At 38.5% G+C, this 144,179-nt stretch overlaps 5 protein-coding genes across 5 annotated transcripts in view; 1 reads left to right on the top strand and 4 right to left on the bottom strand.

Annotated features, from left to right (window-relative positions):
- The window catches only part of LOC128531579 (SH3 and multiple ankyrin repeat domains protein 2-like), a 51,147-nt gene extending 20,073 nt beyond the window's left edge, over positions 1–31,074 (bottom strand). The window contains exons 1-2 of the mRNA XM_053505531.1: positions 30,982–31,074; positions 6,194–6,372 (exon numbers count right to left, since the gene is read on the bottom strand). Of these exons, the coding sequence (XP_053361506.1) occupies positions 6,194–6,364 (171 nt within the window). The 5' untranslated portion in view covers positions 6,365–6,372; positions 30,982–31,074. The remainder of the gene's footprint in view (positions 1–6,193; positions 6,373–30,981) is intronic.
- A 5,053-nt stretch (positions 31,075–36,127) lies between these two features.
- acte1 (actin, epsilon 1) lies at positions 36,128–44,327 on the bottom strand. Its single transcript, XM_053506545.1, has 9 exons — positions 44,255–44,327; positions 43,615–43,754; positions 43,044–43,172; positions 42,822–42,932; positions 41,696–41,780; positions 41,034–41,195; positions 40,523–40,714; positions 36,744–36,925; positions 36,128–36,438 (listed from the first exon to the last, which is right to left on the bottom strand). The coding sequence occupies exons 2-9, from the start codon at positions 43,741–43,743 to the stop codon at positions 36,295–36,297; spliced, it is 1,134 nt and encodes a 377-aa protein (XP_053362520.1). The 5' UTR covers positions 43,744–43,754; positions 44,255–44,327; the 3' UTR covers positions 36,128–36,294.
- Positions 44,328–51,143: 6,816 nt separating this feature from the next.
- guca1g (guanylate cyclase activator 1g) lies at positions 51,144–58,303 on the bottom strand. The gene is made up of 5 exons (XM_053506353.1): positions 58,106–58,303; positions 53,361–53,510; positions 53,124–53,214; positions 52,567–52,740; positions 51,144–51,164 (listed from the first exon to the last, which is right to left on the bottom strand). The coding sequence occupies exons 1-5, from the start codon at positions 58,301–58,303 to the stop codon at positions 51,160–51,162; spliced, it is 618 nt and encodes a 205-aa protein (XP_053362328.1). The 3' UTR covers positions 51,144–51,159.
- A 2,526-nt stretch (positions 58,304–60,829) lies between these two features.
- On the top strand, positions 60,830–127,939 carry zgc:101566 (Transmembrane protein 263-B-like). The gene is made up of 3 exons (XM_053505908.1): positions 60,830–61,135; positions 64,568–64,679; positions 123,355–127,939. Exons 1-3 carry the CDS (start codon positions 61,130–61,132, stop codon positions 123,633–123,635), a joined length of 399 nt encoding a protein of 132 aa, XP_053361883.1. The 5' UTR covers positions 60,830–61,129; the 3' UTR covers positions 123,636–127,939.
- Positions 127,940–129,298: 1,359 nt separating this feature from the next.
- On the bottom strand, positions 129,299–132,516 carry chst1 (carbohydrate (keratan sulfate Gal-6) sulfotransferase 1). The gene is made up of 2 exons (XM_053505315.1): positions 132,078–132,516; positions 129,299–130,972 (listed from the first exon to the last, which is right to left on the bottom strand). The coding sequence occupies exon 2, from the start codon at positions 130,910–130,912 to the stop codon at positions 129,647–129,649; it is 1,266 nt and encodes a 421-aa protein (XP_053361290.1). The 5' UTR covers positions 130,913–130,972; positions 132,078–132,516; the 3' UTR covers positions 129,299–129,646.
- Between the last annotated feature and the right edge of the window lie 11,663 nt (positions 132,517–144,179).

The raw sequence follows: 144,179 nt of genomic DNA, 5'->3' as shown, positions 1-144,179 counted from the left end.
TTTCCCTTTACATGCTTCCTCTAGGCAACATAATTCGTAAACATGGTATTAGTTTTCATTGTTATGCTGATGACACACAAGTTTACGTTTCAGCAAAACCAGATGAGGAAAACCAGCTTACTAAAGTTGAGCAATGTGTGCAGGACATAAGAGATTGGATGTTAATTAATTTTCTTCTGCTTAATCCTGATAAGACAGAAGTTCTAGTCATAGGACCACAAGCAGCTAGAAGTAAGCTTTCTGATCACACTGTGATTTTAAATGGCCTTTCTGTTCCATCAAGTGCAACAGTAAAAGACCTCGGTGTGATTATAGATTCAAGCCTTTCATTTGAAGCACATGTAGATAATATTACCAGGATAGCATTCTTTCACCTCGGAAATATTGCCAAGATAAGAAATATATTGTCACCAAATGATGCAGAAAAACTAGTTCATGCTTTTATCACGTCTAGGTTGGATTATTGTAACGCCTTACTGTCTGGTTGTTCAACAAGGTGCTTAAACAAGCTTCAATTAGTCCAGAATGCAGCAGCAAGAGTCCTCACTCGAACCAGAAGATATGAGCACATTACCCTAATCTTATCCACATTGCATTGGCTTCCTGTGAAATTTCGCATCGGTTTTAAAATACTACTCTTGACGTATAAAGCATTAAATGGTCTTGCGCCGCAGTATCTGAGTGAACTGCTAGTGTCTTACAATCCGCCACGCCTACTTCGATCAAAGGATGCAGGCTGCTTGTCAGTACCGCGTATTATGAAAACTACAGCAGGGGGCAGAGCTTTTTCTTACAAAACCCTAAAGTTATGGAATAGTCTTCCAAATAGTGTTCTGGACTCAGACACAGTCTCAGTGCTTAAGTCTAGACTAAAAACCTATTTATTTAGCCAAGCATTTTTATAAATAGATTTGCCGTAGGTAAAGGAGCAGATCTTTCTAACTCATCCTGGAGTCCTGCTTCTGGTTAGAGATCTCATCACATAGATGCCCTGTGTGGTCTGCCTGGAATGCGTGTGGTGACTGGGGTTGGTTCCACTCTTCCATGAAGGTGGTCCTGTCCTCGACTGATGCAGACAGCTGTTCTCTGAGTACCTGTAACTTCAGTCGCTCAATAGTTCAGGACTGGAATTTCTCACAGTCCACCTGAGCCTCCAGGAACAAACTGGACTTTAATCTTACACATCTCCTCCTATACTGAACTTCCAGTCTCGCATATTATTATGCACATCAATCCCTGCTATCTGTTTTCACCCAGATGAGGATGGGTTTCCTGTTGAGTCTGGTTCCTGTCAAGGTTTCTTCCTATTACCATCTCAGGGAGTTTTTCCTTGCCACTGTTGCCGTCGTCCTAGGCTTGCTCATCAGGGACAATCATATAATTTTGATTCATACACATTCACATTTCATACAAACCTAATTCTTTTGATTGTGTAAAGCTGCTTTGTGATGATGTAAATCGTTAAAAGCGCTATACAAATAAAATTGAATTGAATTGAATTGAGGTTTAAGTTTGATCCGCACAATAAGAATACACTTATGTAAGCAATGCCTTGCTGAAAGAGCTTTCAGAGGATTTATGATAAAGAATTGTTAATTTACATAAAGTTGGAAAGGGTTACAAAGTGATTTCAAGAACTTTAAATTCACCGGTCTACAGGAAATAATTTTGGGGCACACTTTAAAAAAAAAAAAAACACACACACACACACACACTTTGGGACTGTGGCTACTCTACCAAAAAGTGGGGCCAGACAAAATGACCCCAAGAGCACAGCGAAGACTCATCAATGATGAGTGTACAGTAGGGGGCTGAGCACACATCCCTGAGGGACACCGGTGCTAAGTGTTTGTAAGGATGAGATGATGTTGCCGATCTGAACCACCTGAGGTCTGTCTGTCAGGAAGTCTAGGATCCAGCTGCACAGGGAGGAACTGATGCTCAGGTCGCGGAGTTTCATGACCAGTCTGGGTGGTATGATGGTGTTAAAAGTGGAGCTATAATCAATGAACAGCATCCGCATGTATGTGTTCCTCTGGTGGGAGAGGGCAGTGTAAAGTGCAATTGCTATTGCATCATCAGTGGATCTATTAGGCCTGTAGGCAAACTGGAGCGGATCAAGTGAAGCATAGAGTAAGGATGTGATGTTAGCTTTGACTATGCGCTCAAAGCACTTCATGGCAATGGAGGTGAGTGCTTCTGGGCTATAGTCATTTAGGCAGCTCACATTCATTTTCTTAGGGACAAGGATGATGGTGGTCCTCTTAAAACATGTTGGGACAGCAGACTGGTGCAGGAAAAGGTTAAAAATGTCTGTGAAGACATCCGCTAGCTTGCGGGCGCATGCTTTGAAGACACGAAAAGCTCCTGGTCCAGGTTCCGTGTGTTTACTTTCCTGAAGTATTTACACACATCTGCCTGAGATATCTGAAGAGGCCAGCTGTCCTCTTCCAGTGAAAGCTCCTGAGATAGGTGGTTATCAAAGCGTGCATAGAAGGTGTTCAGCTCATCAGATAGAGAAGCAGTTACTTCCCCCACCTTGCAGCTCTTTCCCTTGTAGTCTGTGATGGTCTTCAGTCCACTCCACATATTCCTGATGTTAAAGTTGCTATAGCAGGATTCCACCTTTTCTCTGTACTGTCCCTTGGCAGTTTTTATTGCTTTTCTGAGTGCATACCGGGATGATTTGTACTTGGGTCTCCGGATTTAAAAGCTGCAGTCCGCGCTCTGAGCGCTGCGCGGAGCTCTTTGTTAACCCATGGCTTCTGGTTGGGGTAAATCCGTACATTGACCTGTGGTACAACGTCATTGATGCATTTGTGAATGAAGTCCGCAACGTTAAGTTGATGTTGTTGTTAGCGGCAGTCCGGAAAACTTCCCAGTCCGTGATGTCAATATTTGGCCTGGTTTGCTGGTGTTTGCTTTGTTTTGTTTTTTAATTTTTTTCCACCGTTTAGATTTCCAAAGCTTGGATAGATGAGCTTTTAATTTACTGCCTTGTTGTAAGTTATCTTGTTATTCTTTTGGGAGATTATATAATCATCACGCCACCACTCTTACAGAAGAAACGATGCATATCATTTTATTAGAGGGTTCTACAATAAATCTAGATTCCAGCATTTTATGTAATGGTGGATATTTGAGTGTAAACATGTAGTGCTGATAAAAAAAAGTGCAGCTTTTCTATGCAAATCTACTCTCCCACCTATATTTGTAAATGACACAGCACCGCGCTGCATAATTTGACTAAGACTAAAAAGCAAACAAGCTGCTCTTAAGACTGGATTTCATTTTGCATGCTGCAGTGTGACAGTAAAAGGATCGAAACAACACCTTGTTCTGATGTCATCAAGCAGAAATTATATAAACTGTGTGAACAATGTGTACTTAAACTAGAGTGCTACAGTAGTTTGCATCCTACAAGATAGATCGATGGTCTTGCTTTTCAAAATTTGATTAAAGAGGATTACACATTTACAGCAAAGAAAAGCTTCAAAATCACTTATAAGTTCATCTTTAGTACTAGTGTGTTAATTACTTAAAGAGTCAATTCTTTAGATATGATCGTTCTTATGAATGAATGAATGTTGAGAGCAAATAGTGTTCTGTTGTGAAGATCTACTATGAGGTACAGTATTCTGTATTTATTTACTTTTCTAATAGACAAAGAAAAGTATTCTGTCTAATTAGTAGCACCTGTTTGAGGTCGTTAGCTGTCATAAAAACACCTGTGTGAAAAACACAATCAGCCAAAGTCTAAGTAGATACATGGGGTATCAATGATGCTAAGAATGGTGAAAAATCAGCCCAGAACTACACGGGAGGAGCTGGTCAATGCCGTTTTCAAGGCTACTATCAGTAATACACTAAGACGTCATGGTTTAAAATCTTGCATTGCACGGAAGTTTCCCCTGCTTAAGTCAGCCCATGTCCAGACCTGTCTGAAGTTTGCCAGGGACCATCTGGAGTCATGGGAGAAAGGCCTGTGGTCAGATGAGAACAAAGTAGAACTTTTTGGTCTAAACTCTATTCGCTGTGTTTGGAGGAAGAAGAATGATGAGTATCATCCCAATAATACCATACCTACAGTGAAGCATGGGGCTGGAAGCATCATGCTCTGGGGGTGTTTTTTGGAGTTCAATTAACAAAAACTAATGTTTTGCTGAAGGAAATGTAAAAATTATTTTAAGTAGTGAAACTTTGGATGTATTTGTCAACACTGTCACAAAATACTGTAAGTTACCACCATCTTGACAAAATTCCACGTTATGCTACATAACTTCTGAAATGTTTGTGAGAGCCAGTTTATTTTTACTTTCCTAGATATATATTCAATGTGCTTGATACATTTTGCTAAACATTACCCCAAGTTTAATAGTATTTGATACTGATGGTGTTTACATGTTATGGTTGTGACCACAGCAGTATCAATATTAACTCTTTAAAATATATATAAAAAATAAAATTATATACGTTTTTTTTTATTTTTTTAGCTATTTGAAAATGTAAACCTTGTTCTGGACAAGGATATTTTCAGGTCCAGCGTGGACACTTTAATAAATAAAATAAAGTAGGATTTAAAAAACTAATTTGTTATCCTGAGTTCATTCAGCTCATAAAATTAATCATGATCATAATATGAATTATTTCTGACTTTTACAGAAAAACACAGTATTATGAGTTGGAGATGTGTTGTCCCAGTTCTTAAGAATGACAGTTTTTTTTTTTTTTTTTTTTTTTTAGGAAGCCGTTTGGAAGTTAACTGTAAAGCTCAGATTCTACTTTAACAAAATTTGCTATAGATCAGCAGGGGTTCAAAATCATGGCTTGCCATGTCTCTGACATGCAATAATGTCATTGGTTACAGAGCAGCAACAAAGTGCTATGAAAGAGCTAAGCTGAAATACGCTTGTGTTAGGTAAAAGCACAGAAAAGCCAATTATTTAGTAAGTTAAGTCCACAGATAATAAAAATAACAGATAAAAAAAGTCTGTGGAGATCCCTAATAGCTTCCACACATCCCTTCAGGGAGAACTCCAAATCAGAAAAAGTGTTCATTAATCCTTCTGTTCATTAACTTGTGGATTATACTGATTTTCGCATGTATAAATGTAAAGTTCCCATACCAGCGATACCATCCTGGTACTTATGGTACAGGTAGATTTACTGGTAGATTTACTGTACTCTGTTTTAGCATGCTTAAACACTTCGTAGCACAAGCCTGCAAGCCCTGACGCTTCCTATAAGCAGCAATCTTTGAATGAGGCCCGGAAGAGCTTTTGACAAGAGAATTTGGCCCCGATTACTTCCATTGTACTCGCATTCCACGTGACAAATATTATGGTCCGTGTGCAAAATCAGGAATATTCTCCCACGGCTTTTGCTGAATCCGAACTGAAAATAAAAACTACATTTCTTTCAAGTTGCTTTAACTTTTAACAGCACAACTTTGTAAAATGCACCTACAGTGGTCTCTGCTTTATGATGATAAATGGAGAAGTAAGACTTTCAGGTAGAAATGAGTACGATACTTCTTCCACAAATGGAATGGCTTAATAGCTGTTTTTATAGACTTATGGACCCCTGCTGTGCTTTTAAGAATGAGTTAGTGTACATCTAGTTATTTTTTTTTCCCAGTGGCCCAAAGCTGTCGTTCTTGCTCGGTGCCCTCAGCGGGAAGCTGATACAGTAAGAATCAGGAGGCAATTTGCGATAATGATATAACGCAGGTTAAAGCACATGGCCCTGAAGCCTGAGGCTGACATTAGCAATGGCTCATTCATATGTCTGTGTGTGTGTGTGTGTGTGTTTATGCAATGTTTAAATGTTTTAATGAGGACAAAATATCAAATATGTATTACAAAATTACAACAATTCAAGAAGAAACTAAATCTTAAATATAAACATTTCACTTATTTGAAAAAAAATTTTATGTGTAAAATTGGTGCCTCAGTGCCTGTTAGTCACAATGAAGGAGGTGTGGCCTCCATGTCCATCAGTTGCAGTTAAGGAGGTGTGGCCTCAGTGTTTGACAGTCATGATAAATGATGTATGGCCTCTGTGGCTGTCTCTTGCAGTGAGGAGGGTGATGCCTTTTTGCATGCTGGTCACAAAGAAGGTGCAACTTTAGTGTCTGTCATTGAACTAGTGTGTGTGAGTGTGTGTGAGTGTGTGTGTGTGTGCGCACACTTACAGACTGCTGCAGATCAGGGATAACCACACAAATGAGTATCGAGTCGCTGCGGCTGCTACTCGGCCGTTCCACACATGGCCGCTCGTCTCTTAAGCTGTCCGACTCCGAGCTGCTTGAGTCGGAGAAACTCTGAGCCATCTCCTCCTCGCTGGACATGAGACTCCGTGGCATAGCAAGCACTATGTACAGAGACGACAAACAGAAGGACAAAGAGAATACTTACATAGTTGCAGAAACAGGTACACAATGACTATCCCGCTTAAACTGTTCAAAAGAGTCCACTTGCAATACTTAAAACAAACAATTTTTAATATTCAGTATTATATATTTAGCGTAGGTAATATTTAATTCTAAGGCAGAGTTATGTGCCAAAATATTTATAAGGAATTCAGTTTTCTCTGCATTCGTTTCAATGACCAAAAATATTGCCACCCTATTTTCCCCACATCCACAAAAAGATGTGAGTATTTACAAATGATAATTTTTTTTTTTTTAAATGATGAGGCTGCATAAACGATCTAAACATTTATCCAACACACCTGACTGGAGCATGGAGCAGGCCCCAGCAGCATCTCCGCTTAAAAAAAACAAAAAAAACAAAAAAAAACATGACCCCTGATTCCACCCAACTGCAAAAAGTGAATCAAACATGTTGTTTATTAGGTTACAGGCTGTTTTTTGACTGAAATGAGAGCTGACTAAACAACAGATGGGAAAATGAGTCCCAGAGGCCAGAGCTGGAGTGCTGCAGAAGGACGGTGTATTCTGGCTATCTGGGCCAAAGGGAAAGAAATTCTGTGTTCAGTTCACAAAAGTGCTTGTGGTTTTACTCATTCATTTCCTGTCAGCACTTCTGGTCAGGGTTGTGGTACTGTAGGTCTGGAGCCAATCCCAGGAACACTGAATGCAAGTTGGGAGAATTCGATCTGGATTGGACTTCAGTGGATCGCAGGTAAGGTTTGGATTAATGATACAATGATGCTTCTTGCACCGAGTCCCTCTTTTTATTTTGGTGGATGACGTAAAGCTTGTGTCACTTGTGTGAGCAAAATGGTCTCAGACACTGAGCCTGTTTGTTCTTGGATTTCTTCTGTCCTCATTTCCTTGCTTTCTTTCCCTAGTTCGTCAGAGAGATAAGCCAAGCCAGTGTGTGACTGATGGTACTTCTAGTTAGTAATCTAGTAACCCAGTGTAAGGATATATCTAATGATGTATATCTATTTGATAACTTTAAAGCACTTTTGTAAGTCGTGCTGGATAAGTGTGTCTTTTTAATATGAAAAAGTTTGGATCAAACATGCACTTGTTACAGTATGTATTTAGTTTTGTTCAAACTGTGTAACATAAGCTTGTGTACAGTATTCAGATTCGATTTGATTCAACTTTATTGTCACCGCACATGTATGGTACTGTACAAGGCAATGAAATACAGCTAGCATCTAACCAGAAGTGCATTTTCGGCAGTGACAAATTATTTGCATATATAAACAGTATACAGTGAGAGAAGTAAATACAATGAGTGCAAATGAGCGAATGATTATAGTTGGGTGCAATAAAAAAGGTTTTGGATACCATGCTTAAGAGTTTGCATATGTAAACAGTATACAGAGAAGGAGTTACAGTATATACAATAAGTTCAAGTGCAATCATTTTAGATGTATGCAGCAAGGATGATATTGTATACCATGATAAATAATTTGCATACAGTATATAAACTGTACACTGTAGGTTATATTGTGCAATGAAGTAAGATTAAGCTCAGATCATCTTATGTTAATCCAGGAAATCGTCAGAAAGCAGTTAACAATCAGTTGAACCACCTTCATCATTCATGCTGATTGCATGGAGCCATGTCACATACTAACACAGTCTTGAGTTGTTGTGTGTGAAGTTTTTTTTCCCCTCGACTCTTTGCCTGCTATGATTTTGTTGTTAACACAGCTGACATCTCCGAGGAGGCGTCTTTATTTGCCTCTCAATCATTTTGCTTTTCATTTCGAAACACGCCCCCCAATGCGCACTACTATTCAGGCATTCTAGCCCGAACATTGTGCATGTGTTTTTTATTGCGGAAATGTTTTTAAAATGATCGCGAAAAAAAAGGGCCACATTTGTTTTGGATGTCAAGTGAGATAACAGCCCGCTGCAGCTATCTTCTACCAAGATCGCTGACTATATCTCTAAGCTTTCTCTACTATTCTTCTTTTATGACATCGATTCCTGGAAGTCCTAATAAGCTTACGCAGCACTCGCAGGCCTCTTAAACAATACAGCTGATTTTCCCAAAGGTGGCAAAGACAAACTGAATTCCAGAAGAGTTATTACCCAGGACCCGGTAATGAAGGTCCATTGTGGGTAATGCATTTTGAAGGATGGGAAAGATAATTGAGAAAGGACTGAGACAGAGAAAGAAAGAGGAAGAAAAAAAAAAACGGAAGTCACACCAGACCACTAATACAGATTAACACACACTCCGATGACTACAGCTCCAAGAACTGGTCAAGTGTTAAATGTCTGACTGGAGGAGCTGCTCAAACAGTTATTAACTGCTGAAACATTGTTGCAACTTACATTCTGTTTTAGAGAAAAAATGCAAAATCTCATTTATTATCAAATCATGATGTTTCAATTCACAAATATAAACTGTCCCGAAAGTTACCAGGCAGTAAACTACCATGTATTGTACCTCACTGCTAGTCTTCCTACTGGGTAGGGGTAGCTCAGTGGTTAAGGCATTGGACTACGGTTCGGAAGATCCCAGGTTCAAACCCCACAACCACCAAGTTGCCACTGTTGGGCCCTTGAGCAAGGCCCTTAACCTTCAACTGCTCAGATGTGTAATGAGATAAAAATGTAAGTCGCTCTGAATAAGAGCGTCTGCCAAATGACTAAATGTAAATGGGTTTCCTCTGGGTACTCCGGTTTCCTCCCAAAGTTTAAAGACACACAGATTAGGCTAATTGGCGTTCCCAAATTGCCAGTAGTTTGTGAATGAGCGTCTGAGTGTGTATGCATGTGCCTGTGTCCTGCGATGGATTGGCACCCCGTCCAGGGTCCTAGGTCTCTTCAATCATTTCAATCAGCATTTATTTGTATAGCACCTTACAGCAATCTAAGTCGAACCAATGTGCTTCACAGTATGAAAAAAAAACACATAAAATTATAAAAACACAGGAAACAAAAAATATTAAAAGCAATTCTAAATAGGTGCATCTTAAGTTTTGCATAAAAAAAAATTATAATATAGCAATTAAAGTACAAACGAAATAAAACAAAATAATAAAATTATGAAAGACATATGATGTTATAAAATATCAAAAGCCATCCTAAATACGTTAGTCTTAAGTTTTGCTTTAAACAAAGGCAGGTCAGTAATACAACTTAGCTCAGGTAGAGTGGTGTTCCAGAATTTTGGATCAGCCACTGCAAAAGAGCAACCACCCCACTGTTTGTACCTTGACCGAGAAACCGCCAGTAGGTTATGGTCAGCAGAATGTAAAACTCTACTTTTTTTTTAAATAAAAGCTCACTGTCTCACACTAGTAAAGGTGCTACACCATTAATTGCACTAAAAACAAACATCAAAACGTTAAACTGAATCCGGAACTGTACCGGAAGCCAGTGGAGGGAATACAGGATTGGTGCGATGTGTGGTGTGAGGGAATCAAGACGAGCAGTAACAAAACCAAGAAAATCAGAGGTGCCAAACAGAATACATTTTGTTGTACACTTAGTGGATCGATTTTAATGCATTGAAAAAAATTGGCAAAACTGGCAGATAGATTTGTAAATCATCTGCATACTGATGAAATGAAACATTGTGCTTTGAAATAATTAACCCTAATGGCAGCAAGTACAAGGAAAATAGAACAGAGCCCAAAATAGAACCCTGTGGAATGCCAGAGGTCAAAAGGGCTGGGGAGGAAGAGAGATCACCAATCCATTTGTTAAATATAAATCATTGCAGTACGAGACCTTTAAGGCCAACTTCCAGAGTCGTCAATAGTATCAAAAGCTGCAGTAAGGTCCAACCTTACGAGCAGCACAGGTTTGAGATAGGCGTTCACCCTCTTGCAACCCAGGATAAAGTGCTGAGTGCTTTTTGTCCTTTTTCTATTTTCGTCTTGGCCAGGGATTAAAACATGTCAATTTTCTTTTCCCCTAATGTGACCTCATTTATGAAGAACTCCACCCCGGTCTTGTTACTAAGCTCTGCTGTTCTCTGAAGAAGCATAGCTCAGCAGTAGCTCATTAACATAGACACATTTTTGTCTATGCACATTTGGAGGAGTCAATTGAGAAAATGACAAACATATGCAGCTACAGTAGGTCATCACTTTATGATTCTGAGAGCTAAAGTGGAGTTCGCCAGGGTGCCATATACACTTGAACCACCACTAAAACCTAGTAAGATCGGCTGCAAATTATCACATCTGTACATCTACTGTAGATAGAGATTGTGCTAATAGGTTTAAGCAGCTTGTATATTTTTTACACAAATTAATTGAAACAGTGGGGTACTGTATATTTCTTGCAGGTGAGTAAACATCATCTATACACAATTTAAAGCTCAGAACACAGAGAGCAAAAAACAGAGGCACTGCGCAAACAGGACCAGGTAATTGTAATGACCCCCACAGGACCTTACCATCTCCAGACATGTCCTTTGATTGTGTGCTTTAAAGCTGATGGATGTTATTACTGACATCTTCAACCTTTTCCCCACCCTGGACACAGTTTTACTCTGCTTTAAAACCACCACAATCATTCCTGGTTGCCTAGAAATGAACACTATCCTGTGCAAGTGATTACATACCAGTGGCTCTCACAGTGGTACTCAAGAGAAAGACGGGTCAAAAATTACATACTAAGCATCATCCTAGCAACATTAGACTCATTGCAATTTACCTGTCAGACTAATACATCTACAGCTGATGCAATTTTACTAGCCACACAATCTGTAGCCATCTAGAAAACGGGCAATCATGCCAGACTAATCAATTTTAGATTATAGCTTTGCGTTTAATACAATCATTCCCTAAAACTCATGGAAAAGCTTCACAAGATTGACCTCAATCCCATGCTATGCAAATAGATAATCAACAGCCTCACAGGGAGACCCAAGACTGTTTTCAAATTTATTCCAGCATCTTTATCAAAAACACGGGCACCCCTCAAAGTTGTGTACTCAGCCCAGTTCTGTTTACCTGCATTAAACAGGACTGCTGACCTGATCATCAAATTTTCATATGATAAAATAATCACTGGCCTGATCACCGAAATTTGAGTGTTGCATGGTGCCAGTAACTAAAATATCTCAGTGGACTCCTGGAACACCAATCGTATTAATTCAATTAAAAGAACTGCCATATAATGTGTGATTATATGGTATATCCACTTGTGGCCAAAAGTGTTAAGACAGCATATGCCATGTACTCTAGTTCTCTCCTCTGCACAAACCAAGTGATTCCCTAAATTAGTTTAAGCCTATCATGTCTAAAAGTTGTGCTAATGAACTGAAAACTGGTGAAAATCTGGATATATGACAATAGTATTCAGCTTCTGGAGCCACAACATGGGTTATCTCTAGACACAAACCCAATAAAAAACTGTGGGACAATGGTAAAGGAGGCAGGAGCAGTCAAGAAAATGTCTTCTGTACATTCCTCCTTTGAATGAGTGGGTGACGCCAGAGTACTCCAGACGTCTTTTTGACTGGATCCAGTGTCGAGCGGGATCTAACAGGTTTTGAAGAATAAAGGGCCTCATTCTAAATATTGAATAATTCTGTAAAAATATTAAATAATTTTCATTATATTGATTGTTATTTCGTAAAAAATCAAAACATTGATTTTTCACTTTTGTCTCATTACTTTTGACCATCACTGTATGCAACCACAATCATCAAACACAACAGCCCCTATCATTAGTTGTCCGTGTCAAACTTGAGCAGGTACCGAAGCCACACTGCTGGAAACACCTGGAATCACCTGGAATTAAGACCTGCGGTAATGTTAGAAGCTCTCAAAAGGTCCAGCCCTTTCGACTAAATGCATACCAGACCATTTGGTATCTTTTTCCCACCTGCTTATCATCTTTAAGATTACATCCCAAATCTCGTTACCTTGCTTTACCAACAGTAGACCGTATCACTGAAAGCCTTCTTAAACATTTAACAAGGTGGTTGTCCTTGTGTCAGAGCTGCTGGGGTAGCCCAGAGCTGTAAAAGCATAAAATATGGATATGCTGGCATCCCTCTGTCCCTTGAGTTCGTATCACACAACCACGTCGTTCATCAAGCCTGGCAGATGCTCTTCCCTCATCGACCTCTCTCCAGGAACGAGAACTCAGCACTTTCACGCTGAGGTTTACAGCAATTAAGACCTTCAGCACTGACAGTGAAATGTGCAGTTTTGCATAAAGGACCCATCATTAGGTTATATAAACACACACACACATGTACTACACACACTCTCTCTTACTTATAATGCTGGTCATAAAAGATGCAGGGAAAGATAATCATTATAAATGCAGGTAAAATTAAAAATCTATTCATATAGGGTTGCTGCTGCATGCTCACCAAGGTTTATGTTTATGAATAAAGTAGATCCTTTATGTGTATTTTCTTTGCGTGTCATTTACAGCTAGTGATAAATTATAAATAACAATAACAAAGATTTTCGTTAAATATAAGGAGGTTAAATGAGGAATTATATATATATATAAATATATATAATTATGTTATATATATATTATATATATATATATATAAATATATATAATTATATTATATATACATAATATATAATTATATATATATATATATATATATATATATATTTATAAATGAGGAATTATATATATATATATATATATATATATATATATATATATATATATATATATATATATATATATATATATATAATTCCTCAACTGCTGTGAACAGAAAAGCATTTCAGAATATGCAACACATAAAACCTTAAATCCGCATGTGACAGAAAATCATATCTGGTTCTCTTTCCGTCAGTCATCTGAGAACCTGAGACCAGAGGTGGGTAGTAACGAGTTACATTTACTCCGTTACATTTAGTTGAGTAACTTTTTGAAAAAAATTTACTTCTATGAGTAGTTTTACTGCATCGTACTTTTTACTTTTACTTGAGTGGATTTGTGAAGAAGAAGCACTACTCTTACTCCGCTACATTCAGCTACACTTGACTTGTTACCTATCTAACCATTTATTCTACACTTTAGCTTATTTTTTATTTTTGCCAGAGAAATGGTGCCGGTGGATGTATCACATGACTGGGTTCCACCAATCAACTGTAGCAACAATAATCACATGACACCGTTTAACCAATCAGCCAAAATAACAATAAAATAAAATAATTTCCATAAATAAATTCCATTTATTTTATTATTTGGAAATGTCAGAATTCATATATTATTTCATCATTTTGTCAATTTCTAAAAAAAAAATTATAATAAAAAAGACATTATGATTAAAACAGCTACTCGAGTATTTTGTATGACTTCTTTTTACTTCTACTTGAGAAATATTATTTTGAAGTACACCTACTCTTACCTGAGTACAATTTTTGGCTACTCTACCCACCTCTGCCTAAAAGTGCAATGGGCACTGGCTCAACAAAGCTAAACAGCTGGCATTTCGATCTATCACTCGTCTGATTTCTGTTTTTCCTTGTTAGATGCTATTTAACAATCGCTAGATCCCACGTCTACGCTTTCACATCATAGCCCAGGTGTTCTCAGTGGAGATGAGTCTCTGGAAGGCTGTAAAGTAATCTGCAGGGCAAATCAAAGTGGATAGCCTGCTGTGAACATGATGAAATGGCTGTAGAGGTATAAGATCATCCTCTGGCTGCTCTGTGATCAAGCATCAAGTATTTGGACTTGTGAGATGAAGCAAAGCATAACATGTGCTCATGAACTTTGATGACCAGAGTGGAACTATGCGAAGCGAGTTCCCAAGTGGACCGAGTCTGTCTGTAAATTTTCACACTTGTGTATTAAGGCAAAAGTGATGATTTTGTTTTATTCTGGAGACAAATCCCTAACTGCTTTATTATCTTGACATATAATTAATTTCTTTTTCATATATAAGTAACTACCAGCAGAGACAGCAGGAATAGTACATATTGTTCTAAATACATAATTTAGCATATAAACTAATTTCCATCTTTATCCATAAGTGAGTCATGGGACCTGATAGTTCAGTGGTTAATTCTCTGTGGCTGGAGCCAGAGAGCCACTTTCAGCAACTCCTCAGCTCTGTGCATGGATAAGATTGTGTTTAAGCTGTGCTGGATAAAAGTCTTTGCTATTGGGACGAAGTATTTTATGCACACCATGCTGGGGTTAGGGCTGCGGGGAATTTCATCCTGCTTAGATTTGTGTGTTGAAGACTTTCCAGACCTCTGTTTCATCTTTTCACGGCTGCATCCAGCTGGCTCTTGGGTGGAAAACTGGACTTATCCACTTTGCCAGTGAAGCCTTCATCCGTCTTTCAGCCAGGCATTTATTGAGGCTGTCTTTTTGAACATAACAGGTCAAAGGCAAAGCAGAGCTCCGTTCCACTACGTTTTCTGCTCAGCTTCCCATGTTTTGGCACCATGCTTAACAGAACTTCTATCATTTTTGCAGTTACTTTACTCCATTTATAGTACGCTTATTTAGGTGAAGCCATTTGAAATAAATTGATTGCTCGTGGTCCCAGTATCACTTATTTACAATATGAGTCCTGGAATATACCCTGGGACTTTTAGGTAGAAAGGCTCCATACTGTAGATGTGATAACCTGGTCATTCAGTACATTCAGATCATCAGCTGATTCATTTTATTGCCACATAACGTTGCTGAGCCTCAACCTGACCAACTAAGGCAACCCCAGATCATAACACTGAATCCAGGGGCTTGTAGGTAGGCACTATACATGTTGGTGCATCGCTTCATGCACCTTCTTTCTTACCCTAACACGCCCATCACTCTGGGGTCAATCTGGACTCATCAGACACAGAGAATTAACCACTGAACTTCCATTGCTCCAAACTCCAATTGTTATGCGCTCTAGCCTTTTTTTTTAGTCGTTTCAATAACAATAGCCACATAGCAGTTTAGTCCCAATCCCGTAAGTTCTCATCATAATGTGTGTGATGTTAATATTTTGCTGGTAAACATATCACTCATACTGTACATCTCTCCTGAATGGCAATTAAGCTTATTCTTTCCGACTGTTCTTTATTCTTCTACCCATCCCGAGGCATCTGGAGATTGTGCCAGCTTCGATAGACAAAGGCCAAACCTGCGAGGATCCTAAGGCATCCAGAGAAGGACCAGCTCCAGCTAGATTCTGCTTTATGATGGTTGGAGCTTCACATCCTGCTCCTGTGCTCCCACTGATCCAGACCCCATCTGCCCTCTGCACCTACTGACTCCCTGTGCTGAACTGGACTTCATGTTAATTTAAATAACTTCTGTTATATTGAACTTTCAGCTGCATAACTCACATGATGTTATATCATCTCTATCTGTTATCACCCCAAATGAGGATGGGTTCCCTGTTGAGTCTGGTTCATCTCAAGGTTTCGTCCTATTGCAATCTCAGGGAGTTTTTCCTTGCCACTGTCGCCTTCACCCTTGGCTTGCTCATCAGAGACAATCTCATTTATACTTTTCTTTCCATTTTGTAAAGCTGCTTTGAGACAATGACCATTGTTGAAAGCGCTATATATAAAATAAATAAATAAATAAATAAAAAAAAAACATATCAGTGATTGCTACTGTTAGTTTTCTTTATGATCCAACTTAATTTCTTCTTCAGAGCACATTTCTTTTATGGAGTTTATAGCTCAGCACTATCCTTTTAGGTTTTAATAATTAATAAGAATAACGTTCATAACCCAATTCCAATTACAGAAAACTCGCTGACTGTTGCTTTGCTTGATGCAAGGTCCTCTGAAACAGCGATTAGCATATATACATGTATATACAGTACTAAGGTGGACTAAACATGACATAATTATAAATAAATAAATGTGTGAATAAATAAGTAAATATAAAAATAAATAAATACATAAATACAATATACCCTTGAAAATTGTTAAATGTATTCCTACTTTTGATTATTAACATATTTCAAGATTTATTTATTTCTGAATTTACACATTTCTTCATTTATTTATTTTTATGTTGTCACATTTCTTTATTTATCTATTTTAGATTTTTCTCATTTTTACATATATTTATTTCTACATTTCTACATATGTTTATTTGTCGCTGCATGCTGATGAGGTAGGCGGTCCCAGCCTCAGTCGAAACCATGATTGGTTAATTGAGGTGAGATTGTTTCGACTCAACTAGTAATGCCTTGGTTTGTAATGACTGCTGTCTGGCAACTATGGCGTATCTTTTACAAGCTTTTACAATGACTACGTTTTATATCGTGTTGAAAGATTAATGGACGATTTAGTTCAGCTTATTGCTGAGATAGATGTTGACCTTAACCAATCTGTGTTTGTTGTTCTATAAGAAGTTGTCCACCAACTTCATATTCTCACGCAGAAAGAGGAAGGGAACGTTGGGCATCCACGGTGCATTTTACCCCCGAATATAAATTAAGGCTCATCCACTTCTTGGCCGCACCGCTGGAAACATTGCTCAGCTTTTTGAAGTGTGCGAGAGAACAGTTAATCACGCTGATTAGATCAATTGCTTCTTTCTAAGGTGCCCTGTGGCCCAATCACCGTTTTGACTAAGGCTGGGACTGCCTACCTTATCAGCATACAGCGACAATTAAATACATGTAGAAATGGGGAAATGCAGAAATAAATATATGAAAAAATGTGTAAAATCCAAAATAGATAAATAAAGAAATGTGACAACACAAAAATAAATAAATGAAGAAATGTTTTTTTTACCTGATTTCAAAAACATTAAAATTCCAGCAAAAAGGAAACAGACAAAAAACAAATAAAGCTTACAGAAAAATATCTATAGGTCAGAAAAGAAAGCAGCAGATTATGTAAAAGACCACTTTTTCAACTAATAAATGGCTACTTTTTTAATGAATTTATAGGTAAACTAATAAATATAGTAGAACTAATAAATATTCTAAAGCTTATTTTAAATATTTTATTATATAACAATACAAATACAGTTAGCATTTAAACTAAGTTCTGACAAATTCTCAAATTTATTTATGTTCATCAGAGAAAGAGAAACTCTTACGAACCTCAGAATATGGTCAGAATGTAGAAATGGAAAATTGAAGCATATATAGAATGGACAATGAAGCATATTAAAATAATTTGGAACACTACAAATGAATAACACTCAATTCACACACTGCAAAAAAAAAAGGAAGTAAAAATATTTTAAATCTAATTTGTCCATTTCTCATGATAAGATTAAAGCAATTATAAGATTATAAAAGATATTTCTAGACATATTTTATTCTTTAAAAAACGATTTATGTTTTATTGGCAAATCTATCCAGAAATAGCTCAATTATTTTTATATTAGGATTTTTGTAATCTTATATTAAGAATTTGTACATACATCTGACTAGATTGTGTTTGTGTTATTTTGGAACATCTCTGACAAAGATATTTGTTTTCTTTAATTTACTTTTATATACAGTAAATAAAATCCTCTCTCAGAATTGGCGTTCTATACAGTATAATAATAATAATAATAATAATAATAATAATAATAATTACAAACATGTTATTACCATGTTATCATTTTTGTCTTCATAATGATTGTTTTTTAGTGATACTCTTTAAACTAAAAAAATACAAATAACAGAAAGAAAAATCTTTGCTTTTTTTTTTTTTTTGAAATTAACTTTAGAATGTTTGATAGGACTGTAAAAATGCCCTCGTTTAAGTTTTCATTTTTATTTCTTCATGTCTTATTTAACTGTCATGCCACAGTGAACACTTAAGCTAAAACCTGATTCTGAGATGAAAGCTGAGAAAGTTCCATCAGCATTACTCTCATGTTTTGGTGAAAACATTTCGGCTCCTCACCGGTTTGATATAAGGAAGTCGGTCCTGACCTTTCATGAATGCTGTTCTATTTTCTTGACCCTTCAATCATTGCTTAGCAACTGCTGCTCCTGCCATTACCTCACTGAGCCCATGGCACTTTTTTTTTCTGCACACTCACGAGAATCAGACATTTCCTAAAAATGTGCCTTAGGGACTTTAAAAAAGTGACACTCGATACCTTGACAGAGTGAATTGTCATGCTTAGTACAGTATGTGTGATTCTTGTACCGTGTTTCCTGCTGATTCTGTATGTATCAATAAAATGTGCAGGGGAAAAAAAAATCACACATGAACAGATTTATTATTCAAATTCCCATGGCACAACTTCTCTAGACAGCCTGTAGGGGAAAAAACAAGCATCAGTTTTTATTTCCCAAAGCATTGCCACAGAGAGAATGCTCAGCTCTAGCCAGGAGGTGCTTGGCTACATTATAGGAAAGCAAAGGACACACACACACACATGTGCACACACACACACACACACTCCCCAAGGGCAGAAATGTGTCGTTTTCAGAAAGCCGTGCTCTCTGACAGCACTTGCCAGAGGAGGAAAATTTTCAGCGAGAAAACAATCGACGAGGATGAACCATTCACCGAGGAAAACCTTTAATATTTCATAAACAAGTTACTGCATAACCCTGAGAGTGGTGCAGATCCAATAGTGAAGACGTCTTCATGATATTACACGATTATGAAGCTCCTTGTAAAACACAAAGACAGAAGTGAGAGAACAACACTAATGAAACCAAGAACGATGCTTAAAAAACTAGGCTGAAGAGTCAATGTGTGTGTACTCAGAGTGAGAGAGAGAGAGAGAGAGAGAGAGAGAGAGAGAATTGATCAGGGCCATAGAAAGATCTAGAGTTCAAAAGATAAGGAGAGAGTTTCGAAGGAAGGAAACATCAATGAGATAAAAGTAAAAGAGAGACGGAGAGAAGCCGAAAAAGGAAAGTGGAGAAAAGAAGGGCATAGTGTATATGCAGAGACGGTGAAAAGGGACAGGAATGAAAAGGAAGGAGACGTGCAGACAGACAGACAGACAGAAAAGAAAATGGAAACAAAGTTGGACTTAATTTTAAGAAAGATGAAGGATGAAGAACAAGACCCTGAGAAAAGGGGAATAAGGAGAAGGGACTAAAGAGCTGGAGACATTGAGGGACATACTGTATACAGCAGAAATATATACGGTATATTTACAGCAAAAATTTGAGACCTTTGGAGAAAGAGAGAGAGAGAGAAAGAGAGAGATTGTGAGGAGAGAGAAAATGAGAAATGAAAGAGAAGAAAGAGAAATATGAGAGAAGTAAAGATATATGCAGACAGGGAAGGGGAAAATGACGAGAAAGATGGACAGAGACAGAATGAGAAACAATGCAGAAAGACACAAAAATGAGAGAGAAAAAGAGAAATGCTATACTGATAGATGAATACAAAAAGGCTGATAGAAAGTCAAGGAGAGACAGAAACTAGGAGAGAAAGAGTGAGAGAGATAAGTACAGAATGATGTAGAGAAAGAGAAAAGAGACAGATGATTACAGATAGATGTACAAAAAGAAAGATAAAGTAAAAAAGGCTGACAGAGTAATAGATGAATGCAGAGAGATACAGATACATAAAGAAGCAGAAGGGAAGTCATTGAGGGAGACGGACCAACAGTAGCACAGATAGATGGAGAACATGAGAAACGGACAAATAAAATGAATGAAACCAAGTCCAAGATGTGAAAAGAGAGAGGGGGCGGGCGCATTATTATCCCAGTTGAGCTGTGATTGCTCCGGTAATACTGTGTTTAAAATGGACTTGTCAATAACGTACATAATATTGAAAAACTGAGAAGATAGCGAAGATAGATAGAGAGAGAGAGAGAGAGAGAGAGAGCACGCGAGGTTGCTTGCTTGGCCTGGATCTGTGTGTGCTAGCCTTTTCCCAGGTGAATTCAGAGCAACACACTGCAGCTTTAAAATAGGACAGAAAAGCGAGACTTCAAAACTCCAACACAGCAACAGTGAGCCGACGCAGCTGAGGCACATCCAGCTTCCTTACACTGCGGCCAGGAACTACAGTAAACTCCAAACTCACACATGTTCACACAGGAGCACGAACAATTCCGAGGTATCACACGTCACACTGTACAAGAAATAAAGAGTAACCCAGCAGGAACCCTGACGCTGTATGGTATCGCCGTATCAGGCTGCGACGTCATCTAGCTAAGTTAAAACACAACATCATTTTTGAAAGATAGAATTACTTTTATAAAATAATTTGTGGCATAGCTTGGGGGGTTAGAACTGTCACCTTGCACCTTCAGAGTTGAGGGTTCCATTCCAGGCTTGGGTGTGTGCATGAATGTTGCTTGTTCTCCCTGTGCTTGGTGGGTTTCCTTCAAGCTTTGACCATCTTACGGAGCACTGTTCAAAACAAGCCATATGGAACTGCAAATAATACGAGTTATGGCTTTCTTCCAACAATGGCTTTCTTCTTGTCACTCTAATAGTGAGCTGTGGATCTCAGCAGCTCATCCTGGTCTTCTTGGCTGCTTCTCTGATTAATGCCCTCCTTGCCCAGCCTGCAAGTTTAGGTGGACGGCCATGTCTTGGTAGGTTTGCAGTTGTGCCATACTCTTTCTATTTTCAGACGATGGATTTAACAGTGCTCCACAAGATGTTCAAAGCTTCAGAGATCTTTTTTCATGACATAAAACAGTTTTAAACTTCTCCACGACTTTATCCCTGACCTGTCTGGTGTGTTCCTTTGGATGCTGTTTGTTCACTAATGTTCTCTAACAAACCTCTGAGGGCTTCACAGAAGAGACTTGACTCTATTTACTAATTAGGTGAAGGCAATTATTTCCACTGGATTTTAGTTAGGGGTATCAGAGTAAAGACCATTTATCATTTTTCACAATTGTATGTCACTTTGTATCGGTCTATCACATAAAATCCTAATAAAAATACATTTACATTTGTGGCGTTAACGTGACAAAATGAAAAAGTTCACGGGGTATAAATACAGTACTTTTGCAAGTATCCTTGACATGCTCAATTTTTCTCTCCCTTTGGTACTATAAATTGCAGGTGTTATGACAGGAAATCCCAATGTCTAAACTTAGCATGCTCGTCTATTGACAATGGTTCATTCAATCTTTAGATAGAGTGTGGTCTCTTGATTTGCATAAAAGCATCATCCTTCAGAAAGTGGCAGGCTTGGCATCACAGGAAGACATGCGGCTTTTTTCATTTGCATATTCACAGATCTTTGCTTTTATGTGTGAGGAAATAGAATTAAAAAGAATGACACATTTAACAATTTACCATTCAACCCTGATTTATTTATTTATTTTAGTATTTCAAATTAGTGCATGGCTACTTTGATGCTGTGCTCCAAGCTCCACACGATCAAAGTCTTTCATTCAGCTTTTTGATTTCGAGGCATTTGTTTTTCCTCGTCACAAATTCATCTTTGACAATACGTTATCAGGTTTTTGCCTGTCACTTATCTGTTGTAATGATTTGTTAGGCATCCACAAGCAAAGTAAAGCACAGAAGAGCTTGCAATGTTACTGTGTGTGTGTGTGTGGATGCATGTTAGTGCCACTGACTGTCTCTCCAGCAGATCATCAATCACCCAAGGCTGGAAAGTGGACACTACAGCACAGAAAAAAAGTCCCCTTTCTTATCCCTGAGGGACAAGAGCTGGCACTGAGTGCCTGTTCTGTTGAGGTAATTATAAGAGATCCGTGTATGGCTGGAGGGAATCATTACATAGACCAGGAACTGCAGTGTGCCAAAAAATTGGCAGAAAAACTGGTAGAGATTTTGTCCCTCCCCAAAAACAACAATAATGATAATTATCATAATGTTGTGAAAAGCTTTTTTTGCCTTCAGATTTTTTTTTTTTTTTTTTTTTTTTAAGAACAGCATTAAAGCAATCACTGAGCCACTTTAGAGAACATTCAAAGAAAGGGCTGAGTACGTGGAGCTGGGTCTGCTAAAAGCCAGAATCAAGCATATTAAGTTTTAGAAAAAAAAATTAAGGCTGAATCTAGTGTTATTAAATGAAAAATTCCAGTTTTCCACCCAAAAGCCAGCTGGATGCAGCCGTGAAAAGATGAAACAGAGGTCTGGAAAGTCTTCAACACACAAATCTAAGCAGGATGAAATTCCCTACAGAATGAATAACAATGTCTGACTGGTCATTTTTAGCCCTTTTGCCCTTTGCCTAACTAGGTTTCAAATGCAGCAGATTTGATTAATAATGATGGTTCTGTCATTTAGATCCCGATCGCAGTGACAGATGATCAGCATTCCGTGCTTCGCTCATCACAGCAGTAGACGCACTGAACGAATCATAAGTGGTAACTTTTAAAACAAACTCAGGTTACCTATTAAAATGTCTAAAAAAATTTTTTTTTAATCATCTGTCTTGACAAACTTAATAGCTCTGCAGAGCAAACTAGATTTTCATTGGCACATATGAGGGACTTTACTCTCGAAGGTGAATTTATTCACGTCAATTCCAAGAACCGTTTCATATAGGAACAAGAGTTTTACTTTTTTTTTGCAATTATGTGGTCAAAATGCCAATATTAAGTGATTTGCCAAAATTTAGTGAAGGCATATCCATACTGTATACACCAATAATACACTGCTGATATGCTGGTTTTAACACAGACTTTCCAAGATTTCCTTATTATTTCAGGAACCTACTTTAGGAGCTAATTCAATCCCTTTTCAGGTCCAAACTCGTATTTTTGGTCACCATTTAGAGTTTCACTGTAAACCTTAGGAAGGAGTTCATTGCAATCTGGTTATGATTGATATAATATGTAAATCGCTTAAAAGTGTCTATAATTAATAAAAGAATTTCTAGATCTATAAATAGAATAGACAATTTCTACAATAGAATTTTAGCACAATTTTTTTAAAACCATCCAGATGATCTCACTAGGTTCTTCATTTAAGGTTTATTTTCCAGAAATCTTTGCAAAACATTGCCAAAGCTGAGCTGCCAGTTTTTTCCCTGGTGCTGATTAATGGGAAACTTGCAGCGGCAGTTATTCCTGAAGGCTAATGCAATGCATGTATGAGGAGTGTTCAAGTCAACCTGGGACTTGTGATGAAATTTCTCATGAACGTTGCCCTAAAACCAATTCCCATTGACCTCAAGCACAGCACAGCGATGAGACTCTTAGCCACAATTAAATATTTGAACGGTGCCTATGTTTAAAAGAAGGCCATACGTCTGTGAATGATGAGCCCTCCTGAGATGATTCAAAACCCACTGCAGGTAGAGATGCGCCTGTCATTGGGAACTGTACACTCAATCATTAACCAACACCGATCGCACATTACAGGATCTCGGCTAAGAGTTATTGCCACAGCCACCGTACAATCCTGACCTCACTCCAAGCCATTTCCACATGTTAGGGCCATTAAAGGAGTGCCTGGGAGGCCAGTGTCTCCGATTGAGAAACCTTTTTACCTTCATGGTATCCAAGCACTATTGAACTATTGAAACACTGGGATAAGTGCATTAGTGTAGCAGGGAATTATATAAAGAAACAATAGATAACAATCTTATTCTGCACAATTAAAAGTCCTGGCTTGAATTAATTAACTGTTGTATATTTATACAAACAAATTTTACATGCATAATCTCCACTTATGTCCAATTACGTACGTATGTATGTAGTTAGCTACTTTCTCTGTACATAGCTTCTAAAAATGCCTTACTTAACAACAGGGTAGCAAGTTACTGTAGAAATCCAATATGACTATCTAAGTATTTTAAACACCTGCATTTAACCCATATATGTAACGCATGTAAATGGACATACACTTGCTGAACACATTACAGTCTTTCAGCTGCCACGATCATTTCACTACACACTCCTCCTTTGGGGCAGCCAAAGGGGACTTTGTTTAACACTCATTGCAAGCAAGAGACAACGGATGTATATAAATGTGCAAATTCTTTAAATGTTCACTAGGAGTTGGCTCCCAGAGTCTTGATAAAACGGGCAACCTTACAGAAATACATGCTTTCAGCCTAGGACGAAAATGTGTTTGGTCTCCATAGCTAGATTTCCTTATACTGCAGGGTAAATTTTTATGTAAGTCATCATTTAAAGTTGTATTAAGCCATAAAATTATACATAATTGGGGCATGGCTGATTTGAGTGGCAGCTGGAATGCAGGTGTCAAAAAGCTAGCCGTCTGCTATCCACCACTGTAGCTAACTAGCTAACTGGAAATGCCGTAATTTAGTTAATCACAAGAATTGTAGGAGATGCCACAGGAGATATGTAGGATTCGGATAAGTTTAAACAAATGCAAAGTAACATAAAAATATGAATTAAGATTGGGCATCTTATCGTTTTAGCTAAGCTAAAGCTAAACTAGCAGCTTGTGGTCTGAGGTGAGTCAATATGTTCCACGAAAAAAGAAAGCTCCATTTCTTCCATCCATTTTTCCTTGTATGGATTAAACAATATGGCAACAACCAATCAAACCTATGAGTGACATCACAGAGGGTTTTTCCAGGTCTTTTTATAGAGTCTATCGCTGAAAGCAACAATAAGAAAATAATGAAACCCCATAGTCAGAAAACAAATACTATTTATTTCCATTCATTAATTTTTTTTTTCTGGTTTAAGATATTTATTAGGCATTGGTTGCAATTTGTTTCCTCATTATGCTCATTAATATCTGTTGCTTATTATTTGTTTGCATGTATAATCTACGTGTTGGTGCATAGTCCTATATTAATCTCTGTATGTATGCCCCCTTGGTTCGCCATGTGTTTTTAGTTATCCTTTAGCTTTTTACCGCCAAAACTGCATGATCAAACATGGGCATTCCTTAATCTAGTTGTGTTTTATCTCACTCATAGTTCCTTGTGTTGACTATTACATTTTTACTTGAATATGACATGCTGTGCATGTTATTAGTGCACATAGACCCACCAAGAATATCACAGCAATTATTCACATCATCATTTCTGTTGTTTTTTATTATGCAAATTCTTTAAAATTGTTCGGTACTTTTGAGTTTACATCAGTTCCATTTGAGTTTTCGTACAGTCACATTCAAACCAGTCACAACACTGCCAGGTGGCTAGAAACCCAATTAAAATGTCTTTGAACTTCGGAGGCTTAACAGTGCGGCACAATGAATGTGACTCTGATTACGCTCCGAGATGTCACCGGTGGCATTTGTCTCCTTCGTTGCTATGGAGTCATAGCTCGGAAAGCCCAGGAGACCCACATCCTAGGCAGGAGGAAGGAGAAAGAAACACAGTGTGCATAATATGGTGGGTCTGTATAATGCTGACCTAAAAAATGATCTGTTAAAAAGACCAAGCATCAATGTTCCGCTCTGTAGTGCAGCCCTCTGCGATACCAAATGCACTTGGCATGATCACAGGAAGTCACACTACCAATCAAATAGTTATCGCACACAAGAAAGCTATATTAAAACTTAAGGGTGTAATGATACAGTCAGGTCATGATTTCAATTCAATTCTTGGAATATATTAGATCAAATTGAATGAAGAAAAACAATGACTCTGTAGATTCCTTTTTAGTTTCTAATTTATGCAATACAAAACTACGGAGGTTTAATATTATGGACAAAATATATTACAGGTTCAGCATACCTTAAAAACAAATCATCAAATGTATAAATTCCCCCCAAAATATGGATAGACAAAACAAAGTGTCTAGCTCTGAGAAAATGATTGATTAAAACTTCAGAAGCAGAAATAGAGCTCCAAAGTCGGCTAAAATGACAGTTTTCAAATAATTCTTTTTATTCAAATTCAACTTAAATTTTATTTGTCACATACACAGTCATACACAATATGATATGCATTAAAATACATATACGGCCGCCTGTGACCTTAAAAACAAGATTATCAATAATAAAATATAGAACAAAATTTGCTGTCGAAAAAAATAAAAGATAAAAACAAAATATTAAAACATATTAACAAAAAAAACTTGGCTGTGCGCTAACAAAAAGAGCTACTTAAGTTCTAATTTTAAAGCTTATGCTAGGGTTTTTTGACTTTGATTTCCTATGCCTTTATCTCTTACATCTCTCTTTGTCCAATGTCATATGTCTATAAGGGCTTTTTCAGGTTAGGAACGATTGATTTGTACTATGCTCAGGAATAATTGCTCCCGCCGCCCTCTTTGTGCTCTGTTCTCGGGCACACATTGCTAATTACACCCTCCGAAACAGTGGGCAGTATGCACATACTTGGTCTGTGAGCCACCTTTTCTATACAACATGCAAATGGCTTTGATTTAGTAAAGTCCAGCAGACAGACCAATCGGCTCACTCTTTATTTATGGTTGAGTAACCATATACTGGAACATACAGTAGGCTACAAATGCATACATGTATTATGTGTTCATCATAGTAATCAAGCAACAAGTGTAGATCATGCAGTATCTCCATAAAGAACATTATTACATTACCGTTGTATATACAGGGTGAGCCATAAGTCAGGATCCTTAGGTAAAACAAAATAAAAATGTTAAATTATAAATCACAGCAAACTACAGACACACAGAATGGTTACTTAAATATGTATGAAGTCGATTTCATGAGAAATTTCCCATCTACTATTTTTTTTGTCTCTTTTCCTAGTGATTGTTCAAAAGCCTGCAAACCTAAAGGGACTCATGTCCGTCACTATCAAAGCCAAGCTACGTAACAGAGAAAGAAAAAATAATGTTAGTGCTGTAATTTACAGCAGACTTAAACGTCTCTCCAATATCATACTCAGGCTTCACTTTATCTGTAAGTGCAAACAAGATACAGCAGGCAGTGATTTATATACAGGATTTTATCATCTGATATCTTTGTGGATGTCAAAATCAGATGAGGATCGTTTATCATTTATCAGTTTTGATGTCTGTAAAACTGAGTACTCATTGCTTAAATTGAATTTAGCATGAAGAGCGTTATGACTTGTGAGCTACTGTATATGCGTAGTAGCAGACCAGATGTCTTTGCAAGGACATAGATAAACATGTCAGGAGGGTTTAAATTGTGAGGTTCACCTTCAACAAAGGATAAAGTGAGTTATAATGGAGTGAACTGAACACCTAGAAAGAAACTCTCAAGAACCAAACCTAAAGGAGATTCAATAGAGCTGGAAATCAGCACAAAAAAGCATAAAGCATAGATCAGAACCATATATGAAGTATTACACATCTGATTGATTAGACCTCAAAATATGAATTTGGTCACCTGACAGCCCCTTATTTACATATCACAAGCTTTAACTGGCCTGGTTTAATATAAACGCATAGCATTAGCATGAAACACATCTACATTTATATTAATTCTTATCAAACATATAACTTACACTGCCAGTCAAAGATTGATTACGTATAATCATGTACTATATGGTGACATTTTTATTAAGGACAGGCTTACGGTATGAATAATTTATAGAAGGAGACCCCAATGTCAGCACTTAGTAACAGTAAGTTTTCCCGTGTCGTAGAGTCCTCAAAAAATGGAATTAATGGATTAATTCAGCTGGTAAGCTTAGGTTTAGGGCTGTTTAGGGCTATAATAAAGTAAATAACAAGAGTTGTTTCATGGACATATGCTGATCTGTCATAACGTTCTAACCTCCCTGCCTAATATTGTGTATGTCCTCCTTGTGCCACCAAAACAGCTGTGAGCCATCAAGACATGGACTTCACAAGACCTCTGTGATACAGTATCTGGGACCAAGAAGGTTGAAGTACAGTAGATACAAGATTCAAAGAACTTTATTAATCCCAGAGGGAAATTGCTTAATCATTTAAGACCTGTAAATCGTGAGCGGGGTCCTTCATGGATCAGAATAGTTTGTCCAGCACATCGAACTGAGGTCAAGTCAACACTTTTAACTATTTGTCATGTTCCAAACCATTTCTCAACTTTATTTTACAGTTAAAAAAGGCTACTTTCATTAAGGCATAATGTTACATAAAAGGATGCGTTTGATCTGCCACAATGTTTTGTAAGGTGCTGCGTATCAAAGTAACATCCACATGAATGCCAGGACCTGGGATTTCCCAGTTATTTAGTGCATAGAGCATCACACTGTCTCCACCAGCTTGCCTTCCTCCCATAATGCATCCTGGTGACAGTTCTTTCCAAGGTACTGTAAGCAACCCACATGGCCCTGGCCATGTATATGATGGTAAAAGACAATGTGATTCATTATACCAGGCCACCTTCTTCCATTTCTCCATGGTGGTCAAATTTTAGACCATGTCCAGACGTAGCCGGGTATTTTTCTCTACGGTTGCGCTCGCAGACAGTGACTGCTGTTAAAAGCGAACAAAGCGAAACAGGTATTGACGTTTTGTCCAGGCTTCTGATTGGCCCCTGGTTGAAGTGATATTAATTAAGTGATATTATTAATATGAAACTGTGATCCTCAGTGAGTCTTGTGCATCCATGACACTGTCGCAGATTTACTGTTTGTTCTTCCTTAGGCTAATTCTTTAGGTACTAACCCCTGCATCTTGGGAGCACCCCACAAGACCTGAGATTCTCTGACCCAGTTGTCCAGCCATCACAATTTGGAACTTGACACTTAAAGCCATATGCTTGCCTATTTTTCCTCCTTTCAACATATCAACTTTGAGAATTGACTAATTACGTGTTGCACTTGGTACAAGAAGATATTAAAAGTTATTCATGTCACCTCGCAGTGCCTTTAATGTTGTGGGTTATCCGGCATACATAGACCACAAGGCAGGGTACACCCTGGATGATGTGTCTACCCACCACAGGGCACAAGCACACATTGAACACACCAAATCACAGACTACGGACAATTGAAGCACCAGTCTACAGTACCTACAGTGCATGTCTTCATGGAAAACCACCAAGCACGATGGGAACACAAAACTACAAACAGACCAAAGATGACCAAAGGTGAGATGTGAACCAACAACCTTGAAGGTGCAGAAGTTTAACAATAGTTATCAATAATACAATACTGCCAGTATTATTGTGTATAGTATACAGTATAACATGAAGTAACATTCTAAAAATATGAACAATCAGCACAGCAGTAATCCTTGTGTCCTCAAAGTAAAATAAAGTCCATAGCTAGTTACTAGAACTGTAACTACTATAACACTTAATCTTTATTAAAGTCATGCATCGTTTTACTAACAAATGGATGACGTTTGTATGTCTCTGATCTTCCACAAATAAATTTATCTAGAGATGTGATTTATGTTATAAATAATTACAGGAACACGGCTATGAAACTAAATAAGACTTGATGATACTTTACAAACCCCTAAATCCATAAAAAAGGTTAAAAACTCTTAATCACTTTGAATAACATTGTAGTTCAACATAGTAGCGGCAGTAGAAGCAAAAGATGAAAAAAAAAGATAGATGAAAAGCATTTTCAATGCATCACGCAGCGTAAGCAGTTTAAAAACCGTATCTGCGATTTAAGCAATTTATCTTGCAATATCACTGAATCAGAATTAAATTAGTCTTCCCATCCTCGGCACAACAGGATGCTCATTTCCCCTTATTCCCTAAGGAGGAGTAAGTAAATAAGGGAAGCTATAAGACCCAGAGACTCCAAAACACAATTTACACTACGATTAAAAAACAATAGTGGTTTTTTTCCTAGCACAAAACATGAAGAATATTGAAGAACATAGAATATATAGTGTAGTGTCTACTTCTTGTTTAGATCATATTTTGTAAGATTTTGGTAAAGAAGGTAAAGTAAAAATGTTGAAAATATAACAGAAAATAGAAATGAATCGATTGTTTTTTTTTTTTTTTTTATTCTTTCTAGATTCTTCCTGGAGCTGGAGTATTTGTGTTGAACAAATAGTAGCTTACATCAAACAATGTTTACATTAAACAATGTTACTTTGTTACATTAAACAATGCTTACATTGTTGTTTACATTAAACAATGCTTACAATACTGCTTACATTAAACAATGCAAAATAAAAGATAAAAGCAAAAGACAAAACTAGGACATTAAAAAAAATCAATCATTTACTACATTTTAGGATCAATGTACAATGATTCTGTTTAAATATTTAAACTATATAATACATTTTATTAATTTAAAAAGTCATTCAATAAGCGACCGATTTACCTAAATGAGTGCAACTAATTTAGCAAAACAATAAAAATGCAACCTCAAAATGACTAATGATTAATAACAATATACAGCACGCTCAATGTGATTACTGCTCATCGCTCTCGGTGTAAAATTCCACCATTTCCCTGGAGTTTTAAAGGTTAGGTCTGTAAGGGAAAAATATAGTCCTAGAGACTCCAAAATCCAATTTATTCCAGGATAAAAATAATAATTCTGAAATAAAACATTCTCCCCGGCAGCAGAAAGTTCCTGTATGGATGTGCAACCAAAAAGTGTGCTGCACTTTTACAGCATAGCAATTTGTCTTGGCCAGAATTTGGGGCAAGTTTTAGTAGCTTAATAAACTGTACGTGGAGAAAGTACACCAAAAGCTGCTACACAGTCACTGTAGCTAGGATCCTGAGTGATGAATGATGCCCTAATGAAGTGTGAGCACTAACACGGTACTGCAGGTGTTCATTCAACACTGTAATGATTTTGTGCCGTGAAACTACTGCATCATGACCTAGAAGGGAATCAAGATAGACACAGTAAAAGAAGAGCAGCACTCACCTACAGCAGTGTGCACTTTCACACGCTTCGTAACGCCATTCCTGTGTTCGCAAGCAGCACAAAGTCCTCAAATCCAACCACAACTGGGTGAGAACAGCCAGGGACTGTGTGGGGAGTGAGGGAGTAAGGGAGGGAAGGAGCGAGAGGGAGGGATTGAGGAAGGGAGTGAGGGAGTGCTTAGCAGTGTTGGAGGGAGTGATGCCCAGATACTGTGAGAGTTAGATATGTATTGAGGGAGGAGGGGGATACTCCAGAAAGAAAAATCTAGAGCAAATATAAACAGCACACGAGAGTGCTCACACACACACACACACACACACAATATAGAACACAGCCGAGTGTAATGATTTTAGCAATTTGTGTATATCCATTCCACTTGCTTTTATGTCCACTGGGTTCTCCAACTACTCAATGATCTGTTTATGTCCATAAACAGATCATTAAAATCACATCATTGAAATGCTCGTTAATAATCATCAATTCACTCACCGCTTCTTTGTCGAGATCCTGGAGTCTCATAAACCAGGGGTGAAGCTTTTACTACAACGTGTCATTGTACATTTCATCACTTAACATAACCAAGCCCTTCCTGCTTTAACAAAGATCGTGCATTTAAGCAAAACCAAAAATTAACCAATCAATTTTGCTCTCATAGAGCCAGACTTTGTTTTATTTTAATGTAGCCTTAAGAAATAGTTTTGTTTTGCCAAATCAGTCCAGTCCCTGTTCCTGTCCAGATTCAAATTAAAAAGATTTTTTGTTTGTGAAGCCACAAAGTGACCTTTAAATTATTTAAGCATAAAAAATATCTAACCCAAGGCACGAACCAGTAAGAAACAGGTGCAGACGATGACAGATGATCAGACCGGTGATAAGTATACTGGTTGGAACGGACGAGAGGGGAAATGAGGTTGCTGCTGAGGGTGTTAAATAAATAAGCAATTATCTAATTGTCTTTTTAAGCACTTTGCAGCCTTTAGCAGGAAAACATTCATTCCTATTCCTCGAATTAAACTAAATTTAATTTAATATGACAATGTCAGGTGTAGCTCTAAACTTTTGCACAGTACTATATTTTTTCAGGAGTATTCTAAAACAATGTAGCAGATTGCACAATATTGTTGTAAGAAAAATGTTTGAATAACATTTAAAGAAAAGGTATGATTTTTTTTTAGAACCAGTTATTATATTATATCTGGAAAAGCTTACTGTCTCAATGTACAGAGAGCCAATCAGACAGGATTCTGATGCTTGTGGGCAGAGAAGTGTACAAAACGTTGGAGTTAGATGTAGATCCTAAAAAAAAAGAAGGGAAAAAACATATTACAATGTTTAGAAGTCCAAAATGTTATTCTTAATGTTAACATTAATTCCAATTTTGTGTTGAATTTCCTTTTAATCTTAAACTATTAATTTTGAATTGATATTTTTTGACATTGTAATGTCCGTGTAGCATCTTACTCTGTGAGTAGCTCTTATTGTTCCCGCAGTGCTAATACTTTTATGATCTCTGGTCAACACTCCCACACTACGGGCAATTTGGAAACGCCAATTAGCCTAATGTCTGCATGTCTTTGGACCATGGGAGATAACCTAACCACCTTGAGGAACCAAAAACAGGGAGAACATGCAAACTCTATGCACACAGACCAGAGGCGGAAATCAAACCTGGACCCTGGAGGTGCATGGCGACAATGCTAACCGCTAAGCCTATATACAGTACTGTACAATATGCACGTTCATAAGCATCAGTCAGACCATAGAGTGTATAAAAAATTACTGGACAAACGCGCTGTGACATTACCCATAGGTTTTTTTAAAGAGTGGTTTTGAAGCTTAACTGTCAGAGCTCTGGTTGTCACCATCTTGACAGGACCTGACTCCAACTAAACTTTCTTTTGGCCGATCTGTCAAGGGGACGTCACAGCGACTATCTGATTCGCACACACAGGTTTTACACCAGATACCCTTCCTGACGGGTACCCTCCCATTTTATCCGGGCCTGGGATCGGCACTGGATGCGGTGTCTTGGTGGTAATGAGTGTGGCACACACCAATAATGGGACGGAGCTGACTTCCACTAGACTTGGGTTAATCCATGAATGGAAAAATGGGTGGAAAAAACAGAACCTTGCTGTTGGTTGGAACACAAATATTTACCTCAGTTACTGCAAGTTAGCTATATTATGTACAGGCTAAAATGTTAAGGTGGCTAATGCTAACTTTTATGCTAACCTTACTTCCCATTTGATTGAACTCCATTATCCGTACTCTACACATCCTGTGTCAACTTTCTAAGCTAAAATACAATTATTTTAAATTTAAAATACAACTATTCCAGTTAGCTGCTTAGCTAAAGTGATGCCTAATTCTAAATCATTTTAATTTGACTTTCGAACATCATTTTAACTGATGACTATCCCCAGTACTGCTGTCATAAAGGGGAAGCATCCCTTTGGCGACCAAAAATTATTATTATTTATTTTTCTTGTACCAGACTTGTACTTGTTTATTTCTTTCATAATGTTGGACAATTTAACAAGAAGGTCTATGAGAATTGATTCAGTTTTGGAGACAGCTCCACACAACTCCACATTTTGGCACGTCTGCATTGGCTTCATTTTTCAGAACCGGAGGTTGCCCCTTGGGTCAGACAGAACACAAACAAGATGTCAGGAAAATCAATTCACTCAAAGAGAAGAGTCACAAGATGTGAAAGACACGTCTGTTTCTTGTAACAAACCTGATTGCAGATGAAATTTGACATGAATTTCACGACCTCTATCATTTGCGGAAATCAAAACCCAGACTGTTGTCTCTTTGGTGTGTTAAAAAAAATCAAAACACATTAAAGTAAAACGAAGAGCTCTTAATTAATTAGGTAGCACTCATTCGGGACACCAGATGCTCACACGCTGATAATTTTTCTTACTGTTGCTTGGCATACACCTGAAAAACTCTTTTATAGATCAGCTTGGAAGCGATCTGTCTTCCTTTCTTACGGGCTTTCTGCTTGATGTTTCAACACAGATAAGTCCATGTTATTATACATCATAATCTCGCAGTAAGGACATAGCGTGTGTACGACAGATGGCAGTTTGAAATTTACATTACACAGCTGGAGCAAGGTTCCTCGCTCAACATCCTTGGCACACCAGCAATCACCCCGAGCTCGGTTTGATCCTCCTGTGGATCTCGTTTTGACATTGTTCCCTTTTGCTCTTTATGCTTTCTGTCTATTTTTTTTATTCACGTTTGGGTATATCAGTCCCACAGCACACTATTATTATTTTCAACTACTGTCGATTTGTCAGTGTGTCAGATGTGATGTAAGAGATTTGGAGACAGAAGCAGTGAAACCAATCACTCCTCCATTACAACAGCAATTATTCACAAGCTAAAAACAAAGTAGGTCTTGATGGTGTGTGTAGTAACCCAGGTGATCAAGCTAGAATGGTTTGAAAGTGTGTTTGCTCTTTAAGGAGAAACAGGGATTCGTATCAGACATCACTGGAACTGGAACCTTGTTGTGTAAAGACGTTTTCCTCCATCTGAGCGGTGAGATTTATCAGCACAAAGTGCCAGCTGAAAATATTCCTGTAATGGAGATAAAACTGAAAAATGGAAGAAAACCGAAACATAATTTTTCATCACAACAGCAGTGGGTCATTGATCTCCTTGTTTTGACCTGTGAGATATCTAAAAAGGATGCCGTCTCCCTCGGCGTGTATGAGACCGAGAGAGCGAGCGAGAAAAAGAGAGAGAGTGTTCTGTGTTTAAGTTTGCCCGCAGAATGGCAGCTATGCTGCTGGCCTACATCACCCTGACCTCGTTTCTCTGATGTACAGTACGTTCTGAGGCGTTGATGAAATCTGTGGCTACAAAAACACCATAGAAGATCAAAACTGTGCGTAAACACTATTTTGTCTTTGTTTTTGTTTTTTTGCGTATGTCTGTGTGTGTTCTGTTCCTTATGTTTCGAGCGTTGTCTGTATTTTTGCCAGCATCATTCTTTAAATCAGGGTTCAGCTGTGAAATCTGGGTTTTGAATATAAATGAAGTGAACTACGATAAAACATTAAAGTATGAGATGACATCATCCTGAAATGGTACAAAGAAAATAAATTAAAAAAACAAACATTTTAGCTATTCAGATAGAAGTTTTTATTTATTGTTTGTTTATTATTTATGTTTGTTTGTTGGCTTACTTATTAATTTTAGAATTTATTTTATATTATTGAAATTTTAATAATGCTTTACACAGTATACCTTCCTTAAACCACTTTTTTTTTTTAAATTATTAACTTATTTTCTATACCACTTTCTCCTGTGGACAGGGTCACATGAAGCCTATCCCAGGATATTTAGGGCATAAGATGGGGTACAACCTGGATACAAATTCAAATTTGAATTAGGACAGGTTGCCATTCTATCGCAGGGCACACACATACACACTACATGCAATCTGGGAACACCCATTAACCTAATCTGCATGCCTTTGGACTGTGAGAGGAAACCAGAGTACCCGGAGGAAACCCACCAAGCACTGGGAGAACATGTGAACTCCACGCACACAGACCAGAGGCAGGAATCAAATCCTCGACCCTGGACGGGCGAGACCACAGTGCCATCTATTTTATGGTTACATTAATATTGTTTTTAGAAAGATGTACTCTTTTAGAATTTGGTATATAATAAATAATTTATTTTACAAGAGACAAAACTAATTCAAACATTTGTTTTCAAAAGATTAGAGGAATCCCAGCATCAGAAATTAAACCATGGCGGTCATTTACTATAGTAACGGAAATGAAAATTTCGTCAAGGTCATTTAAGTTTTATTGACTTGCCTGTTTACACATGTATAAATCGCTCAGTTTATGGTTCGATATCTGACCCGTTCCCAATGTCCGATCAATCTGGTGACTTAAAACCTGCAGTACTCTGCCCTCCAGTGGTCTTCATGGGGAACAATCCAGCCAGGATTATGCAAAAATGAGAACTACAGCACTTGTAGCTGTTAAAATTAATTTGTCAGGTTTTTTCCAGTTATATCTAGTGAAAATAAAGTTTCTAATACTCTAATACCAACTAGTTTTTCAGACACCTAAAGTTTCTAAAGTGTGATAATGATAGACAACATGGCTCAAAATACACAAAATACATTTATTTAGCAACATACTGTATGGCAGGCATAAATTTCTGAACATGGGCACTTCAGCTAAACACGAAACATCACTTTGTGGATTGCAGATTGACAGCTTGAGGGAAGGAGACAGAGTCTGCGGGAATTGGCCAAAGGGGACAGGATGTTTAGAAGCACTTCCTGTGGACGATAGAGGGTCCGGCCTCTTCGTACTCATCCTTGCTGATCCACATCTGCTGGAAGGTGGAGAGTGAAGCCAAGATGGAGCCTCCGATCCACACGGAGTACTTCCTCTCAGGAGGGGCGATCATCTGCAGAGGAGCATCAGTGGTGTCATCAGAAATATATATATATATATATATATATATATATATTTTTTTTTTTTTTATAAGTTAAGCATGGAATACAAAAATATAAAAAATTGTTTTATGTCTATAAAAATATAGACATACATGTGAAGGAAAATCAATGATTACAAATAAAAACCCGTATTGAAAAAATAGTTTAAATTTTGCCTTTATAAGAGAGATACATGATTTGACATTTGACATTATTCTGCATTAGCAGAAAAATTGTCCCATATGTAAATAAAACTTATCACAGACATAGGTCTTACCTTGATCTTCATGGTGCTGGGGGCGAGTGCTGTAATCTCCTTCTGCATTCTGTCACCGATACCTGGGTACATTGTGGTACCTCCGGAAAGCACGTTGTTGGCGTACAGGTCCTTACGGATGTCAATGTCGCACTTCATGATCCCGTTGTAGGTGGTTTCATGGATGCCGGCTGACTCCATGCCTAGAATAGACAGCAGAGAGACAGTGTACTGTACTGTATGTGTGTATGTGTGGTGTGTATAATCCAGTTCTAATCTTTACTGAACATTATTATAAAGTACCGAACATGTCCAGTGTATTTGATTATTTAAAAAGTCTAAAAATGATCTAGACTTTTTAAATAATCAAATAAACTAGTTTTTGACTCTCATTTTCAGTCCACTCCCTGTACCTGAGCAGTGTCAGAGGAATGGTTTTGGGTTGTTAAAGCCACACAGTAACCTTTGAATCATTCAAGCATAAAAAGCATCTACGTACTGTAACTTAAGGCATGAACCTGTGAGAAACAGGTGCAGATGATGACAGATGATCAGGCCGGTGATTAGTATACTGGTGATACTGAATGCTGAGTGGTTGGAACAGACGAGAGGGGAAATAAGGTTGCTGAGGAAATGAGGTTGTTACAAAAACAACAACAATTTTTTAAATGTATCACTAGGCACTTTGCAGCCTGTCACAGTAAAACATTTGTTTTTTATTTCTTTAATTTAATGTGTATTATTTAATTAAATTTAAAATGAAGAAATGGGGGCGGCTTAAGACACAGTACTGTATGTCTACCGTATTTGGATGTTGTTCATACACGTATAGCTTTCTCTGATAGAGCACAGATCCTGACCCAGTGAGCTCCGGCAAAATGACCGTATTATCCACTATTATGCAGCATGGAGTCACTTTAAAGGCTTTCTGAGTAACGTGGCTTTGATCCTAACCACCAAAAATGTGTCGTTCGACTGGACTCTGTGTGTGTGTGTGTGTGTGTGTGTGTGTGTGTGTGTGATGAACCTGCACAGCCTAAAGATGGTAAATTGTATCATCTGAACCTCTTTGAAGATTCAATACACATTTTTTAATGACTAATAATTAGTGACATGGGTTTGTGTGTGTGTGTACTAGTGATGAATAGTTTAAGGCTACCTTGCATCCACATCCATAACACACCATCAGCAGTAAGCAAAAAGCTTTACTCATTAATATTTTTCTAAAATAATTTTGGAGAAACAGGTAACTAGATTAAGAAGTTTCATCAAATAACCAAATATATATATATATATACTTAAGGCATGAACCCGTGAGAAACAGATGCAGATGATGACATATGATATATATATATATATATATATATATATATATATATATATATATATATATATATATATACAGTATGATAAAATACTTAATTTAAAATTAAATTAAATTCAGGAATGGCGCTTTCTCTCAATTTTTCAATGTTTCTTTGCATATATGTAATAATTCTATGTCTATCATGCAAGTGAGTTCTCAATCATAATAGGTGGTTTTATAATACTAATGACAAGTTATTGATAGATAGTAATAGTATTTGCCTAATAGCAAGACAAGCGGTCACTTATAACGGGTTCTAACCTCTTGTAAAGGGGTTCTACCCGACAATCTCTCTTTTGCATTTCCTAAAAGAATTTTCTAAGGTGGATTGAAAGAAATTTAATTTGTTCCATCTACTGCAAATATGCCAAAGCTCATTGTTTTATAAGTATCTTGTAAAGTATTTTGTTGTAGGCATGTACTATACAAAGTCTTAGAAGAAAAAAAAAGTTAATGGATACAAGGAAAACCCATAGAGTGCTGAACTTGTCAGACCCAAAGAGTGCTAATCGGGGTTCGATTCCCTTTTCGGGTCTGTGAGTGTATGAAGTTGTGCATGTTCTCCTGTGCTTGGTGGGCTTCATCTGCGTTCTCTGGTTTCCTCCCACAGTCCAAAGACATGCAGATTAGATTAATTGGCATTCCGAAAGTGCCCATAGGGTGTGTGCCCTGTGATGATTGGCACACTATCCAGAGTGTGCCCTAAGTCCCCTGCGATAGGCTCTAACCCGCCTCCTGCATCTCTGTACACAGGATAGGCGGTATAATAAAGGTATGAATGAATTTTATGCTTCTTCCAGTGGAGTCTTTAACTTCTGAGACCTCACTACACCGTGTGCTCAATGCCTTTGTGTTATATAACTAATTAATGACTGAGAATGCATTTGCTTTCACAAACACCAGCTTTCCTCCATAAAGTGTAAATTAAACGAGAAAAAGAGCACACCTCCAGCTCTCTCTTGTACGAGCTGACACAGATTGATGTTTGAATTCAGGAACACCAGACAGACTACGTGACCCTTAAATAGATCCTGAGCCTCTGGTTATGCAGCACCGCTGTGAATTAACTGCTACCAAAAGGTGATCTGTCACCCAGATGTGTCCTGCTGAGATGGCTGGCACACGTCTATAGGGCTATTTGTTCGTTTAAGTGCTTATTGAGGTGGAAGGTGGGGGAAAAAAAAACACCTTTGTAAATGCTTGAGGCGGAAAAAGAAAAATCAAGCAGGTTTACTCGACAGAACGGTGGGGGCTGGGCAGTGAGGGAAAAACATGCGGTTAATAAATAATGCATATAATAGTGTAAGTACTGTATACAGCACATTATATCATTTTTATGTAGGTAATATTCTGTATGCATATTATATAAATATGTCAAGTGTGTACAGTATGTGGCTTGCATGTATACCATGTGTATATATATCTTTATTATTTATATTATTACATTTCTGATTATCTATAAGGAGCAAATATGATAACATTCCTACTGTACATATTGGATGGGATTATCATTCTCAGCAGCTTGTGTAAAACCCTGTGCCTACCCCATGACTTTAATCACAGTACACATATTCGGACCAGCGGAATGATTAAGAATTATTAATGATGCGAATTTTTCATTCGCTGACTTCAGGCTTTGTGTGTGTGTGTGTGTGTGTGTGTGTGTAAGAGAGAGAGAGAGAGATATTATGCTTGTCTTTAAGGGATTCCTCTGAGAGTAAAAGAGTGCTACGAGAAAAAAATAATGATCGGCCGATAATAAAGCCTAATCATATTCACGTGTTATAAAATTCACTGTCATTATGAATTCTTACACAGTTCCTTTTTTTTCGTGTGGTGTTTTAAAACAGAAAGACTTTCAGACATAAGGGTACTGTATAGTCTACAAGGCTCCATATTAAAAATAAACCGAATCAAATCATAAATTTTGGGGCTCATAGGGACTGTGGAGGCCAATGGTGACCTACAATTTTCACAACCCTGGTAGGACCTCCGATCAACATTCACACACACTCATTCACACACTACAGGCAATCTGGGAACGCTAATTAGCCTAATCTGCATGTCTTTGGACTGTGGAGGAAACCGGCCAAGCACGTGGAGAACATACTGTACAAACACCGTGCGCACACACCCTGAAGTGGGATTCGAACCCAGACCCTGGAGGTGCAAAGCAACAGTTCTAACCACCATATCCTCAGTGCCAGTAACAAGCTTGGAGAGAAGGGTGGGGTTGCATCAGAAATGGCATCCTGTGTAAAACCTGTGGCATTGTGGATTGAGTGACCTAATATAGTGACCTCGAGAAAGGGGAAAAAAGCCCAAAGGAAATAATAAATTATTTCTTATTTTCATTTCCTTCTTCTTGGTGTCCAAATAATTTTATTACTGTTAATAAATAATGTGTGTATGTGTGTGTAAGTGCCACACTGACCGATGAACGAGGGCTGGAAGAGCGTCTCGGGGCAGCGGAAGCGCTCATTGCCGATGGTGATGACCTGACCGTCTGGCAGCTCGTAGGATTTCTCCAGAGAGGAAGAGGAGGCAGCGGTGGCCATCTCGTTCTCAAAGTCCAGCGCCACGTAGCACAGCTTCTCCTTAATGTCACGCACAATCTCTCTCTCAGCTGTGGAACAGATGAATAATAAAACACACGCAGGGTGGCTAATGTCCATAATATCCATACAGGTACAGCGTTATATATTCATCGTTGAAGTCTATTGTAAAAAAAAAATAAATCCTTAAACCGTGTTCAGCTCTTTGAACTGGGGTCTGTGTAGCTTCCCCAGGTCCAAAATATTTTTATTTGGACTAGTCTTATGATTTTAATGGGTTTAATAAAAACCTCAGTAATGTAGCCCAATAAATAACTCGGAGATTTTGGATGAAGGTTTGGAGCAAGGTGTCATTGTGTGCATGAGTGAGACAGTGTGTACGAAGCTCACCTGTAGTGACGAAGGAGTAGCCTCTCTCAGTGAGGATCTTCATAAGGTAGTCGGTGAGATCTCTGCCAGCCAGATCCAGCCTCATGATGGCATGGGGGAGCGCGTAACCTTCATACACTGGCACGTTGTGGGTTACACCATCACCAGCATCCAAAACAATGCCTGCATGCAGAGATGAAGAGACAGAGAGAGAGAAAGAAAGAAAAAAAACATATTATTAAGTAAATTTTGGTTATTAATAATAATAATAATAATAATAATAATGTTGTGAAATCAAATGATATTGATTGATATCAAAATGTATTTACTTTTTCTTCTAATTCTACTATTAAACAAATTATTTAGAGATTTTGAAAAATCCGTCTAGTAAAATATACGCGGCTTTCCTTTTGTGCCTACACATCTCAGATGCTGCAGTATTATTTACAGCTCAGTGCCTCAGAGAGTCACCCACTTCTCTGTTTAAAGCACAGCGCTCTTCCTTGAAGTCTAGTTTTCAGTTCTTTATCAGTTTCTCGTGATGAGAAAAGTCGAGAGCTGCTGAATTATTCAAGAAACATCCAGCCAAAATCCATCACTTAAAATAAAAGCTATTCATCAGGAAGCTGTGAAGTCAGTGAGAACAGAAGAGCAGAGAGTCTGCTGCGCAGTCGTGCTCTGACCTGTGGTACGGCCGGAGGCGTAGAGCGAGAGCACGGCCTGGATGGCCACGTACATCGCTGGAACGTTGAAGGTCTCGAACATGATCTGAAATCACGCAAAGTTTATAAACAAACGTGAGTCTAGTTAAAAGGTTAAAGGGGCAGCATGTGATTACAGAGCCCTCTGCTGCCCGTGAGGTGCATTACAGTTGTAATGCGATACTGCGCTGGCACATTTCAGGTTTTTAGGATATTCAGACTGTCTAATATTCTTGGGATTCAAATCAGATGTAATAATAAATATAGCAATGTTTTATAGCAATTGTATTTACATTTTTTTTTTCATGTGTCTGAATGTAAGAGTGTGTAAGAGTGTGTTCATATCTAAGAAATAAAACACTATTGGGCATGCCGTTGTAGAAAAATAACCAACTTTTCCAATATACAGTATCACAAAAAAATAATTTTTCCACTTTTTTAAATTTTTAGGAGAAAAATTTAACAATCTGTTATTTTTTAAAACCTTTTTATAATTCATATAAATACTGTAGTTACAAGGGCTTCCACACTTGATGAAAACTCCTGTTATTACTTATGCTATAGCTGCTGTTCATTTGTTTCCTCATCACACCCTTAACATTTATAAGATCTTTAAATATACAGATTTTCTCATAAATTTAAAACCAGAAAGCACAAAGCCGTCTTTCCTAAATATAATTAAAAAGGAACTCTAAAACTGGAGACTCCTTACTTAACTGTTAAATAATTGTAAACAGATGTGCGGTACTTTTTTTTAACCTACAGTATTCATCATTACTTTAAGATTATGTGGAGTTTTTGTGGACATCTTTGTGTAAGTTGTTGTTATAAAATGTAATAATACACTTAATCAGATTTAAGAATCGGCCACCTTTAAAAATGGCTTATAAACAAGTCTTAAGTAGCATCAGTCTCGAAAAAACTAAAAAAACTAAGAGGAATTCATGTCCCTTTTTGAGATATTGTTTTCATACATCATGAAGATTTTTCCTGGACTCACTGTTCACTGTTGCTCCACTATAACAGCTCAGCCTGGCTATACTCACTTGGATAACACCTACTCTAAATAGAAAAAGAGTCACGGGTGCTATTTTGAACCGCTGCTCACCTGAGTCATCTTTTCCCTGTTGGCTTTGGGGTTGAGTGGCGCCTCAGTCAGGAGGACGGGGTGTTCCTCGGGAGCGACGCGCAGCTCGTTGTAGAAGGTGTGGTGCCAGATCTAAAGTTCATCACAACTATTTTTTATTATCAGTCGTTTTTGTTCAACAGGATGCATTATAAATCGATACATCTTCGCGTCAGCTGCACATCGCATAGTGTCATACAGTACCTTCTCCATATCGTCCCAGTTGGTGATGATGCCATGCTCAATGGGGTATTTAAGTGTAAGGATGCCTCTCTTGCTCTGGGCCTCGTCTCCTACGTAGCTGTCTTTCTGACCCATACCCACCATCACACCCTAGGAGGAAGATAGGAGCCGGTTAGCCACTCTACAGCCTCTTTCTTTATTTCTGATTTCTTCATTGTGAATATAAAAAGGTTAGCAATACAAATATTAATAAATTAGGATGTTGTACTTAGCCGTGTGGTATTTTTAATAAAAGTCGCAAGTCGTATCTATTGTGTGAGAAATGAAAATAATAAATTGCTTAATTCTAAGTGCAAAACTAATTAAGCATGTCTTTTTACTGAAGCAGAAATAGTATGCATTTTGCATTTTACAGCCCAGTAGTAATACTGTAAGTATAGCAAATGTATTTATGTGTTTATATGTATTATTATTATTATTATTATTATTATTATTATTATTATTTTACTTTGGTGTGTATATGGACTAGACAGACCAAACTAGTATCTCATTTAGTGTGTATGAGTGGACAAGAGTGTGTGAACAGAATAACCTGGTGGCGAGGACGGCCAACGATGGAGGGAAAAACAGCCCGGGGGGCGTCATCTCCAGCAAACCCTGCCTTCACCAGGCCTGAGCCGTTATCACACACCAGAGCTGTGGGTTCTTCCTCGTCGCACATGATTACTCACACTGCAGAGAGACACACACACAAACACAATTTGTAATTTGTTTAAAACGAATCACTGTAAAATAATCATTTTTGTCTTCGTCAATCACGAGAGGAAATGTTCGTCCTGTTTACTAACAATGTTGACCTTGTCCTGACCCCATATTACAGCCTGACATTTGAACCCCCTTAACTCCTTATAATTCAAGTTAAATTTTATCATTCAGTAATTCATCCTAAGGCATATTATTAAGTAACTACTATTAATTATTAACTTACAACAATCTAACAAAGTATGAAAGTTTAATATTGAGCGGTAAAGTCAATTGACACTTCATAAAGCTTTATTTCGAAAAGACGTTGTTTAAAATGCAAGCTAAAGTAATATTTTTTTCCTGATATTCAGTGTATATTCATTGTATACAAAAGGTGGCTTGTCGATTCATGCATTAACATTCCATCTTACCTGGGTGAGCACAGCAGAACACACCATTAGCATAATAAGACTATCTCACAGACTCACCTAGGAGACTTAGACAAAGAAGGCCGGAACGTCAACTCCCGTGAGAGAGAGGGATTGAATCAGAGAGAGAGTGAGCCTGTTGTTCACCTCCTCCCTCTATTTAAACCCAACGACGCGGCCGAGCCGCCGCGCGGCATCATGCCTCACGCCTTTTTAGGACACGATGCACCCCGGCCACAGTCCCACGTGCACAAAGGTAGACTGTCCTCGGTGTCCCAGGAATTCTGGAATCTGTCCCGCAGCAGCGACTGTCCATGGGCATTTAATATTAGAAGGTAATTTATTGGCCTGTAGGAAAGTCAGGGCTTCAAAAAAGAGGTGGATAGTAGAGAATGGTATGCCGGTATCTGCTAAAAATAAAGCAATGGGCAATGGTCATAATGGTGATGTGGCCGTTTATCTGACGACTGATGACTGTTCGGGCATTCCAACACGCGGACGAGTGTGACCTCGCCAGCAGGCCTTCAAAGGAAAATTTTCAACACAGGGACAATGGGTGTGGAGAATATGCTGGCAAGCCAGGTCTATTTTCACCAGAGCAAAAGGGGTGGAACTTGCACAGGAAACAATCGGCTTAGAAATGACAAATTGAGACAGTTTTGAGCTGGGTAGTACCCATATGAGGGCATAAAGTGATACACACACTCAGTTTGGCCATTTTATTTTCATTTCATGATAATTTTGTAAGGAGGATTTTTTTTCCTGAATTTAAATAGCAATACTCTGAAGTTAACTGTTAACTTCACTTGGGATGTAAATTTTTATAGATCCTTTTCTATAGGTACTTTTTATTCTTTCTGGGGTGGTATTTTCAAGGAAACACCTTTAGTACTTATAGTGTATATCTTTATTATATGGCAAGGTGCAAATAATGTATCTTTAAAACTTTATTCTAAATGCCAGTCGACAGGTACTATGGTATAGGGGTACTTAAGGTCAACTTAAGGTGCACTTGAATCATGTTTAGGTGCAACACAGTCACATTACTGTGTAAGTGATGCAGATTCAAGGTACAAAAGAAGACCCCTAAATAGGGTACCAGGGCGGTAGAAATGAAAGGTCTTAATTACTGAGACTTTCTGATTTTCCTGTTTTTATCAAAGTTTTGTTTTTCCATAGTTTTTTTTAAAAACTTATTTATTTGTATATTTTTAATGCCATTTTGAAATCATCTGGTTACTTGGCTACAAAAAAAAAAAGAATCCGCTTTGTAACAACCACTGGATGCAAATAATTTTTTTAATGAAAAAAAAAATATATATATATATATATAACGGAAGCGCATTGCATTCACAAAAGAAAAAAAAATCTCAGGAATTATGTCATAATCGTGACTTAATATCTCATAATTATGAGATCCTGATCTCATAATTATGACTTACTAACTCATAATTATGACTTAGTATCTCATAATTATGACTTACTATCTCATAATTATGACTTACTATCTCATAATTATGAGATATTAAGTCATAATTATGACATAAGTTCTGTGATTTTTTTTCTTTTGTAAATGCAATGAGCTTCCGTAGAATATAGAATGAACAGTAAATAAATAAATAAGTAAATAAATAAATAAATAAAGTATTATTTTAAAATTAAATTAAACTGCCAAGCAAAGTGCATTAACAGAAAAATGGCACTAGATAAATGTTCTCATGCATAATTTAAACCTAAGCCTATTTGCACATTTTTACAACCTTTCACCAGGAAGGAAAACTGCACAGGGTCAAACATTTGCATTTTTTCTCACTTACATTCCTGATATTTGACCTTAGTCCACTCTTAATGTCTTTTTAAGGGCCTTCAGAGTCACAGAGCATAGTTCCACCACACACACCCACACTCACACACACAAATGCCCACGTGCACACACACCACACATGTACCCTTAACTTAACTTCTATTAGGATTCCCCAGGTACCACTGAGTCATGTAACCAGCTTTTTGGTGTAAGAGCAATTGTTCCATAGCTTGCATTCTTCTTTACTAAACTTAGAAACAGCTCCTGTGTTCTTAGTGGCTGAAGCGGGACATATTAATGAGGTAGGTTTACTGTATATGTGGACGAGGGCGAGTCAGTGTGAGGTTTTTCTGGTGGAATGGGTTCACTTGGTGTGAAGGTAAATCATGTAACCATATGATGCATACTCCATTCAACCATAAAATTATTACCACCTGCCTAATATTACAGTAAGTAGCCCTTTGCCACCATACTGTACCAGTGATGGACTGTAAGTTCTGACATCTTTCTATCACAACCAGCATTTACCTTTTCCTTAATTTGATCTACACTAGTGCTTTTGTTAGATCGGACTACACAGGCCAGCCTTTGCCCCTCATGTATATTTAGGAAGCCTTGGCCACCCATAACCCTCTCGCCAGTACACTGGGGTTCCTTTCTAGGATTACTTTTGAACACTGCAGACCAGGAACATCCCACAAGAGCTGCAGTTTTGGATTTGCTTTGATCTAGTATTTCTGCTTCCAACTTTAGGAAAAATAGTTCAAATGTGCCCAATATATCCCACCCACTTCCAGTCATTATTGTCAACAGATATTAAAATATGTAGCTACTATAAGAAGACCAAATTGTAATGGCTAGACAACTGGGTCAGAGAACTGCAGCTCTTGTGGGAAGTGTCCCGGCTGCAGTGGTCAGGACATACCAAAAGTGCCCCAGGGAAGGTAAACTAAGGCTCACTGATGCACATGGGGAGTGAAGGCTGGCCAGTGTAGTCCGATTCAGTAAAATAATTTAGTGTAGGATTTCTAGGAAAGGTTAATGCTGATTCCAAAAGAAATGTGTCAGAACACATACAGTAGGTCATTACTGTTCTGGTAGCAAGGAGGGTGGGAGTCACACCCTATCACACAATCTATAAATTTTAATCATTGCCAAAAAACAACAACAATAAAGCTAAATTTCATCATGTAACACATGGCTTATAATTCCAATTTGAATTTAAGCTGTAATTTATTCATAAGAAAACATTAGGTCAGATTTTTCTAAATAATTCTGCAAGGCTTGGTGAAAGTAATTTATGCATGTAATATAAGAATTTGTGTAAAATAAGAAAAGATGTTAATATTTATGATGCTATTGTCTATAAAATTGTTGCAATGTTATCAGGGTAGAAAGTTTTCTCAGTACGCCAGAGCCATGATCAGACTGCATTCCCAGAGACTGACCACGCTCTGAGCCATTTCCACACGTTAGGTACATGTGGAAATGGCTTGGAGCGGGGTCAGGACTGTACGGGGGGCGTAGAAACACTCACCACTGAGATACTGTCAAGTGAAAGTGGCGTTGGTAAATGATTGTGTGTACAGTTCCCACATACAGATGTGTGTCTTCAGCAAATTGGCAACAAGTTATATGTCAATTTTATCAGATCAGGCATTCCACTCTCTGAACGTTCACAGATGACTGCAGAGGGTTTAGGGTCACCTCGACCAGAATAGTTGTTCATCAATGTTTGCAGCATTCAAATGTTTTACTGCGGCCAGTAGTCTTATCACCGTAACATGCTTGAAGTCTTCTGAAAACGTCAATCACCTTTATGTGTACCTTCATTCACAATTTGACAACAGATTGGAATGGAAATGCAACATATATTCTGTATTCAATACACTATGGTCACATCCTTCATTCATTCCATTCTTTTTTTATTAGTATTTGCTGGTTATATACTTGCTGGTGAACCTTATGTACAATTTCGTTTCCACCTGTATATACTGTACAGTCATCGTGCATGTGTACATAGAAGCAATATTTTCATATTCATATTACATCATTTGATAATATTTTTTATCTCTTTAATGCACCTTAAATTTGACACATTTTTTTTTATCTCATTAATGTGCCTTAAATTGTTAACAGTGTTCCTTAATGCACCATTAATGTAAAAAAAATTCCCCCTTCCTCCCTCATTGCAATTCTTGCTTGCACTGCTGTAACGTTACAATTTCCCCTTGGGATTAATAAACTATTCATCCATCCATCCATACATACATACATACATACATAAAAAATTTCACCACAAGTCCCGGATTAACTTGAACGCCTCTCGTATTTAAGTGATCTAGTAATCTAGGCCTAATCTGTCAAAGAGAGGGATTTTAGTACCTTAGCAATTTAGTAGTCACAGCTGTCAAAATAGAAAATAACATCCAAAGATTTGTTCATTGCTAGCATCACAAACTGCCATTAAACTAGCTCCATTTGTTACATGTAGATATATCATGTTCACAGTAATTCATTATACCAAAAAGCTGCCAAAAAATATAATAACTAAATGTTTGCTCCTTAGTAACTTAAAGTAATAATAAAGTTGTTTGGCAATAGTATGAATAAAATCAGCTAACATTAGATCTAGCTAATGTTGTATAGCTAATATATTGTATTAAGAGTTGCAACAAACAATCAATTTAGCAATTATTACATACATTACAGGGGAATTCCATAGCATTACCTCAAGTATCAATAGCAGTTTAACATTAAATAAATGTGAAAAGTCAGACAGTTTCTTAAAAGAAAAAGGGTTACATGGCCTTCCACATGCTAATGCTAATAAAATGTACATTCAGCCATTCTTTTATGAGGTAAAAGAAAACAGCCCTGAGTAAACAGTGCAAAGAGAAAAACATTCAGACTGTCCTTATCCAGACTGTTGTTCGAACTTGTGCTACGTTTGTGTCAGAGGTCATGACAGAATGATTAATGAGGAGCTGCATTATGTGCTGCCAGCGGAAGGTCTAGGCTTAAAATTCAGCAGGATAAAATACAGAAAGTGTGGTTAAGTTATGTGGAGTATTTAAAACGAGCTGGAAGCTTTTGCACAGAGACATAAAGTAAAAAAAAAAAACTAAGAATAGACTTATATCTCAGTGGCAGCACTTGACTAAATAAATATATATTTTTTAAAGATTTACCTGTAATCGTTGAAAAATTTTCTTTTTTTGACAGAAAAAAAGCAGATGCTTCTGGTTATTATGCAACTATGGGGCAGCATGCTCAACAATGTATTTAGCTTCATAGCGTTATTAAAAAATATACAGTGGAACCTCGGATTATGAGTAACACGGTTTGCGAGTGTTCCGCAAGACGAGCAAAGATTTTTTATAAATTTTGACTTAAAAAACGAGCAAGTCTTGGTTTACGAGTACCGAGAATCATGTATCACACATGCACTTCTTGTTTTGATGGCCAGCGTCACGCGATCACAACTGAGCCAATGGTTTTTCTCCCTCTTGCGCTGCGAAATTGTGGAAATAGTAATCGTCTCCCCTGCTGGGTCTTAGTGCGTGTCTCTCACTGGTATAATCAACATCCGTGCACGCATTTTCTTCCTCAGCCTGTCGTTATGTGTGTGCGCGCAGGCGCTGTTTGGGCCTGTCATTGACACCGTGCCGGTTCACACTCTCTCTCTCTCTCTCTCTCGCCTTTAGTGTGCGTGTGTGTGTGTTTGTGAACCGGCATGGTGTCAAATCACGCGCACACACATAATGACAGGCCCAAACACACACACACACAGCCCCTGCGCGCATAAACGGAAACACTTACCTGTCGGGATCTATTTTCACTTATTTTCATTAGAAGGTTCAAAAACCATTTACTCCCTCAGCCAGTTGTTACGAGTGCGCGCACGTGATTTGACACCGTGCCGGTTCACACACTCTCTCTCTCTCGCCTTTAGTGTGTGTGTGTGTGTGTGTTTGTGAACCGGTACGGTGTCAAATTATGAGCGCACACACATAAGGACAGACCCAAACACACACAGCACCTGTGTGCATAAACGGAAACACTTATCCGTCGGGATTTATTTTTACTTTTTTTTTAAAGTAAAGTGCAAGTTAATTTGTTTTATTTTTACTTTATATTTTGTATTAATTATTTTTATGTATTTATTTTTTGGGCTGTGGAACGAATAATTTGAGTTTCCGTTATTTCTTATGATCATGTTTACGAGTATTTTGGAATACGAGCCCGCTTCCGGAATGATTTATGCTCGTAATCCAAGGTTCCACTGTACAGTATTAGCCACAATAGGAATTGCAAGTGGAACTATTAAAGATCCATTTTGGTTGGGATGTACTCTTAGCAGGTGCAGCAGACAGAAAGTTATGGTACACAGTTACAGGGACAAGAAGCTACCAGGGTTTTTTTTATGTGTTTTAAAACATGTAGTTGAGTTTTAGAGAGATTTCCCTAAAACTTACTCTATATGAATAAAAGCATTTGGCCAAACCTGTTAATTATTAAATTTAGGTGTTTTTGTCAGACCTCTTATTCAAAGTAAAGGGCGGTCTTTAGGATACCAAGACATCTTGGACGATACTACAGTAGAGTATGCTTCCAACTTTGTGTCAACAGTTTGGGAAAGGGTTTCTCACACAAAACAGTTGGTAGATAATATTGCTTGGTAATATCAATATAGTTGTATCTATATGGTAGGTATCTTATATTCATTTTCAAGAGAGACACATGTTGATATAGCAATTATGCCTGGATAAATACACTTCCCCATGTAAAAGCTTATTGAAAGGTTGAGGTATTGAGATGTCTCTAAGGCAAAAAAGAAAAAAAAAATACTCATACAGAGGTGTCCTGTCTGGAGGTAGGGCAGGTAAAGGTCAGTATCAAAACACCATAAGAAAAGCAGTCTGAGTGAATAACTGTTCTCAGTAAGGTGGTGTACAGTAAGTATAGGAGACTCAAGCCCAAAACCTTGAGGTCACAACCAGTCCTAATGTGATGACAAGGTTGAATATGGCAGCAAGGAGAAGATGATCTGATAGTCTAACAGCTGTAGATTTGCTGGAAGCTCTTGGAGATTCTCTTGGAGAAGGCATTCTGCGTGTACTGGTTGTTTTTATATGGAGAAAATTCAGGATCCTGCAGGTCATTCTGTAAGAAAGAAGATGCTTATCTTATGCTTATTGGAAGAGTACAGTAAGTTTTACACAGAGAGCTATATACAATCCACCATCAAATCACCATTTTGTAATGCTTGCCATACAGTAGGTAATATACCCAAGCTCAGTAATGATGAATCGCTGGCTAAATTTATACCCATGAGTTTTACTGAACACATAATGAGAGACCAGATAACAGTGTATGTTAAGAATCTTTAGTCTTTAGGGCAACATTCAAGGGTGTAGTTTTCATTCTGTTAATAAACATCTTAGGTCCTAACCTATTTTCCCCCCTACCTTGCTGATGAGTGAATGAGGTCACTGCATGTGTACTTACACAGCGGGTATGAGAAAACCAATGTGATTAAAAAAATGGAATGAAAAAATTAATCTACCAAATTCCCTGTAATCTTTGAGGTAAAATGCCAACTGAATACCATGAGAAGCTTAATAACGCATATAACAGCCCTGGTCCATTAACCCATGCATGTACTTTAACTTAGCAAACTTAACTCATCATGTATATTGAATATTCATTCAGTAAAATTTCCTGAACATTTATCTCATGATGATGCTACCAGAGATAAAATGGTCACCAACCATTATTGGTCTCGTCTTCCCACTGGATTAACTTTATTATTTGTGGCATTCCTATGTACAACAACTGTGTGGCATTGTAAATCCACAGACAGGTTGGCAGACAAAATAATGGCTGGCTTAGTTTAATATCAGCTATGACATCACACAAGAGCTCTATTCACCATCTGTGTGATCAAAAACTAAAAATACCCATCAGTCACACCATCCTATTCTGTGTAATTCAATAAACCCATTGTTATTTTACACTTTTACCATCACTTAGAATTTTTTTGGCCTCAGTTGCTGAAATGGTACTCCTGTATTTATCCAGAAACCAAAAAAGTTCCCATTTTCTCTTTTGTCCTTTTTCCATTGTTGTATTGGCCTCAAGACAGTTTTAAAAATCCCCTGTTGTGACCTCATATACGAATAGTCCCTCCCTCAGCTTGACAGGAGGGGTGTGGCTCAGCATCAGCTCATTTACGTAAACATTGAAATAGTGTATTTGAAAGTTGTTAAAGTGAAATCATGAAACATGGAACCTTATTTAATTAATTTAAATTAAATTAAATTAAACCGTACTTAATTAATTAAAGAAATCATCTTCATCTTGATTTAATTAAGAACATATCTATTGTTTTAGTTTGACTGCATTTGTAGATGCTGTTTGCTCCACCACCACATATGGACCATGTGCCGACTACAGTACATAACACTCCTAGAACTATGCCATGTTCAGATATTAAACATCATTCCCGTTCCATCTAACATCATCAGAGGAGAATGCAGCTTCTCGATCAAGTTAGACACTTTACCTTTACAAGAGCTGCTGTGACCAATTGATTTTCCTGTCAAACCCTTTGACGTCATTTCTTTTTTTCTCCAGTTGTTTTTGAACCAGCTGCTGGCACGCACATCGAGTTTAAGCACATCCATAATCCAGGCATCCCTCTGTGCGCCAGTCATAAACTCGGACAATGAAATCTGATCTACAAGGGATGAAACATTTGAAGTAACCATTTTAGATGCTCATATTGTACCATGTTTGTATGCTTTATGCACTGTTGCTCGACAGCTTTTTGTGTATTTATGAATCATATAATAGTTAAATGCATGAAGGCATTAAGAAAGAGCGGTCTCACTTAGAAATACTAAGGGCTTTTGGAAGGGGTCGAAGGATATACTACATTCAAACACTGACACTTCAACTGTAGTATATACTTGTAAGATGTGGATGTGTGCATATAATTCTGCCATACACACACACACACACACACACACACCTACACACATATATATATATATATATATATATATTGTTAGTCATTGTAACATAATGTATTTGTGATACTGATGACCCACACATACCTACCATCTTTGTTTTGGTCCACGTGCTCAAATATTCTGTCACATACGTCATCAGGTGTCATGTTTATGCTTCTTTTCTTGAGCTTGCAAATGATCTATGAACCGTATTCAATAAATTACCATTAACAACATTACATCTACTATATTTATCCATTCATTCGCCAGGTGTTTTTAATACAAAAAATGCTTTTATTTACATCTAGTTTATTCAAATATGTCAAAGCAAGTAGCAATTCTTTACTTTAATAATGTTTTTAACTTCATTCTTGTCAAGTTTCCCATTTTCATCTCTGTCATACACTTTGAAAGACCACTTGAGCCGATCCTGCAGTTTTCCCCTCAAGACGAGATGCACAGCTGCCACGAACTCGAGGAAGTCTATAATACCATCCTGTACACAGAGACAGAAACAAAATATATTAGCATTACTTTCGACCAGTTTGTAAAGAGTTAAAAGGTTAAAGCTAAACATAATCTAATCAGCTTTAATGTAATCAGTGATATTATTATTTCATGTTGAAGCCCACGTACATGTCTGCCTGTCTTTCTGTACAGCAGAACTCTCTGTCTAACTTAATAATACAAAGAAATAAATTTTTTTAATTGAAAGTATATTATGCTAAATTGAATTTCTTTCCTCATCAGCCAAATACACTCCCTGTTTGGTAATCGGAGAGTGAATCACAGATGAGAAATCAAAAAAATTGATCGGATAAAGATTATGTTTCGTCTTAAAATAACTCCACTGCATTAAAATTCACTTATACCAGTTTTATTCCAGTGCAAATTTTAAGCTGAGCTTTTCTATTTAATATTTATGGGTGCAGATGTTTACCCATCGTTTACATTGAGCAAGTAGCTTATTAGTAGGTTATTTAAAAGCCAGATTATTAAATTTGGCCAATAACTGGTTATAACTTCGCTTTTACTTAACATTTTTATTTCACTTATGGTGCAGGTTAAACTTCAGGCAGATATCCAAGTATTGCAAAAGTTTTGCAAAATACTGTCCAGCCAGTTTTGCATGATGTGACAAAATCATAAAAGACAAACAGGCAGACGGAATTTTCTCTGAGACTGGTTTCTGGTTCTCTAATGTATTAAACATAATGATATTATAAGAGCAGGTTCTAACCAATGTACAGACAAAACCTTTTCTTCATTTATATTCTGTAGATTTGTTCTTTATTTTTACTGTAATGTTCCATTCAGGTCAGACTTTTCTTTGAAACAATTATTAAAAGAATTTTTCCGACATGATATTTTAGAGCTTTTGATCGGATAACTATCACAAAGATTAATACAGGGGTTGGACAATGAACCCGAAACACTGGCCAATTTAGTGTTAGAGGTTTCATGGCTATATTAAACCAGCCTGTTGGCTAATCTTAATTGATTGCACATTCCACCAGTAAGAACAGAGTGTGAAGGTTTCATTAGCAGAGTAATAGCACAGTTTTGCTTAAAATATTGCAATTGCAACATTAGGGGTGATATATCAGAGTACAAAGAGGACAAATTATTGGTGCACATCTCACTGGCGCATCTGTGACCAAGACAGCAAGTCTTTGTGATGTATCAAAAGACACAATACCCAGCGTAATGTCAGCATACCACCAAGAAGGACGAACCACATCCGACAGGAGTAACTGTATCCAGTAACCATACGGTAGGGTCAATGTACATGGCTGGGCTGCTATAGCCATTTGGTCACTCGTGCCAATGCCAAACGTTGCTTTCAATGGTGCCAACAGCATAAATCTTGGGCTGTGGACAATGTAAAACATGTATTGTTCTCTGATGAGTCCACCTTCACAGTCTTTTCCACATCTGGGAGAGTTACAGTGTGAAGAAGCCGCAAAGAAGCCTACTACCCAGACTGTTGCATGCCCAGATTGAAGCATGGGAGTGGATCAGTGATGGTTTGGGCTTCAATATCATGGCATTCCATAGGCCCAATACTTGTGCTAGATGGGCGCGTCACTGGCAAGGACTACAGAATCATACTGGAGGACCATGTGCACCCAATGGTTCACACATCGTATTCTGAAGGCGGTGCCGTGCATCAGGATAATAACGCACCAATACACACAGCAAGACTGGTGACAGAGTGGTTTGATTGACATGAAAGTGAAGTTGATCATCTCTCATGGCCTACCAGATCTAAATATTGTTGAGCCACTTTGGGGTGTTTTGGAGGAGCGAGTCAGGAAACCTTTTTCTCCACCAGCATCACGTAATGACCTGGCCACTATTCTGCAAGAATTGATGCTGCATTGGCCATAATAGCAGGCCCTACACCATACTAATGAATTATTATGGTCTGAAATCAGACGTTTGATTTTTATTGTCCAACTTGAACTGTATGTTCAAGCTGGTTCTTTTAATACTAACTGGTGCAGTGAGTAGCTTCTCATCTCTTAAACATCCATGTCAAAATATGCATCCTGTGGCTGTAGAAAATATATTATTGTGTTTTAGACAAGTCAAATCCGCCTGAATCGAGCAAATAAATGGGTTGTATTGGGTTAGGAACTGTCCGACACATTATTAGAGCTAAAAAGAATAGTGTTCTAAACATGGACGAAATGTGTGGTCCAAGAAATGACCATGTTCAAAGATCACTCACACCTCCACTTTCACAGTACAAATTAGTGAAAATAAGAGCATTTCCTCACAAACACAATAAGAATGTACTGAGAACCCACATGTTTGGGACTAAACAGCTCAACACTTATTAGTGAGAATAATCAGAAAAAAACAGGCTTCTGTTTGCTTGGGAGCATAAAGACTTGACTTTGGAGGAATGGAAAAATGTCATGTGGTCTGATGAATCCAGACTGACCCTATTCCAAAGTGACGGGAGCATCAGGGAAAGAAGAAAGCGCATAATGAGATGCATCCATCATGTATAGCGCCCCCGGAGGAAGTGATGATCTGGGGCTGCTTCAGTTGTTCAGGTCTAGGCTTAGCAACGTTATGTGGCAATAAAACGAAGTCAGCTGACGATCTGAATGTACTGAATGACCAGGTTATCACATCTATGGAGTAGATATGAAGTTCTTATCCCCTTAAGGCACGGCCATGTTCAAGGACTCAGATTGTCAACGAGTGGCTCTGGGAGCATGAGGAACCATTTTTACACATAAACTGACCACTGCAGAGTCTTGGCCTTAACCTGATTAAAATTCTATGCTACAGTATGTGAACTGTGGGAAGTCAGTACCAGTACCCACTCAGGCCTATAACCGTAAAAGTTCACTTAAAGCAACTTTTTATGAACTTTACATGCTCTGACAGAGCAAACAAAAGGCGTGCTTTTGTGGAGGCGTCTGTTGTTGTTTTTTTTCTCTCTTTGCATGTCAAACATCTAAAAAATGACAACATTATAACTTGCAAATTACCACTTTCAAGGCACCATAAAAGCAGCATTGCGTTTAGATGTGAACATGAATGTGACTATGTGTATGTGTGGATGCACGGTGCCCGTGGGTGTATTTCTGTCTCATTGGATAGGCTCATGATCCACCGTGACCTCGACCAGAATAAAGTGCTTAAAGAGGATGAACGGATGAATGAATGATAAAGCAGCATTACTTAGAGGAGGAAGAAAAAACCCAATGCAGCCGCTGTTAAAACCTTTTAAAAACTTGTGGTACTTCTTTGTTTTATTTATTTTTTCGTGAAATAACCAATTGTCATACATAGTTAAAATCTGCCATAGTTTTAAATGTATTGTGTTCTTACATTAAAATGAAGGTACTGATTGATGTTAAGTAAAAGTAACTGGAAGCAGATAATCAGCCTGTAGAGATATAATGACATCTCATGAAAACATGAACTCCATGTCATCATATAACAACCTACGAGGCTTATCACCTGATTCGTCACATGACCTGTTACTCCGCTAATCTCTCTCTTTTTTACCTGCGCGCACACACACACACACACACACACATCTGTTCCCCAAAAACACCTGCTTGGAAAAGGCCAATTTTAAAAGAAAAAAATATATTCAATAATTTTCTATACCCATTATCCACCCTCCAGGGTTCGGGCGTATCCCCTGAGGCGGGGTACATCCTGGACGAGGATGTATCACGGAGTACAATCCCACACAAACATTATTTAGGACACCAATTAGCCTAATCTGCCACTCACCATCATCTATACCGCTGTATCCAGGGTTGCGGGGGCCTGGAGCCTATCCCAGGAGACTTCGAGCACGAGGCAGAACAAGGTGCCAATCCATCGCAGGGCACACACACATACACACACTCACGTGCTCATTTACACACTACAGGCAGTTTGGGAACACCAATTACCCCAATCGGCAGGTCTTTGGACTGTGGGAGGAAACCAGAGTATCGAGACAGAAATCGAGTCTGGCCGGGAATCGAACCCTGGAGGTGCAAGGCGACAATGCTAACCACTAAACCACCGTGCCACCCCTGCCAATTAGCCTAATTTTTTGGACTGTTGGAGGAAACCCGAGTACCCAGAGGAAACAAACCAAGCACAGGCAGAACATGCAACCTCCACACATACTGTACAAACCAGAGGCAGGTGCAAGGTGACATTGCTTTCCACTGTGCCACTCAGAAAAATGGTATAACAATAGAAAAAATATGGAAAAGGATTACATATGAAGTTATTACACTAATTAATTAAGTACTTACTCTCATTATGTGAATTTTTGCACTTTTCAAAAACAAATGTGCATACTGTATATGTATATTTAATTTTGATAAGAATAGTAGTTTTATAAATCTTCTGCAAGGTGGTTTCGCAAATTCCTACCAAAACTTTTTACCCCAACACCCATAACGACCCTGAGCTTTTGATAAACTAGTGAACAAAGACACACACACACAAAAAAAACTAATGTGAATTCCAGTAGCAAAAACTCATGTAAATGTTTTATATTTGTACACAATTTACACATTAATTAAAAACCAAACACCCCCATGGTTTTCAGATACACACCTTGTTCTGGTCAAAAGATTGAAATAAAATCTTCATAAAAAGCGCCTCTTCTTCGGAAGAACTCTGGACTCCAAAGATTCTGCGGAATTCGTGGAGATGCAGCGCTCCACTGGGACACTCCCTCATGAAAATGGTGTAAAGCGAATGAATTTGAGACACTTCTACCTCCTTGTCAGAGTCACTTTGCTCCTGACCCATGTTTAAATCTCCTTATGTGAGCAGCCCATCACCGTTCGGTCAGCGTCACCCCTGCCAGACTGACCGCTGTGATCTAATTTACTAAACCAAGATGTTTCCTTCCAGACAAACTAAACTAATCCTCTTTGTTTTTAACCTGGGAATAATTTGCTATGGTATTTTTAGAAATCCTCAATCTTATTATCTTGCTGATCCTATGCCCAGTAGAAAACCCTACAACAGCTAGTCATTCTCACCCTAAAAGCCAGAAAAAGAGCTTTGATTCAGGTATTTATTGTGTCACAGTGCTGTTGGATTCTGTGATTTGATTTGATGAAAAGTGTTAATGATTATTTTTTTTAATAAAAGAAGCGTTGATAGTACAGTAGTTCTATCGGCAAGGCAAATTGCAGGCTTGTATTAATGCTTTCTCAAATGATAACATTCTGTCACTTATAGTAATACCAGCACAAAGATTTTTTTACCTTAGATTTACAAGTAGTTTTTACTACTTCTGCAAGTAGTAGAACTTTCTTTTTGGTAAATACTGTAGATTATTGCTGCTATAGTAAAAGCTTGCATATGGGTCTGTATTCACTTACTCATCTTCTATACTGCTTTACCCTGTATTCAGGGTCGCGGAGACCTGGAGCCTATTCCAGGAGGCTTAGGGCACAAGGCGGGGTACATCGGGGTACGATGGCAATCCATCGCAAGGCACACACATATACACATTGACACACACTACGGGCAATTTGGGAACGCCAATTAGCCTTGCCTGCATATCTTTAGACTGTGGGAGAAAACCGGAGTACCCGAAGGAAACCCACCAAGCACGGGGAAAACATGCAAACAGATGTTCATGGTCTGAGTTCGATTCCTGTCTCTGTGTGCATGGAGTTTGCAAGTATTCCCCATGCTTGATGCGTTTTCTCCCACAAAGAAATGTATATTAGGCTAATTGCTGTTCCCAAATTGTCATGATTGTGTGTACAGTATGTCTGTGTGCCGTGCGATGAATTGTCACCCCGTCTAGAGTGAATCCCGCCTGAATGAAGTCTCCTGGGATAGACTCCAGGGCCCCTGTGACCCTTTTTATGGAATAAGCGGTGAAAACAATAAAGAATAAATAAAAAATGAATTATTTAATTCAAGTTTCATAAATATGTTGGGATATTTTTTTTTTTATATTTTATAATGTATAACATACTTAAATACTACCTGTGTCCCAAATTATGAACATTACTCCAGAACCACTGTGTATTTAATAGAAAAGAAAATATTTATTTCAAAATTAAATTTATTTCATTTAAAAAGTACAGCCATGGCCAAAAGTACTGATGGTAGCTCTCACCTTTTTTCAGGATGACCCAAACAAGCGGAAAGGGCATTCATTAGAGAAAATGACTTTACCCCAGTCCAACTACTATATTCAATTCAATTCAATTCAATTTTATTTTATTTATATAGCACTTTTAACAATAGTCATTGTCTCAAAGCAGCTTCACAAAATGAAAGAAATTAAAGAATGATAATAAATTGTGTATGTGTGAAAAAAATGTGTCTAGATAATAATGAGATGAATTAATGAAATTTCTCTGATAAGCAAGCCAAGGGTGACGGCGACAGTGACAAGGAAAAACTCCCTGAGATGGCAATAGGAAGAAACCTTGAGAGGAACCAGACTCAACAGGGAACCCATCCTCATTTGGGTGATAACAGATAGAGATGATATAACACCATGTGTGTTATGCAGCTGAAAGTACAATATAACAGAAATTCTTTAAATTAACATGAAGTCCAGTTCAGCACAGGGAGTCAGTAGGTGCAGAGGGCAGATGGGGTCTAGATCACTGGGAGCACAGGAGCAGGATGTGTAGCTCCAACCATCATGAAGCAGAATCCAACTTGGGCTGGTCCTTCTCTGGATGCCTCAGGATCCTCACAGGGTTGGCCTTTGTCTACTGAAGCTGGCACAATCTCTAGATGCCTCGGGATGGGTAGAAAAATACAGAACAGATGGAGAGAATTAGCGTAGTTGCCATTCAGGATAGATGTACTGGAGTATGAGGTTATGGGATGAGTTACGTGTATGCCAGATTAAAGAGATGCGTCTTGAGTCTACTTTTAAACTGGGAAACACTGTCTGGAAGGCTATTCCAAAGCTTTGGGGCTAAATATGAAAAAGCCCTACCCCGTTTCGTAGATTATTATGTATATCTTATGCAGAATACTGTATGTCTGTCAGTGTGGGCTCACTCACAAATGTGAAAACTAATAAAGAAAGGTACAGTATAAGGACATCCTACAAGATCAGCTTCTCCCAACCATGCACGAGCAGTTTGGTGATGAACCTGCACATCAGTCAGGATGTGACACACATTGATTGACAGCATGACAGGGTGAATTGAAGAGGCTCAACACTACAGATATTTACTCTTTAAATAAACTTAATGTAATTGTCAATAAAAACCTTCAACACTTATGAAATGCTTGTAATTATACTTCAGTATTCTATGGTAATATTTGACAAGAACACTGAAGCGTCAGGCTTTGTAGGAATTTATATTTGTGTCTTTTTCGAAACGGTTAGCCACGGCTGTACTGTGAGGAAAAGCATTTGAAAGTGTTTGGTAGTTTGGTGCCCTCTAGCGGCGAAAACATAAACGTCTCCATAATCTATAATTCTGTAAACATCCTAAACGTCACTTCCTGTTAGAATCAGCTGCAAAACATAGATAGAAGGAAGGTCTTAGACATTATTTCGTGCATTTGGTTATTTTTGTGATATAATTCGTGCTCCATTTTAAAAAACAAAAAACAAAATTATTATTACGTACGACGGTTATGAAGGTGAGTCTGTTTTTTTTTTCGCATGTACGAGGCTTTCCGACGTTTGCATCATAAACATCTATCATAGACAGTTATGGTTACTAATATTGATATAACACCCCATAAAGTACATATGACTACATTTGCGATAGATTGGCGTGCCTGCTTGTGTGCAGTGTGTTTTGTGTTGTAGGATGTTGCGCAAGTATGTTACATTACCATATTGACACAACGTATTCCGTTTCCAAAGCCGCTCTGTTGGAAGTGTAGCGCACTAGAACGCTGGGTTTACACTGTTGCAAACGGAGGGCGCCTCTGTAGTGCGTAGGGGGGTATTTCGGATGCGGCCTGTAATAAAAATCCCCAAATGAAAGGGATTGGATTTTTTCTGCTACATACTGTAGGGCAAGGCAACATACATATTGGACTCGAACGGAAATAATACGCACGACTAGTGAAAGCATTTTATATATCTAATTCTGATGGATATTAGACAATAAATATCCTTATAAGTCATGCTGTTTTTCCTGACATGTGAAATAAACCAGCAGTGATGAGTAATTCAGCAGGAGGAGTGTTTCCTGAAAAAGCATTTGAAAAAATGTCAAGACAATAAATTCCTGTACACCATTCCTTCTTTTCTTTAATAATACTTCCTCGGTCTAGGACATGCTCTGAGACACTTGTGTGTGTTACTGTATCACACACACTGTTTCTTATATAGAAGAATAGAAGACATGAGGACTTTATAGAACATAGTGTTCCACAATTACATGTGGTGTTTGAGAGCTTTTTTTAATTAGATTTTATTAAATAATCCATAACAGACCAATTATTGAATGAATTTATGATGTCATTAATTTATATAACAGTGTGTCTAGGAAAGGCCTGTTTTGAATATTTTCTTGTTTACATTTTCTTCCACGAAAAGCATAACATTATTTTAATGACTCATCCTGTAATAGTCCTGTTTTCGACCAATGAAATGCTCTTGAAAATGCGTTTGTCCCGGCTGTGATGCGTACTGATATTGGTACTGTAGGAAAGTACATTATATACTAAACAAACCCTTAAAGCTTAGAGCATTTTAGACATTATTTGTTTATCTTTTTTTTTTTTTTTTTTAAAGAAACATCTATATAGCTCAGGATTGTGCAGTGCAGAGTGATTTATCCTTTTTTTTTTACATGACTTATGCAAATATGATAAACTGCTTTTTATTTTACTTTAACCAACTTTGCAAACATACAGTAATTGATCAAAAAAAAAAAGGGAAAAAAATGTCACATAGGCACAGAAGTAGCACAGATAAACATAATTATCTGTTTTTCTGGTTGTTTTTGGTTCTTTCTATAAACCAAAAAAGTATAAAAATTTCTGCTCATTTTGAGAGTTCTACATTTTGGCAACATCATTCTCATATTCCAGTAGTGGTAGAATTTACTCGTTATAAAAGTAATGATAACTTTCGTTTTACCTGACATATCCGAAAACCCAAAGGCACAGTTTGATGTCTAAAGCCTCCCTGTTAACACACACTGACAAGGCTTCCATTCAAACACATATATATGTTTAATTGTTATAGAGCTATGCTGTGCTTTCGGCACAGATCTGTGCTGCTTATGTAGGCATGAGGGCGGAGCTTGGGTGTGATATTGCTTTTATACAACAGTTATGCAAACACCATTAACTGTACTACAAGCAGATTATTTTTTGTTTCTTTATTTAACCAGTTATTTTTTGCCTCAAACACATACCTTTCTGAACGGCTGGTGCGGCGCTGGTAATAAATGGTGGCAACCGATGTTTATTGTAATTAACAGAGGTTAAAATTGTTTTAATTTCCTACTGGTAGTATGTATATTTCCACTTATTTCACTTTAGAACATCAGCTCTGGTAACTTCTGGGTTCCAGAGTTAAATCCCAAATAGTGTTAAATAGAAGTTTAGTGCACTTGAAAGAACAATTAATGCCATTGATTAGGGGTTAAGGAGGAATTTGGAATTCAGCCTTGTGTTAGAAGCTAGCTTAGTTTTGTCTCTCACCTTAGGCGTAAATAAAACAACAGGGAGGCAGTTCGGAAGGTCATAAAAGCAATTATTTCATGGACAAAGTGTTGTTGTCCATGACATAACATTATCAGATGTGTTTTTTTTTTCTAAGAGTGCATCCGTAACAGGTTTTGAATAAAGGTTTTGGCCTGCAGCTGCTCGCTTCTCACTACTGTGGACCGTACAAACCTACTTTCACCAACGCTGCAACCAACAGTTCGTGTAATTAATGATTGTAGAACCTGTAGAACATGTGGTTAAACGTCCCAGTGCCGTTACTGTCCATTATCACTACTCATGAAGGGCCTCTCTCGTCTGATCAGATTGCTCAGTCAGAACTGTTGCATAATGTAGAATACAGTACCATGAAAAGTATATGCCCCCTTCCTGAGGTTTTGTTTTTTTTTTGCATATTTTTTACACATAAAAGATTCAGATCATCAAAGAAAATCAGAAATAACTCGAGTAAGTACAAAATGCAGTTTTTAAATTATAATTTTCATTTATTAAGTGAAAAAAAAATTCTGCAAAAAAGAATGGGCCAAAATTCCTCTATAGTAATGTAAAAGACTCATTGGCAGTTATTACCAATCAGTTGGCACATCCAGTTATTAGGTTCAGGGGGAAATTACGTTTTATCCCTTAATAAAAGAAATCATTATTTAAAAACTGCTACCATTACTTGGGATTAGAGTGTGCGGTCAGCTCGCTGCAGCTCCTCACGCTTCTCCAGTGGTTCACCAGTCACAACATAAATTCTGTTTTTATGTACTATATATATATATATACACACAGCTTCAGGGTCAGATTTTCTCCATGTCCTTTGGGTTCTTGGTTTTTCTCGGACAGGCTAAAAACATGCAAGTAGATGGATTTTTAATGGTAATTTAAAGTGTGACAGTGTGTGTCCATTGTGTTTCCCGACCCATTCACTATACTTTTCTACCTTGCAATCAGTGATGCAGGAAAGAATCGGATGCACAGCAACCCTGACCTCATGATTACTGGACGACTGATATCAATTCAGACACTCTGCTTAAATACTAGAGCGGTATCTGATGAGATTTAGCGTATCGACACCACACGGATCTTGCAAGAAAACACGCTGTCTGTCTTAAAGGAGGTCGATACCATGGCAATAGAGTTTTGCTTAAAGCCGGTTGAGTCATTAAGGTGTTAAGAAGATGTGCGTATTGGATCAATACTGCAATAAGAGCTCTAATAAGATGGGACAAAAAAAAAAGAATTGGTGCAATCATAAAAAAGACATTGTGTGCTTTTTATTGGTTAATATTTAAACACAAACTTGCTGGGTTGCCATGGGGTGTGAGGGGAAAATTGTGGCATTTTTGGCTGAACTGATTGTGTAATTATTGGGTGTGGTGATGGATCCTCCTGCAGGGCCCCAGCACAGACAGCGGCGTGATGGAAGTAATGGACGAGAGCACTACATCGCCCATCGACCCAAACAGTGATGACCTCCCACCGTACCTGCGTGAGGATCCACCAGAAGGTACAGAACAAACTCGTAATGTTCTCTTATTATCTGGAGCCACTTCTAGCTCAGAACACTTGAGAAATGGCAGCAGTGTGAAATTTTCCAGCATCCTTATCCATCATGCTTAACCCTTTAATCTCTGTTGCTAGTGTTCTCAACAATTTATTTTGAATATGAGTAAACTGATAAAAAAAAATCGCAAGCTACCGTACAAGATGAGGCTAGTTTTACAGGTACAGACGTCAGAGTGGAAGCTTTGTAAATGGGATCGGTCTGGAAAAGGAATGAACGGTATGAACCTGGGTATAGGTGCTGTATTTGTAATTAGCAGTTTTCTGCCATGTTCATGTCAGGCTGACATTCCTAGCACAATTACTTACAGTATATAGATATTACATGTATATATTTGCTACACACTACATTAGGTAAATTTTTTAAACTGCTTATTAACACTAATATCCAATCAGCCATTCACATGCTAGCAAATCCATCCATTTAGTCATGTAGACATTGGCAAAACGATCTGCTGAAGTTCAAACCACTGGGGAAGAAAGGTGATTTAAGTGATTTTAAATGTAGCATGGTTGTTGGAGCCAGATGGGCTGGTATTTCCGAAATTGCTGATCTAAGGGGATTTTCACCTACAGTACAACCGTCTCTAGAGTTTGCAGAGAACGGTCTGAAAAAGAAGAACATATCCAGAGAGATTAGATTAGATTAGATAAGATTAGATGAGATGAGATCAGAGATAGTCTGAAAAAGGAAGAATATATCTAGATGAGAGATGGTCTGAAAAAGGAGAATATATCCAGATGAGAGACGAGATAAAATGAGATATATATCCAGTGAGCGGCGGTTCTCTGAATAAAAATCCCTTTTTTAAACCAGAGGTCAGAGGAGAATGGCCAGACTGGTTTAAGCTGATAGAACAATAAGAGGTTACAATAACTCAAATAACATCTCGTTGTAACAGTTGTAACAATAACTCAAATAACATCTTGTTGGAAGAGAATCTCTGAATACACAACACATTAACCCTTGAAGCAGATGGTCTACAGCAGCAGCAGACCACACGGGTGGCACAACAGCCAAGAACTGGAAACTGATGCTACAATTCACATGGCCTCACCAAAATGATTCAATTAAAGATGTGTTTGTTAGTTTTCTTGGCACACTTTGGGCCCTGTTTAAATGCCACAGCCTACCTAAGTATTGTTTCTGACAGTCCATCTCTTTGTTACCACAGGATTACGTGGTATGTCACAATGGTAAAATCATCTCAAACTGATTTCTTGAGCATGAGCACTGTACTGTAATGGCCTCCATAGTCACCAGATCTCAATTCAATAGAGAAGCCTTGGGATGTGGTGGAACAGGAGATTGGCAGCATAAATGTGCAGCCGACAAAATTGCGGAAACTGTGTGATGCTTTAATGTCAATATGGACCAAATCTAAAAAAAAAAAAAACTTCCAAAACATTGTTGAATCCATGCCACGAAGAATTAGGGCAGTTCTGAAGGCCAAAAAGTCCGACCCAGTAGTAGCACTGTGTACCTTACAGTAAGTACAGTAGGTAATGGAATAAAAAGTGTAAATGATCTCAAAAAGAAGAGAGTGCACAGGCTTTGTTCTTAGAGTAATAGATTCTTTTCACTCTCAATGTTATGTTAGTGAGAAATTGTGAGAACGGTAAGATAAGAATACTCATCGCAGCTAGTGATTTAACAAAATGACACTCATAATGAACTACAAAGAGTCATCATGGCTAGGGCTCTACAAAATGACAAGCATGACGACCCACAAAGACTCCTCTCTGTTAGGGATCTTCAAAATGACAATACTGATGAACCACAGAGACTCATCTCTGCTAGCGATCTACGAAATGACGAGCATATCATCCCACAAAGACTTACATTGCCTAGCAATCTGCGAAACGATAATAATGACAACCCAATGACAACCCAAGACTTGTCTGTGCTAGCAATCTACAAAATAACAATGAAGCCCCACAAAGGCTACGATCTATCTACTGACGAGCATGATGACCCACAAAGTCTCCTCTCGGCTAGCGATTTACAAAATGACAATAATAACGACCCACAAAGTCTCATCTCGGCTAGCGATTTACAAAATGGCAGTTACTGTACGTCCCACGAAGACTCATCTCGGCTAGGGATCTATGAAAAGACAATAACAAAAACCAACGAAGACTTTTCTTGCCTAATGATCTATGAAATGACAATAAAAATGTCCCACAAAGCTTTGTCTCAATTAGCGATCCACAAAATAAGATGTAAGATGTCCCTTGAAGACTCATCTCGGCTAGGGATCTACGAAATGACAATAACGATGTCCCACAAAGCCTTGTCTCGGTTAGGGATCTACAAAATGACAATAAAGATGTCCCTTTAAGACTCATCTCGGTTAGGGATCTACGAAATGACAATAACGATGTCTCACAAAGCCTTGTCTCGGTTAGGGATCTACAAAATGACAATAACGATGTCTCACAAAGCCTTGTCTCGGTTAGGGATCTACAAAATGACAATAACGATGTCCCACAAAGCCTTGTCTCGGTTAGGGATCTACAAAATGACAATAAAGATGTCCCTTTAAGACTCATCTCGGTTAGGGATCTACGAAATGACAATAACGATGTCTCACAAAGCCTTGTCTCGGTTAGGGATCTACAAAATGACAATAACGATGTCTCACAAAGCCTTGTCTCGGTTAGGGATCTACAAAATGACAATAACAATGTCCCACAAAGCCTTGTCACGGCTAGCAATCTACCAAATGACAGCAATGACGGCCTACAATGACTCGTCTTATGACTTATCATATGATGATGATACCATGAAAGTTAAAGATTTTGTACACATGTAATGCCGGAAACTGTTAACCAAAGTGAAAACAGAATAAATATGTTAAACTCTTAATTCAAAGCACATCTTTTCAGAATTAGATCACAAACTGATAATCAGTCAGGTTTGTCAAGTTGACTTTAATTTTTGAAAATTCTTTATATTTTTCATGCATCTCGGTTTCATGCATCTGCATAGGCGCTAAGTAAAGTAAGGGTCTATGAATAAACAAACCTAAAAACAGTTGAAGACTCAACTAAATGTTTCCTTAAGGTCGAGTGTTTAACCAACTATAAACCCTCCAACCCAGATTTCTAGGACAGTGTACCGAATGAACACAGCAGCTCTTATGTGCTCATCCCATGTGTGTTTTTCCAGATCTCCCAGTTTGAGGCCTAATCCTGATTGCAAATGCATCGATCAAAGGATTTTTTCGAGATGGTGAAGGGATTAACAAAAAGCCTCAAAAAGGAAATATGTAGTGCTATTTTCCTGCACAAGGTGGCAGTGTTTGTTTGGATGAGGCAGTAAATGTGCCACAAATGTGCCAGGCCTGTGTTCCGTTTAATGGTATTTTTCAGTTCATTACTGTTGTATGAATTCCTGTCAACCTCTTCAAAGCATTCCATTACTTTTTTTCCATTCACGTGAAGTTTATTAGCTGCCAGACGATTTGAGTTAACATACCTAATATTTTGTGAACTAACCTTAAATTGTGTGACCAGAAATAAAAAACAGCACATGAATTGTTTATACAGTAAATAAAAATAGGGTGGAATCAGGATGAACGAGTATGATGCTGTTGGATTTGATTTCTCACCAGTTCTGAAAGAGGAATTTGCATCAGATCATTCCGGGTGCAGGAACCTATTTTTGTCATTTTTTGCATGAATTGGTAGTTGTTTATATTCTCTTCTGTGTTTTTATGATCATGATTCAAGTTGCAGGTTTTTTCTTTAGTGCTGACTGCCAAGTCAACAAAGTGTTAAGACAAAAAGATGCTTCTGCTGTGAAGCTTTGAGCCTTAAGCTTTGAAGTCAAAGTCGTGTGGTATTTCCCGTCATAGGTTTTGAAATTCGAGTTGAGGTGGGGCAAGGGTAGCTAAGAGGTTGAGATTTAATTGGCTAGGACTACTGCTTGCTAGGTCACAGGTTCAAACCCCAGCACCACCAAGCTGCCAATGTTGGGCCCTCGAGCAAGGCCCTCAACCCTCAACTACTTAGATGTATCATTCTGGATAAGGGCGGATGCCAAAAATGTAAATGAAGTCTAAACTACATTGAGAAATTAAACAAAGTTGAGTTGAGCTCATCTAAGGTTTTTGTCACGTTTTTAGATTAATGTCTAAATCAAATTGGCAAAAATTTAACCAAATTGAGTTGCTAGTCTTAATCGTTGTGGTCCAAGTTGTGAGCTTCGAACTGTAAGTGTTGATGTCTAAGTTGAATTATGAGTCATAAGTGTTGGCGTCCAAGCTAAGTTGCGAGTCATAAGAATTGATGTCTAAGTTGAGTTGCTAGTCGTAAGCATTGAGGTCCAAATTGCGTTGCGAGTTATATTTGTTGATGTCCAAGTTGAGTTGTGGAAGTCCAAGTTGAATTTTCTGTCAAATTTTAGAAGTAAAGTCTGAATCAAGTTGAGAAAAATCAAACCAAGTTGAGTTGCAAGTCTTACACATTAATGTCCAATATAAGATGCGATAAGTTAGAACTGAAATTTGAGTTAAGCTTTCACATGCGGTATTTGGACTCAGTAATAGTTTTTTATGCATCTGATCTAATGTCCTTGAGTTACATCTCAAATCACCAAGTTTAAAGTCCAGTTTCAGTTACAAGTCATGACTTCGAAGTCTGAGTCCTGAAGTCAATGAATTAGGGAGTATAATGAGAATGAAATTGTAACCCATCAGAAAGAAAATCGATTGAAGAAGAGAGCAGCCTGTGATGATTGTGAGGACACTGTGCAGAGACTCGATCACCATCTTGACTTGTTTTCGCTCGGTTTTAGAACACATCCTGACAAGCTGTAAAATGGATGAGGCCAAAATGGACTTTGCTCTTTAAAAAAAAAAAAGAAAGAAATCTGGTTATTTATATTCAGCTCGTCTCGGAAAGCATCTTGCCTTCGTTGAGAGGTATGGTGAATCTGCTGTGCGGATGTGTTAAGCAGCGATAGCTGGATTAATCCTGTTTCAATTCATTATTGATAATGAAAAACGATTCTTTCTCGCACTCACTGGCTTTTTGCACTCTCCTGTGGATTTTTACATCAGTTATTGCATTTTCTTTGTCGTTCCCACGTACAGACCAGTGATCACGCCGATGCCAGTTGTGTCTCGGTAACTTACTTGAGCTTAAACCATTTATAAATTGCTCTCAGCGGGGTGGTGATGCGTAGGCGCTTGTGTAACCTTGTCTGGCAGGTCAGATGCTTGTCGTTATCATGAATAAAAGCTGCGCTGAATCAATCGCTCTTTCTCATTTTTTTTGTGACCACTCAGTCCTGAACCTCATGTATATTTTATTATGTGGTAAATAATGTAGTGTATTTATTACTGAGAATGCTAGAAAGTTTAATTCGCCTGTCAGAAAGTTATGTAATGATTGTTTTCTTGAAAACTAGATTCATAAAGCATCTCGTCATAGTGATCATATCGTTCCTGCATCCGCCCGCCTCTGTCTCTGTCTCATACGTTGGCAGATACAAATTCCGTGCTGAATTTCTTTTGTCTACTTGAAAAGTCAAAAGGCCAAACTGCAGATTTTTTTTTTAAACATCGTACAAAAATGTCTTTCAAACACACATCAAGATGGCGGCGCGGCAGTAGTACGCAGCGGCCGCTCTGGAGCCAAAATGGTGCTATTTTGTTTACTTCGTGTCATAGCACGTTTATTTAACGCAGTATATGGACATCGGCGCAACCGGTGTTCATATTTACCACCGGCAGACACTTTTAGACCACATCTCTGTTATGCTAATTCCAGCATACAGACCACTCGTCAGGTGTTCTGAAGCAGGTAAAAACCTGGCCAGCAGGAGCCATCTCTGCTCTTTAGGACTGTTTTGAGAACACTGACTGGAACATGTTTAGGGAGGCTACGACTTACGGCGACTTCACCGACTTGGAGGAGTACACGTCATCAGTGACCAGTTACATTAATAAGTGCACCGATTGCGTCACTGTCTCCAAGAGCATCATCTTACAACCCAACTAGAAACCGTGGGTTACTGCAGAGGTGCATGCAATCCTGAGGACCCGAAACTCTGCCTTCAGAGCGGAGGAGAAGGTGGCCATAAGAACAGCACGGGCCAAACTGTCCCGGGCCATCAGAGATGCAAAGCGCGCACACGCTGAAAGAATCCACAACACCTGTAAGGACAGCGATGACACACAGCACATGTGGCAGGGCATACAAGCCATCACCAACTACAGGACATCATCACCTGCCTGTGACAGTGACGGCTCACTTCCAGATGTGCTGAACAGCTTCTACGCATGGTTCAACCTGCAGAACGATGTGACTGCGAGAAAGACCACCCCTCCTCGGAATGACTAGGTGCTGTGTCTTACAACGGCTGATGTGAGGAAAACTTTACGCAGAGTCAACCCATGTAAAGCTGCTGGACCAGACAACATCCCAGGCAGAGAGACTGGCACTGACACACCTTGACAAGAATTCCCTGATCGGGAAGCTGAGCCTGTTGGGCTTGAACACCCTTTTTCTGTAACTGGATCCTGGACTTTCTGACCGAAAGGCCCCAGTCAGTGCGGATCGGGAACTGCACCTCCAGCACCACCACAATGAGCACTGGGGCCCCCAGGGCTGTGTGCTCAGTCCCCTGCTGTTCACACTGCTGACTCATGATTGTGTAGCGACAAACAGTTCCAATCATATCATCAAGTTTGCTGATGACACGACCGTGGTGGGTCTCATCACCAAGAACGCGACGAGTCAGCAAACAGAGAGGAAGTGCAGAGACTAACAGACTGAAACGTGCATTTTGTTGTCTGTTGTCTATTGATGTCTCTTTTTTCTACAGAAGTAGTTTTAAGTCAACTTAAAAATAAAAAATGTAAATCTGTCATATCTGAGCTAGTCAGCTAATTAGCTCTCTTAGTTAGCTAGCTGGTTCCAGTAGAGTTGTGTTGTAAATTTATGTTGTTGCATGTACAGTATATAGCACTTTGGACCTGGATGAACGTTGTTTCGTTTCACTGTGTACTGAACAATAAAAGCCTACTTGACTTGACTTGACTTGATCACGCGCAGAGGAAGAACACTGTGCTCTCGCGCTGCCATACTGATCTGAATTGCTGTTCTGCTGGAACACAGATGCTGCCATTCTTCCTTCCAAATGAGGACAGTTCCCCGCAGTCTGGGTTCTGATTAGTCATGTGACTTGGCACTTTAATATTTTAACTCAAGCCTATTTGGCTTTGTGCAAGGAAGCATTCAATTAGCACACTTCTGTGTTTTTAAAATAGTTACTACTGAATTTACTCTGTGTTTAAAACGTCTAAGTCCTGTCTGTCTGGCTAGATTTGACTTGATCCAGGGAAATCTCTGTCTGTCTGTTAATTTGTCTGTCTTTCTGTTTGTCTTTTTTCTTCCCTTGGCTAGCTGCCTGCCTGTCTCTTTCTGAATTTCTGGCTGATAATTAAACCATTTCACTTCAATCTGTCCGCCAGTCTATCATACCCAGATCTGTCCGTCTGTCTCAAATGCTGTACGCCGACTGCCTGTTGGTGTATCTCTGAGTCTTTCCATCTTTCCTTTCGTCTGTCTTATCTGTCTGTCTGTATATTAGTCTCTCTGTCATTCAGTGTCTCTCTCTGTCCATCTGTTTATCTCTAAGTATACCTGGTCTGTCTCTTGTCAGTCTGCCTCTCAGTCCATCTCTGTCACTTGCTGTCTGTCTCAGTCAATCCGTCAGTATGTCAGTCTGTCTCTCTGTCAGTTTACCTCTGTCCATCTGTCTCTGTCTGTGTCAGTCCGACTTTGCCTCACTCTCATTATTTTATACCGTATATCTGGGCAGCGGTGTAGTGTGAACTAATAGGCTCAGTGCTTCCTTTTTTTTCTTTTTTTTTCACCCCACTCTGTGTGTAATGAGGGTGTTCCGTGCATTGCTGACATTTCATTTTTTGCTCGGGAAGCATGAGGCCCTTAATGACGCTGAGCGTAACCAGCTCTCAACTAGCTATGCAGAATTAGTTTATTAAAAAAAAATAAATAAATAACATTTAAATAAAAATAAAAAATAGCAAGGCAGCTATACTGTTTTTCTGTTTTGGTTACTCTGACAGCGTTGCCTGTTTCTGTCTGGATGGGGGAGGTGTGTGTGAATGAACAAACACACGGTACAAATCCTGTCTTTGTTCATCTGGAGGAAAATACATCCAAATGCAGAGCTTGATTTTTTAACAGTTAGGAAAGGCATTTATTAGGGGGGAAATATTTGGTATTAAACATGTGTAAGCAATATCACACAAGAGGGAGTGCTGTCGTACTGAATATCAGTGCAGCTGTGATGCCAGTTCCAGAAACACCATTTCGCAACTGGAGAAACTAGCGTCGCCAGTTAGTGTAATTAACAGGGGTAAAAGTAGTTTAAAATTCTTACGGAATTATATATGTATGGTGTCCCATCCTATGTAGCAAAATGGTGAGGAGAATATATCGTGTACAATCCGTTCTTGTTAGAACAACTAGGACGTGGAGTAATGCATATAGTTAACAATCCAAAAAAAAAAAAAAAAAAAGCGTATATCGCTTTTAACAATTGAAATTGTCACAAAGCAGCTTTACACAAGAATCACAAGAATTATTTAGGTTTGTATGAAATGTAGGGCTGCAACAGCAGCAACAGGGTTGTGTCACGCGGCGCGGAGACATTTGATTATTTCTTAAAAAACTTTAGTTGAGCACGGAGCGGAGTGAATACACTCGGTCTCACGCACTGATGCTAGCAGAGTTTGACACCACAAAAAACGAGCGGTAAAGGAAAGATACATGGCGGAGGCAGAGAAATCCGTAATCGTCTCCCCTGCTGGGTCTTAGTGCTCTTACTGGTATAATCAACACCTGTGCACGCGTGTACTGTTTACTATAACAGTGTGACTACATGTGTGTGTGTGCGTAAGACATATTTTATTTTGTGTGTGTACAGCGCACATGTAAAGCAAAAGCAAATCTCATTAGAGATGTTAAAATATTATTATTATTATTATTATTATTATAGCAGCTCAAGGAGCAACATGTTTGTGCACTTTCTTAAGATTTTACTTTTTGTTTTTGAATAAAGGGTTGGAAATGAATGCTTTTCTTTTTTTTTTTTTTTTAAATCCAATTAATCGATTAATCAAATAATAATCGACAGACTAATCAATTATTAAAATAATCGTTAGTTGCAGCCCTAATGGAATGTAAAAGTGTATAAATCAAAATGAGATAGTCCCTGATAATCAAGCCATGGAGGACGGCGACAGCGGCAAGGAAAAACTCCCTGAGGTGGCAGAAGGAAGAAACCTTGAGAGGAACCAGACTCAACAGGGAACCCATCCTCATTTAAGTGAAAACAGAGATCATTATCATCCAGAGATCACTAGTTCGATTCCCGGATGATACTGTATCTTTCTGCAACCAGGGGCCTAGAGAGCTGATTGGCCGAGCTCACTCGGCAGGGTGGGATAGGAGCCACTTAGTGCTCTCACATTAATCATGGGTCTATAGCCAAATGGGTTTCTGTGAGCTCACGCAAGAGGAGGGAGCAGATAGTGCTAACAAACAAAAAACGAACAAGTCTTGGTTTACGAGTACCGAGTATCATGTATCACGTATGCGCTTCTTGTTTTCACACCGAGCGTCACATACTCACATCTGAGTCAAGGTTTTTTCTCTCTCTTGCACTGCAGGATTGTGGGTATTAGTCTCCCCCGCTGGGTTTTAGTGCGCGTCTCTTACTGGTATAATCAACATCCGTGCACGTGTGTACTGTTTACTATAACACTGTGACCATGTGTGCGCATGTAAAACATCTTTTATTTTGTGTCTGTACTGTATGCGTGTGTGTACAGCGCGTGTGTAAAGCAAAAGCAAGTCTCATTAGAAAGTCTTAAGATCCATTTTCTCTCTTTGTATCAGCCTGCTCTTTGCTTGTGTGCGTGCGCGTGCATGTCATTGGACACCGTGTAACACACACACACACAGACCCCTCCTACTTTTGCCTTCACAGACACACAGACACACACACACACTCTTTCTCTCTGCTCTACACAGAAACACTACTCTTTTGTGAATCTTTTTAAAGGTATATAAAACAGTGTTTCTGTTGTATGCGCGTTTGTTTGTGAAAAGAGTGGAGGAAGCGTAACTGTGTAAGCCGAGAAGGGGGGCTCCTTACTTTAGCTTTACACACACACACACACACACACACATACATACACAGCACCTGCTCGCACAAACGACAACACTTATCTATCTGGATTAATTTTTTTAAGGTAAAGTGCACCTTATATTTTGTGTTAATTATTTTTATGTATTTATTTTTTGGGGTTGTGGAATGAATAATTTGAGTTTCCATTATTTTCAATGGATTAATAATGGAAACTTAAATTATTTAATTTGGTTTACGAGTGTTTTGAAATACGAGCCCGCTTCCAGAACGAATTATGCTCGTAATCCAAGGTTCCACTGTAGTTTGAAAAGATGTGGTCGACATGGTTCGGAGAAGCATGTAATAGTCTTTGGCCCTCCCTGACTGGCAGGAGTAGCCTTAATGTTGGAGTTCCCTAGTGACAGGGAGGAACTAAGTTAGGACTAAGTTAAAGAGAAAATCAGGGAAAAAAAAGAAAAAAATCCCAGTGCTGTTGTGCCTTATTGTGCCTTGTGGAATAGCTCTCGTCAAATCATGACCGATTGCTAGGTTGGAACACTTGTTATCTTTAGTGGATATCAGATAAAGACATTGTCAAAACATTGACATCCGCAGCTGTGTTCCTATCCAGAAAGCTGACCCAAAAGGCAATAATTAAAATGTTATCCATAATTGTTCTGTTTTTTCAATCAGTGCAGTTTGTATGGAACTAATTCAGTCCAAAAAAAATAGGAAGGAATCCACAACAAAGAAAGTGCGGTTTAACAGAAACAGGTGTTCCATCGGGAAATAAAGCTGAGCTTTTTAGTCGAGTCAAAACTGAAACCACAAACTGGCATCGGCACCACGCACAACTGCTGCAGGTGGGAGACTGAGGGCAGGGGGATTGGAGCGTAGCCATAGTGCTCTAGCTTGCTAATGTGGCTACGGTAGATTACACAGAGAGGATACCTGTTGATTTCATTGTCGCTTTTCATCTGCAGGGACTTACATTTTTCAAGCACCATTCCATCTGAGAACAGTAGGGATGAAAAGACATAACACGCTCATTAGTGTAGTAATTGAGGCGATAACAGGTGTTCGTCATTAAGAGACGTGAACGCTAGAAGCATTTCAGAGCGATCTGAAAAAAAAAAAAAAACACCACCTGCGATCAGGTTTAAACAGATAGTTTGGACGTTGCTTTTAGTTCCGTGCATCTGACTTTTTTTTAAGTCTAAAGTTTAAAGTCTTCGAATAATTAAGAAATCACACCACACATGGGATGGCATGCAGTTATAGGAAATGAATTATCGCCTTCTGACTAATCGTGATGGAGAATCCAGCATTTGTGTGGAATAAGGAAGTGCAGCTCCCCGAGCCAACTTTTATTTCTAAGGTTTAGAGAAGCAGCAGAATGAAAACAAGTCTTCGCAGACTTTTATATCATTTGGTAATCCTGAACATTCTAAATGAAATTGCAGCTCCCTCAAGACTTACCTAAAGGAAAGAGGAAAACAAAAGCTTTCCACAGGTGCAGAACTTGTACCTGATAGCGCACCATGTTTACCTGCGTCTCTGATAAAGCGCCCTCGTGAAGACGTCTGGGCTTTATTTGCATCCCTGATTATTCAGTAGGAAGAAAAGCTAACCGAATGGAGGTGTAAAAGACGCTGCTTCCTGTTACTTCATCTCTCACAGTCAGGCGAATTTGCATTTCTTTTTACCCTACCTCATTTGGTTTTGTTTTTTTTTTTCCTTTGCTTTTCTTTTTTTCTTCCGAGTGCTCTTCATGCATGTGTCTAAAAGATGCACCTGTCAGAAACGGGTATTCGAAATGTCGAGTAGGCGTAAATAATTGGCATGAGCAGAAGGTGGTGGCGCTCACCCTGAGTCGCAGGGAAAACTTCGAGTCCTGCTTCGCACCTCAGAACTGTGTTATTTAAATCCTCGTTCGTATCGTGACCTGAAAAATCTGCGAATGAACCCTGTACATCCTGTGTACTGTACGGTTGCAGGGGGCCTGGAGAGTATCCCAGGGCAATACCCTAGATGGGGTGAAATCGCATCAAGGTACAGGCGTGCACACACTCAATCATATGCTACGGGTTATTCGGAAACAACGCTCGACCTAGAAGGCAGGTCTTCGGCCTGTGGGAGGAAACCTGGAGAACCTAGAGGAAGCCCACCAAGCATCAGCAGAACATTCTGTATAAACGCTACACATACATCTCTTTTTGGAAGGTGTGAGATAACAACACTAACCAGTGAACCTTAGTGCCCCCTTCTGGTTGGGGCAAAAAATGTTGCACACTTTTTGTAGAATTTCAAAAATTTGTCTAATTTTCAGCAGAATTATTTTATTACATTTTTAGAAAAGAAAAGTACTTCATTTTTCGACATAATCTGCTTTCTTTTCCATACATTTTGTTCATCTGTCAACAAGCTTTCGTGTACAAAAAAGCCATGAATGCACCGCTGTCTTCACTTCTTCATCAGAAATGTATCTTCCTTCTTGTAGGGCTGCTTTCAGGGGACCGAACATGTGAAAGTCCGACAAAGCAAGATCAGGACTATAGTGAGCATGCTTTAACACATCAAAACAAGGTTTTTGCAGAGTGTCGACAGTGTGGGCAGAAGTGTGCGGACGAGCATCATCATGCAAGATCACAACGCCCTTGGATTGTAGTCCTCTGCATTTAATCCAAAATTTGGGCTTCAGCTCTTGAAAAAGCAACTTATTGTAACCAGTAGTCAAATTGTAAAAAAAAAGGGATGAGTATTTTTTTTTTCAGTGGGGGGAATAGGCGACGACGACAACGACCTACAACTAACCATACGAAATGATTGCGAAATATGTCAAATGTTAAGGAACAGTTTTATTAACAAAATGTAAGCTTATTATTAATGCACTTAAACATGCAATTGTCAAAACTATCATTTGATCCTTTGCATAGCTTTCATTTGGAGAGGATTATAAGAGTAGAATAAAAATCTACATAAACATTAGTAATTAAATCATTTCATTTAATAGTATTATACTTTTGTATGGCTACACATCAGTCTCTCTCTCTCTCTCTCTCTCTCTTTCTCTCACAAACATACACACACAAATCATCAAATTATTATTATGGCATTTAAAAATCTATTTTTTACCCTTTTGTACCCAAGCATGTAGGTGAAGCCACAAAGTATATTGAAAAAACAAAACATCTTCTTTAAATAGAGAATTAAATTACACAAATTGGCTAAAGAACACGTCTTTTATAATCATTAAAGCCGTCAGTCATTTCGAAAACTCCCGTATTAATCTGAATGCCTCAGGATTGTAGTGATGAATCCGTGTCTCCTCACCAGTAATGGTTTCATCGAAAACCTTCACCTTCCTTATAGTATTAGTCGCAAGTTTATTGCAGATATCCAAACGCTTCTGTTTATGCTCTTTTGTGATTTGATTTCAGCACCAGGTGCACCAAAAAAAAAAAAATTAATTAATTAATCATTGCACGCTGCAAATCACAAATTGATCGTCCATTTTTGCTCACACCCTAGTTTCAAATGAACTGATGTAACACTGTGACGACCCATGTGTATGTCTCACCGTTGGATTGGAACTGCTCCGCCTCCTAATTGGGTTGATCAAGGACACCTGTGGCTGGGTTCCTTTTTGCCCTTTTTAAAAGGCAGTATTACAACTGGCCAGGAACTTGTGAGCTGCTTGTGGGACTTGATTTTGTTTGGTCTTTGGTTACTTTTGCTTTACTTCATGCATCCAACACTTTTACAGTTCATTACATTTTCATGCATTCACCTAACTCTACACTGCTGATTCTTGACTGTCTCATTCCATATTGTTTTGTTTCTATTATGTTAATAAACTTTATGTAGTATTTGCACTTTCTCATGTGTCCCTGTTGTTGTTGCGCCCGTTTTTGAGCCATGGGGCGTTCACACCTGCACAGCAGTGAATGGGGAGACGGTAGCCTTGAACGGAAAAGGCGTGTGCGACAGTGCGGCCAATAGAAGTTTTAATATAACCAGTGTGCGGGTAATTTTTGACTCTTATTTCCTAAAATATACAATTCTTGTAGAACAAGGGTGTTGAATCTTCTCCAGGAAAGGCCTGTGTGGGTGCACGTTTTTGTTCCAAGCAAGAAGCCGCACCTGATCCCATCTGTTTAATTAGATGTTCCTGCACAAACTTGCGCACACACACACACACACAGACACACACACACACAGACACACAGGCACTGTCTGGAGAAGATTGAACTTTAAAACATCAGTTTGAACATCAGTGATGTTTCCTGAGGTCACTGAATGTTTTGAATCCTACAGCATCGCTCGTTACATTTGAGTAAAATCACATTGTCTCCCAGCAGGTTCTGCTCTGTAATTATGTTCATCAAGCGTCAATGAAGCTATTGTCATAATTCCCAGTCTTGTGCCTCGGTCTGCTGAATTATATTTTAAAGGCTGCCAAAAGCTGCAGTGGAATAACTGCAAATTGCCCTGACCCCACTGAACACTCTCATTAGTGAATAACCTCACTAATGAAAAGCAAAATATGTGTGTCTTAGCGTCTGGGTGCACGTGCATGCTAGCTGGCCATTATCAGCTTCACAGCTTTAATGTCTTCTGTTATTCCTGGTTTCCGTTCCGTTGTTTCTTTTCTGTTTACTCGATGCTTCGGTTCTCTGCGGGTTCATCCTGCACGTCCCTCGTGTTAATAAAGTACTGGAACATCCATTAAGATGAAAACAGAGATTCAGCCAAGGTTTTAAAATGTTATTTTCTCATTCTCGTTCAGATTCACCTTTTGAAAGGCACCCCCAAACACACGCGCACACTACACACACATACAATTACACACACAGTTCCTCCACTCTTAGACGAAACTCCATTTGCACCTCGACTCAAATCGCATAATTACCCCTAATCGTCTACAGGGACAGAAAGAAGAAGTCGTTAGATGAAGATTTTACCTATAATAGCCGACGGGCGCAGTTAGTATAGCACACATTAGCGTCGTCCGGCGATCGTTATTATGAATAGTGTTGTCGAGTGAAGTGTGCCTTCCATAGCGAGGTGAAATTAAGAAACTGATCATGGTCTGCAGAGTGGCCACCGAATAGGACCAAGGAAGTCAGATGGGTTATTAATAGAGCCAAATAAAGCTTTATTGACTTTTCCTGCTCGCGTCCTGTTTGCTGGGGGCCGCGTGGGCCACTCCATCATCCTGACAGATCCAGTGCACACGGATGGGTGTGTGGTTTAGTGTGTGTGATGTTCTGTGAAAGTATGATGGATGGGCTGGCGGTCGGGCGAGGTGCGAGGCACAGCGTCCACCTGCGTTTTTGGCCTGAGAGTGCATGAAGTTTATTTATTTATTTATTTATTTATTTTATCAGGCCCCAGACAGAAAGATGCCACATCGGCATAAGCAGCGGTCGGAGTGTGCGAGCGCTGTGATGGATTACTGGGAGAGGTAGAGAGGGCACATACTGCGCTACTGTATGATCAACATTTTCATTGGCCATTATGGCGCCGGGTAGAAAGGAACACCTGCCAAGAGTGGAAATTTCATCTTTTCTTTGCTTCATTGTCAAACCTATAGTTGTGTGTTTCTTCATCTGAGAATAATAATACATTAAAGCAGCAGGAGCCTGCAGAGGCCCTTTCCAGTACTGACAGGCACAGAGGCCACAGCTCCTTTAAGTATACCGACAGGCACAGAGGCCACAGCTCTTTCAAGTCTACGGACAGGCACAGAGGCCACACCTCCTTTAAGTATACCGACAGGCACAGAGGCCACAGCTCTTTCAAGTCTACGGACAGGCACAGAGGCCACACCTCCTTTAAGTATACCGAAAGGCACAGAGGCGACACCTCCTTCAAGTATACCGACAGGCACAGAGGCCACACCTCCCTTGAACCAATTGAGGCCACGCTTCCTCTACCTGAGACTAGTAGTTTACTGGGTTTCTGAGTGGAGGGTCAGAGTTTCAAGCCCCAGCACCGCCAAGTTGCCACTTTTGAGCCCTTGAACAAGGCCCTTAACCCAATCTGTGCTATAAGGTACATGTGACACATACAGTGGAACCTTGGATTCTGAGTAACTTAGTTTGCGAGCGTTTTTGCAGCAAATTTTCTTTGTAAATACATTTGAGCTTGGTAAATGAGCGAGGTCTTGATATACGAGTACTGTAGTGGGTAGACAACAAAGCCAATGGTACTTTGCGCTGTGGGATTGTGGGTAATCGTCTCCCAGTGTGGTCTCATTATTGTGTGTGCATGTGTATATGCGAATGTCGTCCTGTACTGTAGCCCTAACAGTAACCTAACAGGCCACACCTCTTTTACTTGAAACAGCAGACATAGATGCCACGCTTCTTTCGCTTGAAACGGCTGGCACAGAGGCCACGCCTCCTCCACTTGAAACAGCAGGCACAGTGGCCACGCCTCCTTCACTTGAAACAGCAGGCATAGATGCCACGCCTCCTCCACTTGAAACAGCAGGCACAGAGGCCACGCCTCCTCCACTTGAAACAGCAGGCACAGTGGCCACGCCTCTTTCACTTAAAACATCAGGCACACTCTTAGCAAGGGGAAACAGTTATTGGTTCTAAAAATATTTTTAAAAAAAAAGGAAACCAAACCAGAATAAAAATTTAAGTAAAGAAAAAGTGTGACTGGCTGTGACTAAGTGATCGTTATGATCGTTATTACAGATTGACACATCATACAAACATTTCGACCTATTTCTTTTATCAGTTTATACTTAATTTCCGCACTGTGAAATACTGCGAGCGATGTTATCACTTCTGTTATAGCAGCTATAAGCATTTGCTGTTCTACAAACCCACATCAAGTTTAAAACATACAGCAAAACAACAACAAATAACTCCGGACTGCAAAATGCATCAAAAATCTAAAATTAAATTTAATGCTATGGCGACACAAAGGTTTTGACCTGTTCCTACACCGAATACGAAGCTCATTTCAGTAACGAGTTACAGCGCAGAGCCAGAATAAGAATAAACACATTACTGTCCAAATAATTTCCCAACTCGCTGTTTATGGTTGTTTTCTGAGCTGTGAGCTCGCTGGGAAATCTGTGTCATTATGGTGCTTTCTGCTGAACTGTAGGAAACTTCCTGCAGCTTCTCATCCATTAACCGCACGGTCACACTGCGGTGTCACACACACTCAGGGCCGCGGCTCGCAGTGCGTCAGGGCCGATACACATCAGCGCCTCTCGCTGTCTCCTTTGTTATCAGGGCTTCGTCACGGAGCCAGAGAGCAGAGAGGGGACTTTTGGGGGAGAATAAACTCTGAGGCTGCACTTCAGGGCTGCTGCTTTCTGCTCAAGATAGGTTTTTTTTTTGTGTGTGTGTGTGTGTGTGCGCATGTGGTGCGGTTTTTAGTCATGGTCATAGGAGTGAATAATATTAACTAATTTTTTTCATATCTGCACAAGAAGATTTAATTTACTTCAGAAGTATTGGCACCCTTGTGCCCACTTTATTTGAAACACCTATTTATCCATGTACTGTACTTTTTTATTTTTTGTGATTATCCAATCGTTTTGCAGCAGCGCAGTGCATCAGGTCATGTAGTAACAGATCAAAAGCTTGGGTTAATATTTGGAGCTTACAGGAAACCTGCAGTGACTCATACAACGAGTCTTAACAATCATGTTGCTCAGAAAAGCATCTCAAACCGCACGGCTTAGCAAATCTTGAGGTGAAGGTGCTACAACGGAAGAAAAAGAATTTCCTGTTCTTGGCTGATGAGTGGAATCCGATATGGTTTTCTTCCATTTTCCGGAGGAAAATCCCCCCCCCACCAACTTATTATTTTATTGTACAAACATGTTGTTTAAAATTATTGGCACCCCAACAAAGTCGAGAACAACAGCACCGAGTGTTGTACCTGTACCTGTAGATATAATTATGTTTTAATTTTTAATATAATCATCTTAGGTTTGCCCATGAGTTTTTTTTTATTTTTTTATTCAGACCACAGATTTTCAGCAGGGTTTAAATCCCAAACCCGAGATGACAAAGCAACTGTTCCCGTGCTGAATAATTTTAAGTCGTAACCTCGTGGCAGAGGCGAAACCCAGGTTCCGTCACGCAATCGATCTGCACCTGGATCGCGTCACTGGAAAGTTTTTCCGATCCACCTGCGTGTTTATTATTAGAAAGCACAGTGTGTTGTCCCCTCTGAAAGTGCCGGAGTGTGTAGTAAGCGTGGTCTCCTCTAAGCATCCACCGTGACAGGCTGGTTGATGAAGCTACACGGATGACGTGAGCGCTCGACTGAGGAAAGGTAAAGCACTGTTTATCCATTTAGCTGTGCTTTTCATCTCCAGTTATTTCTTAATGGTCACAGGGTGTAGTTATGTGTTATTGCAGGAGAGGCGCAGTGGGAGGGAGTGATAGATCGTCCTCATTATACGCGTTCTTTTTTTGTCAGAGGGATGAAAGACGGCGGACTTTTACACCACAGTGAAGAAAGGGAGCAAAGTCAAGTCTGCATAGAAGCTGGAAATGATGATCTCGCTCTCTCTCTCTCTCTTTCTTTCTTTTCTTTCGTTCATTCTGTGTTACGTTCTGCCTTTCTTTCTGCCTCTCTCTTTCTTTCTTTTCTTTCGTTCATTCTGTGTTACGTTCTGCCTTTCTTTCTGTCTTTCACGTATTCCGAGCACATATCTGTCTTTTCCCTTGTTCTGGCTCACTATCAATCTAAACTCTATCTCTCTTATTCTCTTCCTCTTTCTCTCGATCCTGTACTCCGGGCACATACCTGTCTCTTTGCACTTTGCATTTTCATACGCTCTCACTCAGATTATTTCTCCATCACTTTCCTGCTTCCTCGTTTCATACTCTTCTTTCCACTGTCTTTCTCTCTCTCTCTACTCTCTACTCTCTCTTTGCAGACTCCTCCTCCCTTGTTTCTGTTCTCAGAATGTCTTTCTCTCTTTCATTCCTCCTTTTCCTTTACCCCTTTCTTATTCGATTCTTCTTTCTCTCTCTGTTTTCACTCTTGTCGCTTTTCAGTCTTCCTGCCTCTTTCTTTCTTTCTTTCTTTATTTCTTTCTTTTTTTCTTTCTTTCTTGTCTCTGTTCTTGTGTCCTCACCCACGCGTATTCTCTCTCTGCCTTTCTTCTTCCTCATTTACACAATAAATGGAGAAAATTTATGAGAGAATTAATTGGATATAATTGCATACAGTACAATACTCTCTCTCTCTCTTTCTCTCTCTCTCTCTCTCCCTCTCACTTATATTTATCTTCCTGACTTTTAGCATTTCAAACCCTTGTTAGATCTATATCTCTCTGCGATAGTCTCACGCCTTTATCTTTTCTCTTTTTGCTTGCATTTTCTGTTTACTCATACTGACATTTGACTTTATCTCTACATCTCCTTTATTCCTTATCCTCCACTGGATCCCACACTATATGTCCTTTCTCATACCCTTTTACTCAATTACACTATCTGTCCCCCTATTTCATTTGTTTCTCTCTCACGGTACATTATATTTTCTCCTTTTTTTATTTTTTTTTGTCATGTTCTGTTTTTGTTTCTTAAGAGAATAGTGACAGAATGCCATCTCTCTCTCTCTCTCTCTCTCTCTCTCTCTCTCTCTCTCTCTTTCTGTCTCTGTTGTACCATATGCTATTAATGGTCCAACAAGGGTCCAACAGAGGCGTTAGGATGTTTTTCAAGCTTTTCGAGATGTCTCCTCGTCCTCCCAGCACTCATCTCTCCCCTTTTAGTAAAGCCCATAATGGTACCTGGCGAATGTTCCCATGGGGAAGCGGATCCACAGAGACCCAATCACTAGTATACAGACACTTTGTGCAGCATGTCATCCAAAACAAAAACACGAACGTCTTCAGGCGTTTAAAATGAGGACGGAGAAAACAGGTGAGGGTAGACTGAGATGCATGTCAGAGTCGTATCATTTAGGTCGCATTAACACCATGGTTAGTATTCACAAACTGTAATGAAGATGGGGGTAAACTCAAACAGCTGCTCTCAGTAGGAGTTCGCAGACATAAGCAGAGTTGCAGCCAAATCTCCTGAAAGATGACGGCGAAGTTTATTTTGTTCACGACTTTGCTTGTGGTCGGCAAAACTCTTTTACTGCTCATCAGCATTCTGCGCAAAATCTGTTTTGCAAGACAAACTGTTTACAGAGAAAGCGTTTGAGGAGAGGCGTGGGGTACGGCCAGCTATTAAGAGCTGTTGTGGAAGCGAACATTGGTGCCCTAAAACAGTTAACACTGTTACCTTGCACCTTCAGTGTCTAGGGTTCGATTGCTAGCCAGGTTCGATTCCAGGTTCGAGACTTTTTTAGGCAAAAGCTCTGTCTTCAGTGTTGTGTTATCCCCTTCGAGCATTTGTCATATGTCTATCTTTGACCCTTACCATCCATTTTAGATCAGGATGGTTCACGAGGAGGGCGATGTGTTGACCAGGAAGGTAGTACTTCCTCACATAGAGGACTGGGTGTTCTTCTAACTCCTAGGACAGCATAGTGACCAGTCTTGGAGACATCTGTGTAGACAATAAAGAGGAGGTCAAAATGAGTGTTTCTCAGGACTGAGGAGCTAGCGAGGGCTATTTACAGTGTGTGGAAGGCCCAGTTGGCAGCTTCAGACCAGTACACCCATGCCAGATGTGATGATCCAAACTTCCCCAGTTTTTTTTGGCATTCCTCTGGCGTTATTCAATGTATTACCCCAGATACTGTGCATCAGTCAGCTCCTGAACCCTTTGGTCAGATCCAGAGCGAGGGTTAAATTGTGCCTGAGTTATCCAATCAGGGCAGAGGGTAGCTGTCAAACTCTGATATATTTCCGACTTATTGGTGGAAGTTGTTGCACAACTTTAACACTACCACTATCGCCATTGACCAGGGCCTAGTGAACTCCTCATGGAGTATCTTGGCCACCTCTTCCTTGATGGCCTGACAGCCAGCTTCAGAGGCAGTTGGTACATGATCTCCCCAGAAGGAATCTTAATCTCATGGTGGACCAGATGTGTGAGCTCTGCCCAGAATATGTCCTGGAATTGGTCCATGAGTTATTCAGGCTCTGTTGTTTTGTTGGCTTTGCTTTTCTGCGGGGGACCATGTTGTGCCCAGCCAGTGCTTTGAAAATAGCACTGAGATGGCAGGTATGGAGACTGTAAACTCGAACTCTGTGCCAACCAGGTCCACTGGGGCTGCCATGTCAGGAGAAAAATAAGGGCCTGGTCACAGTCTAGTTTTTGGCCAGCCCTGCGCCTTAGTATGCTTGAAGGTCTGGAGGCTTCCACGCTGTCCTCTGGGGTGAGAGTCTCATAATGGCATCATAGAGGCATTCTGCAATCTGCAGCATTGTAGGAGCTCTGTGGCGGTGGTGTGTAGCCCCAAGCCAGCTCCTGGTGACAGCATGTTGTTGCAGACTGGCTTTAAAGAAATGCCACATACAGTATAATGGTCTCAAATGGGGTCCAAGTCTGGTTTCCAAAAAATATGAACAAAAACAAAAGAATACTAGAAAGCTCTTTAAAAAATTTTAAATGAATAAAAAACAGTGGAAATGTGTTTTAAATAGTGGAAATAAATAACTCATCCATATAAAAAAAAAGCATGTAAGGTACCTACGATATCTCAGAAGTCTTTATCTGAGTATTATTTTATTATGACAGATCGTGACATAAGAGTAAAAAAGGTCTTAAGGTGAGCTATTTCCTACAATGTAATCAATAAATAAATAAATATATATAAATATATATATATATATATATATATATATATATATATATATATATAGACCGTCATATTCATATACTTTGGAGAGCTAGCTTTCCATTAATGCATACTTATTATATACTATAGATACATACCATTATGTTTAGCTTAGTATCTTGTTACTCCTCTGTTTGTTGTTCTACAAATTACAGGAAAAAAATGGTTTATATATTTTATACACAGCATAAATACGCACATGCACATATGGGTGACAAAATGAAGGAGAAACTGGTGGCTTGTCCTATGCCCCTGAGGAGGCATTTTGCTTATTTAAATCAGTTAAATGATCTGTTGAGTTAAATGATCTGTTTAGACTGATTCGCACATTCGTTCTTTTGAGTAATTTGGCCAAATTTGCAGCATGTAGCTGTTTAAAACAATCAGAAAAAGCTTGACAATGTAAAAATAGTTGTTCCAAAACTGTTATAAAAAATAATACATGCATCCTTGTGCCAACTGCTTTTGTGTGCGCGCTAAAATGTTGGAAGGCTGAACAGGATTTGGACTTCAGTTGATACAAACAGTTGCATGTTTTACAGTCACTGATAGGTTTAGGACTGAATTTGCCACGGTTTATTTATGGTCACAGTATCTAGCCAGTATCATCCAAATGAGGATGAGTCTGGTTCCTCTTCCTTCTCTGAAAATGTCTCAAGGAGTTTTTTTTTTGTTTTTTTACTGCCACCAACACATCCTGCTTGCTCACTAGGGACAAACTGGTAAAGCTACAAATTTGTACATTTTGAAAAGCTTTAAATTTATATCCGGAAAGTTTGTTTCTGTGAAGTTGCTCTCAACAAGGTTCATTGTTAAAGTCATATATACTGTACACAAAACTTAAACGGAATCCTCTTATTCACAGTTTGACTCGGAAACCTGAATCAGGCTCGCAACTTAAAAATGTTAAAACATATTTAACATTTAAAAAACACAGCGTGATCTTAGTAACATAAAGATATACCAGTACAGCAAGTAAATGAAAGGAATTAATTAATTAATTCATGACGGAGAATAAACCGATTCATTCATCATAACGAATAATCAATCCAGAAGACAAAATAATCGTATAGGGCCTCCCAGTGGCGCTGTGGTAAAGTGCTCGCCTTATCATCCGGAGATCGTTGGTTTGATCTGCGGGAGACGCTGCAGCCTCCCGTAGCCGTGGCCTAGAGAGAGCTGATTGGCCCGAGCTCTCTAAGCGGGATGGAATGGGCGGCACTTAGTGCTCTCACATTAATTGCAGCTCTACAGCCAATCAGGGGCGTCTGTGACCTCACGCAATTGAAAGGAGCGGATAGCGCCCCAATGGTGCAGTTCGAAAAGATGCGGTTGGTTGGCGTCACCTGGTCCGGAGGAAACACGAGATAGTCTTCGGCCCTCCCGATTAAGTGATCATAGTAGCTTTATTGTGGGAGCCCCCTAGTGGCGGGGAGAAATTAGACGCGGGTAAATTAGGGAGAAAAAATAGGAAAATAAAAATAAAATAATCATCTTTAGTGGAATGTAATTAATACGTTGGCATAAACTGACATTTTGTTTATTCTTATTTTACCAAAAGTTGCCTTTTACATTATTTATTTAAAATAACAAACAAATGCATTTTGTGTTTTGCTTTATTCACGGCATATTTAGCTTAACTAATGCAACAGTTCTTGGAGACATTTTAAACTCTGTGTAACATCTACAGTATGTTTTTTTTTTTTAAATAACTAAAAATATTTTATTAAAAAAAATATATATATTAAATGTTATCAAAAGTAATGGTTTAAGCTATTGCCTCAGTACAAGTGTATTACATTGATAAGAAAACCCATTTGGAAAACTGCATCCCAGGACAAACTGCGTGTTTGTGTTTGGATGGGTGGGAAAAAAAAGAATAAAAACCAGATTTTGACAAATCTTGCTTAATGCACCTGCAACTGATTGTGTGTGTAAGCAGTCAGTACATTTGCACGGACAATATTTTTTTAATCTGATTGAAATCATCATGTTTAAAGATTCCAGCTTAAATGTTTACACAAATGCTGATTGGATAAGAAGTGTGTTTACATGGGCAAAGCATTTCATCTCAAGATTAGTTTGCCGCTTATTGTTATACAGTACCATGCAAAAGTTTGTACACAAGTTTGGTTTGTTTTTACCATTCTAGAACTATATTGGAGATTTCCAAGCTATGAAATAACACATATGGCATCATGCAGCAGCAGTCAGTTGTTATATTAAGACATGAAGGTCAGCTGTGCTTCCAGTGCATTTGCAAACCCATCAAGCACCATGATGAAACTGGCCCTCATGAAGACCTTCCCAGAAGGTGTGTCCAAACTTTTGACTAGGAGTGTATATTAAACTCCTTAATTTCCATAAGTGTGGTCTTGATATATTTAGTAATTATTGATGTAGCTACCCTCTCTGAATGGATTTTGCAGGAAATATTTAAATGACTTTTCTGTTGGAAAGATTGTTACCCCTGGAGGGAATTCCTAACTCAGTGCTCGTTTTCCATACTCCTGTCATATCGAGTATCATCCCCATAACACACCTGACTGAACGCTAATATGGTGAAACATCTCCGTGATTATCCTGCTCCACATTCAGAAACATTGAAAAGCATGACTAAAGCTTCAGAATAATGTTTTTTTTTTTTTTTTGCATTATGAATAGACTTTCAGTAGCATCACCGGTTGCTGCAGGCTGACGCACTACACACTCTGTGTATGGCCCTCTTCCCCCCCCCTTTCTCGCTTTCTTTTCCTTCCTCAGCCCCTAAAGCTCAAATGGTGCAGATGAAATGTCAGGATGCGGGGCAGACCGACAAACCCGATTTTCCTCCAGAAAGTGACATGTTCAGAAAATGGAAAGTATCATCCGCATCATGGTGGCGTTTCCCCAGTGTGCCGCTTCTGACTGCAGGCATTGTGCAGAGCTCTCGGAGGATTGATGAATCGCTTTCTCGCCTTTCTTTTTTTATTTCATTCTCTTTTCACCATACACAGTGAACTTAAATCGTGTTTATATATAAGTTAACATGTTTTGTATGGTTTTCTTTTTACTGTGTGTTATGTTACTGTATGTGCAAAGTTACCCTTGCCTCTTGGTTGGTTATTTGATTAGTTCGCTTGTTTTTGTCATTATTTTTATTTTAGTAATTTAAAATGAAAACATTTAATGGTGTTCTCAGATAATAATTTAATATGTACTTGCACACTTTTTTTTTTTGGATGTGTACTGATTTTGCGGTCACGTGACCGTTTACTTGCAAAACAAAACCAGGGAAAAACCACTCAGTGCATAGCAGATCTGCATGCAGAAACACCTTGTTAACGAGAGGAACATTGGCAGACTGGTTTGATTTAAAAGTATGTACTACCAAAAGTATTTAATAAACATTTAAATGCTGTGTAACTCCCGCCAGTCCACAGTTTTTATACTTATGTTTTTAAGGAATTTGTCAATTTCGGTGTGAAGTCTGATTTGAAATATTGCATAATCAATTTAGAATGCAGCAATAATTAACCACACAAAAAAAAATCTCACATGAAAAAAATCATTTATTTTTGTAGATTTATAATATAAAATTCTAGTTAAGTTGATGACAAAAGGTTCAGTAAATACTCTTGTAACATGTACAATCGCATACCCCTCATTTCTTCGTAATGAATGAAAAATAAACGATGCAGCTTAAATGGAGGAAATGATAAATGTTTTACTGGTACAACCAACCTCGGCAGCGACCTCATTTCCCCTCTCGTCTGTTCCAAACACTCAGCATTCAATATAATAATCACCGGCCTGATCATCTGTTATCATGTGAATCTGTTTCTCACTGGTTCATCCTTTAAATTAGATGTTTTTTTTTATGCTTGAATGATTTATAGATCATAAAAGATCTTCCAGGAACCCAAGAAAACTGTTTCTTAGGATTACATGAAAAATACAAAGAAAGGCTGCCTCAAGACTTTTGCCACTGTCTTGTATTAGCGGAAGAATTGATAGTCATTTTTACCTAACTGAATATGTCATAACCAAGTAGTAGAGATGAAATGTCAAGTGTGATTATTATTATTCTTGTTTTTTTGACCAGGGAGATGCTCTTCCTCTGACTGAGGGCAGTCTAGCTGGAGGGCAATCAAGCCACCTGTTTTGGTGTTTCTCAGTCTTCTTTCTGAAACTGCTACACATATAGTACTATTACATCAAAAAAAGAAGATCAATCCCCTTAAACATGATGTGATATGAAGCTACTGTATAGCCTGCACTGTATATGGAGAGCTGGTGACTGCTTTGGTTGTTTTTAATACCCGTGCTGCAGTGCGAGCTATAGATTTGTTCAGACTGCATTATTCCCTGCTTTTACTTTTTGTTAAACCACCAAGCGTTATACGGAATATAGACAACTACATATATAAAATGGGAATGTGTGTGGTAGTGCAAACAACAATTTGCATCACATACAGTATGGGAAATGAAATAGTGATGTACTGTATAAGCATTTGTACAATACAGTGTTTGTAGATAAGAAGCCGGGTGTAATAACTATCTGCAGAAACATGTTGGTGTTTCTGTAGCAGCTGGCAGATGATCCTGGTCAGCTATTTATGAGGGTGATTACATAAGGAAAGAAATTGCTCCCGTGTCTGGTATACAGCGTTCTGCCCGAGGGGAGGAGTTGAAAACGGTTGTGTTCAGGATGTGAGGAATCTGTAATGATTTTCCTTCCCATTTTCAGGTTCTTGTAGAATACAAGTCATACAGAGTGATCAGGGGAACCATCCACCATTGATTTTTTTATTTTTTTTCTTCTTGCTAGTCTTGTTAGCTGTTTGCTGCATTCTGTGTCTATTCTGTTTTGTGGCCCCTTAAGTCCAGGACTGATTTGATGAGTGTGGGATAGAACTGGACCAGCAGCTCCTGTGGCAGACCATGCTTTCTCTGCTTTCTGCAAAAAAGGAGATTCTCTGCTGTTCGTTTTAAGGATGGAGTTGATTGATGGTCTCTCACTTCAGGTCTTGGGAAATGATAGTCCGGATGACACGGGGCTGTGGGATGTTGTGAGTGTTGTGTCTCTTAAAAGTCCACTTTCAGCTCCATAGTATTGAGCATGATCATTAGAAATGGGAATCACCAGTCACCTCCCGATACGATGTCATACTGATATCTAGGTGCCAATTCAATTAAAACTGCGATTTTATAACATATGACCATTTTATAAATATTTCGATTTAGTATTACGTTTTCCCATGATTTTACTGCATTTTTGAACCGTCAAAAAAAAAAAAAGTCTAATGAATAATTTATTTAATTATATATTTATTTCTCACCTAAAAACCAAGCACTTAAACAATACAAACAAACTTCAAATACAAGAGTTTAACATTTAAATGAGTAGCACGTATCTCTGTCATAATTATTATCTCTAAACAAACTTAGCAAATAATTCACTCCTACCACACGCGATGAAAATGTGTAAATAATTCAGAATGCGCCACCTGTAGGATTATACTGAAACGGCAACATTATACATCCAAAGTCTCAAAACTCAACTTGACAGTGAGCATGCCGGTTGATTGGCGGTGAGGACACGGACACGCACTTCTAACGCAGTAGATTTTCGACTAATTAGCGCTCGTGGTGTTTTGAGACTGGTGTAAGTGTACAGTATGTAGACAGCAAAATAAGTGAGTTTGAGTTTGGAGAAAAAAGCAGATCAGTGGCTTTTAATGCGCACCACAAAAATGCGTTTCTGTTGCGTCACTTCAAAGCTTCTGCTCTCGGTACAGAATCATTTATATATCTGAGGCTGATTGGCCAATCACCGGGTACGGACAGTCAAACTGAAACCCAGCTGATTCATCATCCGTATTATAAATGTAATCTTTTTATATGTACTATCTTTTACACATAATATATATATTTTTATAATACATGAATCGCCACACAAAAGAATCCTGATTAATAATTAAATAGTTTTTTTTCTTCCATCTCAAATGTTCATCTCCAGGTTGTTCCGACTGCACCAGAGCACTAGCCAATCAGACTTGTAGCCGTCTTGGATAATTCCAACGACCGCAGTTTTGTATGCAAACTTAATTAGTTTAACAGCTGGGTTCCTGGAGCTGCAGTCATTAATGTAAAGGGAGAAGGGCAGTGAGGAGAATACACATCCCTGGGGAGCACTGTCCCTATACCAGAAGTGACATCCTCCAGTCTCACATGCTGTTTCCTGCCTTTCATGAAGCTGCTGATACACTGACAGATGGCAGGAGATTTAGGGAGCTGGGAGAGGATTTCAGGAATAATTTTGTTAACAGGTGAACATTTAGGTCCACAAACAAGGTGTTTTACACTGATATACAGAAATTCTTCGCCCACCAACCTGCTTGCCTGTTCCATAAACTGTACAGGGTCTAAACCTAATGCCGCACCAGGGACCTGTTAAAGCTCTGAATGGAGATTCGAGCCAGTTGGTCAGCACAGGCTTCGAAACATGAGTGGGAAATCTTTTGACTAATCTTTGCAGCTGTACAACACGTAACTGTTATGATGCTTTGCAATGCAAAAATGTGACCACAGGTATGGCATGTAGTTGCATTGTATGACTTTTATGTAGTTGCACTTTCGAACAGCAGAGTTCTCATCCTTCACAGCCTGTACTGAGAATTCGTTGGTTACATGATCACCACTGTACATGGTGCATGCAGTTACCAGGAATCTTTAAACCTTGTCAAGTCGCTAGTGGCGCTGGGTTTATAATAACGCAATGCGCCATATTTGCCAAAATTGTTTAAAAAAAAAGTGAGATGACTGAAATGAAAGTGATGGAAGATGGTCATTTTAACCAGCTTTGGAGCTTAGTTTTTGAAGAAAATGACTCCTGAGGAAATGGTACAGAGCTGCAGTGTTTCACTCTGTTACTGTATATTAGTTTTAGGTAAGGTAAAAACTCGGATTGCAAGTAACGCGGTTTGCGAGTGTTCCGCAAGACGAGCAAAAATTTTTTATTTATTTTGACTTGGAAAACGAACAAGTCTTGGTTTACGAGTACCTAGTATCATGTATTACGCATACGCTTCTTGTTTTACCTCATTAAAAAGGTTAAAAACCCATTTTCTCCCTCTTTGTATCAGCCTGCTCTTTGTCTGTGTGCACGTCATTAGACACTGTGCCACACACACACAAACACCCCATCTAGTCCTTTCGCCCTCACAGACACACACACACACTCTTTCTCTTTGCTCTACACAGAAACACTACTGTGTCGCGATTCTTTTCAAAGGTAAAGTGCAGGTTAATTTGTTTTATTTTTACTTTACAGCAGTGATTACGTTAGTGTGTCGCTCAATCGAGTGTCATTAGAGAGATTTCTCGTTTATTTTTCCAATAAAACAGTGTTTCCGTTGTGTGCGCGTCTGTGTGTGTGAAAAGAATGTAGGAAGGGTAATTGTGTAAGACGAGAATGGGGAGGGGCTTCTTACTTTGGCTCCACACACACACACACACACACACACACACACACACACACACACACACACACACAGCGCCTTCGCGAAACAAACGGAAACACTTATCTGTCTGTATTTATTTTTACTTTTAAAGCATTAATGATTTTTATGTATTAAATTTTTTGGGCTGTGGAACAAATAAATTGGGTTTCCATTATTTCCAATGAAAAAAATCCACTGTATTTTATTTACAGTTATAAACCTTTTGTTGGTACTATTTTCATTGTTTCTTTTTTTACAGTAAAAAAAGTTTTTTATGTTTATAATTGAAAATTAAAAAAGGATTTTTTTTCAAATCCAAATTTTATTTAAATCCTGTTAGCATTATCTGACGATCAAATCATGAGTGTATCCTCACACCCGACATTTTATATGTCTGTAACATACAGTACATGTACTACTATATATATATATATATATATATATATATATATATATATATATATATATATATATATATATATATATATATTTATACTACAATATTCAAAAATAGTTTTTTAACTTACCAGTCTAGTGGGAAAACTTGCATTCCATACAGCTTTTTAATAGATCTGCATCTCATTTCCACCATCACAGCGTTACAGAGATAGGAGATTGCAAATGGAACCGTCATTTGTGGCATTTTTGTTTCTCCTTGTTATTTGCTATTGTGCTTGTAAATTTCTATCTGCTAGACATTTGGCATATTTTTATGTTTGCTGTCTTGAGTAATGTTTTTCCACTGAATCACAGTAGCTCATTTTTTTTAAAAGAACTACAGTAGTTGAGGTACAGTAGGTTTATAGGGATGTGTGTATATATATATATATATATATATATATATATTATCTAATATATATATATATATATATATATATATATATATATATATATATATATATATACTGTATATAAAATCAGATTTCCCAACATTAGTATTCCATAAAAAAATGTACTTTTACAAGATAATATCTATATAAATAAAGCTGCCTATTATTTACAAGACAAAAAAAAAAAAAAAAAAAAGCTTTTGGGTTTTGCATGCTTTAAAAAAAAAGAAAGCAGGTGCTTCCTCCGGAGGACTTCAGGTTGAAACTAAAACTGAGCAGATAACTTCCTTATGAAACTGCACTAACTGTACCAGAGACTATTTTGAGGAAAAGGTCGTCACACGCCTCATTGACTCTGTTTCATTGATTACTGTTTACTGCTTTTTATAGTATTTTTTTTGAATATGGAAACTCTGTGTGTGTGTGTGTGTGTGTGTATATTGTGTATATATATATATATATATATATATATATATATATATATATATAAAAACACACTTCCTACGCTAGTGCAGCATGTCAGAACCTTGCCAAAGACTAAAATAGCATGAACACTCTTTATTTAAACCTGCCTCTTTGGGCTCCAATAGCAACACACAAAAATAACATTAAGATTTAAAGATATGTTTGTACAATCGATTTGTAATCTTGACCAAAAAGAAACCTAAGGAAATCAGGTAACCTGTCATGACCCCTAGTTTGGGAATCTTTGAAGCAGCAGTTGCATAAGTCAGATAATATTCATTGATGTCTCTGAGATGGAAAAAAAAAAAAAAACTCCTATGCTTTCTAAGGTTATCTGCTTCATTTCTCCTTTTTGTCTGTCTTTACACTTTTTCCTATCTCATATAGCGATCTTTATTCCTTATTATCACTTGTTCTCTATTAGATCGCACATCTGTCTCTCTTTGTCTTTCAGTCTTATTCCCACATTCCTTTTTTCACCTAATCATAATTCTCTCCTTCTTTCTCTCCTTCTTCTCTTACCTGTTGCATGTAACATGTAATATATATGTCCTGTTTTTCAATTATAAATGATATTGTGTGTGCAGTACCGTCCAGTGATAGTTTGATAGCTGATACATAGAGATGTCCAGTTTTCCCCCCCACACTTCCAAAGTTATTCCATCCACCATGTGATGCCGTGTGTCACTTTCTTTAGTTTGAAGTGTAAACGTTATTCGCCACACTTAGACCTTTTACAGATTAGCCTTTGAGTGCGTCTATCAACAAAAGACGCACTCGTACAGTTCCATCCTCCACACGTCCTACATACTGTAAATCTGTTGCTCGAGTGGAACGACGTCAATCAAAGTGCTGAGGAACAACATGAGTCAGCTTAAATATGAAGATATGACCGTTTCACAGTCTGTGGCCTTTTTTTCTGTCCGTTTTTATAGATAACAAAGTGCCTTACGGTGTGTCAGAAACCACAGCAAGTCTGAATTATGAAAAGCTTCACACAAAGCTGTGTGATAAATTGCCCTACAGTACGTTCACGCTTGTATGTTTTTTTAAATATTTATTATTATTTCTTGTCGGATTGCAAGGATTGCTTGTGGCCACGCACTGTCCATGGTATATTAATGAAATAATTTATTTATTATTGTTTTATGATAAATATTGGTAGTCCAAATATAAAGGCTTCCAAATATAACTAGTGAAACTAAATAGCTCATTAATCAGTGTGAAAATCGGATGCTTGAGTTTTAACTACTACTGTACCTTCCAATCTTAATTGATCTTGGGAATGTCTGCATACGCACTTAACGAAAGATTGGTATCTATGCATGAGGATAGTAGTGATGGGTCGTTCTATTTAGACTCACGGGAAGAACCGCTCAATTAATTTTCCTGTGTAATTTACTGCATAGCGTCTATGGGAGTCATAAAAGAACGAGCGATTCGGACCAGAAGATATGAGAGGTGAACTGCTTATTCTGTTTATCATAATATCTCCTAAAATTTGTGTGTGCAGACGTGTTTGGGGTCTGTTTATCTAATTAAAAGAACGAAATGAACTGAATGACTCAAAAAAAGATTTATTCATTTTGATGATCGAGATTCAAAGAACCGAGTCACTTAAATGATCCAAACTTCCCATCACTAGAGCATAGCTAGATTAAAGTCACCTTAGATCCTTTGCATGTCAAACAGTAAAGGAAAATTAATTACAGGTAGAGATTTAAATTGCAAACTTAAAAAATTAGGAGACGTAGAAACACGCTTGGACATCAGTCCCTGAAGAATCATCCGAGTTAAACATTCAGATTTTTTATTTTTTTTTGCTAAATATCATCATACGTAATTTGCATAGGGTTGGGAAGGGCAGCTTTGAAATGTGCTGAAGTTGCAGCTTCAGTTGGCACGTACAGGGAAAACATCTCATGTCACTTTGTCTTTTACCGGCTACAATCTTCTGTTGCTTCCGTTTCTTAGACTGGAGTTTTGAAGTGTTCAGCATTTGAAGTCTGATTTGTTTGGCGTCACCGCAACGAGTAAAGACTCCGGATCAGCACCGTTTCTTTCATATTCTGTCTCTAAAGGGGAGAATAACATCATGACTCGGCCACTAAACCACCATGTACCTTCTGTGCCACGCCCGAGAAACCTTTTTCTGGCCGTGAATCTCAGAACAGTCTGTTTCGGGAAGAAGACAAGTGCGTGTTTGTCTATCAGTCGGTCGGTTCACAGGATCTCGAATGCACGACAGGAGAGAGTCTTTTTATAAAACAAAAGCCTTGTGTCCGGGTTTGTTTGCGTTGTTGAATTTTAAATAAGTGTTCGAATTCAGAGCGAAAGGTCAGCTCATATCCATTCTCAGAGGCCCGTGCGCGAGCGCAGGGGTTGCGTTTTGAATTTGACCTTCTGCTTTTTCAGTCTCTTCCCAGCGAGGCATGTTCAGCTCTCTCTGCCTGAAGTGGATGTAATATTGAAATTGAACAGTGGCGAAAACTTATCAACTGAATGTTTATGTATCAGGCTAGCACGCAGCCTTTCTCCCCTGCTTACATCACTCACATCGCCGTAATCTGTATTATTTCTTTCTAACTTCACTTCCTGTGTTTTAGGGTTTTAAGTGTTTTATTGTGAGAACGCAATACGCAGTCACAAGTTGCTCTGCCGCTGAAGCAGATTCAGTAATCAGTTCAGTAAAGAAGAGATCTCACAGTTGCTTACGAAAGTCTAAAGACAAGAATGAGAACGGAATGTTAGAAATAAGTAGGTCATGTCAAACAATAAGAGAAAAAAAAAAACAGGCACTTTGTGCATCCAGTGTATAAATAAGTTCATAGTAATATGATGTTCCCATAAAAAAAAAAACATTATGCTATAATTAGAAAAAAAGCATTAATGCAAACCTGTGATTTCCCTCACAGCTGGAAAACAACCATTAGAGCTGAATTGAGAGATTAAGACCACCAGGGTATGAATCGTACTCAACGTATTATCTAATGAGAAAATCCAGGAGCACTTTCTTTTATTATCGGTCTTGTAGCGGAGTGTAGATGAATACATGGTTCAGTATTTGTAAAGGCTGGATAGAGTTTATCCACCAAGCCTGTACGAAAATAACGGATTACATGATTGTAGGAAAGTACAGTAAAGCTTTACCTATGACACCATACGACCAAAAGTATGTGAACACCTCTTCTTTGTGTCTGGGCCCGTATTCACAAAGCTTTTCAAGCCTTAAAGTTGCTCAAAGTGACGAAAATTTGAGAAAATTCCAAGAATTATGACATTTTCTTAAAATTTCCTTTTAAATTTAGGATTAAATCTTAGTACTGTAAAGATAAAAACGATAGGTAAAGGTAAAAATAAAGGTAAAAAAATGTTAGGAGTAGAGAGGGGGACTTCTTTATAAGGCGACTGTCCTGCAATTTTGTAAATTGGTAAAAGGTGAGCTATTTAAAACCATAAATGTAATACACATCAGTATGGTAAATAAATGTATGAACCTAAATATAATATTTACTGTGTGAAAATTGGTTGCTTTAAAAGTAGACAGATTTTCAACATTTGCCTGGTTCGATTACCTTTAAGATATTTAGCCTATAACAGAAACTTTGCATAAAGTCACCTGTAGTCATGATTATATCAAATTTTTATATATAAACATTATGATTTCACTGTCTAATCTATTATCATGTATTCTATTTTCACAAAGAGAATTTCATATTATCACAATACCGGGGTGCTGATTCAATTTGCATCGCGATTCTACAGTATAAGTGTTACGATTTTATAAATTCCCTGATTCGATATTTCAATTATTTCATATTTTGCTACAATTTTAAGATGCTGTGCTGTGTGAATATTATTATAATTAAAGAGTAACGACAGCATTTTAACCACTTTGCAAACATATAAAAATAGAAAATTCATTTAAAAAAAATCATTTTTGTGCTCAGTGTGGCGATACATGATTTGGCAGAATCACTCTACGTGACTGAAATGATTTTCCCTCCATCTCCAGCTCTCAGGGATGGAATATTCAAGCACACAGGGGTGTCGTAGTGGACATGTTTCCCCACACATTTGGCCATGTTTTTTTTTTTTTTTTTCTTTTTTGGTTGGAGTTTGTTCTTGGAATTGGGGGGTTGAATCATGTTTTCATTGCAGCTGAATCATGCTAGAGCTCGCAGGCAACAGGGCCGACATCTCCTTTTATTCAAGGTCCTGAAGTCCATTTATTAATCCTATCTATTTGGGCCTGAGATTTTTTTTTATTACAGTTGTTTAACTCCTTTTACTGTATGTTGTGCGGTACTAGTGTTGTTCTCAGTAATGAAAGTAGCCATTGGCTGTCCTTAAAGTTGCTTGAAGTCGCTAAATGACGTCATTGCGTAATTTACATAATGTCATGACAAAAAGTGAGTAGGTAAGAACTGTACTGTAGCTGTCTACCTATAGGTGCTCTGGTCATTTTTATATTTTTTACTGTCTTTTTTCTTTCTCTTTTTAATACTTAAAAAGAACAGGTTGTCCTTAAAGAATGCGGCCATGACCATGGACTGTTTCGCTTCCTAGATGAAATCCTACGTGCACAATCTGCCTTTTAATTTAAAAGCAAACAGCAGTGGCAGTGATTTAAAAAAAATACCTGCATGGATTTTCATTTTCATGTTTCATAAGAGATGATTATTTGCTGTTTGTATTTATGATCTGCAGTCAGCATACTGCCAGTGTAGACGAGTACAATCCTGCTCAAAATAAATAATTGTGCTTTATACGCTGTGGGCTTCACAGGCATTCAATCTGCTTACACATCCTCACGTGTGAAGGGTTCGAAAAGCCAATTAGCAGCTACAGTGTTTGGGATACTGATTTTTTTTCCTCTTATTCTTTCTTTCTTTCTTTCTGTCCTTCCTTCCTTCCCGGATCTGCCAAGCTGCCATTGGCTTGGTCCTTGAGCAAACCCTTCACCCTTAACTGCTCAATTGTTTCCTAAATTGTACGTCACTTTCAGCCCACTGAGTAAATGTAAATGTCAATCCTCTTATTGAGCGGACCATTTCTTTCCACTGTAAGCTTCTGTAACTAAGCTTTCTAAGGCTTTCACACACTCTGTCATGTGCTAATTGTGTGATATCTGTTGTGTCTTTAAACAGAATGTTTCATTAAAAAAAAAACATGTCAGGGGATTGGATTCGAACAAATCCAGGTCGGCATTTTTGGCGCTTCTTTCCTCAATACTGACGCACACAAGAAAACTGTAATAAACCTTTGAAACTGTGAAGTGTGCGGAAATGAGCAAATAAAAAACAGCACTGTATTAACTTATGGAAAATGCACAAAAGTGGACTCATTTTTAGATAACCTGCTAAGGGTAGCTCACTGGTTAAGGTGTTGGACTACAGTTCAAAAGGTCATTGGTTTAAACCACTGGACCCCCATTTCGCTACCTGAGCACGGCCCTTAACCCTCAACTGCTTAGGCGTATAATGAGATAAAAAAGTTGATAAGCATGTCTGCCAAATGCTGTAAAGTAAATGTCATGTAAATGCTATGTGGGTAAAACCTCCAGTGTGTTTGTCCAGACCATTGATTTGGTTACCCAAGAAGTGACTATGCACAAAAAAGTGGTAGCTTTTCAATAACGTGTACAGTATAGCAAGCTATCGTATAGAAATGAGGGGAAATTATGAATGCATGCTGCTAACAGAATCATTATACAACATTATACTGCACCTACTGTAGGCATTATGATAATATTGTATCTAATAAGGTTACTTCGGAATGGCGATTCCCATCCCTGCTATTCTACAGTATAATGTTTCCAAAGTTAATGTCGAGGTCAGGATGTTGTTGGTAAACATTTTTTATTTATGAACAACCAAGCAGGAGTGGGCAAATTCAAGCCAACTTCCACTGAATCATCTTGTGCATACTGTACTGTATACACGAGCTCACGGACATCTGTGACTGCTGTTGTTGTGGTTGACCAGAGAACAAGAGTTTGCCCTCCTTCCCACCGAGATAACACGCTACCTCTGCCCTCTTGACTTCTGGGCATGCATAGCCGAGGCATCATTGGGAGTTGAGCTTGCAGTCTTCCAATTAGCTTTCTCTGCTAGTTTGCTTTTATTTTTGGTTACATGTTGGGCAAATATTCAAATCTAAAGCATTAACAGTGGCAATTAACATTGGCATCCTTTTTCTGGTTGTTGATCTTATTTGTCCACCACGCAACTGCAAATAAAATTATAACAGCCTGGACACAGTGTCTTCTTGCCCCTGGTCCCAAGGCCCAACCCCCAATGGGCAATAAGGTAAATTTGGCCAACTGAAAGGGTTTAACCTTTGCTTTAAGTAGGCTATGGCATCAATACCCCACTAGATCACATACGATATCAGGGACTCGAAGGGAACTAGAGATACAAAATCAGCCCAGTTTTTACAAACCCAATTTTTATTTTTACAATTTGGAAATTAAGAGCAGGCAACATTGTTGTATGCAGAAATCAGTCAACTCAGTTTTAAACCTCCATTCTTATATGAGGATATGAGACACTGTAGGTGACGTGCAAATACACCAGCCACCAAAACCCCTCTGTTTTAAGGTTCTTTTGGAATTCAAATCCAGTCCTGGAGGGTTGGTATCCAGCACAGTTTGTAATTCAAACAACTAAACACACCCATTGAACCTGGTAATGAACAGATTAGTTGAATCAGCTTTGTACGCGGTTTCATTCCCGAAGTCTCCTGGGATTGACTCCAGGCTACCTGAGACCCTGTCCAGGACGAGCGCTATACAGAACGAATGAATGAATGATTTCACCATACCGCATCAGTGCTATACTGTAAAGGCGCTTCGGCATAACCAGATCATCCAAAATAGTCTTTAGCACTCCGTGTCAAGGCGGTCAGGCGTTTTGGTTTTGAAGAGAAGGCATGTATGTTTGTCTGGTGTGGATCCCAAAGCCATACCCATCGCTCCTAAAAGGTCAGCAGGAAGTGAGCTCTAACGCTTGAAGCATTGACCTTCTCAATAAGGTGCTCACTTTAATAAGGTGTCTGTCCTGCATCTGAATCCGGACTGAAATTGAAAGCCTGCTTTGTCTTAATCCACTCACAGTGTTTGCAGTCTGCTAAAAGGAGAGCCAATTTAAACACACACCTGGCCATGTTCTCCGGGCTTTGATTGCAACGCGCTGTAGCATTAACTCAGTAAATTGCATTCTGGATGCAGGATTGGCCTTTGTCCAGGACAGATTAATTCTGTGTGTGAAGAGAGTAGGCCACTTTGGTCGCTGCCAAGTTCGCGTGGCTCCTTCTAGAAAACCAGCAACAATAACACTCTTGTTAGGGATTTGTCCCTTTAGATTAGCCATGTCGAGGCCTTTATCTTACCCGTCATGTCCCTGAGCTGCCGAAACAGGCTCATATTGTTTTTCGTCAGGTTTTTCATTACAGCCAGGCCTCTGTGTTCGCCTCCGCCGCTAGAGTTTGCCATTTGACGGTGTTTTTAATCCTAGCGGCTCCGACGTTTCCCATAAGAAGAGCTTCAGACATGAGATAAACTTACTCTACTTTTCCTGAAGGTGAGATTCCGGGACCATTTTTCCGTTCCGATTCTCACACACGGGGGTTTTATTTTTGTGCTCGCTGGTGAGTGCGCTGTCTCATGAGAACATAGCCACTAAAGGCATTGTTTAGGAGCACACAAAGGCTCTCTATAGCTTCAGGATTCAGGTTTAAATCCCAGCCGTGCCGTGCGCCGGGGTAAATGAGGAGAACGATGCCGGTTTCCATTCTAAGGGGGGCTTCAGTGAGCCAGGTCATTCAAATATCTAGTCAATCATTAGACTTGTTATTATATCGAAGGATGTTCAAGTCTTTTGAATGAACGTCTTTAATATTAAATCACAAATCGAGTCTGTTCCTGGATACTCCAATTTTCCGAATCCTACATTGGCCACAGTCATTGCTTACTCCAAATGCGTGTACTGTATTTTTTATGTCGAGGTCCATTTAGAAGGATGCTACAGTATGTAAGTAGGCAGCATTTGTTGTACTGCATTTCACTTCAAGATAACCCTGTGTTGTTTGGAAGGCAGGAAAAAAGGACAGCAGAACTGAAGGGTTGTTATTTTGGCCAAAGTTGAATGGAAACCATTTAGATTTGAGAATTTAATAGGTGCTTATATATGATGTAGTACATTACAGTATAGGTCATAAGTATTTGTTGCATAAATGTATTTGTTAAGACAAATATTTAATGGTTTTTACTTTTGTTTCCACTTGTTTCACAGCACACAGTCTAGAAACAGAATCGACCTGGAACTAGTGCTAGTGTCACGATACCAAAATGTTTCTTTCAACACCATCATGAAGTTTGATGCTTTTCAATATCTTCTCTCTTAGCCAGAGGACTTCTGCATTTAAATGGGTTACAATACATTTCTTATGGCACAGAACCAAATTCATTCGTGAGATAGAGTCTCTAGATTAAAAAAAAAAAAATGTTTACTGAGACTGATTAGATTGATTTTTATCTGGAGTCTAATGGTCACTGATCAGCCATAACGTTACAGAGCAAAACATTATGCCCAGTATTGTGTAGGCCCGCTCTGTGCCGCATGGGCAGCTCTGGACCTTCAGTCCGTGACTCCACAACACCTCTGGGGGTGTTCTGTTGTGTCTGGCACCAGGATGTAGCAGCAGATCCTTTGGGATCTTTGCATGATCGATCACATTGAGAGTCTGGAGGACGGGGCAGTGGCCTTGGGCTGTTTGCAGGCCCTGTGTGTGGTGGGCTGTGGTGCACTGGGTGTTCAGATGGCCTTCTAATGCCTTTGGTGCTCGGCGTGGACTTTTTTGGTGAGTGCTGCTTCATTGGAGCTTTCGTGGTTCTCCAGGGTTAGGGTTTACCGGTACATAATTGATCATCAATGTAAATGTGTTGATGTTCTGTTCTGTTAATGTTATGGCTGATCGGTGTAGTGTGAATTGTACAGTTTTATTTCTGATTTTAATTTAATCTATTTGTTTGCAGAACAAGTGGTCATGAACTATTGTAGTGTACTATAGCATTGAAAAAAAACGTAAAACAAAATCCCTAACAGTGCAATAAGTTAAAAATTCCACTCAGTAGGTGACTTTAATTATGGAAATATTTTACACATTTACCCAGGTCATGCACTTTTTAGATGCTCCCTTACTTTCAGCGAGGTTTAATTAACAGGCGAAATCCTAAAATTAAAATCATGAAATGAGATTCTCAAATGTAGAGTGAATATCCTGATGGAAAACCAACTTTGCCACGCTTTAAAACCGCATAGTGCCGCTGTGTTTGGGGGCTCGTCTATTATCTTAAGACAAACATCTGCATATTTCACTTCTTCTGTCTTCTGTTCTTCATCTTTTAGTCTATTCTCTAAACAAACAAAACAATGCAAAAAAACAACAACACCCTGCTCTGCCTTCTCCACTGTTGCTCACGATTCATTAAACGCTTCCTGTGGCTCATGTAACAAACTCAGTCGTTTGTTTGTACTTAAAAAGACAGATTCATAATAGCCGGATGAAATAGCAGTTTTGTGATCTGTTGTTTTTGCCATTATCAGAATAGAACTCCTGTCACTTTAACACTGATGGCACTTTTTGACATGTTGGTTTAATGTAATCCACTGAAAGTAGAATTAGAGGGTTCTGTAGATTATTCTATAGATAAGGTGTGTGTGCTCTGGAGGCTGCGTGTAGAAACAAATCTCAGATGATACAAAGAGTCCTAAATTTAACCACTTGAAAATTAAGAATCTACATTTGTTTGTTTTTTGTTTCTTTCTGTGGTTTTAGCTGTTATGACGTAGGGCTGCACAATTTGATAAAAAATATTGTGACACACTGTTATAGGAATTTAAACTGTAATATGTAACTATTAAACCTTTTTGTATTTAAATGTATTTTTCGAGGCTAACAGCAAGTAATTGGGGAATTGATCTTCTTAAAACGATAATTGACAATATTTATTTATTAATGCAAAATGATTTTGTAAATATTTTGTCATATTAAAAATAAATAAATAAACAAATACTTAAAACTATTGGCATATTCTGCATAAATTCCAGACAATTATCTGAAATTCCAGAAATTACCAGTAATAATTTGCAGCCTTTTGTGATTAAATAAATGCACAGGTCCAAATCGCGACTTTTTTACGTGATTAACTGTGCGGCACTACTTCTCTTACAGTCTTATATTGTTTTTTTCTTCTTCTTCTTCATATTAGAAGTACAGTACATCCGTCTAAGTACTAATGGCAATCTTTTATCAAGCCTTCTTGCAACTTATTATAGCTGATACTTATACTACTGTACTGTACATCCAGGTTGTTCACGATCCGTTCGTGAATTGTAACCTCAGATTAAATCTGAAATCATAATAATACATTTAAAGGAGAAATTTGAGCAATTTTTGTTTTGTCCCACTGCAAAAAAGTGAAATATCCTTAATTCTAGCCAAGCCTATCTATAATATGTACATGTATAAACCAGGTCTAAGATAAATAAGCTTATTTCTAGTCAAATGTTACTAAAATTGTAAGAGAAATGTTCTCGTTCTACTGTATTGGCAGAGAATTTAGCTTCTTTCAAGAAACCAATTCCTAAAACTAGCAAATGAATATGCAAATCCAACAAGACTTTTTAGCTTAAACATTTGATCAGAAATAAGCTTAATAATCCTACATTCGGTTCGCTGTAATCTCATGTTGAAACAGGACAGATACATTTATGTACAGTATATACAAGATAGTTATAATTGCTTACCAATCAGTTTTTGCAGTGCTGTTATAAAAAGAAACCTTGTTTTCCGTGCCATGTTACTCTTAAGATAGAGAAAAGATAAAAGCTTTGAAGATCGCTGTATATCTTCATGGCTGTGCTTGCACGCTCTGGCGTGGACTCAGATAAGATTAATGCGAACTTTATATACAAGCTTGAGATTGAATGACTACGAAAATCATTTAAGACTTGACAAACACTCTGTCTTTCTTATCTGCGGCATTTAATTAGTGGTATACTGAAATAGATGTTCTGTAGCCTCTTTTAGTCTCAAACACTAAATTGGAACATGCTTCAACACCAGTTTATCTCTTTCTCTCTCTCTTTTTTTTTTCCTCTCCCACACTTTTGACCTTACACTGTGTTTCGCCCCGTGGCGTCTCTAACGTCTCAAGCGGTGTGGACGTGGGGATTAAAAATAGCAGGTTCAGCAGGGACACGGCTGACACGCTTCCTGCTGTATAGAGAGCATGGCGGCGATGAACTCGAGCCCACTGAGGCTTCAACATCACAGGGGACGACCTGATTTTGCTCTTTCATTTACTATCTCTCTTTCGCTCTCTCGTTTACTTTTTTTCTCCAAGTTTACTGCTTTGCCGTGTTAACCACTCTCATACTCCCATAGTGTCTATAGAGACTGGGCTCGCTGTTGGTCCATAAGAAGCTTCATATTCTTATGTTGTTAATGATCACTAAAGCTTGTTTTGTATAAGAGGGATGTTTTTACACTGCTTTTAATTTGACATACTGTAAATGGAGTTAAAAATTTAAATGTATTTAGTACACACTTGGAAAATTCTGCTTCGTGCAGCTGGTTTAAAAAAATCGCGCTGAAGTGCCGCATTTTAAACCATTAAAGATAATAAGCTGTATTCAGAGTCAGCAATTTAATTTCAAAAGTTATTATTATTTTAGCAGAGATTCATCTCCCACGGTTGCTCCGGTTGAGTCTAAGCAGCCCATTTGCATTACTGAAATCCCAGACTGCTTGATTTTTCTTAATTAGCACCTTAAGAACCGCCTGTAAACATAAGCACTTGTCGTTTGAGCTCAGGGAAACAAAAATGGGATCGAAAATGCGGACTGAAAAACTAGACATCTTTTTTTCTTTCTCAAAATCACACGGAAAACTAACACGATGAGATGCGAGTAAGGAGGCAGAAAGGTTTTAAATAAACAGCCCAAAATACACAAACGTTCCAGGTTGATGTATTGGAGTTACATCCAAATGTTAGCCGTTGCCTCTGGCTTTAACAATGCTCCTCGCTCAGAATGAAAAATGAGATATTGAGCTTTGAGATAAAAATGAGCCGAAAGTTCAGAATCACATGCAGTTGTTAGAGCAAACCGCGTCCCCTATGGGCGACCCTCACAAAACTTCTGGCCCCAGTTAAATTAGGAGTTTTGTCTGCATGAATAACGATGTGTGATTTTAGTATTACATAATTCCTCTGTGTTCAAACTCTAACTTGGGTTTTTCAGATTTTTCGACATTTATTTACAAAAACACTATTAACACTTGCATAAAAGATTTCTTTGTTTAATATATTAAGTTTGAGTCTCTCTAAATGTCTAGACATCATTTTTTTTTATAATAACATGCCTGAAATAATTAAAATTATTAAGAAACTAAATACATTTTTCAGGGTCTTTAATTGTGACCATTCAGATTGAAAAAAATTGTAAGGCTCAGTAGAAATTTACTTACTAAGTGTGGAGGAAGAAAAAGCAAGCTCATAAGCGCGTTTTGAAAAATGTACAGCGAATTTTTGAATTTTTTATTTTTGAATGAACTAAAATTATTATGTGTTAATATGAAGGTGTGAGATCGCGTTTATTAAGTAGGTTTCAATGAACATACAGTAAGTGCATGTTAAAAAAAATTTACGCACCATCTGTTCAATTTTGAGATGAACTAATGATTTTTCCAAGGTTAATTTTGTTTATAATACGAGGGTGTTTTCCATTTAAAGTTTAAAGTAGCATATCTTTTCTTCACATGGGCAAAGCCTATATGTTACCTTAAGCTCAGCGAAATCCACCTGTGAAAACCCCATTAAAATTTGTACAGTAGTTTTTAAGTGATGCATGCTCAAACAAACAGACAAACAGACAGACAAAAATTCCAAAAATCATCTAGATGTGTTCTATTACTCTATTAATCTTACTGTACATTGGCCCCAAATAAATTTAACAAATTATATGCGATTATACACGGTTAAGGCGTTGGACTACAGTTCGGAAGATCCCAGGTTCAAAACCCGCAACCACAAAGTTGCCACAGTTGGGCCCTTGAGCAAGACCCTTAACCCTCAACTGCTATATACTGTATACTAGGGATGCACCGAAATAGCATTATCGGTTTTGGCCGAAACGTAAGAAAGCGCTGAAAATAAAAGCCGAAATTGTCGCCACGCCTCTCCCATCCTCCCGTCTCGTTCGCGCTGTCATTACGCATCAAACACGGAGTATGTCGGCGGTTTGGAAGCACTTGGAAGCAAGTTTTGTTATTGTTAAACAGCCTTATTACTGTTATTTATTATCAATAAAAGTTTGATTGCTTAATTAATTTGTAGTTTTTTTAATACAAACAAAAAGAAAATATTTTAAACATGTTTTTTAATGAAGCCATTTTCGGTTTCGGTATCGGTTTTCGGCCAAGTGCATCCAAAAATTTCGGTTTCGTTTTCGGCCCAGAATTTTCATTTCGGTGCATCCCTACTGTATACAGGTATGTGTGTCTCTTCACCCAATATAATATTATCACCATACCTAGTACTGATTCAATTAAAATTGCAATTCTGTATAAAAATTTTATAAACGTCTGGATTTAATATTACATGTTCCCCCCGATTTTTTTTAAACCTTTAAAAAAGTTTAATTTAATGTAGCCTTTTCCTTATAACATTAGTTTTCTCACCAAGCGCAGCATTTAAACAATCCAAATTAACTTTAAAAAAAGGGGTTTAACATTTAACCGAAGTCAAATAAAATGTTAAATGAAGTCAGCAAAAATCTACTTGTCATCCGACCAAAATTATTATTTCTAATCAAGCTGATAAAATATTTCACACCTACTGTACCATATGGGATTAAAATATGTGATAAGTTCAGTGTAGGTTTATAAAGAAACTCTGACATTTTACCTCAAATGCCACAAAAGTCTCAAAACGCAACTCGACAGTGAGCGCGCGGGTTGAGTGACTACGAGCACGCGGCTGTGTGCGGCTTCTAACTCGACCACATAGAGCTTCTCACGGGGGCCATTTTTTTTAAAAATGTGCCCTCACAGTATTTTGCGATCAGGGTGAGCGTGTGTAATATGTAGGTTTGACACTAATTTGTTCACAGAGTTTAAAGAAAAAGGCAAATCGGAGGCTTTTACACATGAGATTTTTAATATTGTAATCCTGCAAAAATGTCGCTTCTTGAATCGTTTATATCTGAGATTGATCAGCCGATCACCAGTCACAGCCAATCAAACTGAAAACCAGCTAAATCAGTTTAGCAATACACAAATCGCCACAAAAAAGGATAAATAATTTTTTTTCTCCATTTCGAAAATTTATGTATAAAATGTATGTGAATATGAATATATGTATATATGTAATTATGTGTGTGTGTATATATATATATATATATATATATATATATATATATACACACACACACACACACACACACATGGATAGATGGATAGATAGAACTGCGTTACTATTTCAACAATCTTTTTGGCTAGTAACGGCAAAGGAATGACTGGAGCACAGATTCATCAAATATTGAAACACTCTGTTCCCATCTTTTTTTTTGATCCCTATACCGACTTTTCCACCAAAACCAAGCGTTAGATGATGTTTCATCATTTATTCAAATCTCTACTGTTTCCCACCTGGTACTCCTATTTTAAATTCAGTATTGGTATAAAAGCAGGTAAAAAAATCGCTTCTGGCTTTTTCTCAGCGTCTGTGTCTGTCGCTCATTTCTACCCATCCTCCCCTCGTGTTCTGTAAATCTCAGCACCAAGTGAGGAGCACAATATTTTGCCCATTAGTTCTGAGCACTACAAAGATGATGTGGGTTCAGAGTCATAAATTCACTAGATGGGAGATTAACGCATTCAGCTGGCTCGCCGCCTCACCCTCGAACCCGGTGCCTGGTGATTGGGAGTCTGGGATCTCGGGCCATCTGGTTCGTCGACGTAAATCAAACACACCTGTAATATTTGCAGTCATGGAAGGTATAGTGGGTGTTAAGTACAGTAAGCGGTTTTAATTCAGGGGCATGTTTAGCTGTAGTGTTCACTGCGTATTATACTGTAGGGCTGGTCAGGATGTGGGATGTGAGACCTTTAACTTTATTTATGTTGCTCTGGAGGTCTTTTAATGCGTACAAGCCGATATACTGTATAGTGGGTAGAGTCATCTTAGTTTGAGATATTATGCCATAATTTGGACATCAGAGATATATCATGTCTAGGCCAGTTGTTTTTTATGCAAGTAGCTTTAAGATCCAGACTAACAAAAAAAAAAAACCTGTTTCTGTTAACATTGCAAAAACCTGGATCAATACATTGATTTAAGGCAACAGTTAGAATGAATTTCAGGCAACACCAATTCATCTATTTTTCTAACTGCTTATCAGCATACAGTGCATGACTTTGGACATTGGTAGTGAGTACCCAGAGGAAACCACCAAAGCATGGCGAGAAAGACCAGAGGTGAGATTCCAACCGCTTAACCCTAGGTAACAGTGCTAACCACTTAGCCACCATGCTGCCACAACAATGTGTGTGTGTGTGTGTAATGTATGCATGTACAGATCAGCCATAACAATATAACAACCTTGACTAATAATGCAAAGGTCACCCTTTTGCCACCAAAACACCTAAGGTGCGCTGTGGTATCTGACACCACAATGTCAGTAGTTGATGCTTGATTGATTGACTTCTGCAAAATTGAATGTTATTATTCGGTATGAATGTTAAAACAAAAGCTTTGCATGGTAGTTTTACACACTTTTGCTGCGCCCTTTAGTGCCCCTTTGATGAAAAAGCGATCTGCCTGTTGGTAAAGTGATTTGTACTAGGCAGGTTAATTAGCCTGCACACATGGCCGAGAATCTCTTCAGCACCAGAAAAACACTTCATTTTTCAGGTTATTAATTACGCCTACATGATTTTAACATCTTTTTTGTTTGTTTGTTTGTTTATAACTATGATCTCAAAAACAAAAAAGGAAAAATTTTTCTGAGCGATACAGCAAAACTATCATAACTCCAGTGTTGTCTCGATTTGGTGTTGATTTTTTTTTTTTTTTTTTTATTTATTTATTTTTTTTATTATATCTCGCTCCACCAAAGTGGCTCAATAATATTTAGATCTGGTGACTGTGCAGGCCATGGGAGATGTTCAACTTCACTTTCATGTTCATCAAACCACTCTGTCACCAGTCTTGCTGTGTGTATTGGTGCGTTATCACCCTGGTACACGGTACCGCCTTCAGGATATAATGTTTGAACCACTGGGTGCACATGGTCCTCCAGAATGGTTTGGTAGTCCTTGGCAGTGACGCACCCATCTAGCACAAGTATTGGGCCTAGGGAATGCCATGATATTGCAGCCCAAACCATCACTGATCCACCTCTATGCTTAATTCTGGGCATGCAACAGTCTGGGTGGTACATTTCTTTGGGGCTTCTCCACACCATAACTCTCCCAGATGTTTAAAAGACAGTGAAGGTGGACTCATCAGAGAACAATACATGTCTCACATTGTCCACAGCCACAAAAGATTTTTGCTGTTGGCACCATAGAAACCGACGTTTGGCATTGGCAGATGTGATCAAAGGTTTGGCTATAGCAGCCCGACCGTGTACATTGACCCTGTGGAGCTCCCGACGAACAGTTTTGGTGGAAACAGGAGAGTTGAGGTGCACATTTAATTCTGCAGGGAGTTGGGCAGCTGTGGTTTTATGTTTTTTGGATACAATCAGCGTGAGCACCCGGACATCCCTTTTAGACAGCTTCATCTTGCGTCCACAGTTACTCCTGTCGGATGTGGTTCGTCCTTCTTGGTGGTATGCTGACATTACCCTGGATACATGGCTCCACCAGCCTGGTCAAATTTAGCCATGAAATCTCCAACACTAAACTTGCCAGTGTTTCAGTTTCATTGTTCAACCCCTGTATGTACATATACGTATATATATTTAGAGAACAATTATGATTTTTCAAATTGTGAATTGTAAAACATTGTGATGTTTTTTGTTGTTGTGAGTCCAGGTAGTGTAGCATATATAGTTTGTTATCTCAGTATACAAAATTTATTCATTTCAGAAGTGAGTTCTTAAGGTGTATTGCGAAACATTTACAAAATTAATGGAAATGCAGATTCCGTTCCAGCTGTCCAAAAGAAAACTATAAATATTACCAATTATTAACACTGTGATCATATTTTTGCATATGAAAACAATTAGCATGTAGAAAAGACATGTAAATAAAGTAAAATATGAAACGAATAGACATTAAACCTCACTGACCCTTAATTTACCCTTTAATTTACCCGGCTCCTTTTTCTTCTTGCTACCTTCCTTGCTAACCTTTTTGGCATCCACGGTGCTATGTCTTTACTAAATCTTATACAAAATACAAAAAACACACCAAAAAAAACTACTGTAAACTTGCCTCACTTGGCTATCCACTGACGCAAAAAAGTTTCGAACAGTTCGTAATGATGCACGAAGATACTTTGAGCCAAATTTATTGGAAAGTTTCAGTTCTTAGGGCGGAAATTCAAGAGGTGGGGCGTTGGTATGCCAAGGTACCGCCGCATTATCTCATATAGTTTCTGTTGAAATGTATTAGCGCCAGCTAGAGCGCTACTGTTTAAGACATTTTTCAGGTTCCCAGGACTGGGCTGTTTTTGTTTAACTAATACATTAATTGTTTGTCCATTCCTGACAGTTTGATAAATTACACCACACCATATGGTATCTCAATGATGCTGACCAACTCCTGTTGTTTCTCCATGTTACAGTTAGCTAATTAGATTAGAACATCAAATAATTTATTTTTCTTTCCTCTTTATCTCTCATTAACTAATTTTCGTCGTTCTCACTTTCGTCTCACGGCTGTCGTTCCTGCTGGGAGTTTGATGACTCCGACGCAGCAGGATCTAGACAGGAATGAAAATCTCGTGGAAATGTTAAGCGTGTCACGTCGCTTCCTCCACTTTTACTACTTCGCTCACTGTGGATTCGGCTCTGTCAGGGAGACGGGAGATGAGCCGAGCAGAATTTGAATTCTGCGTCTCAGTTTTAGATTTGCTGTAAGCAATAAAACGATCTTTATTATTTATGCTCTTAAACATTATTAAACCTGCTAATATATTACATAAAACTACACAATGTAGAGAATTGTGACTCTTCAATTTGATCAAATGTGCGTTACAATCAGATCTGACGTGTGAGGAACACTTCATTTCAGACCTGACTCCTGCACACTCTATCACGTTTCTCTCGCGTTTGTCACACACACTTACTCCGACGGTGTCATGCACCGGATGTCGACTCCCGAACGTCAGCAGCGGTTTCTGTTCCTAGAAACATTTTGAAGAATGTTGTGCCCTTTTCATCTCAGCCGTAAATGCCACCGCTCTTGTTCAGTAGTTTTCCGCTTTGCTGCAGAATTTGATCGATTCTTAAGCTTTCTGGGGGAGAAGCAAACTGGGTGCTGCAGGGCAGGAAGGAAATGGCTAGGTGTGTGCGCACTTGTGTATGTGCATGTGTGTGCACACATTTGTTGTAGTCTGAGAAATTGAGGAATTCCTGTTACTGATCTAAATGTGTTCACTAATTACAGTGCCACAGGAGGGTTTCCACGGAATGAGGGATCTACTGTACTGCTGCAGTTTTACACTCTTTCATCTCCTGCACCTTCCAGCATCATATGATTCTGTATTGTTTGAACCCTTTCTTTCTTTCTTGTTTAACCTTTTTTAACCTTTTTTATTGTTTTGTATGTTCCTTCTTTCCTTCCAGTCCTTCCTTCCTTCCTACTGTATCTTATTTCTGTCCTTGTTTACCTCCTTTCTTCATTTAGTCTTTCAATTCTTCCCTCCTGTCCTCATTTTCCTTCCTTCCTATAACTATATGATAATTAATACAGCACATGAAGTAATCACTATATATTATTCATTTCCGTGTGTTTTTTGTCATTGTAAGATCCTCGACAGGGGGAAGGGGGTCGATGCAGCATCGTTGCATTTTCCTCTTCGCCGGCTGCATTTCTGGCTTTCGGCAAAACCTGTAAGTGTCAAGGCAGCCCGTGCAGTCTTTTAGCCGCTGTCTCTTGCCCATCGTTGGACCGGCGTCCCTGGGGCGCACGGCATCGCCCTACTCACATGTCACTCTCGAGTTAACGTCTGCCACGCTTTTCTCCTCGCTCCCGAACTCCCGGACCTTGAGCCAAGCTCCACACCTGGCACAGCAAGCTCGAGGTCCATTGATGATCCTCTCCCGCCAGCCGTGCCAGGTTCAGTGGCCCCGCCCCTTCACACACCTGCTGAAGGGGAGCCTGTATGCCAAGTGAGCTCTTTGGAGTGAGCGAGGAGCAAGAAAGGATTTAGGCACAGTCCATTGTACTGTACGTTCCTTCTTTTCTTTTTGACTTTTTTCTTTCCTGTCCTTGTTTTCATTTTTTCCCCACCTTCCCACCTTCTTTTCTTCCTTTTTGCTTTTTCTCACTTTAATGCGACCCTTCTTTTATTCCCTATTCATATCTCCTTTCCCTTCCTTTCTTTGTGTCCTACTTCCTTCTTATATTCCTTTCCTTCGTATGTTCCTTCCATTCTTCCTTCTCCTTTTTCTCCTTTTATTTATTGCTCCGCTTCATTTTGTCCTATTCATTTCTCTTTTTTCTTCTTCTGTCCTGTCTTTCCTTTCTTTGTTTGTTTGTTTCCTCTTCCCTTTATCCCTGCTTTGTCACTTTTTTCTCCCTTCTCCATTTTATCCTTCCTTCCTTCATTACTGACCGATACTAGATTATCACGATACTCAGGTGCTGATTCGATTTGTATTGCGATTTCTGTTAGTATCCTGATTTTGTTGATTCTTAATAAACTTGGCACATCATTTTCTCCTATCACCTGGGCTGAGGCTGGGCTGCCTATAGTTTAGAGCACGCCACCTGTAGTGTTACAGAGGAACTGCATTATTTTCCAACCTGTAATGCAAAATCTTTAATATAAATTCTTTTTTTTTTTTTTTTTTAATCTGTCAATATTGCGATACACGTATTGCCACACAAAATATGTCCCTAAATGGATTTTTCTCCCATCTCTATTATATACTGTGTAAATGCTTTAATTCTTGTACATGTGTACTTTGCAAACTCGAGTGTGTGTGCTCTGATTAACAGTTTTTAACAGCAGTGTGTTGAGCTGCAGCCAGTAAGGAGTCGAACACATCATTAGCGCTCATTAAACCCAAGTGCTCGGGAGTTAGCCCGTTTGCGGGAGTACAGGTGTGAATGTGTGTGCAGCCGAGCCACGTCCCTCTGACACAAGTCATAATGGGGAGTGTGTGTGTGTGAGAGAGAGAGAGAGAGAGAGAGAGAGAGAGAGAGAGAAAAGTAGGAGTTCTGCAGCACCTAGAGACAATGTACTGTGTTTTACTGTCTATTGGAGTAACAGCAAACATCTAAAGAAGCCATTCATCATAAAAGAAATGTGTCTCAGCTCTGCATCACTGTCTGAAGGTGAGTGAGGTATATACTGTATAGACTGTGCTGGTTTTTACCTTAACTGTCTGAAGTCTGGAGCCAGTGGACATCACCAGATGCCGAGTTTCCTCCCTGGAGCTGTTTTGTTCGCCTACTGTATGGGGCAGATAGGATTAAGGGCCTCGCTCAAGGGTCCAACCGTGGCAACCTGGAGGAGCTGGGGCTTGAACCACCAACCTCCCAATCAGTAACAGTGTTTTAACTGTCTGTTAGTAGTCACACCGTCAATAAACCCCAGTGACCCAATTCTAAGTCATAACTCAGCCTCCAGCATGTGTAACAGTGTTGGAACAAAAGCCTTTTCTTTCCTTCTCTACTCCTGATGTTTGTCATTGATTCTGGTTTTCTCTTTCATTATATGTTCCTTCCTTTCTTTGTTAATTTCTTTTTCCTGTACTGATTATTTATTCCTTCCCTCCTTCCTATCGTCCTTCTCCCTTTTTACATTTTTGTTTCCTGTTCATGTCTCTTTGTCCTTTATGTTCTTTCCTTCCTTCCTTCCTTCCTTCCTCCATATGTCCCTTTTTAACTTCGTCTGTTCCTTCCTTCGTGTTTTTTCCTTCCTTTATTGTTCATTCACTTCCTTTTCTCTTCTTTTTCTCAGTTTATTGCTACCCTTCATTTCCCCCCTTCCGTTTCTCCTTTTTCCGCTTTTCTGCCCTGTCTTTCCTTTCTTCATTTGTTTCTTCTTTCCTTTATTTCTTTCCCTGTCTTGTCATCTATTTTCTCCTTCTTTTCCATTTCGTACTTCCTTCCTTTCTTCATTATATACTAGGGACCAGCCAATACTAGATCATCACCATACCCAGGTGTCGATTTGACACCAATAAACACCAGCAACCCAACCCCACACATGCCCATGTCTCCACACGGCCTCCACCACGTTTAACAGATGATTTCTTATGTGTTGGAACAGAAGCCCTTCCTTCCCTTCTCTGTGCCTGATTATGGGTTTCTTTTACATTGTACGTTCCTTTTTTTCTTTGTTATTTTCTCCTTTCCTGTCCTTATTTTCATTCTTTCTCTTCTTCCTTTTTCTCATTTTATTGCCACTCTTCCTTTTTTCCCCATTCCTGTCTCCTTTTCCTGTGTTTTTTCATTTCTTCCTTATTTCCTTCCTGTTCCTTCCTTCCTTCGTGTTTCTTCCCCATAAGCCCTTCCTTTCCTTCTCTACGCCCACGCCCTTCATGACTTCCCCCCCTTTATTTGTCTTTCAGACTCACTAGTGCCAAGCTGTTGATTTGGCTACTCCTAATGTTTATGCTACCTCTCTAATAGGTCTGTTTTATTTTATCAGTCTAATGATAGCTTCTTTCACTTGCCTTGGCATCTCTTTGGACTGCATACTGAAAGTTTTCACAAGCTGCAGCCAAATGCAAATTCAACACTTGGAATCGATGCGAGACTTTTTATCTCTATAATTCGTCAAGAAATTACTAAGAAACTGATGGCTTATCAATCAGTTATCCAGTTACTCCTGAGGCTGTAAAAATTGGAGAACTTTCAAGTGGAAAGATGGAGGTTATAGTTAATGCGGTTTTTTTTTTTTGAACACGTACACTTTGATACACATTCATCTACTGTAGTGACATACAGAGGACGAAATACAAATGTAATCTCATTGTCTGAATACTTATGGACCTGACTGTATATTTTAAATCAGCATGTGTTTTAAGTATAATTTTAATGCATGGTCATGCTTTTTACAAGAATTGACTTTTAACTGTAAGACGAGAGGTCATTTATTAACCCCTTACTGTACCGTATACAGTAACTGATATTATACAGGCGTATGCAATGATATTTTGCAGTATATTAATATTAATTCTTATATATTTTTTTTTTTATTTTTTTTTTTTTATGTGTTTATCAGTAACGCAAGCTGCATATGTAAGGACTAGAGCTCTTGGGTTTGCCGTCATAAATCTCTTAACGTTTAAAGAGTAGACCGTGCTTTATTTTTATTTTAACAGTTTGTACATAAAGGCAACTCTTATTATTCAAACAGGACCTTTTACTTTTTATTGATTTATTGATGCATTTAATGTTGTGGAACGTCCATGAAATGAGTTCCTGTTGCAGCAGATATTGCTTCTTTGGAAGTTTAAGCATTCTTGTCATGTTACAGAGAAAGTATAAAGCCTTCAGCCATTAAGAGCATCCAGTGGTGGAGAACTTGGTTACAGCTGTTCCTCTGACTGTTGTAAAACACTTCACTGGAAATGTCTTCTGTAAATGTTAAATGATTCACTTTTTCACCAACTTAACATTGAACTTTTTTTAACTTAATGAATCAGATGTGTTCCTCGAAGCTTCTGTAGCTTCTGCTTTGATTACATATCATCTCGATTTTCTAGATTTGTAAATACTTTCGGAAGAAAGGTCAGAATTGTTTTTCCCCGATTTGTGCTTTTGCAGTTTACGACAACAATCAAGATGAACAAAGAGACAGATCATGAGTGTGTTTATTGCTGTAAATGAAGTCACTAAAAATTTCCAAAAATCTCACTTGGTTCTGGTCTGTTTGCTTGGAGCTTGGATGTTCTCTCCATGCTTGGTGGGTTTCTTTCGGGTGCTCTGGTTTCTTCTCAAAGTTTAAAGAGCTGCATGGTAGGCTGACTGGCATTTCCAAGTTGCCTGTAGTGTGTGGTTGGACATACGAGTGTGTGTGTGCTTGTGCGCCACAATGGTTCGGCACCCCATCCAGGATGCATCATGTCCTGTGCCTGAAGTGCATGGATTACATTTAGGCATTTGGCAGACTTACTCAAGGGCCCAACAGGGACAACTTGGTGGTTGTGGGATTTGAACTTGGGACCTTTTGAACCATAGTCCAATGCCTTAACCACTGAGCTACCCCTGACCCCAGTTTGTGAATGTATGACATCCGTTAATGGATGGATGGATGGACAGACAGACAGATGGATGGACAGATGGACAAATTGATAGATATCCGTTTAGTCTTTTAATGTAATAAATTGATTGACTTTTGCCTAAATTGTTTTTGCAGTACTCTTATTTTCAATAAATGAATCTGGTTGAGACTCGCGCCCCAGCAAGAGAATACACACCAAATGCTACCTTTTGACTGGCTGCCTGGGTTTCATTTTCTATTTATCTAGGGTCTCAATTTGTTCCCGTATAATGTATTCAAACCTCACAGCCCTACATCAATACTCCGGTGAACACATTAAAATAAACAACGCTTATTTATGGACTACACTACCTGGAAATGTTTTAAGTAAAACCATCAAGACTAGAGCGAGAGAATGACATGTTGATATGTAACCATGACGACCGTTATCAAGTGCCCACAGTAGCATATTAATAGACGGGCTTGGATAAATAAAATGAAATGGATTTCCCATTTTCAAACCGGGCATTTACGTAACGGGAAGACTATTCTGTTTTTTTGTGTACAGATACGATGAATTATTCGGTTAGCCTAATACTTTAGTGAAAATCTAAACGTAATTAAGTAAAATTATTATTTTAAACAAATCTACATGCAAATAAAATAAAAAACATCTGAATATAAAAAAAAAAAGAATAGACGGTGAATTGAGCTTCGTGTCAGGATGTTCTTTCTGGCCTGCATTTTATTCGTCACATTTAAGTTATGCATTTTTTTGCTTCATTAAATTTGTTATTTATAAACAATAAACTGAGTTATATGTTTTAAAAGCTGACAGCTGACAGAATCCAGAAATAAAACTAAAATAAAAATAAACCGCCCATAGTTTCTTACAGTCCATAGTTCCTTTCCAAAACCCAAGGTCAGTTCACACTCATAATTACAAACATAATAGAAGCAAACCAAGACTAATGTGATACAGGATGCACACACAAATGAGCTGACCCTGCTTCACTTATTAGCAATAAGCTCATTTGCCTTCTGCTTTCATTCTCGCTGCATGCAGTAAACACCAGCGCGAGAGCAGTGAAGCATCCACACAGCAGGCCCACCTCTCCTCAGCCCAACGACTTTGACCTCCCGCAGACTTGTGCCTGCTCTTCCTCTGCGCTCGAACATGTGAGTCAGAAGGAGTTCAGTGAAGTAGCAAGAAAACGAAAAAGACCACATTGTGTTTCATAATTTCCCACAAACGCTTTTGTACGTGCGTTCTGTTCCAAGCAACGTTTGGTGTGGAAGTCAATTGGAAAACAATTTAACAATTTTAAGAAGGATTGGCTGAGATGACTCCAGCATCACAATGTATTCGTTCTGACTGTGTTGATCGTGCCGTTTATCAAATAAGAGATTTTAGTAAATATCAGGTAGCCTGGGTCAATTCTGTACTACACACGCACACACACCTATGCAATGTATCACTATCAGTATTTTTGCTCACATCAGTCCCACACAAAGATATAAGATTTGTTTACTCCCCGAGGTGTATGGCTTTGTTTTGCTCGGTGAGTTCGGTTCACATGTCTGTGGTTACAGTGTGCCGGGAGAACGAAAGGAAGCAGAGGTGATGGTGATGCTGCTGCTGCTGCTTCGTGAGGTGTGTGGGACTGCATATGGTCTGCCTATTACACAGCATGTGAGGGCGAAAGATTTCATAGAGTTGGCCAAAATAAGTTTCTTTTTTTTTATGGGAAAAATAAGACTCTGAGCAGGTTGAGGAGAGATTGAGGTCAGGTGGAACAAAATAATGAGTGGATTACCAGATATGATGTTAATCGACATTAGTTGGGTTTGAGACGTTACAGTATGTGTGGATGAAAGCATGAATGGGTGAATAGATGGAAGGGAGCACTTTGGTAATTAAAGGGGGAGTCGATGAATGGATGGATGGATGGATGGATGGATGGATGGAATAATGGATAGGTAAATGGATGAATGGATTGATGGTCAGTGGCTGAGTAGATAGATTAATAAGCCAATGTATAGTAATATTGATGGATGAAAGAAATGGCTGAAGAAATGGAAGGTTGAAGCCAATAATTTTAACATAATTTTCTGTTGGATACCTGGGCACTCTGGAATCCCTGATAATGAGAAAGCATTATTTAAAAAAAACATGCTCTATCAAATGCTTTATACCCACCAATTTAAAATGTATACCTGTCCATCAAAAATAAATGGCAATCAAAATGGGGCCAATGTCTAAATAAAGAACTACATGAAATAAATCCATATGTTGGATCAAATCATTCATTTCCTTTTAATAAATGGACATACTATAAAAGGACATTCAAAAGCTACACACGTTTTTACTATCTAGAGAAAAGCCGTGCAGATTATTATTAATATTATTTATTTACTTATCTAGTTTTAATATTGAATAACAAAAACTGACTCTCGCCATGAATATAGCCATAGAAGCTGGCATGGCTTTAAAAAAGTAAGAAAAGTAAAAAAGAATGGAAGGGTGTCTCAGTTGATGAGGAATGGGAAGGTTAATGAATACTTCGATGGATGTGGGTCAGTGGGTGGTGGAACAGGTGTGAGTTTATTAGTCGTGGATGGATGGATGAATGGAAAGGTGAATGAGTGCATGCTTTGATAGAGGAATGTTAAGGGGGGTAACTTTTAAAAAGAAAATTGTTGTGTGTAGATGTATAGATGGATTGATGGAAAGGGTAGAGGAGTCAGTTGATGATGGATGGATGGGTGGTTCTGTGGATGGATGGATGGATGGATGGATGGATGGACAAAAGGGTAAGTTAATGAGTCTTTTTTAAGAAAAATGGATGGATGGTGGATGGAAAGAAAAAAATAAACAGTTGGAAGATTGGAAGGGTAATCAGCTGGTCATGGATGGGTGGAATCAGTAGAGAAATGGAAGATAACCTGTAGTTAAAAAGATTGGATGCTTGAGAAAATAAGTGGACTGGTGGAAGGATTGGTGAATGGATGGATGGATGAATGAGATAGGAAGGTGGGTGAATAGATAGGTTGAAGGATTGGTAGATGGGTGAAACAGCTGGTGGTGGATGCATGGAAGGGTAAGATGGTTGAATGGCTGGAAGGGTCTTACTTCTGGAATGGAAATAAGAGTCAGAGGGTGAGTTTTAGGATGGATGGATGGACAGATGCAATTGTGGAACCATAGATGGATTGGAAGCTGAGTGGATTGATGGATGGATGGATAAATGTAAACAGTCAGAATGATAAATGGTAAAAGGTGAGTATAGAAGTAATCGTGACAAGAACATAGAAATGGTCTAGAAGTATGAATCATACAAAATCACACCATGTTGTATTCCACAAATCATGCACATCGCAGTGTAACATATGACGTACCACGTATTAATTGTCCATCTGCTGCTCATTAGTTCCCCAAAGTGGGATTTAGGATTTAGTCAACATCGACATTAATGTTGTCCAAGACCAGCCTCGCACTGGATTAGTTATAAATCACAGCAGTTGGCAGGAAAGATTTCCCATACGGCTCTGTGCTTTCTGATTTGATCAGCATACAGCTCATCTTTTCCTATAGAAAATTCTTGCATGTTTCTTTATTACACCTAAAATTAACTTAAGGAACATCCCTAGCTATGTTTTACAAAACACGCAGACAAATCTCAAATATATCACTGAAATGTTAAAGTAATTACTGCCATTTATTGACATTTTGTTATAAATGCAAGGTGCCCAAGTGCTTAATTTTCTGTATAATTATCTCCTGCTTGGCCAGACTTTGGTGCCTGGTTAAACAAAAAAAAAAAAGAGCTATCACAGTAGTTTGTTTTTTTTTTTTTTTTACACAGACTGTGACATTTCTGTTCTGTCCTTGAGCTAAGTTTTTAATCTCTTTTTCTCCAGTCCAAATATCAAGCTGGAAACTTTTGGCTAGTAATTTTACATCCCCCCCCTCATTACCAGCGGAGACGGAATTTATAAGGCTGGAAGCAGCCTGCAAAGTCAGACAGACCTTTTATTTTGGCAGCAAGCAAATTTCGGTGTCACTTTGACGGGCAAAATCTAGCATCACCTTCCTAATTAACCTCTGTTGGGCAGGAAATACGCCGTTTCTCAATCACCTTCAAAGGTTTGGCTCGAAGTATGGATATTGAATAGATGCTAAAGCGTATGAATATAAGTTCTTGAGGGCTAACAAGTTTTTTTTCTTTTTAATTTATTCCTTATAAAAACTTTCTACTTGTTTGTAACTAATTGAACTTTCACCTTTTAATGCCAGATCCTGTATTTGTTTCCAGTGTAAATTATTAAGATGTTGGATTTGAGCGAAAAAAAAAATCTGCTTGTAATAAAAAAATTTTTAGCATCTCATCAACTAATTGAAACTTTTCTTCTATTCTTTCACTCAGATTTGGACAAAGACCATCCAAAGAGCGAAGGGGGTGTGGTCTGGAGGATGACGGGTGGCCTCTTTAACCTGACCAAAGGAGCGGTGGGCGCCACTCTTGGAGGAGTGGCCTGGGTGGGCAGCAAAAGCTTCGAGCTGACCAAAACGGCCGTGACGAGCGTCCCGGCAGCCGGGGTGGGATTGGTCAAAGGCAGCGTCTCCGTGGTAACAGGTGGAGTCGGGGCGGTTGGGTCAGCCGTGGCCAGCAAAGTCACGACGAAGAAGAAGGACAAATCGGATTAGCGTGCCTGACGGCTCGGTGCACGTTTACTCCGACGTTTCCGTTACTGTCTGAGCAGGTGTACGGTCACTCTGTTGGGTTTGCGCATTACCAAACAGTACATAATGCTGATTATGATTATGATCAATTTTCTGGCTGAAGTTGCCCTCTTGTGTCTCACATTACAAACATTGTTAGCACTACAGAAGGCAAAAAAGGTCAACTTCTGCATTTACTGCTGGCGTGCGTCTGATGATCGGGCTCTTTTACTGGTTGTTCGTCTAATAGTTTCTAATTCTTTTTGTTTATTTTGGCTTCGCTAATATTATAAACGAGGGACAGGACAGCTTCATTTACATGACTTCGGGGAGGAAAAAAGAATAAAACGTGAATACATGGCGTATTTTTTAGGACGTACACGTGTGAAATTGAAGTATTACAGGATTTCTGTCTTTTCACCTTTTTCTCTAAAATAACAATACTTTTCCTAATCTGTAATATATCTTTTGAGGAAACTAAAACAAAACATATACAGATCCTAATCCTGGAAAGCACCCCTTTAATCAGAGACGGTGTTTAAATATTCATTCCAGACACAACACGTTCGTCATGAAACTCTGTGTCTTTGAATGAATGAAGGAAGAAATTTTGTGACGCTTAAGTTTCCTATTAATCCTGAACCCCATAAGATAAATGGTGTCTGATTTTTAATAGTACTTTTCTTTCATGTTAGTAATAAATGAATAAGGACGTGCAAAATGTAGTTTCTAGGCTTCTAATCAGACATAGACCCTAATATTATTCTTCAGAGTGCATACACGAATTAAAACACACTCCGGTCCGTATAACACTGGCGTTTGCGTATAACGATAATCGCTTTCCATTTTAATTGTTCATATATGATATGATCTGTACCTGTCTCAGTGGGCTGCGCTTACATCGGATTAGTGAGCTGACTAGAATGGCTAGGTAGCTGATTTAAAAAAAAAAAAAAGGATAAAGAGGATGTATGATACATTCCTGTTATAAGTAGTTGTATACCAAGGCGTTATAGTTTTACACATCTTTAATTAGATGAGTGAATCTGCAAATACAATCAATACAGTTACAAGTCTAAATTTATAGTTTAACATTCAGGAATCACAACGGTATATATTTACGAATGATCCTTTACAGGTGCAAAAAGATGATTATTAGTGTTTTTACTTGTGTTACATCTGACTGTTAAGAAGAACAATTTTTGGTAGTGATATTAATTAGCCCGGAGCATAGAGGATAGAAAATTTTAAAATAAGAAATGCGAGGGGAATTTGAAACAGTGTCCGAAGTCACTTTGTATTTAAGTCTATATCAAGGGGAAAAAAAAGTCTGTTAAGACTTAAATACTGTCTACGTACAACGATGAAACTTAACAGCTCGTAGCTGAAATGTTACCCAAAGACCTTCTGCCTTTTAGCTTCATCCGGCTTTATTTTAATATATATATATATTTTATTTCCAGAAACACACTGAAAGCAGAGATAAAGATTACAGATGCATAAAGTCGCTTCTGCCAGGAATTCAAGTCCTGTTTCAGTTTTCATAGTTTTATAATAAGGCATGTTAGTCAGTTTTTAGTCAAAGTACAGCTTTTTGTTCGCCAGCAAACAGCTTCGACTTGAATGTTAGGCTTGTTAATGAATTTATGATCAATCCTTGTCTTATGAGCCGTCAATCGAGGACCATTAAAACAGCATGCAATTTGTTTTCTGTAAAGTAAGACCTACGTAGCTGAATGGTTATGGCTATTGATTGTAGGGACAGCACAACCAAACTACCACTATTGGACAATTGATTTTTTTATTTTATTTTTTTTAAACCAAAATGGGGGGAAAAAAGCCAATTTTTCAATTTTGTGCTCAAATCAAAAATGGAACAAATGATAACGAGCATTCACTTTCGGGCGTTTTTTTTTTTTTCATCAGACAATTTATATAAACTAAAAGTGTTTACTTGGGATGATATATTTTTTTTCTCTTAAAGATACTATTTAAGGAAGCCAAACATGTAACCCTTTGATGAACTACGGTTAAATAGTACTGTATAGCAGTTCAACCTGAAAGCAAGGTCTATTAGCAGCACAGGGCTTTTAGGGGCGTCGCTCTTACACGTTAAGATCTTTACAGCGTTTACAGCTTTGAAATCAAAACTTAATGTATCTAAACTTAATAGAAAATCTTAAATAAATAAGCACCAAGATTGACACGAAATTTACAATACGAGTATGGAGGCTAAATGTTTTAGGCTAACGTTTAATACTTTCCTTACAGAAAATGGTCCAGTGCAATTAAGATATAAAGGTGTGATAGTAAATCAATTCAAATTAAGCACTCTTTGAAAACTAACCTTTGAAAATTGAGGATGAAATATGCTAGCTTTGTCAAATATAATGTATATATTTTATGTGGTGCATAAAGTACCTTACTGTGAACTGATATACATGGGCTTGATCATCGACCAGGCATTGTTGGTTGTGTTGTGTTTAGTAATAATAATAATAATAATAATAATTAATGACATGCATTTTTGCTAAGTGCTTTAGAGCATATACTCTTTACAACATAATTGATTATATTTAAATATTAAGGATTATTTAAAAAAACAAAGGTGCAATGTTCACCCTGTATAATCATACTGTATATACAGTGAGTTTGTGTAGTGTTATGAAGTTGTTAATTCTTGTGTTGAGCTCGTGGAAGCTTTTTTTTCTGCTTGCAGCGCTGTTAATGCCAAATATCATCCCTAAAAGCCACATATAGATGTTTAAATGCAGTTCCTCAGAGGGGTACATGTTTGGGTTCCTTAAATGGCGCGTAAATCTCAATGCACTTTAGGAAAAAGTAAAATAATTATGTCTTTTAAAATACAACTATTTAGCTTTTTAGCTGTTAATTTTAAACAAAACTGAAAGCGAGCACTATTATGCATTGTTTTCTTTTTTTTTTCCATTTTTGGTTTAAGCACGAAAAATTATTTTTATTATTATTATTTTGGTTTCTGAAACAAATGCTTATAGAAGAAAGTAAAAGAAACAGATGTCAGATGTAACTTGTCTTTGATTTTTCAAGTTCAAATTTTTCAAATTTTATTCGTCACATACTGTACACAACCATATACAGTATGTCATGCAGTGAAACGTTTTTACGTCCTTGACTGGCTACAAATGAGAAATTTACGCTACAAAATACAATTAAACTATTAAATGCACTAAATTCGCAATAATAAATACTGGGAGTTAAGTTACGAGATAAAATAGAGGTAATTAGAATTTTTGTTTTTTTGTAATGAAAAACTCGGATTAAGGACCTTAACGCTTTCCTGCTTAGTTGTGAGTTTAAAACTAAAAGCGTCAGCCAAACGAGGATAATGTACACATGAGAATAAGGAATCGCTAATGTTAAGCGAGAACCTGATCAGCAGATTAACAAGTTTAACTATTGATTTGGAATCCGTTGGAATTACTTCTGACAGGAGATGAGCTCTGTATCATGTTGCCTTACATACTGTAACAACTCCATTTAAGCAAGAGGATAATTTGTTGAAAATCTACACATGTATAACGTACCTACTCAACAAACATCATATATTAAATGTTTTTAAGACGTTTATCGGCAAAAATATTTACCTGGATGGACGTTGTTGCATTGCATTCTGGAAAGACACTCGGTTTGAGGGTTCGTAGGTCATCGCCGAGCTTAGTTAGGCTCAAAATACCCATCGCGCCAGCAGCGCACGTTAAAAAAAATATTTGAATCATAATGCATTAATCTGTACCACAAATCAGGTAGACTATGTGGAATGAGCTGTACAGTAGTTGCTGTATAGAATATGGAAATGTATCTGCTATAACGCTTAAGAGATGTGGGCTTTAAATCCAGCACCAGTATAATTTCCACTAATGTAATTTGTCCCATCAACCTCAGTTTACTGTACGTAGAACTTCAGCACAAAGTGTTGAAAGTATTTTTTTCTGTTTTCCTTCGTGAGTTTCTCCTCCTTTGTGTCTTTTTAGACTCGCATTTGACTGTGTGTTTGTTTGTTTGTTTGTGTATGTGTGCAAAATTCCCAGCTTCTCATGACATGTCGCATGCTCCTTCCCAGCTCTTCTTACGCTGTCGAACTGTCTCGCTGTTCTGATCCATCTCCAGGATATTAGTGAGGGACCTGTTATGGTGGAGGCTCTGTTACTCGAAATTGAACTGTAGAAAAGTAGATTTTTTTGTCTATTATAGAACTATTTTTGCTAAATTGATGCTGTATTCTATGATTAAAGCAATTCTGTATTTTAGAGATGTGTCCGTTGCTTGTTTATTTATTCCTGTTTATTTATAGGCTCATGTAATGCACGAGACAAAAATTATTCCTACTTCTAGAAATGACTCTAAATACAGACCGGGTTCATAGGATATATATATATATATATATATATATATATATATATGCACATGATAAAGTAATGATGAGCCAAAAACTTAAATATTAAGTCTCGTTTTTCAAACATGTATAATGATCATTTGGCTTTTTATTAATGCCATAGAGCATTTTTATTACCGAACTAACTTTAATTAACATAAGGTCCAAATTGAAATTTATTATTATTATTGTGGGGATGGTCTGCATTTAATTCCCACTCAATGCCCAGAACCCTGTGCCAAGTTATAGGTGGATCAGATGGCGGCCACCGTGCAGTCAAAAGACCAACAATAATTTTATTTTATTAATTTTTTTTATTATTAATATTATCTTAAGCCCACTTGTTTTTTAAGTTTGACATTTCTATTGGACCCCCATTTAAATCCTTTTATAAATCACAGACCCCACATCAATCCTTAATGCATCCATAGACCTCACTTAGAGAAGCACTGGTGTACAGAGGAAGATGACGTCAGCACCCAAGCCGTACGTATGAAATGAGATGTGCTTATTGATTGCCGGTAAACTCCTTATATTGATCAAGGTCCTAGTGGAATCAGTCTTACACAGGATGGGAACAGATCACCACACCCCCCACACATACAGTGTTCGCACACTTATTCCAAACTAGGAGCAATTTTGTGATCTACATACCTGCATATGTTTTACCAGGTGAGAGGAAACTGGAAAGGCTGGAACCCATATGGACATGGAAAGAAGATGGACAAAAGAGCCATACAGTAATCTGAATTCATGATCAAACCCGTGGGAGTTGTGATGATGCCGGCTGCCTCACTGTACTGCTCTTATGAAAAGTGCTAATCACGTACACTCCATCGAATACGATTGATGGTGTTAATGAACAACAACAAAAAAAATCTTGATTCATTAAATGTATCCTATATTAAATAGGTTAATGTTTTTTTTCATTTGCACAAAAATGTCCTATATTTGCATTTTATCCATTTGGGATCTACACTGATACTCAGCTGTGTACACCAGCACTGTGTAAATATGCATACCAGATTCTGTAATCCTCCCGGTGCAGGGTAAAAAGAAATGAAGAAAAATATGATTTTCTATAAATGCTTACTGCACATTAATGCTGAATAAAAGGTTAATGGATTCTAGGGGAACAGAGAAAAACAAAACGGAGATGTCAAAACTCTACAATCAAGCACTGTATTTAGGCGTTATGTTTGAGAAAGCAGTAATTGAGAAAAGGCTGAGAAACGACACTGCGACATTCACAGGTTTATTGCATGGTGTTATCATTTCAGACCTCTACTTAGCACACAGATGTGTTTTTGAGTTCTTCACCAACAAAACATCCACCTTTATCAAAGCGATGGGTTGAATACAGGGACTTAAACAGGGGGATAAACGCAACGCACACGTCGTTCTCATCCTCAAGTCGAGCCCAGGCTTAAGTGAATATTTTGGTTTGTTTGTTGTTGTTTTTTTTTTTTTGTGCTGTTCGTACTGTGTGACGGCAAGCGATTTCACAAGTTCGTAGTGCAAACCGTGTCGAATTAAGGCAACAGTTGAAATGTAGAAAAATAGCTGTAGGTGTGAACACTCGCTACAAAAAGGGTGCAAAGGTCTTGTCCTCGATCAGTGAAAGGGACATGTTTTTGAGCTCCTCAGGCGAGTTCACAGCTCTGTAGCCTAGCTCTTCTAAAACCTGCTGACACACTGTCTGTGTGTAATCGACGATGTCGTGCGAAAGCTTGAGCCTCCAGCTCTCGGCGTTGGCAGCCGAGTCTCTCAGAGTGCCGTATTTATGCTTCGCCAATCCCTCGTTGCTTCCCCTGGTGTTGTTTCGAATCCACTCCTCCACCCCTTTCTCCATGGTCAATCCGAGGAAGTCGTAGATCTCACGGGTCTTTTGGAGGGGCCGGCGCGCCAAATCCTCGTATCGGACCAACATGTAGCGGCCGCGGAGCCATGCTGGACGCTCAGAGCCCGTGTTGATGGAACGCAAGACGTCGTCACACACCGTCGTGATTTGGCTCAGGTCGAGGTTGTATGGTTTACGTCCTGTGGCCCTCCAAATCCTCCAGAGGCGATAGGTATCTCGAAAAGTCTCGATCCTGGATGCCAAAATGCCTCTTGGATCCCGAACCAGTTGGACAACCTTCAGGTTGAGCCGTGGATCCTCCACTAGAGCGCGAAGGTCGCCGACTTCTGGGATCCGCACCGTCTTGATCGCGACGTGTCGCCTTTCACGGCAAGACTCGCCGGCCAGACTCAGGTTTAGGAAGGTGCACTTCCTCACGCACTCGCCCTCATCTATATTCACCTCATTGACATTGAAAGCATCGCACACAGGCGGGGAGCAAAGCGCCCGACTCGCTCCTCGTCGGAAAAGCTTATCTGTGGTGTGATTTGCGGGCAGAGGTTTGATATAGCTCTCCAGAAAATACAGGTCGCAGTGGTATAAGCTGCGCAAAAGGTCGCGACTCGCTCCGAGCATCACCCTGCGATCTGAAGTGTACCTGCTGTGGGTGAGGTGAGGAAGCAGGGCATTCTGGACGTGATAAAGCGGCTCGAATAAATAGAAGACGTCCGTGTGCTGGTTAAAGAGCTGGCCGGCGAAAGACGAGCCGCTCCGAGTGGTGGCCAGAATGAGAATGTGAGTCTTCGCTCTTGAGCCGTTGTATGGGAAATAAGGGAAGTCATCGCAAAAGCGCTCGAACGTCTCCGGTTCCTGAGCCAGGCTGCAGTTCACAGAGCTCGGCACGGGACAGATCTGAAAGGGCTCGGACGTGAACGTTCTGATCGCTGTGTACTGGATGGCGATGGACGCCAGGCCGAGCAGAATCACAGCCTTCCAGGAACATTGCATGGCGGAGGAACTTCATTTAGACAACGCAGGCTGATTCGGAGCCCATCGGCGAAGTGGCAGCTGAGGGGAAACGAAAAAAACTCAGTGAGTCGGGGTTCGGTTGCAGATTAACACGCAGACGAGCAGAAAATAACATCTGTCACGTTTTGCTCGATTAGGCACACGAACAAATTTAACAAACGATGAGGGTGAAATTGCACATGACTCTGCAACATTACTGTCAGAATTAACGTAGAGTCATCCGTCATCCAGCCAGAATTATTCTATGAATATGTTCTTGTTAAACAGTATACTAAAGATTCAGAAATTATATATATATATATATATATATATATATATATATATATATATATATACATACATACAGACATACATACACATTTTTTTCTTTTTTTTTATGGGTGGTATTAATTTTACCACAGCGTTATAATTCAGCGCTGTGTATGTGCTCCACTAACAAGCAAAGGAAGATTAATTAGACTAGCCTAGCCTACTTAAAAAAAGAGAGAGAGAAAGAGAGAGAGTCACTTAGTGTCTGATCACAGCTTGATCCTGAACATATTGCAAGATTTCTCAAGTCTAAAATATACATATTCACACTCGAACCTAATGAGAAGACCTACTGCACCACTGTCACAAAGTAAATACACCCCACCAACACCAAGAAAAACCCCAAAAACAAAATTAAAGCATTTGTGATTTCTACTTCACTTAAAAGTGTAGAGATCTTCAAAGCCCCTTTAGTGATCTGACTTCAAGCACCTGTGGAGAGGTTTAATAACGCTTAATGACTGATGCGTGCAATGCACAGGCTGTGTGTGATTAGGTCTTTAAATTGCCACGAAAGCAATAATATGCGGCTGTGTTTATTTGTTTTCTTTACCGCAGTGTAAAGAAGAAAACGCAAAACAAATAAAAGAAAGGTCGGATCTCAAATGGTCGTGCGCTCCCTATATCGGTGCACTGCATGGGGTAGGAATTAACTACGTCGTACACCCTATGCAGTGCACTATATCTGAAATAGAAATGCAAGAAAGAAAGAATTGGCATTGAGATACAGATAGCTGCAGAGAATGGCATTGAAAGGAAAATAGAAAACACTAAGAACAACAATAATTATGATGATGATGAACATAATTATAAAAGATACATTTGTTTTACTTGCCTATAAGAGTTTCAGTGTTTCAGCGAGGAGATGAGACGTGACGGTTCCCCTTGAACCCTCAGGCTCTGGGCTGTGATGTTACAGAGATGCAGTGCGAAGATTTTTGTCCATAAAAAAAAAATCTAGCTGTATCAAATCGTCCTGACGGCCCACATCAAAGGGTGTCATGCGTGTATGTTTTCTTTTTCCAGATCAAAGCATCAAGGTACAAAAAAAAAAAAAAAAAGATTAAAGAGAAAACGTATCACGCACGCACGCGTTCGCAGTCCTGGAAGGTTCAAATTGTTGATTTGTCCTCGCGCGCGATGGGTGGATGATGCATGGAGGCTGAAATGCGCGTGCCGGAGTGAGGCGCGAGCGAGACACTGCATATATATGTGTGTGCGCGCGCGCGCGCGCGTGTGTGTGTGGTAAATAAAGTGAGGACCGTGGGACCGACCGCGCTGCGCGAGCTCCCCTTCAAGACCACCTCAAACCCCCCTATGAGGACGCTTACAGGCTCCTCCCACTCTGAAAACCGAGCTCGTGAGTCAGAAGAGAGGTGGAAAAAAAAAAACACCCAGGAGACTAAACAACTTTTCATTCTATCCTAGCTAGAGTGCCAGGTCATACAAGTCATACAATTTGGAGGAAAGTGGTGTTTGAGTTACATCACTTTACATTATTTCTCAGTTAGCTCATTCAACTCTAAATAAATCATGTGGTCAAGAAATGGTCAAGCATGCTGTTGTACTGGTGTTAAAAACTGAAGAAATAGATTTTAGGGGTCCTATGGTGCAGTAGTGGTTAGCACTGTCGCCTTGCACCCCCAGGGTCGTGGTCCAATATTACCAGTTCCAACACTATAATTATATTTTGTCATGTAAAAAACAATCAAAACATTTAGACATGTAAATGAAGTAAAATATATAATAAATAAACCTCAATAAACTGTCTTAACCATAATTTATGACTCCTCTTGGCACCCGCTGATTTAAAAAACGAAATTGAAAGTGTCCCTCCTTTCTCCTTGCTAACATTCTTGGGACACATGGTTATATGTCTTCACTAAATCTTGCGCACAAAAATTAACTCTTTAACAAATTAACTCTTTTCTCTTAGCTTTTCACTGACAAACAAGTTTTTTTAGCACAACTAAAATTTAGCACAACTGAGCCACATTCGGTTTGGCTCGGTCCGTTAGCTTGCATGCTGAAAATGCTTCATATGGTGAGGCAAGTTTCCACAGGCATTACCCACTTATATATATGGCAGCATGGTGGCATAGTGGTTGGCTCTGTCACCTAGTACCTCCAGTCTCTGGGTTTGATTCACGCCTCGGAGTCTGTGTTCATTGAGTTTGCATGTTTTTCCCATGCTTGGTGGGTTTCCTCAGGGTACTCTGGTTTCCTCCCACAGTTCGAAGACGATCAGATTAGGTAAATCGCTTGCAGTGTGTGAATGTGCAGGCAAATATTGTCCTACCATGGTTGTAAAAGTGGGAATAAATACATAAATAAATACCATTGGCCTTCACAGTCCCTAGCTGGACTACTGAGGTTCCTGGATGAATGGATGGATGGATGGATGAATGGACTTTTATATACATTATACAGTATATACAGCACAACCTCGGCATACAAATTTAATTCATTCTGGAGGTGAGATCTTAAGGCGAAAATTTGTATTGTGATACTAAAAGCAGAGAGCCACCCCAAATATTGGCAATATTACAAAAATAACTTGCAAAAAATCACATAGCTTTTAAACACATGCATGGGTTAACTATTTTTAAACAGTTTTTACTGACTGAAAAAAATTCGTAAACCTGCCTAACTTGGCTTTTCAGTGAGGCAAACAAGTGAATGGCTCCAACTTAGCCAGAGTTCAGTTTGGTTCTGTTTGTTTCGTTCGTCCATATACCGATGCAAATTTCTTGCAAATTTTAAATTCTAAAGATGCACAATTTATAAGGGAGATATATATGTTGTTTGTTTGTTTTGCTCTTTGCATAACATGGAAAGCCTACTTTCACTAGGATTTTTGTCTTCTTCACAGCACCATTATCAAACTATTCAGCAGAGCGTCTATGAAAAAAAGAAATCTAAACATTATGACCAATTAAATGACCAATTATGACCATAAAACATTATGGCCTGTCAATCATGCATATTGATACTAATGAGTGCTTGCACATATATAATATGCATGATTGACAGGCCATAATGTTTTATGGTCATAATTGGTCATTTAATTGGTCATTTAATATATATATATATATATATATATAGTTGGTATGGAATGTATTCATTCAATTTATTCTTTAATTTTTCACTCATTATATTCCAGCTCTTTGCTAAAATCATTTAAGATCTTTTTTTTTCCTCATTAATGTACACACAGCACCCCATATTGACAGAAAATTGTTGACATTTTTGCAGATTTATTACAAAAAAAAAATGTAAATATCACATGGGCCTAAGTATTCAGACCCTTTGCTGTGACGCTCATATATTTAACTTTTTTTAAGGTGCTGTCCATTTCTTCTGGTCATCCTTGAGATGGTTCTACACCTTCATTTGAGTCCAGCTGTGTTTGATTATACTGATTGGAAAATCAGGAATAGGAAAGCCACACACCTGTCTATATAAGACCTTACAGCTCACAATGCATGTCAGAGCAAATGAGAATCATGAGGTTAAATAAACTGCCAGAAGTGCTCAGAGACAGAATTGTGGCAAGGCACAGATCTGGCCAAGGTTACAAAAAAAAAGATTCCAAAGATCACAGTGGCCTCCATAATCCTTAAATGGAAGACTTTGGGGCAACCAAACTAAACTGAGCATTCAAGGAATAAGAGCCTTGGTAAGAGAGATAAAGATGAGCCCAAAGATCACTGTGGCTGAGCTCCAGAGATGCAGTTGGGAGATGGGAGAATGTTGAAGAAAGTTAACCATAACTGCAGCCCTCCACCAGTCGGGGCTTTATGGCAGAGTGGCCCAACAGAAGCCTATCCTCAGTGCAAGACACATTAAAAACACCTGAAGAACTCCAAGATGATAAGAAATCTGGGGCCAGGGGTAGCTCAGTGGTTAAGGCATTAGACTTAACCCTCAACTGCTCAGATGTGTAATGAGATTAAAATGTAAGTCTCTCTGGATAAGAGCGTCTGCCAAATGCCCAAATGTAAATGTGAAATAAGATTCTACGGTCTTATGAGACCAAGATAGAACTTTTTGGCCTTAATTCTAAGCAGTATGTGTGGAGAAAACCAGGCGTTGCTCATCACCTGTCCAATGCAATCCCAACAGTGAAGCTGTTGATGGTGGTGGTAGCATCATGCTGTGAGGTTGTTTTTTCAGCTGCAGGGACAGGACAATTGGTTGCAATCGAGGGAAAAAGGAATGCGGCCAAGTACAGGGATATCTTGGACGAAAACCTTCCCCAGAGTGCTCAGGACCTCAGATTGGGCCGAAGGTTTACCTACCAACAAGAAAATGACACTAAGCACGCAGCTAAAATAACAAAGTAGTGGCTTCACAACAACTCTGTGACTGTTCTTGAATGGCCCAGCCAGAGCCCTGACCTAAACCCAATTGAGCATCTCTGGAAAGACCTAAAAACGGCTGTCCACCAATGTTTATCATCCAACCTGCAGGGAGGAATAGCCGAGGATCCCCAAATCCAGGTGTGAAAAAGTTGTTGCATCTTTCCCAAAAAGACTCATGGCTGTATCAGATCAAATGGGTGCTTCTTCTAAATACTGAGGTCTTTTATACTTGGGTCTAAATACTTGGGTCTTTTTTAATAAATGTCAACAATCCTGTTTTTTTGGGTTGCTGTGTGTATATTAATGAGAGAAAAAAATAATTTAAATGATTTTAGCAAATGGCTGCAATATAACAAAGAGGGAAAAACATACATACTGTATATATATTTAAATATTTTTTTCTTATATGGCCGAGGTTTTCAGCAAGAATTTGACAAGTTTAACATTGTAGACTAGAGACATTTATATTCATAGGGGTTGGTAAAATAGCTCTTTCTCAGAAACAAATTAAGCTGAAATTTGATCAGTCTGCTAATCTGTAACTGGATTGCACTAAATTGCATAAAAAGATCATGCAATCATTTCAGCCGATCCGTTTTCAACAGGCATTTTAAACAAAAAGCACTGGGCTATCATCACAAAACCTGCTAGGTATGTTCACATATATTTTTATTATGGTATATCTAGACAAGAATTGAACAAGAAACGAGGTGCAATTTGTGAGAGGTGACTAGACCTTGCATAACACAGCTCATGGTTAAATTTTACTGTTAAAATTGTGTAAGAAATGAAAAAAAAAACCAATTCAACCCAATGTAAAGCAAAGTTACTATTTTTTTTTTCTCCATTAATCATCAACCCTACTTTTTGTGGGGTTATGTGGTGAGCTTTTTTTTTTAAATAGTTTTAAATAAAGCCTGAATAATACATGTAGCATATACTGTATGTAGTATTTTTCGTAATAATTATACAGATAATTATAGTAGTAGTGATGTCTTAAACAGTTAAGGCCCCAGGTTAGTGATAAGAAGGTCAACAGGTCAAGTCCCAGCACAACCAAGACCCCTAACCGTCTCTGCCTTAGGGAATTTGTATCTTGGCTGAGCCTGCGCTCTGATCCTAGCTTCCCAGCTGAGATACTGTACTGTACACACACGCACACACACACACACACACACACACACACACACACACACACACACACACACACACACACACACACAAATCATGGTGCTGTGACAAATAATAATAATTATTATTCTATTATAATCTGATACATTTATTAAAATATTGATTCTTTCATTTTAAGAACCAAAAGTGTAAAATGCATATCATCTGCCAAATGGCGAATTATTTGGTTGTTAGCTAGATTTGGCAGTTTTTTTGTGGCTTTGCATAAACTATACGTACTGTGAGTTTGGTGTGGAACTTTGTTTAAAAAAAAATGTCCTAAAATGTATGTATATAAAAATCAGTGTTTGCATAAACCGATGTACTTGTTGCCTACGTCTCATTCTCCAGTTTATTTCATGTTAAAAGATCAGCAACAAATTTGTTCACAGTTGTATTTGTTTTAATTAATAATTGCATCAGCAAACTGTAAAATAAATAAATAAATCGATAAATAAATAAAAAAGAAAGAAAGAAAAAGCGGCGCTGCTTCATACACAGGAAACCTGAGGCTTAACATTTTCTTTTGAATGTGGATAAATATCAGCAGATACCGGTTGGCAAATACAAATGTTACCTAATCATGTAATGATCATATACCCTGAAATGGTTTAAGTAAAGCAATAGTAGCATATTCCATAAGCCCACATTTAAATATATCCTTTAATTCAAAAGCAGAGCTACATAATATACTACAATTTAAATAAAGGTGATTTAAAGACAAGACCTTGATGAATGCTAGTGAATATAAATGAAAGGAAATTAGTGTTCCTGGATAGGATACTTAAAAATATAATAAATATATGAAAAGTCTTGTCTAGTGGCTAATTTATATTTTCAAAAAAAGCTATCTTATTAATCATTTATTCATGTAAGTTGAAATTAAATTGCACATTTAACTGTTGGCAAGAAACTGTGCCATATATATAATTCATTGTTTAAGAAACGGCCATCATAATAAAACTTATCACTGTTTCACTTTTTGACCAAAAGAATATATACAATATATAGTTCCAAGATTTTATTCATTGATTTATCTTCGGTAGCACTTTATCATGGTCAGGGTCAAGGTGGAGCCCATTCACAGCTGGGATAAAAACAGGAGTCCTTGTTATGTCTTTGGGTCAGGGACCTTTAAAAGAAAAAGAAAGCACTAAATTATCCCTAAGTAATGAAATGATACTGAAGTACCTAAAGGGCAAAACAGGAAGCAGAGATGCTTTTAATTAACATTATAAATGGGCACTAGACACAACAGTCTTGACAAAAGCTCCAAGCTTATAGAAACCGAAGAAATCAGAATAAAATGATATTATTTCTACTCGAATTTAAAATGCTAATTTGGGGCAAAATATTTATGGGATGATCATCCATTATAGTCACTGACCAGTTGATTTTATGTGTATTTCCAGCGATCGATTATAAACATACAACAATTAAAACATTTCTAAAACATGCCATGTACTGTATGGATACAGTAAAAAGCTAAAAGACATCAACATAATTTATCCTAATGGGACTGAAGAAGCTTCATATGAGTCTCAGCTGAATTTTAAAATGCATTTTGCCCGGGACGAGGGTTGTGGCCCCGATTACTTACATCATACTTACATTCTGGGTGACAAACCTCATGGTCTTTGCACAGAGCAGAAAAGTTTATAACGACCACAACCTATATATATATACTCAGCAAAAAAAGAAATGTCCTCTGACTTGCAAATGTGTAAATATTTGTATGAACACTAAACACCATAAGACATAAACTAAACATGTTTCACAATGTGTCCCTGAATGAAGGGAGGCTCAAAATCAAAAGTACCAGTCAGTATCTGGTATCAGTAGCGCCGTCTTAGGCCTCTCACAGTGCGGACATGGCGATTTATCGCCCTAGCCACATCAGCAGTCCTCATGCCTCCCTGCAGCATGCCTAATGCACGTTCTTGCAGATGAGCAGGGACCCTGGGCATCTTTCTTTGGGTGTCTTTCACAGTCGGTAGACAAGTCTCTTTAGTGTCCTGCGTTTTTAGAACTGTGACCTTAAATGCCTACTTTCTGTAAGCTGTTCAGGTCTTAACAACTATTCCACAGGTGCATGATAATTAATTGATTATGGTTAATTGAACATGCATGGAAAACATTGTTTAAACCCTTTACAATAAAGATCTGTAAAGTTATTTGGATTTTTACAACATTATTGTTGAAATACACAGTCCTAAAAAAGGGACATTTCTTTTTTTGCTGAGTATATATATATACATATATATATATAAAGACCTTTATATATATATATATATATATATATATATATATATATATATATATATATATGTATAAGACCTTTCTTTGATGCTCTGGTTTCCTACTTATGTTTCCCCTCAAAACATGAGCTGAGAAGTTCTCCAAAATTTCCTGAGAAGGTCCGAACTGACCGTGACATGACTGACAGGTGAGAAGATGCAGGTCATCCTTGGTGCATGCCATTATTTCCTCAGATATGCATTTTAAAATAGAATCACTGTCCATAGCTTTCATTTGCAGGGTCAGTAGATGTGAGCCTCCTGGACAGGAGCTGATGAACCCTACTATATAAACAACTTTGAATTGAGAATTTGGTCTCAGTAATGAAATGGCTGGTCTGATGACCTTCTTCAATGATACTTTGCTGCTTTTTTCTCCTGTCCACAGCCTGGGTTTCTGCGCCCTGATCACTGAGCTGATTCGAAATAGATTAATATGCTAACTATCTCGCTATTAAGCGGCACAGAGCAATAGGCCTAGAGCGAGAGGAATAAATTTCCTCGTAATTAATTCTTCCTTTAGAACTTCAAATGGAGAGCTGCAAGTTTTCTGTAAAAAGTCTTCTGCCTTTTCTTCCATTCTGTCCCCTTACTTTGTCATTCTGTGATATTTTTTTTTCTCCCTCTTGGTCATGCCAAACTCCTCCGTTTAAAAGGAGATTTTTTTTTTCTCTCCGCCTCTGCAGTCTCAGCAGCTGCCAAATGTGAGATTATGGCTTAGCTAAATCAGTTTTATCTCTGTGTGTTCAGCGCAACTTCGGTTTCAATCAGTGTGTGTGCTCAAGCATTGGAAGATGTCAGGCCCTGAGTATTGGTGTGAAAATGAGTGTCCGTTTTCTAATCCAGCCTGCTTATGGTGTCCAATAAGCTCTCCTTGTGAAATAAGGCCACAGCGTTGACCAATTAAACTCTGCGCTGCCCTTCGGAGTGAGCCGTAATGTCAAGAGGTGCAGAGCTTGTCAGTGTTTCAATATCAAACCTCCTTAGCATGTCAGGTAGGAATCCAAGGCTAAAGATCTTTTTTAAATGGTAGAGTTCAAAGGAAGTCACAGTTCTTAGTATATAATTTTATGAAATATTCCAAAAGCCAGAATTCTTTTTTTATTTTTATATATATATATATATATATATATATATATATGTGTGATCTTTTTATCTTTTCATGGGTCATGGGTGTGTCGGGGAAAACAAGCTAGTCAGTGTGTGATGTGTTAATGTAGCATTCCATTGACGGTAATGGATAAAGCAATGATGTGTCAAAACACAAACAGATTTATTAGATTTTTTACAATTAAAGTTTGAGTGGTCTTCAAAATTATAAAGAAACTCTGTTTCTATATCACTTATCAATTACTTACAAAATTTTCATTTTATTTGATTTTAAATGTCCTTTAAATGATAAAGTGGTAGTCACATATATATAGTAAAAAGGTGCCAATATTTATGGTTTACTTGTTACATTTCAAAAATTGCTATAACCCCCTGACCCCTTACTAGAATGACAAAGAAGACGTTGATTTTTTTTTTGCTTAGCAGCAGTCGGACCAAAAGTGATTTAAATGCAGCAAAAAAAAAAAAATGAAAAAAGCCATTTCACTGAAGGAGAAAGGACACGAAACATAAAAAAAACACATTTGCATTTTGTAGCCCTTGCTTTCGCTTTGCGGCAACTTTCTCTATGTGAACTTATCAGCCTTGGCTAGCCTTCAGATGGTCAGGGCTGTGTTCTCGCTGATCTGTGAAAAATAATGAATATATTAAATATTAATAAACTGGACTCTTTTGCGACGATATTTTTTACGGTCCATCAGAACTAACTTAACAGGATGCTGCATGCAATCAGACTGTGTCACATGATTAAAGGGGGTGCATTTGCTCTTGGCTTCTTTTTTTATGGTTGAAGCATTTAACAAGTCTTTTGCATTGCATTAAATTATATATTGTGGTACTATCTTCTAACAGCAGCTGTATGGTGGCATGGTTGTTAGCGCTGTTTCCTAGCACTTTGATTTCTTACAATTTCTCCTCCGTTCTGCGTGTGTGGATTTGGATGTTCTCCCGAAGCTCGTTCGGTTCCCTCCGGGTACTCAGATTTCCTCCCACAGTCCAAACACATCCGTTGTAGGTTGACAGGCATTTCCAAATTGCCCATAGTGTATGATTAGGTGTGTGGGTTTGTGTGCTTGTGCCCTGCTGTGGATTGGCCCTAACCCCTAAGTTCCCTGGGATAGGCTCCAAGCCCCTCGTGACCCTACACAGGATAAAGGATACAGATTATAGATGGATGGATGGATGGATGGATGGATGGATGGATGGATAAATGCTGATGTAATGACGGCACTAGGGTTGTAAAACTATACTATCCATATGCAGTAGTATATTGTACTTGGGTCCAAACATTCACACCTACCAGCCATCTCTCCCTTATCTTACGACAGCTGAAGGCACAGTAAGTCTAACACATGCTTCCTACAAGACACGTAAAGCCAGTCGACCGCATCTTGCTGTAACTGCTCATGCAGTGTCACGTCACAGCACAGCTTTACACACTCAGAGTTAAGTCCTACTTGACCCCTTACACATACATGAGCTCACGTATACCCATGATTAGATGGGGCCGGGAGAGTAAAACCATTCCTTCCAACCAGACAGCATAGCCAATTTTACACTCTTTCTGCAGCAGATTGCTTATGGCATCATCTAGGCTCAGACTCACAACCTCCAGACAATAGGATGAGAGTTTTTCCAGCCACTCAGCAGGTCCCTGGCAAGCGTTCTTGAAAAAAAGAATGCCATGTCTCTTATCAGTTTCACTGCATAGAAATACTTGAAATTGGGAAAATGCAGACCCCTTCAAAACTGAAAAAAAAAAAAAATGAACCGTGACACAGAATAGAAAACTTTCTTAAAAAGTCCAGTACTTGACAACTAAGGACATTCACAGTGATCTGTAATGCCTGTTTGATGACAATGGTTGTGCTTCTGTTACATGGTTACTTTATATGCTAACTTGATGGGTTATGTGTGCTTAGTTATTTTGCCAGACTGCAGTATGAAACAGGCATTAATTTGTCACATATAATACATTACAGTACAGTGTAATTCCTTTCTTACCATATCCCTGTCCATTGTTAGGAAACTAGGGTCAGAGCTCAGGGTGACACAGTACTCATGGAATGTAGTGGGATTAAGGACCTTAATTAGTGGCCCAACAGTGGAAGTTTTATGGTACTGTACATGGCCCAACATTGGTAGCTTAGTGGGTAATGGTAGCTTGGTGGGTAATGCCCCAATTGTGGTAACTTGGCTGTACGTGGGCTCAACAGTTTTTAGCTTGGAATTACATGGCCCGACAGCGACACCTTTATGGTATATAGCCCAACAGTGGCAGCTTGGTGGTTGATGTCCCAGTTGTGGAAGCTTGACTGTACATGGGATCAACAGTGGCAGTACATGGCCCGACAATAGCAGTTTCATGGTACATGGCTAACATCGACTGCTTGGAAACACATGGCCCAACTGTGGCAGCTTCATGGTACCGGTAGTGGCTGTGGCTTTGTAGTTAATGGGCCAGTTGTGGCAGCTTGGCTGTCCATAGTCTCAACAATAGCTGCTTGGGAGTCCATGGCCCAATAGTGGCCCATAGTTACATGGCCCAATAGTGGCAGCTTCATGAAAGGTTGGCAGTACTGGGGTTTGAAGCCCTGAACTTCTGATCAGTAACCCAGAGCTTAACCCACTGTGCCAACATTGCACCATTTTGTTAGGTCATTTGCAAGGCATGGGTGTTTTTTAAACTGTGACAATTGCCCATGTTAGTAGATGTGACCATTTTGGGACTGGCATAACCAAACACTATAAAAAGGCCAATTCTCCCTCATTACTGTATTGGCTAAGCATAAAGGCCAAACCAGGCGGCATAATAAATATAAAAAACAAACAGAACAGGCCACATAACAAAGTTTAATACAAATTGAAAATATAGGAAAAATTGCTTTCTAAAACCTAGACACTAATGTTGTGTACATAGCGATTTCTCTTTTTCTTTAGTAGCACCTGATAACAATGAACTTAATGATTGTGTTCAAACATGAAGGTACTTGGAAAAAGAATTATTACCTATAGGATCCATTCGGGTCTCAAAAGGTTAAAGGTATAGATATATACTGTATATATATATAGATCGTTCCTATATATTGTGGGTTGGATTTGTGGTTTAAATTCTCCTAAAATATTTTTGGACAGTATCAAATAGTCATTTATGGATGGTTAATATAAGACACATATAGAATAGTTAATTATATACATCACTGTTACAAATGCCTGACTTTTCTTAACCACTAACAACCAAATAAATCCTCAGTAGCTCGTTACTTTAAATGCATTAAATGTAATAAAATGTAAGATAAGGTACATAAAATAGGCCTTACTGGATGTTTACTGCAGGAGGAGAAAAGAAAGGTAGAGCAGGTAGGTTTTATTTCAGTATTCCAGAGTATATTGGGTAGGCTAGGGATGGAATTTTGCTTTATTCTTCGACCATAGGAGAAAGAAAAGGAAGTTAAAAGCCATGGGTGAATTTCTGTTAGATGTTTGCGAAGATTGAGAAATCGATTCTCTCTCTCTGAAATCCCTATCTCAGGTTCTATCTTCTTATTTGAAAATTATACCTGTGTTTATTGCTGGTCTCTTTAAAACCGTGAATTAGTAGCAGTTTGTATTCTGTTATCTGTCCGTTTGGGATAATGCATTAATATTCTGTTATCTTGCTAAGCAGCGCTCTGACCGTAGTCAAACTGTAACATCATGCACCTCTTCCTTTTAAAAGTATATTCAGTATATGAAATAGATTACCATTGCGACGTATTTAAATATACAAAAATCTAATTGAGGCAGTAGATCAGCATGCATGCACTGGACTGTAACAGAAAAATGAATAAGACAAATGATTTGGCACATCCTGGCATTGTATTCTCTCTGTGGTCTTACAGCCTTTCTTTAGAAAATCTCTTAATTTTCTATACTGTTCGGAGAACAATTGGAGGTTATTGTCTCTTCTTGTCATGCTGAGGCATAATTAAACCGGATTGGGACCCCTGCGAAGTG

Source organism: Clarias gariepinus, chromosome 10, assembly GCF_024256425.1.
Source record: "Clarias gariepinus isolate MV-2021 ecotype Netherlands chromosome 10, CGAR_prim_01v2, whole genome shotgun sequence".
Lineage (NCBI taxonomy): Eukaryota > Metazoa > Chordata > Actinopteri > Siluriformes > Clariidae > Clarias > Clarias gariepinus.
This window is presented reverse-complemented; position numbering and strand designations above follow the sequence as displayed.

Coding starts and splice junctions, on each gene's coding strand:
- acte1 (XM_053506545.1), bottom strand. CDS start 43,743: ATGTGCGACGAGGAAGAACCCACAGCTCTGGTGTGTGATAACGGCTCA. Junction 41,781..42,821: donor ACAGGGAAAAGATGACTCAG/GTGAGCAGCGGT, acceptor GCGTGATTTCAG/ATCATGTTCGAGACCTTCAA. Junction 36,439..36,743: donor CCAGCACCATGAAGATCAAG/GTAAGACCTATG, acceptor GCTCCTCTGCAG/ATGATCGCCCCTCCTGAGAG.
- zgc:101566 (XM_053505908.1), top strand. Junction 64,680..123,354: donor GCGTGAGGATCCACCAGAAG/GTACAGAACAAA, acceptor TCTTTCACTCAG/ATTTGGACAAAGACCATCCA.
- guca1g (XM_053506353.1), bottom strand. CDS start 58,303: ATGGGTCAGGAGCAAAGTGACTCTGACAAGGAGGTAGAAGTGTCTCAA. Junction 53,511..58,105: donor AATCTTTTGACCAGAACAAG/GTGTGTATCTGA, acceptor CTCTGTGTACAG/GATGGTATTATAGACTTCCT. Junction 52,741..53,123: donor CGTGGACCAAAACAAAGATG/GTAGGTATGTGT, acceptor CATCCCTTGTAG/ATCAGATTTCATTGTCCGAG.
- chst1 (XM_053505315.1), bottom strand. CDS start 130,912: ATGCAATGTTCCTGGAAGGCTGTGATTCTGCTCGGCCTGGCGTCCATC.